At 44.6% G+C, this 112,940-nt stretch overlaps 2 protein-coding genes across 2 annotated transcripts; both read left to right on the top strand.

Moving 5' to 3' along the window:
- Positions 1–50,820: 50,820 nt before the first annotated feature.
- LOC311241881 (xaa-Arg dipeptidase-like) lies at positions 50,821–60,181 on the top strand. Its single transcript, XM_084330821.1, has 7 exons — positions 50,821–51,374; positions 51,755–51,903; positions 52,127–52,269; positions 57,740–57,894; positions 58,080–58,215; positions 58,414–58,521; positions 59,390–60,181. Exons 1-7 carry the CDS (start codon positions 50,970–50,972, stop codon positions 59,596–59,598), a joined length of 1,305 nt encoding a protein of 434 aa, XP_084186947.1. The 5' UTR covers positions 50,821–50,969; the 3' UTR covers positions 59,599–60,181.
- Positions 60,182–66,049: 5,868 nt separating this feature from the next.
- zc3hc1 (zinc finger, C3HC-type containing 1) lies at positions 66,050–98,171 on the top strand. Its single transcript, XM_084330825.1, has 10 exons — positions 66,050–66,281; positions 69,718–69,823; positions 72,078–72,228; positions 75,959–76,042; positions 79,186–79,313; positions 83,217–83,356; positions 84,657–84,939; positions 86,559–86,765; positions 89,625–89,831; positions 97,050–98,171. Exons 1-10 carry the CDS (start codon positions 66,151–66,153, stop codon positions 97,119–97,121), a joined length of 1,509 nt encoding a protein of 502 aa, XP_084186951.1. The 5' UTR covers positions 66,050–66,150; the 3' UTR covers positions 97,122–98,171.
- Positions 98,172–112,940: the final 14,769 nt, after the last annotated feature.

Below are 112,940 nucleotides of genomic sequence, written 5' to 3'. Positions count from 1 at the left end.
GTGGAATCCAAGCTACTTGAAATTGTTCACTCTCTCGAATGGTGCCCCATAGATACTGAGGGGGCTGTATCTATGGGACCTCCTCCAGACCTCTTAAAGTCCACAATCAGTTATTTGGTTTTGCTGACATTCAGGGAGAGGCTGTTGTCCTGGCACCACAGCGCCAGGTTCTCCAACTCACCGGGTAGGCCCTCCCATCGTTTGCAGAGATCAGACCCACCACCGCTGTATCGTCAGCAAACTTGACGATTGTGTTGCTGCTGTGCTTTGCCACACACACAGTCATGCATGTAAAGCGAGTAGAGGAGGGGGCTCAGAACACAGCCCGGCTGGGGGACACCTGTGTTGAGAGGATGAGGAGGTGCAATTCCTCCTTTTGAGAAGTACGTCCTCGCACGTTCTTGTATCCAGGTATGCACTTTCCGCAGGGTTAAGGCACTGAGATCCCACCCCCCTTGCTATGTAAACCTGGACACAGATTCCCAGGGCAGTGGGTCCTTTCTAGGGTTCTGGCCACATCTGGCCAGTCCCACAGTGTTAGTCCACCTAGCTAAAAAACATCTGGCCAGTCCCACAGTGTTAGTCCACCTAGCTAAAAAAAACATCTGGCCAGTCCCACAGTGTTAGTCCACCTAGCTAAAAAACATCAGGGCAGTCCCACAGTGTTAGTCCACCTAGCTAAAAAACATCTGGCCAGTCCCACAGTGTTAGTCCACCTAGCTAAAAAAACATCTGGCCAGTCCCACAGTGTTGGTCCACCTAGCTAAAAAAACATTTGGCCAGTCCCACAGTGTTGGTCCACCTAGCTAAAAGAACATCAGGGCAGTCCCACAGTGTTGGTCCACCTAGCTAAAAAAAACATTTGGCCAGTCCCACAGTGTTGGTCCACCTAGCTAAAAAAAACATTTGGCCAGTCCCACAGTGTTAGTCCACCTAGCTAAAAAAACATTTGGCCAGTCCCACAGTGTTGGTCCACCTAGCTAAAAAACATCTGGCCAGTCCCACAGTGTTAGTCCACCTAGCTAAAAAAAAAAAACATCTGGCCAGTCCCACAGTGTTAGTCCACTAGCTAAAAAAACATCTGGCCAGTCCCACAGTGTTAGTCCACCTAGCTAGAAAACATCTGGCCAGTCCCACAGTGTTAGTCCACCTAGCTAAAAAAACATCTGGCCAGTCCCACAGTGTTAGTCCACCTAGCTAAAAAACATCTGGCCAGTCCCACAGTGTTAGTCCACCTAGCTAAAAAACATCTGGCCAGTCCCACAGTGTTAGTCCACCTAGCTAAAAAACATCTGGCCAGTCTCACAGTGTTAGTCCACCTAGCTAAAAAACATCTGGCCAGTCCCACAGTGTTGGTCCACCTAGCTAAAAAAAACATTTGGCCAGTCCCAGTGTTAGTCCACCTAGCTAAAAAAAAAAAACATCTGGGCCAGTCCCACAGTGTTAGTCCACTAGCTAAAAAAACATCTGGCCAGTCCCACAGTGTTAGTCCACCTAGCTAGAAAACATCTGGCCAGTCCCACAGTGTTAGTCCACCTAGCTAAAAAACATCTGGCCAGTCTCACAGTGTTAGTCCACCTAGCTAAAAAAACATCTGGCCAGTCTCACAGTGTTAGTCCACCTAGCTAAAACAACATCTGGGCCAGTCCCACAGTGTTAGTCCACCTAGCTAGAAAACATCTGGCCAGTCCCACAGTGTTAGTCCACCTAGCTAAAAAACATCTGGCCAGTCCCACAGTGTTAGTCCACCTAGCTAAAAAACATCTGGCCAGTCCCACAGTGTTAGTCCACCTAGCTAAAAAAAACATCTGGCCAGTCCCACAGCATTAGTCCACTTAGCTAAAAAACATCTGGCCAGTCCCACAGTGTTAGTCCACCTAGCTAAAAAACATCTGGCCAGTCCCACAGTGTTAGTCCACCTAGCTAAAAAACATCTGGCCAGTCCCACAGTGTTAGTCCACCTAGCTAAAAAAAACATCTGGCCAGTCTCACAGTGTTAGTCCACCTAGCTAAAAAATATCTGGCCAGTCCCACAGTGTTAGTCCACCTAGCTAAAAAAACATCTGGCCAGTCCCACAGTGTTAGTCCACCTAGCTAAAAAAACATCTGGCCAGTCTCACAGTGTTAGTCCACCTAGCTAAAAAAAATATCTGGCCAGTCCCACAGTGTTAGTCCACCTAGCTAAAAAACATCTGGCCAGTCCCACAGTGTTAGTCCACCTAGCTAAAAAAAACATCTGGGCAGTCCCACAGCATTAGTCCACCTAGCTAAAAGAACATCAGGGCAGTCCCACAGCATTAGTCCACCTAGCTAAAAGAACATCAGGGCAGTCCCACAGTGTTAGTTTATATAGTTGAGAATTCCATAACTGCCTGTAGGTGTGAGGTCTTCATTTATTGTTTAGATGTATTGTAATAAATTCTGTTTGTTCATGCATGTCTGTTTTCCTTTATTCTCTATCCCCTCGTCCGCTGGATTCTCTCTGAGATGTAACAGTTGTGAACTCATTATTTATGAAATTTAAATTACTCGTCCGCTGGATTCTCTCTGAGACAGTTGTGAACTCATTATTTATTAAATTTAAATTACCTATTGCCAGCGACCCCCTGGAACCCCCCCCCCTCAAGGACCCCCATTGATTGAAATGGTCTTACTCAACGGGCCATGCCTGTGAGCGGCCACTAGGGGCAGAGTGGGAACGTGCAAGTGAATTACTGATTGAATGAGTGAGTGCAGGGGCGGAGCCTCCTACAGGCGACATAGGCCTAGAGCGCCACCCAGAGTTAATTTTTTTTTGCTGAACACAGTTTTTGCGCCCCCCTCTTCTATATCTGCGACCAATATTTTGACATACATTTTCTTTAATAATAATAATACATTTGCGCAGTGGTGAAGCTTGCGTAGGCCGCCAAATGTGCCAGGTCCGGCCCTGAGTGAGTGAGTGACATTGTCAGAGAGGTGATTCGCAACTTTGCATCTAAAGAGTATCTCCTCAGATACTTTTAATCAGCAATGGTGTTACATGAGTGAAAATCCCCCAAAATATTCTGCTTTAAAATAAAAATAATTACAGGTCTGCTGCTCTAACAGCCCCCCCCCCCCCCCCCCACACACACACTTGATGGCCTGGGGATAGAAGCTCTCTGTACTGGCCATGAGACTCCGGTAGCACTTGCCTGGGGATAGAAGCTCCTTCTGAGTCTCTCTGTACTGGCCATGAGACTCCGGTAGCACTTGCCTGGGGATAGAAGCTCCTTCTGAGTCTCTCTGTACTGGCCAGGAGACTCCGGTAGCACTTGCCTGACCGCAGCAGTGCAAAGTTGTTTGGGTGGCTAGAGTCTTTGACTATTCTCTTAGCCTTGTACCTGCAACGCCCGGTGTAAATGTCCTGGAGAGTGGGAAGCCCACCTCCAATTGTGCGTTTGTCTGATCGAGCCACTCTCTTCTTTAAGATCTTCTGACTCACTTTGAACTTCCTTAGGCGCCTAAGGAAGTAGAGGCGCTGCTGTGCCTTCTTCACTACACTGTCTATGTGTGTGGTCCATGTCAAGTCCCCGGATATGTGGACTCCGAGCTCCGAGGTACTGGAAATTGTTCACTCTCTCGACCGGTGCCCATAGATGCTGAGGGGGCTGTAGTCCTTAGCCCCAGACCTCCTAAAGTCCACAATCATCTCTTTAGTTTTGCTGACCAGAGCTTTCGCACCACACCTCACGCACAGTCACCCGCTCTGGTAAAAATAGTCAACGACCCCTCTCACCCAGCACACCACTTATTCCAGCACATGCCCTCAGGTCGCTACAGGTCCATTCTAACCAGACACACACGCTTCACAAACAGTTTTTTCCCCACAGCAGTCCGAACACTGAACACCCTGGCCCGCCCCCCCTTGCACAGACGGGCAAGCATCTGTCACTGACTGACACTGTTACCGTGACTGTCCTATATGTATTTATGTATTTATTGTGGGATTGGGAGGTGGGAGGGGGGCGTTTTTGATGTTTGATGTCTGTTTCATGTTGATGTAACCAGTGCTTAACAATCTGTACCGAAAACAATTACCACCAACCATTGTTGTGTGGCATTAAAGTATCTTGTATCTTGTACCTTGTATCTTGTATACACGTGTAAGGTATCAAAACGACCGGCTTGCTCCAACTCGAGTTGCTATTACTTTTTGGAAAGTTTCACCGCACCGTTTGGCTACAAATCGACTTTAAACAGGACATTTTGGTCCATAAGGAATGAATGGCAGAACTAGAGTGTAGAAGCTGCATTTTTTTGTTTTACCTTCACCTTTTGTAAATTGCGACAGTGATCTCAAAAACAACACATCAAAACGATGACACGACTGTGCCCTCACTCACGAAAGAAAAATAAATGGAATTGGACATTTCTATCTCAACTTATGTCAAGTTAGACCGCGCTCTCAAGATACGACACTGGGTGCTGAAATCCCATTAAGTATTATATAAAAGAAGCCGTGAAGCCAGACCAACACTCTCAGGTTCAAAATTTAATGGCAGCCTGAAACAAACATATGCAAGCTATAACACTGAAGAAGGAATACATAATTCCGAAACATGTTTGTTTCAGGCTGCCATTAAATTTTGAACCTGAGAGTGCTGGTCTGGCTTCACGGCTTCTTTTATATCTCAACTTATGACCATTTCTTTGAAAGTCATACTCCACATACACACGAATGGGGTTTGCACTCTAGCAGATATCTGTGATTTTACTGTTTCTTCCCTTCTTTTCCGATCGCCACCCAGACCACAATTGTCGACGGAATTACACAATATCGCACATAACCCTTCACTTAACCCTTCAAGTGCTCATATTAAGACGACTAAGCTTCATCTCTTATCGTTTTGCTTTAGTCATCGTGAGAGTGAAGGACGCCTCAGCCCTCATTGAAATACATTGGGTCCATAGTCTGCCGTCAGTTAGGATTCGAATCAATTAAGGGTAGCAGGTGTGCATGACTCAGAGGGAGCTGTCAATCAACTCAGTACTGCTGACCCAGAGCAGGCTCTGATTGTACTCAGTAGGGATATCCTCTTTCATTGGTCTATGTTGACCACGCCCCCATGGTTGGGCTCCTCCCCCTTCAGGGGATTATTAGGCCACACCCCCTTTTGTATCATTTGAACCGTTTGTGGTAGAGACTTGCGGGTTGTGGCATTGTAGCGTTATTTTTTTCCGTAGCCGCATTTCTGGCAGCCGCTCTCTGATTGGCCACTGACTGACGCTCTCTGATTGGCCACTGACATGTTTGCCCAATCGCGTGACGAGCTGTGTCTTTGCCCATTTCCGCGTCGAACAGCCTGCAAACTACCTGGCGTTCTATCGCCATGCTCTAAGACAAACTCTAACCTTAACCAACTTCGAAAGAGTGCCTAAGCTTAACCGTCGAAAGAACTTGCCGTCACGCTCTAAGACAAACTCTAACCTTAACCAACTTCGAAGAGTGCCTAAGCTTAACCAGTGTAGAAACAGGCGTCGGCCAATCAGGGAGCGTCTTGCCAGAAATGCGGCTACGGAAAAAAATAACGCGGCATTGGACTCAGTAGGATATCTTTCATTGGTCTATGTTGACCACTCCCCCGATCCTTAGGCCACACCCCATTAGGCCACACCCCCTTTGTGTATCCTTTGAACCGTTTGACGTAGAGACTTGCGGGTTGTGGCATTGTACTCAGTAGGGATATCCTCTTTCATTGGTCTATGTTGACCACTCCCCTGATCTTTAGGCCACACCCCCTTAGGCCACACCCCTTTGTGTATCTTTTGAACCGTTTGTCGTAGAGACTTGCGGATTGTGGCATTGTACTCAGTAGGGATATCCTCTTTCATTGGTCTATGTTGACCACTCCCCCGATCCTTAGACCACACCCCATTAGGCCACGCCCCCTTTTTGTATATTTTGAACCGCCTGTCGTAGAGACTTGCAGGTTGTGGCATTGTACTCAGTAGGGATATCCTCTTTCATTGGTCTATGTTGACCACGCCCCCATGGTTCGGCTCCTCCCCCTTCAGGGGAGTATTAGGCCACACACCCTTTTTGTATCTTTTGAACCGTTTGTGGTAGAGACTTGCGGGTTGTGGCATTGTACTCAGTAGGATATCTTTCATTGGTCTATGTTGACCACTCCCTCGATCATTAGGCCACACCCCCTTTGTGTATCTTTTGAACCTCTTTCATTGGTCTATGTTGACCACTCCCCTGATCCTTAGGCCACACCCCTTAGGCCACACCCCCTTTGTGTATCTTTTGAACCGTTTGTTGTAGAGACTTGCGGATTTTGGCATTGTACTCAGTAGGGATATCCTCTTTCATTGGTCTATGTTGACCACTCCCCCGATCCTTAGACCACACCCCATTAGACCACGCCCCCTTTTTGTATATTTTGAACCGTTTGTCGTAGAGACTTGCGGGTTGTGGCATTGTACTCAGTAGGGATATCCTCTTTCATTGGTCTATGTTGACCACTCCCCCGATCCTTAGGCCACACCCCCTTTTTGTATCTTTTGAACCGTTTGTCTTAGAGACTTGCGGGTTGTGCCATTGTACTCAGTAGGGATATCCTCTTTCATTGGTCTATGTTGACCACTCCCCCGATCCTTAGGCCACACCCTCTTTTTGTATCTTTTGAACCGTTTGTCATAGAGACTTGCGGGTTGTGCCATTTTACTCAGTAGGGATGTCCTCTTTCATTGGTCTATGTTGACCACTCCCCCAATCATTAGGCCACACCCCTTTTGTATCTTTTGAACCGTTTGTCATAGAGACTTGCGGGAGAAATGTGTTTTGAAGATGAGAAGAAGAAGAAGAGGAGTGTAAACTTTCTCAAGTGTGGGCGAAGCAAGAATTGTGGAGGGCAGTAATACGCCACGATGCGTCTACACTGCCGGAAATTCAAATAAGAAGAAGAAGAAGAGACTTGCGGGTTGTGCCATTGTACTCAGTAGGGATATCCTCTTTCATTGGTCTATGTTGACCACTCCCCCAATCCTTAGGCCGCGCCCCCTTTTTGTATCTTTTTAACCGTTTGTCGTAGAGACTTGCGGGTTGTACCATTGTACTCAGTAGGGATATCATCTTTCATTGGTCTATATTGACCACGTCCTTAGACCACGCCCCCTTTTTGTATCTTTTGAACCGTTTGTCATAGAGACAATACAGACTCTCTCCCATTGGCCAGCGGTGCACAGGCATCACCCACACTTTCACAATTTCCCCGCGCGGAATTGTCTATTTTTTGTCTATTTTTTTTATTTAATTTTTTTTATTAAAAACGAAGGTTCGAACGTCCATTCGAAAAACCCTGATGAAGTTTGAATCACTTTATTCAAATTGAGAATTTCATTTGAGGATACAAAAATTAAATGAAAAATTAAAAAATGTAATATTTTCTTTTTTTAATTATTATTAAAAACGAAGGTTCGAACATCCGTTCGAAGAACCCTGACGAAGTTTGAATCCCAAAAACAGGCTTCGGGGACAGCCTTACCAAACATATTATTTATATTCAAATGGAACTCAAACATGTTCCGTTGTGATGTCACAGTATTATGTCATAATAGAACATTCTAGAACATTTGTGATGTCACAGTATGATGTCATAATTGAACATTCTAGAACATTTGTGATGTTACAGTATGATGTCATAATAGAACATTCTAGAACATTTGTGATGTCACAGTATGATGTCATAATAGGACATTCTAGAACATTTGTGATGTCACAGTACAGTATGTGTATCTATATATATTCAACAATTCTCTTTTGAGAGGTGCGCAGAGTGGCAGCGTCTGCGTCCGCCGGAACGGTGCAACGAAGACATGTGCAGGGGTAGTGGTCGGTGGTGGGAGGCGAGCGGAGTAGATATGGAGGATCGGAAACAGGGAAGACCTCGCGATTGGTGGCCCCGGCCTGTGAGCGGCTGTCCAGGGTATTGGGAGGATGGTGATGGAAGTAAATTGTGTGATGGAAGTAAATGGTGTGAGAAGGGCGAGGAAGATAGCGATGACGGAATGGAGATGGAGAAGGAGGTGTGGGAAACGGTGGGGAAGAAGAGGAAGAAGCAGACGGAGAGGGACGACAGTGATGGGGATAGCCAGGGCAAGGGTAAGGGGTCGGGTGAGAGTAGGGGGGAGGAGAGTGGGGGAGAAGGGGGGAAGAGGAAGAAAGTGGGGGACGATAGCTCAAGTGGGCCGGGAGACGAGGGTGCTGGAAAAGATGTGGCAAAAGCGGAAGTGATCCATATAGTGGTCAGGCTTGAGGGGGAGAGGGGTGAGAGGAAAGTAGGTAGGCTCGAGTGGCCCAAACTCATTGCCGAGCAATTAGGGGAGGTAAAGTACGCGAGAGTTTTGTGGGATGGGAATCTGGCCGTAGGGTGTGGTAGTGAGGGGCAGGTGGAGGTGGCTAGGAAGATGCGGAGCATTGGGGGGGTGGGTATAAGTAAGGTGGCGAGAGTAGGGGAGAAGAGGGGGGGGGGATGTAAGGGGGTGATAGTTGGGGTACCGGTCGAGGTTACAGTAGAGCAGCTGGTGGAAGAGCTAAAGGAGGACAGGCGTAATGGCATAGTTAAGAGTGCAGCAAGGATGAAGAGGGGAGCGGAGAGGGCAGTGACGGGGACGGTAGTGATTACGTTTGAGGGTGGGGTTGTTCCTAGCGAGGTATTAGTAGGGCGTAGGATGTATAGGGTTAGGGAATTTGTTCATAATCCTCTTAGGTGCTATAGGTGCCAGGGGTTTGGCCATATAGCTACCACGTGTATGAAGGGGATGAGGTGCGCTAGGTGTGGCGGGGAACATGAATATGGGAAATGTGGAGAGGGAGTGAAGCCGAGGTGCTGTAGTTGTGGTGGGGAGCACAGTGTAGCGTTTCGGGGGTGCGAGGTGATGATGAAGCAGGTCGCGGATCGGAGAGAGAGAAGGGAGGGTAAGTTGACGTATGCTGGGGCGGTTAGCAGGGCAGGACAGGGGAGCCAAGAAAGGGTGCAGGGGGTTGAAGGAGGGCCTTTGGCAGTGAGGGTAGAGCAGGTGGAAAGAGACAGGGGAAGGGAGGAGAAATTAGGTATTGTGGCCTTCGTGGCAGGGGTAGTTACTGGTATGGCAGAGGTTACGGGTAGAACAGAGATGGTGAAGATGATTGTTAGGATAGCGGTTCAACATCTGGGATTGGAAGGTCTGGACTGGAGGGAGGTGTGTGAAGAGTTGGCTGAGGGGGCTGCGAGGGACAGGGCTGCGAGGGACAAAGCGGCCCAGGATAAGATAGCAGGGGGCAAGGAGGGTCCCACGGAGGGGGGCTCAGACAGGAAGTAGCAGCAGTAGATGCACTCCAATGGACAATGTAGTTGATGACGGGGTCCAGTAGAAGAAGAAAAAGAAGGTGAAGAAGGATAAGAAGGAGAAGAAGAAGAGCCCATAAAAAGAATTGCGGAGGGCAGTAATACGCCTCGATGCGTCTACTCTGCCGGAAATTCAAATAAGAAGAAGAAGAAGATCTCATTGTGCATCTTGAAACAGTACTGAACAGTACTGAACAGATAGACTAAACATAGATTGAAGCCTGCATTTCTCTACCGTTTTGCTGTGGAAAGAGACAATACAGACCCTCTCCCGTTGGCCGGTGGTGCACAGGCATCACCCACACTTTGATTTGAATTTCCCCGCACGGAATTGTCTAGTTCTCCTTATTTTCTATTTTTCTCCCATCCCAATTTTGCTGTTTCCAATTCACGTGTCCCCTCCGGTACGCGTGTATGCTTTCCGCAACGCAGTTCGGTTTCCGGGTTCCTCTGATTGGCCGCGACCCCCACGTGACCCGCGCTAGCACGCCCCCTTATCCACTGCTGCCGCTGCCGCTACGCTCGCCTGTGTGTTGACGCGCGCACGGCAGAGCGGCATGGACTTGACTTTCGCTTTCAATTTGACGCTCGCTTCCTGAGACTTACGCTTTGCTGCTGTTTAATAATATTGTTGCGACGCCACACGCTCCACTGAGTCAAGAAACGCTTGTATTTTATAATATTGCGCTCATCTTGAGTCAAGAATCACTTAAGTCCACTCCACATTACAGTTGATGCATGATGCTGCTGAGGCGGTCGTTGCTGAGCTAGCTGATAACTGCATAAGCAGCATAATTTAAGATGACTGCGTTTCTTGACTCAGAGTGGCGGCGCGACAATAGCGTTTCTTGACTCAGGCCGCGGCGTCTATGCCAAATACAGCTGATAACTGCATAAGCAGCATATTAAGATGACTGCGTTTCTTGACTCAGAGTGGCGACGCGACAATAGCGTTTCTTGACTCAGGCGTCTATGCCAAATACAGCTGATAACTGCATAAGCAGCATATTAAGATGACGCGACAATATTATTAAACAAGAGAGCTCTGTCATTGAAGTGGGTGGTGTTATACCAACAGCGCGTTTCTTGACTCAGAGTGGCGCGTTTCTTGACTCAGGAAGCACACAGCAGCGAGCTGTAGTGGCAGCGGCAGCGGTGGATAAGGGGGCGTGCTAGCGCGGGTCACATGGGGGTCGCGGCCAATCAGAGGAACCCGGAAACCGAACTGCGTTGCGGAAAGCATACACGCCACCCGGCTGCTCCACGCAAATCCATGATGGGGAACGACTTGCTGTCGTTGCGCAAAGCGCCTATTGGCTCAGAAAAGTTGTCACCTGGTTGTCACCACCAGCCACGCCCACAAGAGGAAGTTATGAGACGTTTAATTGATTGATTGATTGATTGATTGAAGACTTATTACAGTACGGGTCCCGTCTACCCGTCTATCAGATATATTTATTATTATTATTATTGGATACAGGAGTTTGGGTACCAAGAGCTTCTTCAAATAAAGTTTTCATTCATTCATCATATCATCATGATAAACTTAAAGTTGCGTGTTGTGTGTGCGCGCACTGCGGTGGCCAGGAGCGCGCAACAAGATGGTATACATTATGGTATATGATTTATGAATAGTATATTCCACTATCAGTATATGGTGTGCTGTACATTTGAATCTAATCTAATTTTGCACACGGCCATCGCATTATATTGAGCTGGACAGGTGTGTAATGTGTGTGGTGGTGACGTGAAAGCGTATCTGCCATGCGAGACTAGACGAGAGGCGTCTCTACTTTCCGTAGCTGCATTTCTGCAGACCCCTCTCTGATTGGTTGAGCCCATTTCTGCAGACCCCTCTCTGATTGGTTGAGCGAAGCCCCTCTCTGATCGCACGCACAGGAGTAAAGTCTGGAACGCACCACAGCCTGTCACAAGCAGTAGAGATGTGTTGTAGCAATCCGAAGTGACATTGACCACCAGACTCTTTCTCTTAAGGCATTAACTGGGTTAATTAATATAAATGTTATATTGTAACTGTCTAGTTACACATTGGTTCCGAAACATGTATGTTCCAGGCTGCAATTAAAACTTTGAATCTGAGAGTGCTGGACCGGCTTCCTGCTTTCTTCTAACTGTCTAGTTAGGCATTAACGTAAGGTTATGTATATAACCAAGTTCTATGAATTATGGTGACGCTCAGCGTCATCTGCACGCACTTCACTTCGTGCACGAGCACTGAATAAAAAATTCCACAATGTACCTTTACATCCCAACATTCGTCTGGCCACACCCCTATCCGCTTACCTTCATAAGCAGGTGTGTGGTCACCTACTCGCCTCCTTCCCAAACTTTCACCACAAGGTGAGATCAAGGGCCGCAGTGGCGTCCTGACGCTGAGCGTCACCATAATTCATAGAACTTGGTTATATACATAACCTTACGTTCTATTTCATTATGGCTGCCGCTCAGCGTCATCTGCACTACAGGAGCTGAGCGGGAGCCTGAAGCTCGACAAATGTACCCCACTGAGGCCCCCCACAACCATCAGACTGGGGAGGACCAAGCCCCCCGACCCTCCCTAATGGAGGATACCCTCCCTATTGGAGGACGGGAGGGAGACGGATCCGACCGTGCGAAGAGGAACTCAAGCAACTCAACGCACAGGGTGAGCAGATCGTGGCTTGACCCCACGACTACGCACACGCACAACCCGCATGCCACCAGGGAACGAACGGAAGGAACAACCCTTGTTACTGCCCCCAAAATCACGGAGTCAAGAGCAAACTCAACCCCGTGGCAAGGCCGTAGCAGCGGAGCGCGAAGGAAGACCCAGACCCACTGAAGGGACTGGATCCCCTGGAAAAAGGGAGGCCCGGAGAGGTCAATGACGCCAGGCATCAAGACCCCACCAGGCGGTCACTTAGTGACACCGCTCCCCACATCGCCAGCGTATTCGGATAGGGCCCCTCCAAGAGCGGGCCCTTTCCCCCCAATAGTACACCGCCTGGCACACTGACCCTGCAACACAGGCAGTCAGCATGGCCGTAAAGTACTCAAAAAAGGTTAACCAACGGAAGCAGGCAGCGCACCAGGGAAACCAGGCAGCAGGCTGTAGACCTGAGCCTGGAGCACTGCGGACGAGACAGGCGCCAAAGGGGTCAACTAAAAACAGCCCCCCCGGCGGAAGGGGCGTATGCTGGCGTTGTTGAGCACCATGACAAAGCCTCCATCAAAAAAAACCACCCAGAGGGGTCGAGGCAGAGAAAGCTGACACGATTGGCAGACGTCATGAACGTGCAGGGGCACACTCAACCGGGTAACCCGGGAGTTGACTCTGCTCCAACACACCAGGGAATCAACCACCCTCTCGGTACACAGACGGTGGTTGTTCCTATAACCCCTCAAGAAAAAAACTCCAAAACACACCTGCGGGTATACACCAGCTATACTGCAGTACAAGTGTTTCAGTTTCCAAAAAGGGTTATCCCAGGCCTACGGTTTCAACGAAACATTACTTCGGACCGGGCCCGGCGGCTCGGGAAGCACACAGGGTTACCAGAGGAGGTCCAGAAGACCACCCCAACAGCCCCCTCTTCGCCATGCGTGAGAGAGGAGCGAAAGAAAGGAGAACCAGTCCCTTAGGATAGTGCCAGGTACAACGTGTACCCAACAAAGGGTCTCCATAACGCCTAACCCTGTGACACCCGGGCCGACCCGGCATTTTTCCCCCCGAAAAAAGCACAAGTCCCTCAGGGTACCAGAACAGCAGATCTGCATCCCCGGCGGACAACGGGTTAACTGACCTGGACCAGCGCGACCAGAACCAGTCCCGTACCCTAACCACGCCGACATGCCCACTCCAGAAGAGGGGGTAGGTATGCGTGTCGATCTAAAACATGAAAAGAGGGCGCCACCCAGACGGTCCCATTTGTACCGCGCTCAGTGGCCCACCCCAAGGGCGTGAGACCCCTCTACCTATGTTCTGATCTATTCCGTTAACATCCCCCAGATATGAACGAGAATTCATCGAGACAACTTAGTAAACTGGTGCTCGGAAGAGACAAAACTCCATCCCAGTTGCCCTATAAAAACGCTGTTTTAATAACGAGCAACCAAGGCGCACTTAGCCCCCTGCGTGATTCTTAACAGAAACACCCCGAGCCAGCACTATGTACGCGTCGAGACCCAAACACATCAATGGATAGTCTAGCAAGACACCAGACATTGTTCCTCCAAGTCGCCTGGGAGAACGACACGGAGCCGTCGTGCTTCATGTTCTTTCCTTTTTTTATTTAAAAAAGAAAGAAACACAGACTGACATGAATCCCACGTGACGCAGCTGAGGGTAATTTTTTTTTAACATTTTTACATCCCGCCACCCTCGCCACAGGGAGGAGACGGAAATCCCCAGAGAGACTTCCCACGCGAGCTGTATAGATTGAAAAGAATATATTGCAACATTGAGCTATATAACACTTGGGTTAGAGCTCTCCGAGGAGGAGGCACTGAACCAATACACACTCAATAATCGAATTGAATCGAATACACACACAATAGAGCAGAACTCCTTTTTTGATGTTCTACTCACCTTGACAATCTGAGGAGGAGGCTCTGAACTCTGAGGAGGCTCCCTCACTGGGAAGGAGAGTCCGAACTCACAGAAGGAACTTCTCCCTGAGGAGGAGCTTCGTGAGGAGGAGCTCTGACAACTCCCTGAAACAGATCCATAACATGGACCTGAACAACCCACGGAAGTCCTACCAATAGAGACGCGCTCAGTGACGTACTCTATGGCGGGGGAATTTCCGTGGTGCACACGCCCAATCTTCCAGGGCGTGGGACCAGGAAACTCCCCCCCCCCCCCCCCCCCTACCCTGTAACGTGCCGAACAGCAACGTGATAGGAACCTTGAAGGACAGGTGGTTTTAACCCCTGACCAACAGAAAAAGGGGGAGGAAAGGATTACCAGTTCACCCCTTTACGACCCCTTACCCATGATACGATGTAATGACAAATAGAGCATGACACAGTCATAGCATGCTACATGAAGCATCTAACAGCCTCACATAGCTCATGCGCTAACCTGCTACCTGAGTTTTACTAAGGAAAAACACAGAACAGAGAGGGCCCCTTTAAGAGCCCCGGTCCAGACTTACACATGTACTTCTGTGGGCCAAACCTAACCCAGTTGTAGATCACAACGACACACACAACCCTTCATCACAACAAAAAATGGCAAAAGTACACTCTTACTATAGAGAAACGCCGTTTTTCATAACGAGAGAAGACAGAAGTCCTCGATTATGTATTGGCCACAGGCCTTGCTAAGCACACATGATAAGTGACCAAACAACCTTTTCTTTAGGAAAAAATTGTTTCTCAAGCAGAAAGCACAACCCCAGCAATTAAGCTGAGGGTTACATCGTATCCCCACAAACACAGTGACACAATATATTGTAACCAAACATGTCTGAGAGGAGGGGGGGAAGCCCCAGGGAAACCGGGGGGTCACCCCTCCTATCTTACCCTTGATACGACCAAGGCGAACAGGCACCTCTGTTAATGTGTGAACATGCTGTTCATTGTCATCACAGGCTGAGAAAAAAGATTCATTCCTCAATCACATGTCACTAAGCATAGCTTTACAGGTTAATAACCCTCTTAGTTGTGAGTTCACCCACGGTACAACGTTACATGAACACACATGTTCTCATCATAACTAGGGATGCCCTGATCGATCGGCCACCGATCGTTATCGGCCGATAATCAGTATAAATATGCGATCGGTGATCGGTGATAATGCTTTATTTTCGCCGATCGTCAAAACCGGTCTCACTCGCTGTCGCTGAGTTCTGTCTCAGACACCGGGTGGGGCGGCGTCTGCTCATCCCTCCAGCCCCTCCCGCACGCATGTAAACACAGGTCTAGTAGTCTAGTGGGACGGGACACGGGAGGACGGCGTCTCCCTGAGCTAACGTTAGCTTAGCTACCGTTACAAAATGACAACTATTCACTTTTAGTTTAATACATGATGAGGCATTGTCTAACCGAACGGTATCTAGGCGGCCAGCTACCGATAGCTCCTGACATCAACAAACGCTCCAGCAAGTATAGTAGAGACGTGTATGAGGTCTGTTAGCTGTTAGCTGTTAGCTCACGTTAGCGCAAGTTAGTTCACTGTTCAAAACTAAATGTCCCATTGAACTAAATAATTCACTGAGGCGTTGTATTAACGTTATATATCCGGCTAGCAGTAGCTACAGATAGCTCCTTATATCAATGTCTTATAACACTGATTCGATGCGTATTCGAGCTGAGGGCTTGCTGAGCACAGTTAAGTAACGTTATACCAATAGGGTCCAGGTGCAGCTCCGGAGATTCCTGGCCGTAGCTCGAGGCTACTCAAGTATAGGTCCAGCTGCAGTCAGCTCCGGAGAATCCTGGCCGTAGCTGGAGGCTACTAGAGTACACACAGACAGTGGAGCTTGTTGCGTGGTGGCGATGTCTCGCAGATAATACAAGTACAAGTCTAATTATATAATATATATATTTTATAAAAAGAAAAATTATATAAAATAAATCTTAATTTCTTTGAATCAAAAACGATCGGTATCGGATCGGTATCGGCCGATATGGCTCACGACGATCGGTGATCGGTATCGGTGGCAAAAAACGTGATCGGGGCATCCCTAATCATAACCAAACCAGTTCATTTTTACACATGTAAAAAACAACGCCGATTTACTACAGAGAGAAGCTATACCAGTGACAAGACAATTCACACACAACACGCGTCGTATCCTCAATGTATTGCAGCAACACATGTTTTGGAAACATCGTTATTACAAAACATTTAGAAGGGAAGAAAAGAAGAAGTGTTTAAAGTCCGGAGGACTCATACCTTCACCCTGAACGCAGGCCGAGAGAACAGCAACACTGGCTAACGGGACACCGAGTTGAACCCAGCATCTCCTGCGCCGGTGACGAGGGTATGTCCGCAACGCCACCCAGCCGCCGTTTTCCATGTTGACGAAGTCCTCGCTGGCACTGGCACCCGGGTGTAGGGTCGACTAACATCCTCTGTCAAAGATGACGTCGTAGTCAGAGTGTTTAAGGCATGTTATAGTCACAGAACGTTTCAGCAGTGTAGCATTAAGCTAACAGCCGTCCGACTGATAGCAACAAGCTACGGTTTACTAGCCTGGTGAACACAACGAGATAGCGCCGCAACTAACAACTGACTGGCTAACAACAGTAAGCCACAACTAGCACGCCAGCTAAGCAGCTATCACCTGAACTGTACACAACGACATAACAAGCCACACTTCAGACAGGCCGCTGTCCAAGTCCCTCCCCATCCTAAGAGGGAAAAGAAAAAGAAATGTCAAACACAGTTTTCAACGGTGATTTACCAGACATACAGCGAAGCCAGCACAATTCCCATCCGGGCTGCAGCCGACTTTGAGCATGGAACTCCCGATAAAGAAGATCCTATGCCCACATTTCCTCGTTAGGGTGTACTTCCACATTTATGTGAAAGATGGGGCCTGCACGGGACAGAGAAGCATCCGCTCGTCCAGAGAAACCCGGGTTTTTCCCAGGTCTTGGTCGCGGCCCACTAGGTTGACCATCATGGGCGTCAGACCAAGATCCTCAGTCCGTTGCTTAAGAAGCCGAGCAGAGGACCCCAGTCTGGAGTCGGCGTTCGTAAAATTGTCAGCTAACCCCCATAGCATAAACAGACAACCAGAGCTCGCAAGCAAAACAATACTCACCCCACCCGGAAGCAAACCGATTTCTCACAACAGCCGGTGCTTCCTACAGTCCAGCTGTATGACCGGAGGGCAACCCCATCCAGCCGCAGCAAGGAGGACTGCAGTCGGGGAGTACATCAGCGGCGCAAGCCCCTAATACGAAAAAGCCGGTGGAGGTCAGAATTATCATCATCTTCCAGACACTCCAGTGACGAAGACAATATCGCTGTATTTTCTCGAAAATAGTGAGAGAGAAAATAAAGATATGATGTCAACGTATCTTCCCGTTCCAACTTTCTTCAGCTAACAACCTCGTCAAGTGTGGGATCTACCGAAGGCACTTCCTTGTGGTGAAAGTGAAGAAGGAGGCGAGTAGGTGACCACACACCTGCTTATGAAGGTAAGCGGATAGGGGTGTGGCCAGACGAATGTTGTATATATATATATATATATATATGTAGAACATGGTACAGTTACAGTAAGTGGGGAGTGCGTCATGGTACAGTTACAGTAAGTGGGGAGTGTAAACACTAAACAGTGATTCAAACCCCCTCAATGTACAGTTTCTGACAGCTGGGCTGTGTTGAACTTGTCACGTGAAATAACGTTATGTGTTGTCACGCGAAATGTGCATAACGTTATGAATAAACCGTGAAATAACATAACGTTATGTTATATACACGCGAAATGTGCATAACGTTATGAATAAACCGCTGTAGTAAAATCCCACAGACTTCCTACAATAATTTGTGGTTATTGTAGTACAATACAATGAGATTGATTATCTGGACGGAGGAGGAAAGATTCATACTTGATAGAATGGTTGGTCTCCTCATCTGGCTTAATGCAGATGAAGAATAAAACGTGTACGCCAGACAAACCAGAATTGTAGTTCAACTCAGCTGATTTATTTGATCAGAGCCAGGAGTCCAAGGTGAATAGAAGGTTGACTTCTACATACAAAAGATGATCAGATAACCTTAACAGCTGTCTGTTGTACAGAAATATCACAATCAGGTTTGCATCCCAAACCTAAATACTGCACATCAAACAGTCACTTGGTTAACATAATTTGAACATACATGGTTTACTGTACACATTATACATGAGTAAATCTGGTTTACAGATCAGGGATCTGTACAACATTACTCTAATCTATAAACAACCATTTGGTGTTTCCCATGATTTTACTCACGTAAAATGCAATCAGCTCACAGTTGTTTCTGGGTGGTTTCGAAGCGGTGGGGGAGCCCCCAGACCCCTGGTTGGGTCCGAGAGCTCCTGAATAACCCTATGTAGGGCCTTATATCCTATCATTTCTAGCCAATAATACATATGGCTGGTCCAATCCAGCGGCGTCTTCTTGTGGGGGTGTCCGGTGGGCGCTGGCAGCCCCTCCCTCTGGGTTTCTCTGGGGGGAGGCTGGCTGCCCCCCCCCCTTTGATCTCCCGTGTGGATCTTGACTCAATACCCAGAGGGGGACGCTAGTGGCCCCCGTCAGTGTCTTCCTGATTGGGTCTGTCCCTACAGAAATCTCCTCTTAAATGAATAATATATAACTTTAACATTCCTTCTATATGGCTATAGATGTCTAATATCATCCAAGTACAGTCAGTGCTTTCTAAGACTGATACCAGACATCATATGATACCTTTTGATACTAAACAGTTGATTAATAGATTACTTTGTCTGTGAGTTAGTGTCCATGCTTCAACAAGTCTAAACTGGTCTGCCTTGTGGTCAACCCAGCTTTCTCTGATCAGCATTTACATATAGTCAGTTCGAGAAGGTGTCGTTTGTTCTCTAATTTAGTCATTGCTTGAGTGGGGGTTGAAATAACTGTTGCAGCTGTTATCTGATGCAGCTGTCTCAACTGACAGTTGAGACTGTTTCGCCACTGAGTCCACTCTGCTATTGAAAGGTACATCTGGCTTTATATTTATGGTTCTCCAATTTATTCACACATATTAATTATGAAATTCCAAGGCAATATTACCACATTTCCCCACTTTGACAATTCTCATTGTCACATACTGTATATTGACTTGATTTTCTATACATACTAACCATACAATATAATAATAAAAATCATTTTTTCTTCAAATTTCTCAATTTTTCTTTTTTCTCATATTTTTTCTTTTTCATTATTCTTTGGTACATATCATCAATTAGTTTCTTCTTGTCTTCTTCTTTTCTCCCCCACATTCCCCTGACTATGGCCCCCTCCCGGGGAATCCTGGTGACCCCTTCATCCAGATCCCCAATTAAACTATTCTGCCTTTAATGAAACAGTGTTTACCACCTACTATCATCAGGCTTTGTTCCTCTGGGCTCACAGCCAGAGGCTTATTTGTTGAAAACAATTAAAACAATGTAATCTAAACATTACACATTAAAGTAAAACACAATTTTTTAAAATTATGGTATCCGTTGACATGATCTGTGGAGACACAGAGATTATTCTTCATTCTTTCATACATTTTGCTTCTCCTCTCCTGTTAATTCCTTTTCCAAGTCAGCCCAATCACATTTTGCATAATCAACCCAGTTGGTCTTCTCACCTCTCCCCCCTTTTATGAACATCCCTATGGACATAAACCTTACCACCTCTGCGCACAGACGGACAGGGAGGGAGGAGCATCACGCAAGGGAAAAAAAATTTCACCATATCGGCCATAACCTACACCTTACTTTTTACTCTACCTATGTGTATGTGTTTAGTTTAGTACTCTTGCGTTGTGTCATAATCTATACCAGTTGTTACCGTTCAGTCACTTCCCGTCCAACACACCAATCAATCACACAGAGGCCCTTGTTCAACGCTTTGGTTGCACAGTCTCCGACCGTTTTCGCCCCCCCCCCCTCCACCCCATGTCGGCCAGCCTCAGCTGAAGCCACTGTTTTTAGGCCTGGACCTCGTCATATTCTGTCCCATGACTGTATTTCCATGGATCTACAGACGAACGACTCCGTCAGTCTGGAGGTATGTCTCAACCTCCGGCCTTTGTATCGGGGCTATATTGAAGGAGGGGTAGAGTCCCAAGCGACCTCTCTTCATAATCCAACAATCTCCCACAGGAACTGACTGAACGGGTCACACCATCGTGTCATAATCTAATGAAATGTATTCCTACACATTTTCCCCATGATCCCCCCACTCGTGATGGTCCATCCTCCCTCTCCGACTGAACTGCAAGGGAACAAAAACACAGAACAAATTTTCCTTATACAATATGTCAAATATTTCTCAAGAGACGCCAAATGGTTAATCATTATGCAAAACGTAATGGGACCACTTAACTGCCATTGATCTGATCCAATGTATCTCACGCTCCAACCGTCCTCTCCCCAGATCATAGAGAAACAACAAACAAAACGCAAATAATCAAAAAAAACATTCCAACAGATGTCACATGTAGACCACCTCAATGGTTATTAAAAAAGAAAAGAAAAGAAATTTAAAACCTTTCAAGCCAGCACAGTCACCCTCTACAGGCTCCATTCACACCCATTCAGGCCACACAATCATAGATAAAAATAGAAAAGAAATCCAAAAATTTAAATTCAATACCTCATCCCTACAAAACATTCAACAGAAATCAAATCAAATGCAGTAAAACAAATGATATGAAACAAATGATAATGGTATAACCCAAGTGGTTCGATACACTCCTTACCTAAACACATTTTGTTATTTTTAAGACTAGTCTCACCTTAAGTGAAAGCTAAGTGGCGTGTGTGCATGCATGTGTGACCAAATTGTGTGAATGTGTGTCTGTGTGTGTCTGTGTGTGTGTGTGTGTGTCTGTGTGTGTGCGTGTGTGTGTGTGTGTGTGCGTGTCTGTGTGTGTGTGTGTGTGTGTGTGTGTGTGAATGTGAATGGGTGTGCGTGTGTGTGCCTGTGTGTGAATGGGTAGACAAAGCCTCCTTGCCCCCATCCCCCGCTCAATCATTCACTAAAGGACATCTCAAACTCACACATACATACAAAAATTAAATTTAAATAAAAACATTCATATTATAAACATATATCTCTCTCATACACTCGTTAATCAACCACAGACCGACAATGGGTTAGTTCCCCTGCGCTCATCTCTTCTACTCTCTCATCTGGCTACACTCATCCCTGGCTAATACAATTCACACTTAATTTCTACACTCCTACCCTCACTTCAAAGATGGACTGGACCCATCTTAAATTTAGAACCATCCCTGCCGTCCAGTGCACAGACAGTTTCAAATTATTCCCTTATCAACCAGTTAACTTTCATAAGTCATAACCCCAAATGAATGCCACTTTCTTGATTGTCTCACTCACTTAACCCAGCTGTGTCCTGTATTAGCTCGCTTCCTGTCTCAACATTTCCCCTGTCATAAAAATACGCTTTGACCCTTTTAACCTCCTTCCAGTTAAGAGTACCCTCCTCCCGTTCGGATGCACTCCTTGCCCTACTTAGATGCACCTCTCCCCTCCAGGATCAGGAGATACCACGTGTGGGGAAACCGGCTTTTTCAGGGCCGCATTGCCGCCTACACTGGACCCCCTCTCACCCAACCAAGGATACAGGCCTCCACTTCCAGGCTAAGGTCTCCTCACATGAACAGAAGAAGTCCCCTTATTTTACCTTCCGGTGCAGTTTAAGGCTGGGTCCCTTTCCAACCTTAGGAGAGACAATTCAGATTCCTCTGAATTGACACCCCTCATCCCTCTGCTTCCCAGCATTTTCTTTTCAAAAACACTGATCACAGAAGCACAGCTCGCCTACTAACCCTGTATCGGCTAGTAAGGTTACCGTGGCCTGACTGTACATTGAGCCAAGTGCATTTATGCCCATACTGTCCAGTCACTCACGGTCCCCGTCCCGCTATCTGTGACTATAAGCAGGGGTCATAACGCTCTCCTGACCGGCTGGCGACCCAGTCGATAGCGACCTCATAGTCCGTCATCAAGTCAGGACCCCAAGCAGCTGACTGTCCGTAGTACCTATCAGCCACTCAGTTTAGAAACCGACGGTCTTGTCCCCACCCCGCTTGCTCTGGGCATGGAAATATTGACCGTTTTCGCCAGCCTTGCCTGTTCACGGCAGGAGCTGTGCCCCCTCCGGTGCACCGCCCTACTCCTAGGTGTGGACTGTCGCCCACGTACCACCCCGTGCCAACATTTACCTTACATGCGACATCAGGGCCGACTAGACGGTACCACAGTGGTATGTTGATTCATACCTCGTTACGCACGAGGGCCTTCAGTTTCTCCCCAGCACTATAGAATGTGTTTAACGTGCGCCCAGACTCTTGCGAGCCCACTGCCGCCTGTTGACAGCTAGAGGTTCGGGGTGCCTAATCCCCTCCCTAACTGCCAACTGTTCTCTCACTCTACAACTGTCTCCTGCATCTTCACCTCTGACCCTCTCCTGCTGCATCTAATCTCACTCCATCCTGTCATAAAAGAACAAACAGCCATTGTAAACAACCGCTGTATGCACGACCCCCCTCGGGCCCTCCTGTAAACACAAAAAAGGGTAACACTCACACATTTCATTCCCCAGGGGCAGCTGTCCCCTAGAGTCTAAACGTAGTACACCATCATACATTTCATCAAAATAGCATATAAAACAAGCATCAACACATATCTTAACCATATTAACAGTGTATTAAAAATTTAACAACCTAAAACAAGCATCAGTAAATTATCCTGCTCCACAACCGGGCTTGTATCAAATTTCACTATAAAACATTTAGCAACTAATATAAACATTATCCTATTTAAATCAATGGTGTCATTAAAACTATATCAAGTATCAACATCTGACATTTCAACATCACTGCATTCTATACAAGCATCTTAATTCAAGCTACATAAAACACAACATTATTATTCCAAGCTTACAATTGTACACATTACACAAATTAAGAAACTGGAAATGTCCATCAACTCTAATTATTATACATGTAGGCATCCTCCATCTCAGCATAACTTCTGTAGTGGTTAGTCCTAAATGCTCCTTTCTTCATACACATGTGATAAATTGATTTTACTGCAAGCATTGTGTAACTCTAGTGTAGAGCCATTTTCCAAATTCAGCCTATAACTACTCTCAAACTACCGTTTATATCATGTATGCAATAAAAGTTATGATGTATTTCAACACGGGTGACTGAATTTGCAAATCTGGTATGTAGTTGCAGCAGTACTGACTGACTATCTGATGAATTGAAACTGGGGGACCCTGATGTAAACAAGACAAAAGTCTTCCTCTGGTCTGCATCCCCTCAACAATTGTGTGTATCGAGCTGTACATATCTCTAATCAATCCCTATACATGTTACCGCTTCCCCTGCTTACACAAAAATACAATGCACAATATACAAACACCGCCATATTACATAATGCAGAATACCCTCTTACCCGTTTCTATCCCCTGAGCGAACTATTCCGAATGCACGAGACCCCATCCACGTTGTACCGCGCATGCGCAGTGGCAACCGAAGCGGCTGTTAACGTTGCTATGACAACCAAGGTCTGCCACGACAACATAATAACATGCCCCGATATTCATAATCTGCCACGACATTTACCACGTTTCTTTACCCCTTCCCCAACATCTTTCTCAAAACTCGAAACGTAACATATGCCGCGCCCCAAACGCCACAAAACAACGGCATGCAAGCTAACTAGCCTTAGCCAGCTCTAATGCGACGTTCAAGGCCCTCACGGGAGCCGCTCCTTCCAAGATCCGTCCATCCACGCAATTCGCTCAGTACCATCCAAAGCATAAACAATTCACACAAGCTTCAAATAGCCAACCACTCTAATAGAAAATAATTTTTAAAACATTTACACCAACCAACGCCGCACACATAGTTCAACACGAACCCTTTCTCCTACCTTCTCCGCCTCACTCCATAGCACCGCGAACGTTACATACTCTCCACAACACTATGACGTCACCAAGCAGCGAATCCTTAATATCATTTACCACATTACCGCATTAATAATAACCCTCAAAACGGCCACAATTTTGCCACCCTGCGTCTCAACCGCCTCTTACTTGTAATCGCCGCCACAGTGTTTAATCAATTCTCTCATAACGCCATCGTAACGTCCCCAGCTTCACCGCGGACTTTTCCACAGAGCTAGCCAGCTAGCCCCAACCAACAGCAGGGACTCGCCTCAAACATAATATGTCCGTTGGTCATTAAAATATCATAACAAAACCATTAAGTACTTATCAGTCAGTTCGACCGAATCGTTTTTGTATCACAGCGAACGTAATTAATCAACAGGCCGGTTTCGCTCAAGCTTAAAAAGGACAACGCACCCTGAACACGCCGGCACCCTACATTTCCATCAATTACTACGTTTTAATCCTGCAATCGCACAGACCCCTGCGCTGATCATGCCAGGGTCTAACAATCTTTCACCATACTTGATTTGTATGTTCTGAAATAGTAACAGAACCCTTAGCCCGACGCAATTATGCCCATACTGACCCGTCACTCACGGTCCCCGTCCCGCTATCTGTGACTACAAGCAGGGACACAATGCACCTTGGACCCAGCTCCCCTTCCATTTCAGAACAGTCAAATCTCCTCGTCTTACCTGCGCCCTCTTCCTGAGAATAATTTTAGGGCAATTATATACTCAGAACGCGCCCCTGTCGTATACAACAGAATAACCGTGCTTCCTAGCAAGAAAAGCCTTTTACCTGCCGTCATGCGACGCTATCTTCCACAACATGACCAGATAGTCTGTGCGCCACCACCCTTCTTGGTGCAACTCCCCCGTATAGTTCATAACGTACATTCCATACGAGTTAACTAACCCCCGTGGCCCGCTGGGCCGAGACCGGCCTCCTGTGTCTGAATGAACACACAAACACAAAAAGCCTACGTTTGCATGTTCACTGCACAACAAGCGCGATCGTCATACCTCCGGACACACAAGCTAAGATATTGTTGTTGTTGTTATTCTATTGTTAATAATATTGCATTTACCGCTCCAGTTGTTCCCACCGCAACCCCCAACCCTGCATGCAGACGCCATATTCACCGCGGGCCCCAAACAGTGGCGTACACAACCAACCTCCATCCTTCTCCTCTCCCTCATCCATTCAGACAACAAGCCCATCGTTAATCACTTCAAACGCAGCAACACCCCAGCTCTTCGCCCCGTGTCCCCAACACACAGCAAGATCCAGATATGATACATATAACAAGACCCTACCGCACCTTTCCAGGGGGAGACACGAAGGGTAGGGCAACACGGCACCATTTCTGTAGTAAAATCCCACAGACTTCCTACAATAATTTGTGGTTATTGTAGTACAATACAATGAGATTGATTATCTGGACGGAGGAGGAAAGATTCATACTTGATAGAATGGTTGGTCTCCTCATCTGGCTTAATGCAGATGAAGAATAAAACGTGTACGCCAGACAAACCAGAATTGTAGTTCAACTCAGCTGATTTATTTGATCAGAGCCAGGAGTCCAAGGTGAATAGAAGGTTGACTTCTACATACAAAAGATGATCAGATAACCTTAACAGCTGTCTGTTGTACAGAAATATCACAATCAGGTTTGCATCCCAAACCTAAATACTGCACATCAAACAGTCACTTGGTTAACATAATTTGAACATACATGGTTTACTGTACACATTATACATGAGTAAATCTGGTTTACAGATCAGGGATCTGTACAACATTACTCTAATCTATAAACAACCATTTGGTGTTTCCCATGATTTTACTCACGTAAAATGCAATCAGCTCACAGTTGTTTCTGGGTGGTTTCGAAGCGGTGGGGGAGCCCCCAGACCCCTGGTTGGGTCCGAGAGCTCCTGAATAACCCTATGTAGGGCCTTATATCCTATCATTTCTAGCCAATAATACATATGGCTGGTCCAATCCAGCGGCGTCTTCTTGTGGGGGTGTCCGGTGGGCGCTGGCAGCCCCTCCCTCTGGGTTTCTCTGGGGGGAGGCTGGCTGCCCCCCCCCTTTGATCTCCCGTGTGGATCTTGACTCAATACCCAGAGGGGGACGCTAGTGGCCCCCGTCAGTGTCTTCCTGATTGGGTCTGTCCCTACAGAAATCTCCTCTTAAATGAATAATATATAACTTTAACATTCCTTCTATATGGCTATAGATGTCTAATATCATCCAAGTACAGTCAGTGCTTTCTAAGACTGATACCAGACATCATATGATACCTTTTGATACTAAACAGTTGATTAATAGATTACTTTGTCTGTGAGTTAGTGTCCATGCTTCAACAAGTCTAAACTGGTCTGCCTTGTGGTCAACCCAGCTTTCTCTGATCAGCATTTACATATAGTCAGTTCGAGAAGGTGTCGTTTGTTCTCTAATTTAGTCATTGCTTGAGTGGGGGTTGAAATAACTGTTGCAGCTGTTATCTGATGCAGCTGTCTCAACTGACAGTTGAGACTGTTTCGCCACTGAGTCCACTCTGCTATTGAAAGGTACATCTGGCTTTATATTTATGGTTCTCCAATTTATTCACACATATTAATTATGAAATTCCAAGGCAATATTACCACACCGCGAAATAACATAACGTTATGTTATATAACGTTACAATGTACAGTTTCTGACAGCAGGCTGTGTTGTGAAATGTGCATAACGTTATGAATAAACCGCGAAGTCACGCGAAATAACGTTATACGCGAATCTGGTAGTAAATTTCTTTTTATCTTCTTGATATGATAACATTACATCCGCCTTTTGCTCAACCAATCAGAGAGGGGTCTGCAGAAATGGGCTCAACCAATCAGAGAGGGGTCTGCAGAAATGCAGCTACGGAAAGTAGAGACGCAGACGAGAGGCTCTCGTGAAATCTGAAGTGTCCGACTTTCTGACTTCTCCCCCGGCTGCAGTCGGCTACTCTCGTCTACTTTCGAGGCGAACCGAAATCCATCGAGTAGGGTAGGTATATCTGCAGAGCCACAGAGCCCAGGCGTGGATGGGTTTGAGGTGGGGCTTCGTGGCGTGGACAAGTATAGTGGCCTGGACAAGTATGTGGTGGAGTGCGCATGTGTGTGCGCATGCGTGTGGACTGGAGCACGTTTTCAAGTTTCTTTAATAGTTGTCATACAGAAGTACAGAATACTTTCATACAAAATGCTTCTTACTGTTACGTGAGAGTATAAAGAGTCAATTTTTTCCTAACTCTTTCTCACAGTGTGGTGTGCGCGCACTGCGCGGCAGAACAAGTTCTTTCTCAACCAAAGATGTCTTTCAGTAAAAATGTAAGTACCTATTTTTCGCTATTTGGACATGCGCACGTTGCTTATCAAGGCCACCACAGACCAGCTGTGCAATCGAATTTAATTAGCTAACTGGCTAACTGGCTCTCTCTTTCTCGCTCTCTTTCTCTCTCTCTGCTATCTTTACTAATGGTCAACGTGTGCCCCAGTCTATTTTCAGGACGACGGGCATCAAAACGCAGTGTTTGACTTCTTGTCAAACATCCTGGCCAGCACAGTCTCATCTGTACCAATCCTGGATAATGTAGCCTATATCCTTGAAGTCTTGCTGCCTGAGGTGAATTTGTATGATATTTTTACTTTTCACTATGTATGTACTATGTATGAAACAAGCCTTTGTTGAGCGATTTCAATTCTAATGTGTGGAGGTGTGCAGTTATTGAAAAATAATGCATGATCCAGGGGCTAATTTACTTGCCTTTGTAAACTGTAATCTTCTCTCTCCATGACAGGCCACTATAAGCGCTATTGCAGTCAATGAGGTCACCAGTAAGAGGGCTGAAGAAATCTTCTGGACCCCAGATGTCGACAAAAGGCATGCCAACATTATCCTAATCATCAGATTCGTTTTTATTATCTGAAACATTTTCTCTTTTAAATGTCTTGTTTTGAATTTTCTTTGTCACAGTATGTGTTGTCCTGGTCATAGCGCTATTAGACCTAACTATGTATAGTGGTACAGTGTAGAATTACCAGAATATTGCATTGTCAAACTTTTTTACATTTTCTATATATTATGCTTTTTCATATTAGTGAGTGGGAGGCATTTGATGACAAAATCAACCGTGAAAGGAAGAAGCAGCGCTGAACTCGGCTGCAAGGGTCCTCACGCACACCAAACCCTGGCAGCACATCACCCCCACCCTGCAAAAACTCCACTGGCTCCCCATCAACTACCGAATCCCCTACAAGAGCCTCCTCCTCCGCAATCATTAGAGTTTTTTCTTTTTTATTATTATCTTTTCCCCCTCCTTTTTTCGATTTTTCTCCCATCCCACTGTTAGTCGTTATGCCAATTCCCAACCCCCTTCCTGGTTGTTGCGCCCTGGCGCCTGGTTGTTGTCATGACTATAGCCAGGTTTACTTCAAATACTAAGTAAGTCAGCATCATGATCGCCCAATTTAACAAAAAAACAGAGGACGTCTGTTTTGAGGCAGATGGAGGAGGGCAGGATAATTAATTGCTTTCTCTGCATTGCTCAGCGGCGGTGATTATGGCCTATTTAAAGCAGCTACAACTAGGCAAAAGTTCCTCAAACACCCATCGATCATTCTGTCAAGCGCCACGCGGCCCACGCCCCTTCTCTTCTCTGTATCGGTACTAAATACCTGTATGTCCCTATGTCGATATGACTGATGTAAACAAGACAAACGTCTTTCTCTGGTCTGCATCCCCTTAACAATTGTGTGTATTGAGCCGTACTGTATTGTACCCGTTCTGCAATCTTGTTAAAATAAAGTTTTCATTCACACTCAAATCTGTGTTCATTTTTTATTTTGCATACTAATGTTCTGTGTCTTGAGTCGTACTTGTATTGAAAAACTGATTTTATGGGGCGCCCCAGTGGCGAACCACATAGCGCACTCAGCCGCGACACGGCCGACCCGGGTTCGACTCCCGAACCCGTCGTTATTTGCCGAATGTCTTCCCCCCGCTCTGTCTCCCATTCCTCATCTGTCTCTCCCTACTGGACTGCCCAGTAGAAATAAAGCGATAAAACGCCAAAAAATAAATAAATAAAAATAAAAAAAATGATTTTATATGTCTGAGGAGCAGACTGGTACTCATCATCTTCGTCTCCACAAAGTACTGGGGGGTCTACTGTATGTGAGACATATTTCCTTTAGAGTGTGTAGGGTGACCACCTGTCCCGCGAGTCGCGGGACAGTCCTGATATTGGGCCGTTTGTCCCGCGTCCCGCAACAACAAAACAATGTCCTGCAATTCAAAGATAAAAAAAAAAAAATTTTTTTTTTTTTTTTTTTTTTTTTTTTATCTTTCAAAGATTATTATTTAAAAAATTTTTTAAATGTTGTTAATTTAATGCCTCGTTCCAATACCCTCTTATATTTAAAATAAAAAAATCGGGCGACGTCACAAACCAATGCATTGCGCAGCCGAGCAATAGTATCCATGTGCAGGACCACAGCACCGACACATTCAGGACCGTGACACTTTGCGGACCCACACTCTCCAGACCCTCGCTCCCATTGGCTGATTTGGGTCACGTGACCGTCCCACCCAATGGCTGAATTGGAGTGGGACGGTCACGTGACCCAAATCAGCCAATGGGAGCGAGGGTCTGGAGAGTGTGGGTCCGCAAAGTGTACGGTCCTTAGTGTGTCGGTGCTGTGGTCCTGCAGCAGGATGCATCTCCAGCCGAGGCTGCTGAGCAGCTCACTCGAGTCGCGCTGCCTGTCACCTGTCCGAGCCGGTGTTCTGCGAAATTCTACTACTCTGCTGAGAACTGCTGCCGTAGCGCGAATCGCCTATATGTTTGGACAGCTGGTTGACGTCACCCTATAGTTCACTCCGAATTCCAACAGGTGTACCGACATTTTATCATCTACAAATACATTCGGCTGCAAAGCCAATTACATGCAAATATTTACATGCATATACAGTTCAAAAGGTGCAATGAAAAACATATGTTTAAGATATTGTTTAAGATAATTATCAACAACAAGACTCAACAAGACGTTCGTCAGCAAGGTGGCAGGATATTGTAGTGTGAACGATTGTGGGTCATGCGCATTTCGCAGAACACCGTTTCAGATCCCCATCCCCACCGCTTCACCATCACCCATGGAGGAGAGGGCGACGTCACATAGTTGTTCAGAGGAGCGCCTCTTCAGCAAGTCTGGCCCGACTATTATTGAGAACTGAATCAGAGGGTCGGTTTGTTATAATAACAGAATACACGGGGAGTATCGCCGGGACACTGTCCAGAGGGAAGGGGGCAATAGAATCCGGAGGCTAATATCCCCAAAACCGGAGGTGAGTTTAATAAGATTAATAACAAAATGAGCTATATATAGCCTACCGTCTGCGTCGAATATGATATATAGGCATTTAAATAATAAATACATTTATTTAATTTTAATTAGCAATAAATTGTTTTATTTTTTTTGCCCCCCCCCCCCCCCCCCCCCCCCCTTCCTACGTGTCCCGCACTGTCCCGCAAGAGCAGTGCTGCTGTCCTGCGACTGAACCATTTTGACCTGGTCACCCTAATGTTGTGTGCCAGGTTAATGTAAAAAGAAAAATGACATGTGAAGTATGTTGTGTGCCAGGTTCAAACAGTGCTGTATATGTACAGTTTATTCCCCCTCAAATGTATATACTCTATTATTACTATATTTTTGTATCACAAACAGTGCTGTATATTTGTAGATCTGGTATGTCATAAATGTCTAGTATATTTGTAGATCTGGTATGTCATAAATGTCTAGATGTAACATTACTGTGTCTATCTGTATGTCATGTTATGATGAATTGAAAATGGGGGACCCTGATGTAAACGAGACGAAAGTTAAGTTGAAAATGGGGGACCCTGATGTAAACGAGACGAAAGTTAAGTTGTGTATGTCGTAAACGAGAGAGTGAGCGAGCGAGAGAGCCCCCCCCCCCCCCTCATCCGCATGCGCAGTAGTGCAAATACTTGTCCAGGCCATTATACTTGTCCACGCCACGAAGCCCCGCCTCAAACCCGTCCACGCCTGGGCTCTGTGGCTCTGCAGATATACCCTATTGAATCCATCTATCCAGCTGCACAGCCGCAGAGCAGCAATCTCAGGGCTGCGCTCTGACAGCCGCGCTGTGAGGGCCGCTCAGCAGCGCCACCCACCCAATGGCTGAATTGGAGTATTGCACTGTGCGGGCCGCGCTGTGAGATCTGCGCAGAGGATGTACATATATGAGTAAATTAACTATACTTTTGCTCACACAATATCTTGAATGAATGCGTTACTTTATTTATTTCGAACATAAATTGAAAATAAATAAAGATTTCCCATTTTGAATTGTGATATACATCTAGAAAAATAAAAGGCCTAATTGGTCAAATTGAACGTTCTTATATGATTTCACAGACATAACTTTGACCACAAGACCACCTGACATACCCACATATGTAGTGTCTTATGTAGTCTTATGCATAATTGCACATAGTTCATGTATAATATTGTAAAATAGCTTAGACATAGCCTACTTGCATAGAATAGTCATGTATAATAATGTATAATAGTGCTGGCTGTACAATATGTGTACAATACTGCTAGGCCTATAATACTGACAAAGTTGAGCAAATTGAAGTGCCACATGGAGGCCCATTTCAAGCAGGCAGTTTCCTATGAAGGTAAATTTGGCCAACATTATCTGGGAAATGCAAATGGGGTTACAGTAGAGACCAATTCCATTTGAGAAATTAATCAAAACTAACCCTTCTGTGATGTCTATTGCAGTTATATGATTCAGATGTTGTTTAGCATATTCAATTGATCTGTTTATTACTTGTTTTTATTATTATTTATTTTCAATTTATGTTCGAAATAAATAAACTAGGGATGTCAAAATTAATGCTTTAACTCTGGAGATTAATACACATTTATTAAAGCATTAAAATAAATTAATCTAGATTAATCTATGGAGTTAAAAATCTTCAATATTACCGCCGTGGATATAAGAAAGAGGTCTAGCTGTGTTATATTGACGAGGCTTAACCCGAGGTTCAATAAGATTCCTTTATTGACTCGTTCGTATCTGCATCCATTCATGTCGCTCACGTCTGTCACGTTCAACTTGTGTCTGTCGCCTTCCTGGTGACGTCACAATAACAACGGCAATCAAAGAGGTTCAAACCCGAACCTAATACATCACATCCTTCTCTTTAACATATTTTTTTTTTCTCAAACAGAACTTAGTATTCTACCTTTGTTTAGCTTGAACTCTTGCTAACACGTCCTATTTCCCAAAAACAAACTTAACAAACATTTCCCAACTTAAATGTTTACTCAGAGCATCCACCTGCTGTAAATGAAATAACAATGTTAGTCACAGACAACTTTCACTTTAAAGGATCCTGTAACTTAAACCCACTTGAACCATGACATAATGCAAAGCACTTAATGCGAAAACTTGAATATGAAAATACTCCAACAACATGCATATGAAAACACTCCAGTTACTCTCTGTATCTAAGAGGTAGTTTAACTGGTCTACCAGACCTAGTCTGATACGGCTGCGTTTCAGATTGTCCATCATGTGTCTCTGTTTGGTCTGCAACACCTGTGTTCTCTGCTGAACGTGTGCGTGTTGCCAGATTTTCTCTCGTGTCACAGTCCACGTTCTGGTAAGCATCCTGTTCATTTGTAGATGGAAAAGTTCTCTCCTCCGTTTGTCTCAGGTATTTTCTGTTTCTCCTGTACTGTCTCCCATCCGGTGTGCGAACCACATATGAACGCGGTTGGTCATGTTTGTGCAGGACCACGGCCGGCTGCCATGTTTCACCTCTTTGAACCCTGACGTTTTCTCCTGCTTGTAGGTCAGGCAGTCTTTTTGTTTGCCTGTCGAAGTAGAGTTTTTGTTTCTCCTGTTTGTCACTCAACTGCCTACGCACGTATGTAGTTCCTTCTGGAGTGAGCAGTGATGTCGAGGCAGGCAGTTTTCCTTTCAGCCGCCGTCCCATGAGCAACTGTGCCGGTGATAGTCTTACACCTTCCAGCGGTGTGTTGCGATACTCCAATAGCGATATGTAGGGGTCGCCATTACTTCCTTCTGATTTCTTCAGCATATTTTTGATAGTCTGTACTGTTCTTTCTGCTTGCCCATTTGACTGGGCGTGACCGGGACTCGACGTGGTGTGGATGAATTCCCAGCTTTCTGCAAAGTCCTTGAACTCAGCACTGGAATACTGAGGACCATTATCCGTGAAGATAACATCAGGAATGCCATGTCTGGCAAATATTGATTTCAGTCCGACAATGACACTGCCACTGGTAGTGTCTCTCAGTTTTGTGATTTCCGGGAACTTTGAGAAATAGTCCACACACAGCAGGAACTCAGATCCCTTATAATGAAAGAGATCACTCCCTACTTTTGACCACGGTCTGTCTGGTACTGGGTGTGGGAGCAACGGTTCTCTCTGATTGTTGTTCCTGTTCTCATTACATATGGCACACTGAGATACCATCTCCTCAATTTGTGAAGACATGCATGGCCAATATAAAATGTCTCTAGCTCTTTCCTTGCACTTAACAATTCCTAAGTGTGACTCATGGATTTTGTTAATCATTTCTTGTCTCAACTGCTGCGGAACAATGAGCTTCGCTCCCTTGAACATCAGACCATCTGCGTGTGAGATTTCTTCTTTAAATGTCCAATAGGGTTGAATTTCCTTTTGTACAGCACTTCTGTCTTTCGGCCATCCCTTGAGTGTGGTTTCTTTTAGTAGCTGCATTTCGGGGTCTTCTGCCGTTGCTGTTCTGAATGTGTGCAGTTTCTCCTCTGATATCGGCAGCTGCAGAGTGATCATATTCACTTCCAAGTCTTTCTCCAATAGATCTTCTTTCTGCTCTTTCAGGAACGCTCGACTTAGAGCATCTGCAATATGAAGTTCCTTGCCTGGCCTGTAGGTGACTTTTAGGCTGTACCTTTGCAACCTAAGCAGCATTGACTGTAGCCTCATAGGAGCTTGGTGTAAAGGCTTTTTAAAGATGCTCTCCAAAGGCTTGTGGTCGCTCTCAACGTGTATGCTTTTTCCATAAACATACTGATGGAATTTTTCACATCCATAGACTATAGCAAGTAGCTCTTTTTCTATCTGGGCATACCTGCGCTGACAGTCAGTGAGAGACCTAGACCCAAAAGCTACAGGTTGCTCATCTTGTAGTAGGACCGCTCCGAGGCCTTCTGAGCTGGCATCTACTGACATAGTCACTGGTTTGTTGACGTCATAAAACTTCAGGGTTGGAGCACTAGTGACCAGCTGTTTGATTTGTTCAAAACTCCTCTTTTGTGGTTCCTCCCAGTGCCACTCTATGTCATTTTCAAGCAGCTTCCTTAACGGTGCACTGACATCTGACAGATTTGGTATGAACTTGGCGAGATATTGAACCATACCATTGAACCTGAGCAGGTCCTGTTTGTTCTGTGGTGGGGGTATTTGTGTCACTGCTCTCACCTTCTCCCCATCTGGTTTCAGCCCACTGGCGCTGAGTATGTGTCCTATGTATCTTATTTCACTTGTCCTGACAGCGCACTTGTTCCTGTTCAGTTTCAAGTTGTATTCCCTTGCTCTGTCTAACAGTTTAAGCACCCTGTGGTCGTGCTCTTCCTTGGTGTCTCCCCATACAAGCATGTCATCTATGATGTTTACGACACCTTCTAGACCTTCAATCATCTGTGCTATTGCCCTTTGAAACACCTCTGGCGCAGATGAAATACCAAACGGTAGACGTAAGAATCTGTACCTACCTATGGGAGTGTTAAAGGTGCATAGCTTTGAACTTTCTTCGTCAAGCTTTATTTGCCAAAAACCCTGATTAGCGTCTAACACTGAGAAGAACTTGGCGTTTGGCATACGGGAAACTACTTCCTCCACAGTGAGCAATGGGTAATGCTCCCGTTTAATAGCTTCATTTAAGTCCTTAGGATCCATGCAGATTCTGAGTTTATTTGGTTTGACCACAGTCACCATACTGTTAACCCACTCAGTTGGCTCAATCTGCCTTGTTATTACCCCCAATTTCTCCATGCGCTGTAGTTCCTCAACTACCCTGTCTCTGAGCGCGACTGGGACCCTCCTGGGAGCATGCACTACAGGTGTAACCGTAGGGTCAAGTTGAATATGATGCTGACCGGGTAAGCAGCCCAGTCCACTGAACAGATCATCATAATCCTTAAGAATGTCACTTTCCTTGGAAATGTCATGCATTCTCTTTACTAAACCTAGTTTCTCACAAGTGGCTCCGCCTAGTGTAGCTGGTACATCCTGCTGTGTAATTTCAAACTCTATATTATGCTTTTGGCCTTTGTACTCACATGTCAGTGCTCTCTTGCCCAGTGGTGAAATCTTTTGCCCAAAGAAAGCAACTAGTTTGCATTTGCTCACCCTGAGTCTGCCTCTAACGTCCAGTTCATTCAGTGTTTTCACTGACATGGCGTTGCAGTCAGCGCCTGTATCCAGTTTGAAAGTCACTGCTTTTCTGTTTATCCTCACTGTTTCATTCCACGGATTTTCCTTGAATTTTGTCTCCATCAGTCTGATGTGTTTTTCCTGCTCCACTTCGACTGTGCCGATGAACATTTCCTCCTCATCACTCTCACTCTGCTCAATTGCATGCAGCTTTTTTTTATATTGGTGCTGTGGTGGGCCCTGCGCTCTACACACCTTGGCAAAGTGATTTCTCTTGTGGCATGATTTACATGTTTGTCCAATTGCCGGACATGTCCTTGTTCCATGTCTGTAACCACATCTGTAGCAACTTGACTCATCTGGTTCAGTATGACCTGTGCTATCTGCAACTTTACTGTCTTTTGGCCTGACTGTTCTCAGTCTGTTCACATCCACCTCTTCTGTCAGTGCTTTCACTTGACTGGTTGTGATCTCACTCGCACGGCAAATATCCAAGGCTTTTGCTAGTGTCAGATCTGCTTCTCTTAACAGTCTGCCTCTTACTTGGTCATTAGTTATGCCACACACTATCCTGTCTCTTATCAGGGATTCGTTCAACTGACCAAATTCACAATCATTGGCTTTATACTTTAAATCCGTGACATAGGCATCTATTGTTTCTGACTGTTTCTGTGCACGTGTGAAGAATATGTGCCTTATATATGGCAAGTTTTTCCGGGGCTCACAATAGTCCTGAAATTTCTTCTTCAGTATGTCTATTTGGTCTTTTTCTTCTTCTGATAGGTTTTTCAGTTCATTGATGACGAATATCCTCTATATATCTAAAGGCCTTAATGAAGAATATGCCTAGAAGTCTGTGTCTCTCTCCCCCTTCCACACACAGGGCCGGCTCCCTCCTCACACACATGCAAAATCATGTAGCAGAACATGCAAAATCCTAGTTCACTCTCTCTCTCTGGCAGTTATACATGCAAAATCATGTCCCTTCCTTTCAGCACACACACACACACACACACACACACACACACACACACACACACACACACACACACACACACACACACACACACACACACACACACACACACACACAAGCACACACCACACAAACACCCATACATACACACACAGAGACATACACACACCCCCCTCCCCTTTCTCAAGAGTGTATAAAATGACATGTAATATGGACATTCTGCTCTCCGGCTCCTTCCTCTTTTGTCTACTGGTGATGTGCGCGGGGTGACTGACTCTAATGAATAAAAGCTCCGTTTGTGAAATACTCTGTCTCCCGCTTCGTCTTTCGGCCGACTGGCCCACTGGCAAATCAATTAAGAACTCACGACCAGGGATAGGCTAATCCCTAACAAATGGAGGTTCCAGAGTGAGAATTGATGTGGGCCAGCCGCAACCAAGGACGGAACGGGGAAGCGGAGGAGGAGGAGACGGTGCAGAGGATCCAGCAGTCACTACCAGCTGTCTGCAGCGCGTCTGAACCAGGGGTGAGATACCAGCAGCCCCTCAGACGTCCGTGACCAGACCACCAGACGACCGGATGACAGGCAGGAGGAGACGAAGGACAGACGGGCCAGGATGAGAGGCGACCGGAGGAGATGGCAGCTGTGCGAGAGGCCGGAGAGGAACACCGCAGCCAGGCACCGCGGAGACCGCAGATCAATCACCGCTGATCGTCGTCTACGACACGCAGTTCGTCCACGACTAGAACGGGGGAAGCGACAGCAGGAGTGACACTGAGCTGAGTTGGAGTGATGGTGGGCCGGCCGGCGAGAGGTGGAGAGGACAGTCTGAGACACTGGGAAGGCAGCGGACCGGAGGAGGCACGTTTGTCTAGGGGACCGCACCCTGGAACGGGGACCAACCTCAGGAGGTCAGCCCTTGCCCTCCAGAAGACGGGGCCGACCCAGGTGGGCGGTGCACTGTGACAGAGGGAAGGAAGCGCCCTGATGGACGTTGTGTGTGCCTACGGGAACCAGCTCAGGAGGAGACCCACGTCCCCTAGAAGACGGGACCAGGGGTGCACTGTAATAGAGGGGGGGTTCCTCTGGGTTAGGTGATGAGTAAGGGGGGTCCGGCGGGGTTACGTGCTATCTTCTGTTAAGTTGCCAGAATTGTGTTTCTCTCTTTCTTCTCTCTCTCTCTCCCGCTTTCTCCCCTCCCTCTATCTCTCTCTCTGCTCTCCTGATGTTGATTATCCTGTCTGGTATTGGATGTGATGCATGTAATGAGGTGACAATCGACGGATACAGATCAATGAACTGTGTGTTGACGTTTTATTTAACGTCAAAAGGGGGAATTGATAGGTTTTTCAGTTCATTGATGACGAATATCCTCTATATATCTAAAGGCCTTAATGAAGAATATGCCTAGAAGTCTGTGTCTCTCTCCCCCTTCCACACACAGGGCCGGCTCCCTCCTCACACACATGCAAAATCATGTAGCAGAACATGCAAAATCCTAGTTCACTCTCTCTCTCTGGCAGTTATACATGCAAAATCATGTCCCTTCCTTTCAGCACACACACACACACACACACACACACACACACACACACACACACACACACACACACACACACACACACACACACACACACACACACACAAGCACACACCACACAAACACCCATACATACACACACAGAGACATACACACACCCCCCTCCCCTTTCTCAAGAGTGTATAAAATGACATGTAATATGGACATTCTGCTCTCAAGTTTCTTTAATAGTTGTCATACAGAAGTACAGAATACTTTTGTACAAAATGCTTCTTACTGTTGCGCTCCAGAGACTGTGCATGACAAGATAAGTATGAAATAAAAACATAGTAAAAATTAGAAGAAAAAAAAGAGGTCACAGTGTTCAGTTTAGACATATGTACAATGTTCGTAGACGTAGTTACCATACAATATACAATACTGTGCAGTGTACTAATATACAATACTATATAGTGCAAGGCATAAATGGACGAGGTGCAGTTTAGGTACAATTCACAGTAGGTGTACGAGTTGTAGTGCAAATCCTTTATCAATAAATATAAAGTGTAAGTGTGTTTGTGTGATCTAAAGTGTGGAGAGTGGGTGCTGCAGTGTGTTGTTTGTTTGAGTGAGTGTGTGTGTGCGTGTGGGTGTGTGTGCTGTGTGCATTTGATGGTTGTTGCATAGTGATTATTGTTCGTTTAGCGATTATTGTTCGTTTAGCAGCCTGATGGCCTGGGGATAGAAGCTCCTTCTGAGTCTTTCTGTGCTCGCCATAAGACTCCGGTATCGCTTGCCTGACGGCAGCAGTTCAAAGAGGCAGTTGTTCGGGTGGCTCGAGTCCTTAATAATTCTCTTAGCCTTCCCCTTGCACCGCTTGTTGTAAATGTTCTGGAGGGTGGGAAGCCCCCCTCTAATTGTGCGTTCGGCTGAACGTGTCACTCTTTGTAGTCTGCTACGGTCTTGTGCAGTGCTATTCCCAAACCAGGAGGTGATGTTGCCGGTCAGGATGCTCTCTATTGTACATGAGTAGAAGTTCCTAAGGATCTTCTGACTGACTTGGAACTTCCTTAGGCGCCTGAGGAAGTAGAGGCGTTGTCGTGCCTTCTTCACAACACTGTCAATGTGTGTGGTCCATGTCAAGTCCTCGGATATGTGGGCTCCGAGGTACTTGAAACTGTTCACTCTCTCAACTGGTGCCCCGTCGATGCTGAGGGGGCTGTAGTCCTTGACCCCCGACCTCCTGAAGTCCACAATCATCTCTTTTGTTTTGCTGACGTTCAGGGAGAGGCAGTTCTCCTGACACCACTGTGACAGGTTCTCTACCTCTTCCAGGTAGGCCCTTTCGTCGTTGGCAGAGATCAGGCCCACCACTACTGTGTCATCAGCAAATTTGATGATGGTGTTGTTGTTCCGCTGTGCTACGCAGTCATGTGTGTACAGGGAGTAGAGGAGGGGGCTCAGAACACAGCCCTGGGGGGCCCCTATGTTGAGCGTGATGGATGAGGAGGTGCAGTTGCCGGCTCTTACCACCTGGGGTCTGCCCGTCAGGAAGTCCAGGACCCACTGGCACAGGTCATAGTTCAAGCCCAGGTCCCTGAGCTTGGCTATGAGTTTGGAGGGGACTATGGTATTGAATGCTGAGCTGTAGTCGATGAACAGCATTCTCACATAGTTCCCCTTCCTCTTGTCCAGATGTGATGCTGCTGTGTGCAGCACATGGGCTATGGCGTCCTCCGTGGACCTGTTGGGGCGATATGCAAATTGCAGAGGGTCCAGGTTGATGGGGAGGGAGGAACAGATGTAGCCCTTCACTAGCTTCTCAAAGCACTTCATGGCTATGGAGGTGAGGGCTACAGGGCGGTAGTCGTTGAGGCAAGCGGGCGTAGATTTTTTGGGTACAGGGATGATGGTGGACTTCTTCAGACAGGTGGGGATGACGGCCTGTTCCAAGGACAGGTTGAAGATGTCAGTGAATACCGGGGCCAGTTGGTCGGCACAGACTTTTAGGACGCGGCCGGGGATGCCGTCCGGTCCTGCTGCCTTCCTGATATCCACTTTTTTAAAGATCCGTCTCACCTCATGCTCTGTTACCCTGAACACTGAGTCTCCATCAGCAGACCCCCCCCCCCCCATTGCCGTGGTTTGTAGGCTGGTGTTGTTATTCACAGCCTCAAACCTCGCATAGAAGGAGTTGAGATCATTTGCTAAGGAGATGTCACTGTTCAGTTTGAGGGGGGTTCCTTTGTAGTCTGTCATTGTTCTGAGGCCCTGCCACATGCCTCTAGAGTCAGCCTGTTCAAACTGAAGTTCAACTTTATCCCTGTAACGCCGTTTTGCCTCTATTACTGCTCTCCTGACGTTGTATCTTGCCATCTTGTGTTCTTCCATGTTGCCTGTCACCAGCCCGGTGTTGTATGCTGATGTGCGCACTTTCAGAGCCTCACGGACGGATTTGTCTACCCAGGGCTTTTGATTTGGGTAGATATTAATTTTGGTGGTGGGGATTATTACTTCTACCTGAGTACAGACATAGTCAATCACCGTTTCGGTGTATTCGTTAATATTGGCTGTGTTATCACGGAATACACTCCATTCTGTGCTTCCCAGCACTGCTTGGAGTGACTCCACTGACGTCACGGCCCAACGCTTAACCTCTCGCGAGACCACCGGCGTTCGCTTGAGACTCTGTTTGTACTTAGGCAAAAGAAAAATTGCGGCGTGATCGCTTTTACCGAATGGACTAAGAGCCTGTGACTTGTACCCATTCTTAAATTGCGAGTATACATGGTCTAATATGTTCTCGCCTCTGGTGGGACAGGTCACATGCTGATAGAAATTCGGCAGCACCTTTTTAAGACGCGCGCTGTTGAAATCCCCCAAGACCAAAATGGCCGCGTCAACGTTAGCTGCCTGGAGTTTGTTTACCTCGTCGTGAAGTTTTGAAAGTGCGACCTCAGTGTTCGCGTGTGGTGGAATGTACACTCCGATGAGGATGATGGACGTTAACTCTCTTGGGAGGAAGAAGGGTCGACATTTTATCGTGATAAACTCCAGGTCTGGGGAGCAGTGGTTAGACATTTCCTTTGTGTTGCCTAAATCGCACCACTCCTTGTTTATCATGAAGGCAATGCCGCCTCCTTTCTTCTTTAGTGACTCTAATGCCGTCCGGTCTTTTCGTAGAACGAAGAAGTGGTCTGCCGGTTCTATTGCATGATTCGGGACATCTGGACTCAGCCAAGTTTCTGTGAAACAGAGGACGTTACAATCCCGAATGTCCCTCTGGAATTGGATCCTTGCTCTGATGTCGTCCAATTTGTTTCCTATCGATTGCACATTGGCCAACAATATGCTGGGCAATGTGGTTCTGTGTCGTTTGGACCTCAGTCTGTTCCGGACCCCGGCTCTCTTTCCTCGTCTTCGCGGCGGCTTTTGGTCTTGTCCGTGGCCGGCATAACAAAGGATCTCGGCGGGCCATTTCTGCTGTTCAGCGATCCGATCCAGAGAGCAATCCAAACGGTAAGTTTTTCTTAATCCAATGTCAATGATTGACTGACGGTCATACACATATAACGCACCAACAGTTGGTGCAAATAAAACTCCTAATACTATAAAAATTAACAGAATAAAGCACAGTCTCGTCGGAGCGATCAGAAAGGCAGCCATCACAGCAGCGCCAGTTCACTACCAGTTCACTCCGGCTCCTTCCTCTTTTGTCTACTGGTGATGTGCCCGCGCGGGGTGACTGGTGATGTGCCCGCGCGGGGTGACTCTCCTGTCTTCTTCTCTAATGAATAAAAGCTCCGTTTGAGAAATACTCTGTCTCCGCTTCGTCTTTCGGCCGACTGGCCCACTGGCAAATCAATTAAGAATTCACGAGGGATAGGAAATCCCTAACACTTCAGTAAAGACAAAAGTATTACATACTTTAATCGCCTCCTCTCCGGCGACATGAAGAAACGTCGCACACTGCACTTTTTGAGACTTTTCTGAGATGCCGCTGGCGATGCTAAATAGTTCGAAGCGCTGTGTCCAATTCCTCCAATTTTCAGCAAGATTGCCTTGCAGACTCATTGGCATCGGAGGTTGAAACTGCGCCATCCTCTTATTCCAATTTTACTTCTGACACCATGTTATATTGACGAGGCTTAACCCGAGGTTCAATAAGATTCCTTTATTGACTCGTTCGTATCTGCATCCATTCATGTCGCTCACGTCTGTCACGTTCAACTTGTGTCTGTCGCCTTCCTGGTGACGTCACAATAACAACGGCAATCAAAGAGGTTCAAACCCGAACCTAATACATCACAGCTGAGTCAATGTTGATGGTTTTGTTGAACATTTGTATTTCACAGGAGAGAAACGGTATTCAAAGAATCTAAATATACTTTCTTTGTGTTGATTTTACATTAATTCCATGATTTTACTCAAGTAAATATCTGTTACAAGCTTCGGTTTTATGTAGAAAAATGCTATTTTTAATCTAGATTAATTACAGAAAATTGTGAGATTAATTAGTACATTTCTTTTAATCTATTGACAGCACTAAAATAAACGCATTCATTCAAGATATTGTGTGAGCAAAAGTATAGTTAATTTACTCAGTATGTACATCCTCTGCGCGGATCTCACAGCGCGGCCCGCACAGTGCAATACTCCAATTCAGCCATTGGGTGGGTGGCGCTGCTGAGCGGCGTAACTAACTTGCGTTCAGCGTTTCGTTCAGCGTTTCTCTGATTGGCCACGACGCCCACGTGACCGTGCGCTAGCACGCCCCCTTATCCACGCCTGCCGCTGTGTGTTGCAGCGCGCGGCAGAGCGGCAGAGGTCCCTGTGTTTATACGCATGGAAGTATTGACTACGCCGTAACGAATCATTAAAAAAATATACCGTTAACTGGAATATGTTGTGCCTTTACACATATGTTGGATTATGTAATTGGTTTGTCATGACAAACAAATAAAAAAATCGCGATTTACCCGGTGGCTACAACAACACACAGTGACTGCATGTAGTCACTGTGTGTTGTTGTAGCCACCTCCTCAGAGGCAGGAATACTAAGCTCCCCCTTAAGCTCCAGGAGAGAGGAGAGAGGCTGAAAACCCGCAGTTCTTGCCCAACTGATGGGAGCCGAGTCCCGGATCCGATTTGTCTGATGAATACCCCCAAAACATGGAGGTCCCGAATGCATGGAATGCATCGCTCCCGGGTGGTGCATCGCTCCCGGCTGGTGCTAACTAGCTAGCCATCGCTCCCGGGTGGTGCATCGCTCCCGGCTGGTGCTAACTAGCTAGCCATCGCTCCCGGGAGCTAACGCCGGTACCCGGCTGGTAGAAGTGGAGCTATGTAGCCAGCAGGCTAAATGGTCCCGACGCTGGTAGAAGTGGAGCTATGTAGCCAGCAGGCTAAATGGTCCCGACGCTGGCTGAACTGGAGCTATAGCCAGCAGGCTAAATGGTCCCGACGCTGGTAGAAGTGGAGCTATGTAGCCAGCAGGCTAAATGGTCCCGACGCTGGTAGAAGTGGAGCTATGTAGCCAGCAGGCTAAATGGTCCCGACGCTTGTAGAAGTGGAGCTATGTAGCCAGCAGGCTAAATGGTCCCGACGCTGGTAGAAGTGGAGCTATGTAGCCAGCAGGCTAAATGGTCCCTACGCTGGTAGAAGTGGAGCTATGTAGCCAGCAGGCTAAATTGTCCCGACGCGCCGGGCCCGGTCTGTCTGTCGAAGACCGAGGGAACCGCATCAGGCTTCAGCTGATTAGTGGTCTTCTGGACAACAACAACAACAACATAATCCGAGGCAATGAAGTGTTCGCTGGAGATCTTCATTCCCTGTCCAACAGGCTGATCGCGTCGCCTGAGTGCAGCCAGCCTGAGCCAACGTGCCAACAACACTGTTTTTTACACTGGTAGTTTGTGGAAATTAACCAACTTTCTTCTCTCTTTCACACGGTAAATGTTTGAACAGCCAGGAGCAATACAAAAAGACCCACCGCGGTCCCGTTGTTTGGTAGGCAACATTTGACTGACCCGACAGTCCATGTTTACTATGCAGCTCTAACCCACAGTGTATACACCAAACCAACACTGTGACGTCAGCAACAAAATGGCGGTGCTACATAAATGGACATTACAAATAGTTTATTTTTTTAGAAACGCCTTATTTTTATAACGTGATTTTTTTCTGTGGTTTATCTAAATACTAATTTGATGCTATGACTATGTGTTTATCGCTATGCTTCATCTCCCCTTTAAAGCCCAACCTCCAGGTTAAACCCTACTGATCAATTATGGGTAGTTTACATCATTGGTATATAATTTCATTATTTATTTTTTTCCATTTGACACCGGAAATGCCACTCTGAAAGAGTTAAAAAGGTCCACGCACGAATAACATGCACGCGCGAATCAAAAAAGCTTATCAAACGCCGACGTCACAACAGGACAACAGGTGCATATTAATGAGCCGAATCTAAAAGCTTATCAGACGCTAGCACCTAGCACGGCCGTGACGTCACTTCAGGAAACGTATGCCTTATGTCCGTCCGGGTCATAGTACTAGATCAATGGTGGCTCACTCGGTGCATCACAGTTAGCCTATATCTCCGCCGTCCCTGCGGGTGGTTCTCTCCTCTTTGTGTCAGATCTCGGCCGCCACGCAGGTTGGTCTTGGTTAGTACTTGGTTGGGTGACCTCCTGGGAATACCAAGTACGGGGTGCTTGGGGCTGGTTCTCCATTTCTTTTCGCTCTTCTCTTACGCGTGGCGAAGAGGGGCCTGTTGGGGTGGTCTTTGACCTCCTCGGGGGACCCTGTGCTCCCCGTATCGCCGGGCCCGGTCCGAAGTAATGTTTTCGTTGACCCGTAGGCCCGGGATAACCCTGTTGGAAACTGAAACACGGGTACTGCGGTGGTGCCGCAGGTACGTTTTGGAGTTTTTTTTCCTGAGGGGTTATGGGACTGACCACCGCATAGGGTACCGACTGGGTGGTTGGTTCTCTGGTGTGTCGGTGCAGTGTCAACTCCCGGGTTGCCCGGTTGAGTGTGCCCCTGCACGTTCATGACGTCTGCCAATTGTGTCAGCCTTCGCTTTGAGGGAGGTTTGTCATGGTGACGACAACGCCAGCATACGCCCCTTTCACCGGCGCGGCTGTGTTCAGCTGACCCCTCTGGCGCCTGTCTCGTCCGCAGTCTCCAGGCTCGGGTTAACAGCCTGTTGCCTGGTTTTTTCCCCGGTGCGCTGCCTGCTTCCGTGGTAAGCCTTGTTATTACGGCCGTGCTGACTGCCTGTACTGCAGGGTCAGTGTGCCAGGCGGTGTACTATTGGGGGGACAGGGCCCGCTCGGCTGAGGGGCCTTTGTCCGAATACGCTGGTGATGTGGGGGGCGGGGTCACTAAGTGCCCACCTGGTGGGGTCTTGATGCTGGCATCATGGACTTCTCCGGGCCCCCGTTCCAGGGGGTCCAGTCCCTTTGGTGGGTCTGGGCCTTCCTTCGCGCTCCGCTGCTACGGCCTTGCCACAGGGTTGGGTTTGCCCATGACCCCGTGATTCTGGGGGCAGTAACGAGGTTGTTCCCTCCATTCGTTCCCGGGTGGCATGCGGGTTGTGCGTGTGTGTAGTCGTGGGGTCAGGCCACGGTCTGCTCACCCTGTGCGTTGAGTTGCTTGAGTGCCTCTTCGCACGGTCGGGTCCGTCGCCCTCCCGGGAACCTCCAATAGGGGGGGTGCCCTCCATTAGGGGGGGTCGGGGGGGCTCGGCCCTCCCTGTTCTGATGGTTGTGGGGGGCCTTCAGCGGGGTGTATTTGTCGGCCGATGGCTCTCGCTCGGCCTCCCTTGTGCATGAGTGATGCCGAGCGAGAGCCACTATGATGCAGAACGTTAGGTTATGAATATAACCAAGTTCTGTTAATAGTGGTGACGCTCGGCGTCCGATGCCGCTGCAGCCCTTGATCTCACCTTGTGGTGAAAGCTTGGGAAGGAGGAGAGCAGATGGCCACACACCTGCTTATGAAGGTAAGCTAATGAGGGGTGTGGTCAGACGAATACTGGGATAAAGGTACATTGTGGAATTTTATTCAGTGCGCGTGCACGTGTGCGAGGACAGTGCATGAGTGACGCCGAGCGTCACCACTATTAACAGAACTTGGTTATATTCATAACCTAACGTTTTAGGGCCCGCGTCCACCTAGCGCATATTTAGGACCGCACGCGTCTGTTTTCAATGTATTACAATGGGGAGGGAGCGCATGCGGCCCCATGCGGCCGCCTCTAGGAAGTGCGCTGCCGTCGGCTTCTTTTTTCAGCGCCTTTATGCGGCCGCACAAGCCAGAGAGTTGAAACTGGCTGAACTTTTCTAGAGCGGTGCGCCGAGCGCATATTCAAACAACCAATCACAGCCAGTCATCTACCACTCTGCTTGTAACCTGACACCGGAGCTGCCTGCCTGTCTGGCTGTCTCCACACAGACCATTGAGATCCGCGACAAAACTAATAATAATAACTACACGAATACACTACTAAAAAGCTAATAAAAAGCAAAGGGCGAACTGTGGTGTCAGGCAATAACTATATATATAATTAATATACAATAAAGTTATTCAAATATGCTATAATATGTGCAAAACCGCGGCATGGCTGTAGATTTCTTTCTGTCATCTACAAGATGCGCGTCAAGCCAGCTCTGCCGGCGCACTCCCAGCATGTTTCACGGAGAAATATGCGCTAGGTGGACGCGGGCCCTTAGACACGTCCCCTCTTGAATGTTCAGATGCCAGAGGGCTTAATGCAGTCTGAGCTGTAACCCTGCACCCTACTGCTGTGTGTGAGGTAGGTAATACAGCAAGCTTTCTTTGAAGTTGCAAAGATTGAGTTTGTTTTACCAATTATGCATTACTAAATACTAATGTATGTACACTGCAAGTGCTTTTATTGATGGCAGAATGCAGGGCTGGACTGGCCATCGGGAGCACCGGGAGTTTTCTGGCCTGGCCTGTGCTGATGAAAAAAAATATATAATTATATATATATATGTAATAATTTCTTATTTTTTTTAAAATTCAGGCCACATAACTTAGAAGCAGGCTAGGCCAGTGTTTCTAGTTGCAGAGACGCAATAGTTAGATAACCTAAGTGGGGAACAACCAGGCAATCACTGTGACAATCAATCAATCGAATTTAATTGTATAGCACATTTAGACATGACACTTCAACATGACACATGACACACACGTCAACCAAAGTGCTTCACAGTAAGTCGCATAGCAAAAAAAATCCTAAAATATTAAAAACAGACAGAGAGTACAGAGAGTAAACAGACAGAGAGTAATGCAGTCTAAACAGTCATACATCTTTTATTCAACTTCAGTCCTGATCATAACCATTTAAATTTTTAGATGTTTGTTTTTTTGTAACGTCAGATTAAAAATGAAATACTACCACTTTTCTGAAAAGAGTTGTTGTTAAATCTGACATTACAAAAAACAAATAATCCATCAAAATCAGTGTTGTTGCTAATCATTGACACATGCTAGCCTGTAATAATTCCCCCCAGAAAAATCTACATTGCATTTGATATATTGAAGATATTTACATTTTTGTGTGTTTTCTTTTTTTTACAATAATTTGTGATGCCATCACAAACACTGGCATTTAAAGCGTACAATTTCAAACATTCCTGCACCAGAATGCAGGAAATTAAGTCCTTGTAACAAAAATGTTCCTGGTGGGGGACCCCCAGACCCCCCGCTTAAAAAGTGGCCTGACTGGAACTATATTTCGCACTATATTTCCCGGCCTGAATTATTTCCCCAGTCCGGCCCTGCTATCATGCACTCTTCCTACTATACTAATATGTCTTTACTACTAGGCACTCAACACTGCAGCACCCACGTTTCAGCACTGTTTGATGAACATTTTACTCAGTTGTAAGAGTTGTACCCTTCCTGCTGACTTGTCGTACAGAACTTAATGACAAAATGTAAAATGTAAATGTAACAGTGATGTGATGTAAGGGGGAAGTCCATCCAACCTTTTCATAAAGGACACAGTGGTGGGTATCAACATAGCAATACCTTGTCTCATAGGAATTGCTACCTTGTTTTTTGGCGAAGTGCCCCATTAAGTGCAGATTTATAAATATGTTGTTACTGTTCGCTACTGACCATGTACACCCACCTGCCTGTACTAATACAAAAAAATATATATTATATATATATATATATATATTTTTTTTTGCAGTCAGGCCACATAACTTAGAAGCAGGCTAGGCCAGTGTTTCTAGTTGCAGCGACGCAATAGTTAGATAACCTAAGTGGGGAACAACCAGGCGATCACTGTGACAATCAATCAATCTAATTTAATTGTATAGCACATTTAGACATGACACTTCAACATGACACATGACACACACGTCAACCAAAGTGCTTCACAGTAAGTCGCATAGCAAAAAAAATCCTAAAATATTAAAAACAGACAGAGTACAGAGAGTAAACAGACAGAGAGTAATGCAGTCTAAACAGTCATACATCTTTTATTCAACTTCAGTCCTGATCATAACCATTTAAATTTTTAGATGTTTGTTTTTTTGTAACGTCAGATTAAAAATGAAATACTACCACTTTTCTGAAAAGAGTTGTTGTTAAATCTGACATTACAAAAACAAATAATCCATCAAAATCAGTGTTGTTGCTAATCATTGACACATGCTAGCCTGTAATAATTCCCCCCAGAAAAATCTACATTGCATTTGATATATTGAAGATATTTACATTTTTGTGTTTTCTTTTTTTTACAATAATTTGTGATGCCATCACAAACACTGGCATTTAAAGCGTACAATTTCAAACATTCCTGCACCAGAATGCAGGAAATTAAGTCCTTGTAACAAAAATGTTCCTGGTGGGGGACCCCCAGACCCCCCGCTTAAAAAGTGGCCTGACTGGAACTATATTTCGCACTATATTTCCCGGCCTGAATTATTTCCCCAGTCCGGCCCTGCTATCATGCACTCTTCCTACTATACTAATATGTCTTTACTACTAGGCACTCAACACTGCAGCACCCACGTTTCAGCACTGTTTGATGAACATTTTACTCAGTTGTAAGAGTTGTACCCTTCCTGCTGACTTGTCGTACAGAACTTAATGACAAAATGTAAAATGTAAATGTAACAGTGATGTGATGTAAGGGGGAAGTCCATCCAACCTTTTCATAAAGGACACAGTGGTGGGTATCAACATAGCAATACCTTGTCTCATAGGAATTGCTACCTTGTTTTTTGGCGAAGTGCCCCATTAAGTGCAGATTTATAAATATGTTGTTACTGTTCGCTACTGACCATGTACACCCACCTGCCTGTACTAATACAAAAAAAATATATATATATATATATATATATATATATATATATATATATATATATATATATATATATATATATATATATATATATATTTTTTTTTTTTTTTTGCAGTCAGGCCACATAACTTAGAAGCAGGCTAGGCCAGTGTTTCTAGTTGCAGCGACGCAATAGTTAGATAACCTAAGTGGGGAACAACCAGGCGATCACTGTGACAATCAATCAATCGAATTTAATTGTATAGCACATTTAGACATGACACTTCAACATGACACATGACACACACGTCAACCAAAGTGCTTCACAGTAAGTCGCATAGCAAAAAAAATCCTAAAATATTAAAAACAGAGAGAGAGTACAGAGAGTAAACAGACAGAGAGTAACGCAGTCTCCTCTCTGGTAAACAGGAATACCCTGAAGACTCTGGCAGGAGCACTCATTCAAGGGTACTACGACTATGCTTGCACCTCATGGTACCAAAGCACCTCAAAGGCGCTAAAAACAAGATTACAAACATCTCAAAACAAACTGGTCAGACTACTGCTTGACCTTACTCCTAGAACCCACCTCACCCCTGCCCACTTTGACAACCTAGGATGGCTTAGAGATTCAGGGGCGGACCTAGCACATTTGGCGCCCTAGGCGAGATTCACCACTGTAATTTTTTTTTTTTGTAATTTTTCTTTTTTTATGGCTTTTGCCTCTTCATAGTTCTCTAATGTTAGACTTTCTTTCCTCAACGCTCAATTCTATAAACACTTGACCGATACCCATCAATGCACAGCGCTCTAGCATGTTCTGACTGTGAACACCTAAAGCTGAGGCTCAGACCGACCGACCGTTTTAGATTTTTGGCTCATTTCCCCTTATGTTAGAATTTTTTTTATGTAAAAATAATGGTTGCAGATATTGAGGGGGGCGCCAAAACTGCACAGAGAAAAAAAAATTAAATAAAAAAATAATTTTTTTTTTTTTTTTTGGCGCTCTAGGCGATTGATTGATTGATTGAAAACGTTATTAACAGATTGTAGAATGGGTACAATACAGTACAGCTCAATACACACAATTGTTAAGGGGATGCAGACCAGAGAAAGACTTTCGTCTTGTTTACATCAGGGTCCCCCATTTTCAATTCATCAGGACCGCCTCAGGACCGCCTATATCGCCTGTAGGAAGGTCCGCCCCTGATCGTGACTGACAGTGCCTCGCGCTACCATCTGTTATATATATGTTGGGATTATTAGGATACACATGTATTTGTCTTTCGCAGTACTCCACGGGATTCTCCAACGCAAAGAAACTCGTAATGAATTCCTATGTCGACACTTGTGTTGCGCACCAACCCCGAAGCCATTTCCTGAATCAGTGACGCGGAGTGAGGCTTCGGGGGCGGTACACCCCCGAGTGAGGCTTCGGACGTCATCAGTACGTCACCTGATACGCGCCTCGATACAGGCTCCACATAATAAAAGCTGGATTTCTCGACACAAGCTCCGAAGCCTCGCTTCAAACGTCACATCACTAGTAACAAGAGTTCAATGGAAATTTTGTCTTAAAAATCTTAACCGAACCGCGGCATAACACTGTCAATGGCGCAAGATACTCTGCTAGAGAAGTCGAAACACACAGTTGGTTGCTACATCGATGAAGCTAAAGACAAGCTCCATAGTCTGAGCAAGGACATATGGAGTTGTCCAGAGTTGGCATATGAAGAGAGAAAGTCTCATGACAGGCTAATCAAACTTTTCTCTCAGGAGAAAGGATGGAATGTTGAAAGTCACTTCAAACTCGAGACTGCGTTTCGTGCGACTTGGACAGGCGGCCACAACAAGGAAGGCAACGTGATCAATGTTGGCTTCTTGTGCGAATACGACGCACTGCCCGGCATAGGACACGCGTGTGGCCACAACCTAATCGCCGAGGTTGGAGCTGCTTCTGCTATTGGTTTAAAAGCTTTAGTGGAAAACACGCCCGACTTCCCAGCTGGTGTTCAGGTAAGATTCACGTCCAGCATACAGGCGACGAAAGTCTAGCCTACACACGCCAGGCCCTATGGAAAGTTAGCTTGGGTGCGTCCCATGGGTCTGACATGTCAAAGTCCAGTTTGCATGTCCATTGTTTACCTCCTATAACATTCTGGGTACTGTACAGTGTACACTGGACCATCCTGCATTGTTTGTAACTATATTTTCTCCACAGTATAATACAATCAGTTTTCTGTATATTTTCTATATATTTTTTTATTGTATATTGCAATGTTTTGTGTTGTGATATTACTGGTACTTAACGCTTTTCGTATTATTTTATGCTGTGGGAGTGAGTGAGCGAAGAGTAAGCATTCCATTGTACTTCCATCTCGCATTTCTATCCACAGGTGACCGTGCTGGGGACACCAGCTGAGGAGGATGGTGGAGGTAAAATAGACATGATAAGGGAGGGTGCATTTGAGGGTTTGGATGTAATATTCATGGCCCACCCCTCACAGGAGGACGCCCCTTACTTGCCATGTGTGGCTGAACACGAGTACGTTTGTTTGGGAGCATGGCCTTGAATATCGGTTTATGTTTGAATGTTTTGGTGCATGTCATATACACACTTGGAAATGTCCAGGTCTGTGGCTGCTTGAGGCCCACAGTGATGCAGCAATTCCTGTTGTATGCTATATATGTCACCCTGCCCTACTCCCAGAATAGACCAGAGATATTTGTGTGACACACTGATATCTGGCCTCTGATTTCATTTCCAGTGTTACAATAAGGTACCATGGCAAGGCCTCTCATGCTTCAGCTTACCCCTGGGAGGGGATCAACGCTCTTGATGCAGCAGTGCTGTGCTACAACAACCTGTCTGTGCTCAGACAACAGCTGAAGCCAGACTGGAGAATCCATGGTGAGACTTGACACTTGTATACATATATACACTTTTTCAATATGGTTCAGTTCTTCATTCTTATAGTAACTATGAAAGGAGAAACGGGAGGGAACAAATGTAGTAATACTTGAATTACTACCACTACATCCTATGTGATTGCTGAAAAATAATTACTGTTCATTAACTCATTCACGACCAACCACAACTATAGTTGGGTTATCTCGCCAACCGTTGAGCGCCAGAACCCGAGTATAGTCGAGTTTGATTGTTTTTAATCATTTTTTCTTTTATTCGATTTTTTTTTTTTTTTTTATTCTATACAGTCTCACGGACATCTGTGTATCATTGGGACTCATTCTGAGATGCAGAGATTGCAATGCCGGCCGAATCCTGCTAGGTGGCAGTATCACCCACCCTTTGAAACCTTATTTCACACCGTGTTACATTATATATAGTCCGGGCGGAGAAATGGTACCCGGGCAAGTGAAAGGCTTCATTCGAACCCTTTGGAATGCGTTCAGCACATGCATAGTTTGTCCCATTTCATGTCAGGGACCCGATGGACATCAATACTGGAAATCGATCAGACAATTGGAATATTCTTTTTGCAATACCTCCTATCAAAGGTAAGGACTATATGACATCAATCCTACTTTTATCCTACAATTATTTCACATCGATCGCAACGATCAACGTATGTAGTATTCAAAACGTATGCAGTTGCTGACGATCAGAGCATCACAAAACGACCCCCCCCCTTTTGATGCCTTCCTGATGAAACAATACCTATTTTATACCTTTTTGATTTGGAAATAATATCGTGTCCAGCCGAGCAACGCATCAAACATACATCAAAAAATTTACTATTTTTGTACATGTTGGACGAGAGATAGTGACTGTCAAATGAGCCATAGTATTGTCTCCATAGCTATAATATAGAATATAGATATAGCTCTGAAAACATTGTGACGCACCGTGAAAATACCTCTTTTAAAGCGTGGCCCATTGACTACAAGGATGGAGATAATGGCTGGTGCTGAAAGTGTTAAAGGAGCTGTAAGTGGCATTTTGCTTAAGTGGTCTACATGTTAAAATAATAGCTCTACTACAGTACACCCCAACAGTCATCACTGATAGTGTCTGTTCAGTAACATGGGTCTCCCAGTCCCTCCGCTCTGCGGTACACAGAAAATATATTATCTGGTATCCCATTCCCACTTTATCCAATCAGGAGAGAGAGCTCCACACTGCAAAATGGTCTGACAAAAAGAAGAAATAAAAACTAGTTTTAAAGGGGAACTATCTTACTATTTATTTCACTATTTGGGCAATTTTACACAATTCCTGTGAGTCTATGGAACACATCTGTAATTTTTTATTTTTTTAATCATTGTTTTGTATTTATAATCAAGTACTCTAAAGCAGCATTTTCTGCACTTCCAGATTCCAAGCTGTTTTTGGCTGGGCTCCGCCCATACTCGCAATGCGCTTTGAGTGACAGTCACCCACAGTGCACTGGGGGGAGAGAGATCGAGAGGGAGACTAATTAATTTCGCGCACGGTACAATGCATTGGTAACTTGTTTCAAATTACAATATATACCCCTGTGAATATTATTGCACAGATCGGAATACGTGTGGGAGCGTGCGCTATGTTATTTTGCTACAGGTTGACGTGATACGAGAGAGAGCGAGAGACGGATAGAGAAAGGGAGAGAGAGATGGAGAGGAGAGATGCTCCGAGAGCATGCATGTGTTTCCCCTCACACGCAATCGCGAGTGTGTGTAAATGCTCCGAGACGAGTCGCACCGTATGAGAGCGCCTCTCCCTCTATCTGTCTGTCTCTCCCTTTGAGGAAGTGTCAGTGACAGGGAAACCGATTATTTCCACTCGCTCCGTTGTTGAGCGAATTGTTGATTGTGGGCGGTGGCTACAACCACAGAAGGAGCTGAGGTATGCAGATCAGAATCCTTACACGTCACACGTATGCTAAATTCAGAATGGCTTAGTTCACTGGGGGAGGACCTTGTCTCATCTGAACTGGAGGAATGCGCAAACATTTTAATTTGAGACATAGACAGTGTTGGTACAACCCCACAATGCTAGAAAACAATGCTAAACACTGGAAAAGGCTATTTATAAGATAGTTCCCCTTTAAGAAAATGTGTCTTTGAAACAAGTACGCCGCCCTAATACCTCAAGTGGATCAGTCATCAGCTCTATTTTCAATCTTTCAAAATGTTCTTGTATACCCTAGTTACTATTGCATGCACTTATTTCTGTTTCATTACACATATGTGCATGCTTACCAACTCTTTCGCCTGTTTTATTGCAACACTACTATCCCCAACATCTAAGAAGGGAGATCCCCTCCCCCCTGAACGGCCCTTCTAAGGTTTCTCCCCTCCACATTGCCTGTGGTGCTTCCTATTGCTATGTTTTAGTGAGTTTTTCCTTACCTTCTTCGTGTGGGGTATGTCTAGGAGTGTTGCATTCATTTATTTAAAAATGTTTGGCGGGGGGAGCTCCAGTAGCTCACCGCGTACCTCGAACGCTATTTCGGCGTCGGGGACAACCGTGCGCGTCACGGATCTGGGGTAGCGAGTTCGACTCCCGGACTAGCCGTATTTTCTCAGTGTCTTTCCCCCGATCTATACCCCCATTCAACCTGTTTCTGTCGGTCATGCTTGACCAGAAAAAAAGCGATAAACGCTAAAAGAACCAGCTGACTGGTCAAAGTTTAAAAAAAAAAATGTTTGGCGGGCGGCTGGGTGGCGCAGTCGGCAAGGCGCTCGCCACCAATGCAGGATATACTGTTATCGAGCCCAGCTCTCGGCGTTGCTTCCGGCTTGGCCGGCCGTCGTACTAACACAATTGGCAGTGTTAGAGGGTGGGAAAGCCGGTGGGTGGGTCCTGGTCGTTGTAAACAGCGACTCCTACAGTTCGGTCGGGGCGCCTGCTCAGCGAGGAAAGGATCTAAGGGGGGTAGTGTGATCCTTCCACACGTTACACCCTCTCAGTGAGAGTCCGCGCTGCCAGGTGAAAAGAAGCGGTTGATTGGCTACACATGTGTCGGAGGAAGCATGTGATAGCCTCCACTCTCCCAGACCGACTGTAGGGGGTAGGTGCGCAGCGACCAGGAAGGGGATTGGAAATTGGCATAATGACTAACATTGGGATGGGAGAAAAACTGAGGAAAAAGGAGGGGGGAAAAGATATAAAAAATATATATAAATAAATCAAATGTTTGGACTTCATGGTGTTTTTGTTTTGTTCTTGATTTATTGTGATGTTTCTTCTTGATTTGTTTAACTCATTAATTGCCAGACCCGAGATATCTCGGGTTAACTCGCCATGCGTTGGACGCCAGAACCCGAGATATCTCGGGTTTTGGTCGTTTTTTCTTTTATTCGCTATTTTCATTCATTATTCATCCATTGACCTCGGTGTTGCCATATGAAAGGATTTTGAGATCGCCAAAGTGCAATACCGGCCGCATCCTGCCAGATGGCAGTGTCGCCCACCCTTTGAAACCATATATCTAACTGTGTTACACTCAAATGTCACTGCGCGCTATATTTAGACTGAGCCGAGTAAGTCGCTTCATCCGAACACTTGGAAACGCATCTGTCACTCTTGATCCATAAGTTGTGCCAAATTATGTCCGGGACCAGACGGACACCAATACTGGAAATCGCGATCAGACAATTAGAATATTATTTTTGGAATACCACCGACCACAGGTAAGGACTATCTGACATCAATTTCAGCTTGATCCAACAATGTTTTGATACCGATCTAGCGGATCAGCGTTTTTAGTGTTCAATACGAATGCCGTTACTGGCAATCAAAGCATCCGAAACCCCCCCCCCAACGCCAACGTTTATAGTATTCATGTTGCGCCCTATTACTCGCTTCCCAGGAATTACCCCGGACCACTCTGATATTATACTTATATTCACCACAGGATAACGCGTGAACGTATGCATGAAAAAATTATCTCTTTTTTGCATCTTGGACAGAAGAAAGTCTGTGTCAAATTACCATAGTATTGTCCCCATAGCTATAATATAGAATATAGATCTAGCTCTACAAACAAGGTGACGCACTCCTATCTTTAAAGCGTGGCATAGCTACAACGGGACCCGGCTAAGAAGACGTGTCCAGCCCATGGGGACATTAACACTTTGGGTGCCGGGAGCCGTCTTTAGACGTCTTTGCTGGCCATGCTAAAGTTGCCGGGGGACGCTGTACGTCGTCTTTATATCAATATTTCAAAAATCTGCGATCGGATTCATAATGTCCCTCCGCTGGCCTGAGATCCACCAGCAGGACCCACTGAGCTCTCTGGCGGTTCAGGAGCGCCATCTGGTGGCCGATCGGCGCAAGCGCTTAACAGGAAGCGCACTAGAGGTTTTGCTAGACGTCCGTATTGCTTCCGGCCACTCGGTACATGTCCCGTGACTCTAGCTCGTCACTCTACATAGCGATCGATTGCCAATAACTCGATAAACAACATGATTTGGACGTATATACCATTATACAAGCTGGAGATGGACCGGGTAATAATATATCCCATAATGATAACATTTCTACTCGACGATGATCGCCCAACGGCGCGCGGAGACTGGGGTGAGTTTCAGCGTGTAACGTTACCGTCTTCGATAATAACTGATATTATCAACATTTGACCCACATTAGATGATAGGTATAACGCTGCCCACGGAATTATAAACGCCCCCTCGCCTATCCGGTCAACATCAGATGACGTGTAGTAACTTCTAGAAGTACGTCTAGTTGGAATTTTTTATATCGCGCTGATTGCCATCAAACTGTATTTCATCATCAATATAATGCATTTGGGGCTATATATCACGTTCTGGAGAAAGCTGCAGAAAGAGATGAAAACATACTTATACATTAGACCATACTTTACTATGAATATGTGAATGAAAAAGTTTAACGTTGCTACACAATGAACAATACATATAGGACTTTGAATGGGCCCTAATAATGGCAATGTAGCAATGGAATTTAAAAAGTTATAGCCCTGCAAAGAAGGGGACTTTCTCCATAGACAAATAGCGCTGGCAATCTATGGTATATCATTAATTTAACCTTAGGCTGCGGCAACCAAAGTGTTAAAGTGTGTTGTCGGGCCTTACAAATACATTTGATTGGATTTAAGTAAAATAATCTGACGGTGCAGTAAGTACATTTGGCATGGTAAGATTTCTTGAAATAAGTTTAAAAAAATATCTTGGACCTTATCGTTTGGGAGGAGATGTAAAAAATGTTGGCCAAGAAATGGCAGAAAATCCAATTTATGGATCATTGAGGCAAATTTGAGTGAGGATAGGATAGATGGATGTCTGTATCAAGTTTCGTATTAATCCTGTACTTTATTTACATATTTTAAGTGAGAACAGGCTGGTTAATCGGACAACTTGCCCATTCACAAGCAATTCTGTTACTTATTGTCTTGCAGGTGTCATAAAGCATGGTGGAGTGAAACCCAACATCATCCCTGCTTACACTGAGCTGGAGTATTACCTCCGTACTCCCTCACGCCGTGAACTTCCCATTATCAAGGCGAAAGCTGAGATGTGTTTTAGATCTGCTGCCATGGCAACTGGCTGTGAAGTAAGAAGTCATAAAATCACTATGAAGAGGGACATGCGTTTATGTGTCGGGGGGGGGGGGGGGGGAGAAAGAGTATACTTTGTGACGGATAATTCACCACTGATGTATAATTGATGCTTGTATAGCATGCAAGATCCAGAGAAGATGTATGACCAGAGGTCAACTCAAGACATTGTCATCCACAGGTTGAAGTCGAGTTTGCAAGAAATGCATTTGACAGCATCCTGCGAAATAACACACTTGAGGGGCTGTATGAGAAAAACGGCAAGGCTTTGGGGATGGACTTCACGACAGATGAAGAGGTTCTCATGAACTCCTCCGGTGAGAGAACATTACTGCTCTGTGAAAGCCAGTTTGTACAACAAGCACCCTATTTTGGCCATAAGAGAGGAGGCACAGACTGTGTCACGTCAAGTTTCTTGCACCAGTTTGATTGTACGCCTCAAAGGCTTTGTCTGCTTTACATACTATGTTGAATAATAGTGTGGCTGTGTCAAAGATACACTATTGTCTCCACAGGTTCCACAGACTTTGGCAATGCATCCTTTGTGGCTCCTGGAATCCACCCCTACTTCTACATTGGCTCCAGTGCTTTGAATCACACCAAAGAATACACCGTAGCTGCTGGTATGGTGCAAACAAATAATTTTCTGACTTGTGTGTCAAGCCATATCTTTCTTAACTCATTGGACGCCACCGCTTAAGTGCGCTAGAACGCCACCGCTTTAATCATTGGGAGGACTAGGAGATTTGCGAGTGCTTAAAAAATATACCTTAAATTATGGCTATGGGTCTAATACACTCATTGATTATCAGTGAGTTGCTTGCAGTCAACATGTACAAAACTGATTGTTTTTTCATCTGTACATTTCCGTTTTATACCGTTTTGAATAAGAGTATAGTTTTGGTGATTTCTAGTAATTCCAGAGAAAGACGCGATAATAGCCCTTTAATGGAATTCACAAAACGCGCCATTTTGCGGCTGATTATCGAATCTTCCTGAAATCAACGCTAGATCATCATTATTGTCCTTCCTCATGCATACATGAAATGGCCCTCGGGGTGGGGGGGGGGGGGGGGCAGCCTCGCAGATCTATCGTTGAAATCGGGTTACCTCGCCTGATTATTTAAACCACGCCCGCACGGCTTGGATCGTCCCAGAAAAAAAACTATACCATTCCCAGTGGAGTGCAATACCAGCCGGAAGGCGTAGGGGGCGGTATTTGCCCGTTTGTGAGCTCAGACCCATTCCCAACGATAACATCAGGCTGGATGGATGAAAATGAATGGTTATCGCTAATAAAAGAAATAACGATTAAAACCCGACTATACTCGTGATTGGCGCTCAAACGATGGCGAGTTAACCCGACTATCATCGTGACTGGCATCCAATGAGTTAATGAATAATCTGGCACTATATCGCCACACTATACATGCATGGTAAACTATCATGAAATGTTTAAGTCAGGTTAGTGTCCTGTCTGACATCCTGCAGGTGATGAAAAGGCTCAGTTCTACACCCTGCGGGCTGCTAAAGCTCTGGCCATGACGGCGCTGGATGTGCTGCTGTGTCCAGAGCTGCTTCAGAGGGTGAGAGAGGAGTTTACTGAGGGCAGGCTGAAGGAGGAGAGGATCCTGAAGGCTGGGCAGGCGGAGGACGCTTCAAGGACCAAGGCAGGCGGAGGCACTGCAGTCCACCACTGATCACCCTGCACGCAGACGGACCGCATGCTGGCCTGAGACCGTATGGGGCTGAATTATTTGGAAAAAAATATCGAATTGCAATTATTTTGACTGATATTGCAATTGCGATATTATTCACGATATTAGGGAATGATCATTTATCATTATTCTCTTGTTCACCATTTTTGTCTGCAGATGTTATCTGTAACACTTGAATTGTTTCTTCAGGTTTAGAATTGAAAAATATCAAAAAGAGGATATGGAGAGGGCTTCAGAGTTCTTGGTTTTGTTTCGGTAGGTGCTCTTTGGATTAAATCCGGGGTAGGATTTGTTATAAAAAAGTTGAGATCCAAGTTCTAAAATGCCTTTATTTTATGGCTCACATTATTTAGAGAATTTAAAATAAACCGACATGTTTCGGCCTACACGGGGCCTTCATCAGGGTGTTGATATATATAAAATATGTTTATCATCATCCTCGTGATGTAATCACAACACCAATAGAATTCTCTGACAGAATCAGGCTCCTGTGCAATTCTAGACTGAATCATTATCAATAATGTCACACTGTGTCTATAATGAAAATAAAAACACAATAATCACGTTTTGTACAGCGCTCTTTTTTTTGTTAAAGTCATCCACTACTTTGGCTTTGGTGGACATTTGTATTCATCCAGAACAGATGTTGCATCAATATTGCATAAAAGTATAAATGGACTGGAAGGATTGGTCTCAAATCTCTGTTCAGAATAAAAGCTCAGACAAAAGTACTGTATATTGACAAGTAAGCTTCTGATCATGAGAGAAGCTTAACATTAAGGGAGAAGGTACACACGCTCCAACCAGCCCAGATAAAATTACAATATAGCAATATAGGCCTGTCCAGTGCTCTCAAGAGTAGGGCGATCTTGAATCAGAGAGAGACTTCAGAGATGTAGTCCAATGTAGAACACGGGCACAGATTTAAGACAATAAACCTTATTTTAAACTAACATTTCCACACAGGGTGTGTCTTCATCAGAGTCACTGTTGTCTGTGATGTCTCCCCACACAGTTTGACTGCTGAAGACGCAGTTTGACTGCATCGAAACGTTCAAGTAAAGTTTATTGCCTTAAATCCATGTGCACCAGTTTTCTACTTTGGACGAAATCTCTCGGTATCAGAAGCTGCACATCATCTGTATTGATCCAGCAGGTATCATAGCATGCAATAATGTCAGATTTGCTTTGGCTAAAGGTCTATGCCAGTCACGACACAGGTCAATCCCCTGCACATTTACTAAAATAATTCACAGATGGTTTTTGCAGAACAACCAAAAAACATTTTAATAAATAAACTTGTATTTTGGAGACTGACTACAAACAGCATCAACACATTAAATCAATATGTGGATATTATGGTAGAATATGATGATTAATGGAAATGCAGACGGTGACGGTAGAAAAAACAATGTCATTTACAGATGAGATTTTTTTCTAACGTGATGGATACCACACACGTTCAAGCATATCCAGAAATGGGTAAAATTGTCAAACGATAACATCGGCTGGTGTCCTGAAGTATTGACTCTACAACGAACACCTTGGCTTGAAGTCTCCATTCACAATTCCCATAGACATAATGTGAACTTAATGGTAGAATCTGTAATGTCATCAAATAGCGACCTCTAGGCAAAAGAGCCCTGCTTGGACTGCACTTTGTTTACTTTTTGTGTGTGGGTTGGTGTGGGCATAGTAGGGGTGGGAATCACCAGTTTCATCATGATACGATACGATATCGATTCTTTGGACAACGATACGATATTTGCCGATATCACAAAGTCTCTCACGATACAATACGATACGATTAGATTCAGGTGCCTGCGATCGATATGAGATGATATCATATGCCCATTTAACACAATCAGTTATGAGACTCGCCACAGGATTTTCAAAATAAGAGTATCGATATGAATCGATCTTATTACATCGCATCGATCCGATTCGATCGTTGATAATTACATCGATGTATCGATCTGGATCGATGTATCGTCCCACCCCTAGGGCATAGTAGATCTTCAATCAATATCTGAAATGAAAAAACAAAACACTAACCTTATTGTGATGCACTCTTCCTAATAACATACACTCAACACTAGCACTCAAGTCTGAACACTTTGATGGACATTGTTACTCAGCTGAAACATACACTCAACACTAGCACTCAAGTCTGAACACTTTTATGAACATTGTTACTCAGCTGATAGAGTTGAGGCACCTGAGACAAAACACACTGTATCCTATATAATTGTATTTGAATTCACCTTGTTTTTCTGTTTATTTACATTGAGTACAGCTTGTGTTATATTACGTTTTATTGTATTTTCTTGTATTTTTCTTTTTTTATGGCCATCTTGGTCTATGTCATTTGTTAAGTAATTGGTAAAGTATATTATTATATACTTATTGTTATGTGTCTTGTAAGCCCATATGGGCTGGGCATACATCTGTATGTAAGACACGAAAATAAAAAATATCAAATCAAATCATGTACCCTTATACTGACTTGTAAGTCGCTTTGGATAAACGCGTCAGCTAAATGACAAAATGTAAACGTAAAATGTAAATAGTGGGACAGGTTGCGACTGCTGGCCACACCCCTTGCTCTGCCAAGAGAGGTCTGGAGAAATTTGCACTACAATAAGTTACTAAACTCCAACCCACACATTACACAAAAAAGATATAGAAATTTAAACAAAGTGCAATACCACACAGGGCTCTTTTGCCTAGAGGTAGCTGTTTGATGACATTACAGATTATACCTTTAACTATTTCATGACTATTTACAAAGAGAGACAATTTCCGTCTGTCTAGCTGTCATGACGTGGAATTAATTCTAAATCGAATTACTGTATATTTGTACAGAAATTGTATACATATAAATCAGGTATTACAAAAATCCCGTTCAACACAAGAAATCAACACCATGTCCTACCTAGTTAAATCATTTGGCTCAGCTTTATCCTCAAACAACTACACAGGTTCACAAAGAGAATTTGACATGCCCTGTGTTTCAGCTGCCATATGATACTTTGTGTCAAATAAAAGGAGCCAAACACATTTCATGCCTTGATTAAGGACGGTATTCACCTAAATAAATTCTTAGCCCACTAATACACAGGACTTTGTCGACTAATCGATTTGTTGACACATCGACAAATTTATAAAACTGTGTTTCCCACAGGGAATCATGTACTATAAGGACCTCTTGAAATCTAGTGCTTACCAAAGATGTGCTGATAATCTTTCAGGAAATAAGTCATTCACCATGGAAAACAACAACAATTGATCGACTAAACAAGTCTTAATTGACTAAGACCAAACCAATTGATAAATCGATTACTAAACCAAGAGGGGGCTGCCTACTTTGTCCTATGTATTTAAGATATCCCTATAATACAGTGTGGTGTCAAAAGGTAAAACTATCCATATCAATCACATCCAATGTACAGTTTCTACGTCAAATGTATATACTCTTTTTTCTGGACTCTTTTCGTATCACAAACAGTACTGTATTTGCAAATCTGGTATGTCATAAATGTATAGATGTAGCAGTACTGTCTATCTGTATGTCATGTACGATGAATTGAAAATGGGGGACCCTGATGTAAACAAGACGAAAGTCTTTCTCTGGTCTGCAGCAGCTCTGGTTTCTGTCAACATAGGCAGGAGACAAAACGTGTACATTTTAGCCCCGCCCCCTCCCACTCGGCCCCGCCCCCTCCCAATGGAGCTGCCTCGTCGCTTGCCATTTGCTGGTCAAAACCTGTATGTACCCAGCCATTCGTTTAAGGGTAAACTGTAAATGTTTTTTCACAGGAAATGCACTATTATTTTACAGATTACTTTTGTGTTCCTACTTTAAGTGTAAATGCTATAAAAATACAGTAAATTACATTTTATCAAAATATTAACCATTAAATAAAGGTTGTAATCTGTAAATGTATTTGATTTTACTGTAAATGTTATGAATTGAAAATGGGGGAAGAAGTCCTTCTCTGGTCTGCATCCCCTTAACAATTGTGTATTGCGCCATACTGTATTGTGCCCATTCTGCAATCTGTTAAAATTAGCAATCAATCAATGTATTACCATAGTGTCTTTATACCTTCATCACTGTAGGCTACATATTAATACAACTCGTTAAAGCTATAAAAAATACCTATGGTCATTAATTTAGCTGTGGGAATATCATTTTTGGAACAGTGTGTGTGTCTACAGAGAAAAGTGAGATAGAAAAAAAGCCAATGCGATTTTGTGTTTTTCCTCAATATCTCTGCAATGCCTGCGAGTTACCAGTAACTGTATTTGTCATACCATGACAATTCACGACAACTTTTAAAACGGATCAATTTATATTTATAAATCGCATTCAGGAAATTGGGCGTCAGTGAAGGCATGCTCTCCGTGGAGGAATGGGAGGAGGGGACAGGGGAGGCGCAGAGCAAACACATTCCTGCATCACATACAGTAACTTTGTATTGTTTTATCCACAGAAGATTTGCAAACCTTTTGTTCCAGAGACAAAAGCCACAGAGTGGGCAATCAAGATTGATTGATTGATTGAAAAGTTTATTAACAGATTGCAGAATGGGTACAGTACAGCTCAATACATACAATTGTTAAGGGGATGCAGACCAGAGAAAGACTTTCGTCTTGTTTACATCAGGGTCCCCCATTTTCAATTCATCATAACATATATGACATACATGACATACAGATAGACAGTACTGCTACATCTATACATTTATGACATATCAGATTTGCAAATACAGTACTGTTTGTGATACAAAAGTGTCCAGAAAAGGAGTGTATATACATTTGGCGTAGAAACTGTACATTGGAGGAGGTTGGTTGGGTGGGGTGGGGGTGGGGTTGGGTTGGGTGAGGGCTGTACATTGGAGGTGGGGGGGGGGGGTTGGGTAGGGGACACACACACATTTTACACTGTACATTGGAATATTGACAAAGCCTTACTTGGTCATTTACTGTACAACTAGGTTAGGACATTTGTAGGGGCCAGTTTCGAATTGCAGTCTCACGTAGGTGTTTTTTGAGAGTGTTTTTGAAAGTGGGTAGTGATTCACATTCCTTTACAGCTTTAGGCAGGGCGTTCCACATTGATGTGGCATAATTGCGAAACGTGTTTAGTCCCTTGTTTGAGCCGAATCTGGGTTTTACATGATTTGTGGAGCTCCCTCTGGTGTTGTGATCGTGGTATTCACTGACCTTTGGGAAGTATTTTGACATGTACATGGGTACCTTGGTCGCGTAGTGTATCTTGTAGACCAGGCCCATTGCAAGTTGCTGTACTCTGTCGTCTACTCTAAGCCATCCTAGGTTGTCAAAGTGGGCAGGGGTGAGGTGGGTTCTAGGAGTCAGGTCAAGTAGTAGTCTGACTAGCTTGTTTTGAGATGTTTGTAATTTGTTTTTTAGTGCCTTTGAGGTGCTTTGGTACCATGAGGTGCAAGCATAGTCGTAGTACCCTTGAATGAGTGCTCCTGCTAGAGTCTTCAGGGTATTCTTGTTTACCAGAGAGGAGATCCGGTACAAGAATCGCGTTCGCTGGTTGACTTTTTTTATTACATTGGATGCCATTTTGTCACAGGAAAGATTAGCCTCTAGGATGGAACCCAGGTAGGTAATTTCATCTTTCCTTGTGATAATATTGTCACCCACTGTAACCGAGAAGCCGTCGGTCTTGCTGAGTTTGTTATTTGAACCGAAGAGAATGGACTCTGTTTTGCCCATGTGTAATGATAGTTTGTTGTCGGCGAGCCATATGCAGATTTTGCCTAGTTCCGAGCTGAGGGCTTTTTCAACCTGTAACTTGTTCTTGTCAGAGACCAGCAGGGCTGAGTCGTCCGCAAACAGGAACAAGTTGCAGTCACAAGCTGACGACATGTAATTTGCATAAATTAGGAATAGTAGCGGTCCTAGTATGCTTCCTTGTGGAACACCACAGCTCACTGTGAGGGGGGGGGATAGGGTACCGTTTACTTCCACCACCAAGAGACACTGGCTAAGTTGATTTGACACCCTCGGTGCATCAGTCTCTCCTCTCCCCTGAGCTCTGAGCTTTATCCGGTCGCTGTTCTTATTCTTCTTCGGGTCGCAACCGTGGGGGACCCTGATGGAAACAAGACAAACGTCTTTCTCAGGTCTGCATCCCCTTAACAATTGTATGTATTGAGCCGTACTGTATTGTACCCATTCTGCAATCTGTTAAATAAAGTTTTCATTCATTCATTCATTCATTCCCGGTCTGACTTCCTGTGATAACGTTCTAATCTACACTGCTGCCACCTGTCGTCACGGAGGGGAATTGCAGCCATTTTGTAAAAATTAATACGTACAAAATACGTGCCAATTCCGTGAACCGTGAACAGGGCGTGAAGAAGGTTGAAAAAAACTGGAGAATCCCGGGGAAAACGGGAGGGTTGACAGCTATACTGTACCCATTCTGCAATCTGTTAAATAAAGTTTTCATTCATTCATTCCACGGGGAGGTGTTTGAATCCAGAACCGACCAACATGGCGACCGTCGGCAGCCGTGCGACTCGTCTTAGCAACTCGAACCAACACAAGTCTGCAATCGCTTCACCGGAGAAAGTGCGTCAACTTCTAAATGAAGGTGTATTATCACCCGACAGCGGACCAAACAGGTATGGGATATATAGCCAAACAAATGCATGCTATTTGTTTGATCGACAATGCTTTGTGCCTGTGTGCAGCGTTAGTTAGCTAGCTACCTGCAGTCCGCAGGACCAGAAAATCACGCTTCTAGATGTTGTATCGCAAACAATGTTTCTATCGCTCTCTCTAGTTATATTATGGGCATTTCTTACCGTTGCTATATGTATGTCGTTAAGTTACTTTGTGTGTGTTTTTATTTTAACATAATTTATATTATGTAGCGTGGTGTGCGACGTGTGCTCGTTATGTAATCATCATCACCCTGCGACGTGAAATAAAGATGGATGCCCCCAATGTTGTCCTGCGTTGAAAAGAAGAAACTGTTGTATTTCACCTCATTTCTAATATCCCATTCATTCTCTAATCGTGTCTTTGGTCGTCGTACTACTACCGACCGCGTTCATGTTGTTGTGTTTCGGTCGTTTTGTGTGCATGGAGTGCATTACAGTGGGTGACAATATTGTCACAAGGAAATATGAAATTACCTACCTGGGTTCCATCCTAGAGGCTAATCTTTCCTGTGACAAAATGGCATCCAATGTAATAAAAAAAAGTCAACCAACTAACTCGATTCTTGTACCGGGTCTCCTCTCTGGTAAACAAGAATACCCTGAAGACTCTAGCAGGAGCACTCATTCAAGGGTACTACGACTATGCTTGCACCTCATGGTACCAAAGCACCTCAAAGGCACTAAAAAACAAATTACAAACATCTCCAAACAAGCTAGTCAGACTACTGCTTGACCTGACTCCTAGAACCCACCTCACCCCTGCCCACTTTGACAACCTATGATGGCTTAGAGTAGACGACAGAGTACAGCAACTTGCAATGGGCCTGGTCTACAAGATGCACTACGCGACCAAGGTACCCATGTACATGTCAAAATACTTCCCAAAGGTCAGTGAATACCACGATCACAACACCAGAGGGAGCTCCACAAATCATGTTAAACCCAGATTCGGCTCAAACAAGGGACTAAACACGTTTCACAATTATGCCACATTAATGTGGAACGCCCTACCTAAAGCTGTAAAGGAATGTGAATCACTACCCACTTTCAAAAACACTCTCAAAAAACACCTACGGGAGACTGCAATTCGAAACTGGCCCCTACAAATGTCCTAACCCAGTTGTACAGTAAATTACCAAGTATGGCTTTGTCAGTATTCCAATGTACAGTGTACAGTACCCACCCCCCCACCTCCAATGTACAGCTTATCAATCAATTAATTATTATACCACATTCTGCAGGCCCGCCAGAAATAAGTGACGGTGTGGATTTGCTAATTGAATATATGAGAGAGAGAGACTTTAGGATCAAACACTGTTTTGGTTTCATACATACATGAAAAAACAGGGGGTACAATCCCTCACCCTGAATCTACAGTATATTCCACCAGCACTGACAGTCCCACCTTGGCTAGGAAAGAACAAGCTTCCCATCAAAGTGGGATATTTCTCTATTCTAACCCTATAATACGTTTTACATATGAAAATCTTTGCATATTATATCTGAGATTAGATTCACTTTGTTATTACACAGTACCAGACGAGATTGTGTAAGTCTAACCAGGATGTGACCATCAACAGTCAGTTGCAATATAAGACGCATATAAATAAAACTGTACAGTAAAGTGCAATGGTTAGCACAATGTGAAATGGTGAATACAAAATATAGTAAAAAATAATAATCATTAAAATAAACTTTTGTTCCGATACCGATACTGGTATCGGAAATGCCGCCGATACTGCCTAAAACGCTGGTATCGGTATCGGCGAGTACACGTAAATTCTAGCCTCCGATCCCATGATGTAATTTATCTCCTGCCGAGTCCTGCGGAGAGTGAGGATTATAAAATGAACATGTTTTAAAGTGTGATGCTGTGTCATTTTAACAGCAGATACACTTTCTTAAATTCCATTGCCCCCGACAGTGCGGTGTGACGGGGAGCTCGGACGGGAATCGGGCTGTGTTTGGCTGGTGTTATGATAGCATTAGCTGGAAAGATAGCTAGTTGGAACAACATCCGCTTTTAACGTTACATCAAATCAGATGATCGCCTGTCCTTTCTCCAGGACCTAACACTGGCCGTGACCGTCTATCAACAATAATGCACCCACGGTGAATTGTATTTAAGTTAAGTAGCTACGGACTAGCGTTAGCTGACTATTACTAACGTTATCAATGCGGGAAGACGCGCTAGGTCAGTTAGCTTAGCTTGATAACGTTACCGTGTCTAAAGTTGGTGCTATTCACATAATCCAGCAATAATGGCTGCAGACCTGCAAGCAAAGTACAGCAAGTGCCAAAGGATAAGAGTCTGAGGCGGAGTTTCAAAAGAGAATGTTGAATATTAATTTTGCATCAAAAACCACAACATGAACGTTCTATCTGCCACTAGCTTACAGACTGAATAGGGTATACTATATCTGCAGAGCCACTGAGTAGCGAGTGCAACACCGTTTAATGTCCGTGTGGATCATTGGAGTAGGGTATATCTGCAGTGCTGCAGCCCATACTCATTGATTAATGATACTAATACAAATCTATACAATCACCTGTTGTTGAATAAATACTATACGTTCTAGTTATTACTAAAAAACAGTATAACAGTATCTAAAAAAAAAAAAAAATAAAAATTAATTTTTTTTTATGCACTGGTATCGGATAAATATCGGTATCGGCCGATACCCAAAGCTTAGGTATCGGAATCGGATCGGAAAGGGAAAAATGGTATCGGAACATCTCTAAAATAAAGTCTACATAAGCTATGGCTATATATACACAGGTATACAGTGAGGTGCAGTGGGCTATGTAGAGTTTTGATTCAGAAGTCTGACTGCTGAGGGGAAGAAACTATTCGTGGTCCTGTTGGTTCTGCCTGGGAGGCTGCGGTAGCGTGCCCCAGAGAGAGTACCCCGCAGGCGGGTGAACAGTCCATGTTTGGGGTTGGAAGCGTCTTTGATGATGTTCCGTGCTCTCCGTGAGCACCGCTTCTCATAGATTCTCATCTGGTCACAGACCCCTTGCCCTTTGATTGGTCCTCCTGCCTAGTGCCTACAGTGGATGTGCACATAGTCTACCATGAGATGCAAGACAATCTTATCAAATCTATGAAATCACACAAACTGGTGCGAGTATGGGGAGGTAGAGCAGTCGTCTGGTAATTCAGAGGTTCCCCGTTTAATTCCCGCTCCTCCCGGGCAGCGTGTCGAAGTGTCCTTGAGCAAAACACTTAACCCCTAATTGCTCCCGATGAGCAGGTCGGCACCTAGCATGGTCGCCTCTGCCGTCGATGTGTGTGAATGTGTAAAATGTGAGGAACAAATTGTAAAGCGCTTTGTGTAAAAGCTGTTCTATAAATGCACCACAACATTATTTTTGTCTCCCTTGTGAATTTCAGTTTGCAGGCCGGCAAGTTGAAAAGCGTGGAACCGAACTGCATCACTCAAGCGCCTTGCGAAGCCGGCAACAAAGACGCATTCTTTTCCAGAGTCGAGTCCTACTCCATATCCTTTCCACGTTTTGACACGGATGCATTCTGAACCATAATGACTGCATATCACCCCTGATGGAGCTTAAACCTGACTTGAATCGTGATGTCTCCATTATTGCTTAATCTGATCATATGAATAGTTTGTCTCTTCGTCTGAACCTTAGTAGGGATGGCTGCGGCCGATCGTTATTGTTTATTGTGTATTTGTGTCATCGTATTGTGGGATTTTTGGACATGATGTTGTGAATCATAATGCACCATTTTAGAGACCAGGCGAGCCTAATTTAGCCAGACCCGGAAACCTGCCGGTGTGAGACTCACGCATGGTTTCAACAATGGGCAGGCAGTCACTCAGTAACCGACATCGGCTCGTAAAGTAGCCTAAATATTGAATGAGATTATTACTATTTCTGAAATATTATAAGAAAGTCAATTGAAAATAAGGCTATGTTCACACTGCAAGCGTAAAGGCCAAAATCAAGTTTTTTTTTTAACTCATTCGCTCATGCGGGTCAGCTCAGGAGCTCACACTGGAATCTGATATTGGCCATATTAAAAAAAAATAAAAATAACGTGAACAGCCTAACAAAAAACACACAATCCGAGCAATAAATCAGAATTGAGCACTAAGGCTTGCAGTGTGAACGTAACCTAAGCAGGGCTGGGCGATATGGTAAAACATTTTATCACGATAAAATGTTTCATATCGTTCGATATCGATAATTATCGATATTTTTATTAGTATTAATATTATTTTTTAATTATTATTTACGTAAACAACAAATATATGTTTATTTTGCAGCAATTCTTTGTCGTTTCCGCCATCTTTAGTGTTACAGCCCATCACACTCCAGTTCTCAGGCTGCAGCTGGTTTGAAAGCGAAAGTACCAAAAAAGGTGGCTGTGGGTGTTGAATAGTTCTGGCTCTGCTAGTTTCTTTTCTATCTTTTGGCGCTTTTTTGGTGGACAAACCACTGCACACATGCACCATGACTCGCGACTGGAGACTAGCTCTGCTAGCACACATAGCCTACTGTGTACAGACGGTTTCAAACTGTATTTTAAATTAGAAAGCAAACAAAATAAAATGGACGAGAAAAATAAATCTTAATTTGTTCAGTATTGTCATTTGGACAAGCAAAGTCATTACTTTAAGTTGCAGGCAAGAAAGACAAGTCTGTCCGCCTGTAACTGTTCCGCAACAGTAAGTTACTTCCGGGGTAGGCCTGATTGGCCCCGACAGGCACGTGACGCGGCAAACTCAGGACGCGCAACGAGGCTGCTGAGAGCTGTCGCGTGGAAATAGGCTGTCTATTGCCATTCTCTAACACAAACTCTAACCTTAACCAGCTCCTTAACAGCGCCTAAACTTAACCGTTCTAACCTTAACCAACTCCGAAACAATGCCTAACCTTAACCTTAACCTTAACCATGCCTAACCTTAACCATAGAAAGAATATTGCCATTCTCTAAGACAAACTCTAACCTTAACCAGCTCCTTAACAGCGCCTAAACTTAACCGTTCTAACCTTAACCAACTCCGAAACAATGCCTAACCTTAACCTTAACCTTAACCATGCCTAACCTTAACCGGCGAAAGAATACACGTTAAAAAAAAAATCACGTTAAAAAAAAAAGATTTGATGGGATTCGAACTCACCAACAACGGACCGCAGGATCGCAGGACCGCTGCTCTGCCAGGTGAGCTGAAGCGCCGAATGAAAGTCATGGCGTATTTGGACGGTTACGTAATTCCGCAAGCTCTGCCGCTCGGCTCCGCGGAGCGTGCCGCGCGGCATAGAAAGTTGCGCGTCACGTGCCTGTCGGGGCCAATCAGGCCTACCCCGGAAGTAACTTACTGTTGCGGATAAGCTATAAGCAGTCTGTCCACTGTCTGTTTTAAAGCTGCCCTGTTGCAGGTCACAAAAAAAATATATAATAATAATAATTTATCGATATTTTTATGATGGATTATTATCGATTATTAAAATATATCGTGATTTTTATCGCCCAGCTCTAAACCTAAGTTTCATTTTGATACTGTGTATCACACTTCGAATAATAATCATGCAGTCCAATATGATGGACATTCATTTTGATGAGCAGACGTGTGGGTTTTCCCACACCTAGGCACACCTAGGCACTGGCAGATCTTATCGAAAAATGTATACTGCGTTCCCGGCCCCCCCATACCCCCCCCCCAGTAACCCTAGTCATAATCGACCCTATTTACGTTCCGGGTACACAATCTTCCTTAGCGTGCTCACTGTTTGCGATGGGCGGGCAAGCCTCGCACACTCTCCCCCCTGCGCTGCGCCAGCTACGGCTGGGTGAACGTGGGCTCCGACATGCTCAAGTGCTCCAGCTGCCAGGCCTTCCTCTGCGCCTCGCTGCAGCCAACCCTGGACTTTGAAAAATGTGAGTAGAGTTTTGAGCAACATTCGCCCGGTTTCTATAGTAATTTTGCCCATATCCCTCTTTATGAATGAATGAAAAGTTTATTTTTGAACATGTTTTCCCCACATTCCTCTAAACCAGGGGTCAGCAACCATTACTATCAAAAGAGCAATTTTTTCCCCCTCCCACAAAATAAAATTCCTGTGGAGCTGCAAAACCAATTTACCCTTAAAACGAAGATAACAACAGTGTATAACATTTTATATATAGTTATCCCCAAGCATACCCCACATTTAGCATAAAACGCCTGACAATTGCATACCCAAAGTAATTAGCGAATTATACTTTATACTAGGGATGACCGATATTATCGGCCGATATCGGCAGTAAAATGTGATATCGGAAAATATCGGTATCGGTAAAAAAAAAAAAAAAACAATATATATATATTTTTTTTTAACCTTTATTTACCCAGGCAAGCAAGTAAGAACCAATTCTTATTTTATTTATTGTCAAAAGTATGCATTTTGGTTTAATTCAACAACAAGAGATATGTAATGTTAATTTTTACTTTTTTAATTATCATATTTTGCACAGATAATGCTTACATTTAGAAAGCCTTTTGAATGCATCCAGTGAAATTATTAGTTACCTGAAATTATTCCGTTTTTTTGGGGGGAAACCCTGCATATATCGGTATCGGTTGATATCGGTATCGGTATCGAAATTAAGAGTTGGACAATATCGGAATATCGGTATCGGTAAAAAAGCCAATATCGAGCATCCCTACTTTATACTTATAGCACACAGTTTGTTGCATTAATGGAATTATAAAGCAACAAAAAGAAAATGTTTGACTTTTTATCGCTGCTTTTACCTGTTATAACAAAGGAAAACCTCAAACTCTTATGAAGAGGAGAAAAAAATACTGGCTGTGTAGACCTATTATTAAATAAAACACAGAAGAGGAGACAAAACACTGGTGTCTGTAGACCGACTTTGAAATAAAACCCTGAACTATTCAGGTATATTTGAGTCCTTCCCTTATTTGTGGAACATTTATAAAATAAAAAGTAGTCTACTTTGAAAAAAGACTACCATGTGTAGACCTACATTGAAATAAAACGCAGAAGAGGAGAAAAACACTGGCATCTGTTAGACCTACTTTGAAATAAACCCCTGAACTATGCAGGTATATTTGAGTCCTTAAAAAATAGGGAAACAATGTCCAGGCACGCACTCCAGGTTTTTCCAAATTTATTGGCAGCCTGTAATCATGACGTTTGATGATTACAGGCTGCCAATAAATTTGGAAAAACCTGGAGTGCGTGCCTGGACATTGTTTCCCTATTTTTTATGTATGATATCAGAGGTTACAGCACCCAGTGTCAAGTCTAGTGAGGTGAGCGCGTTCTACTACTTTTTTCACTTATATTTGAGTCCTTCCCTTATTTGTGGAAAATCTATAAAATAAAAAGTACATTTTTTGTTGTTTCTCACCACATATCAGGCATACAGGTAAGCCTGCATCGTTAGTCGTGAAAGAAAATGAATCTGTCCATGCTGAATTAAACCCTCTTATTTTCCTCAGACTTTCCTTTTTTTGGATTTATCCATGGTTAGCTTACTGGGGGGTCGGAAACTCAAGATTATCCACTTGCAGACAGCAGGGAGAGGCGCAGGGTGTGACGTACTCACTGTATATTTTAGTTGATGAAATATTTTTTAATTTCAGTGTCACAGTATGACATCGATCTCTAAGAAAGAAAAAAAAGTTACAAAAAAAGAAAAAATGTTGACCAGGGAGCCGCAGCTGATTGGCTAAAGAGCGGCTCCGGAGACGCAGGTTGCCGACCCCTGTCCTAAACAAATCACAGTATCAAGCTCAGTCAAACAGAACAATCATAATAAAGAATTAATTATAAACAAAAGGTCAAGAGCAATGTAGTTAGTTGACATGTTCAAAAAAGGAGTAGAGGGAAGCTAAGCTTATTGATCCCTACCCCCTTACATTTACATTTGTTCTTCCATACATTTTACTTGATATAACATAATTTAGTATAATACATTATAGAATATACTTTTACTTATAGTACAAAAACACTACACTTTACACGCTGGGTTCTAGGGATGCCCCGATCACGTTTTTTGCCACCGATACCGATTACCGATCGTCGTGAGCCATATCGGCCGATACCGATCCGATACCGATCGTTTTTGATTAAAAATAAATTAAAAATTATTTTATATAAAAAGTTTTTTTTTTTTTAATATATATATATTATATAATTAGACTTGTAGTTGTATTATCTGCGAGACACCGCCACCACGCAACAAGTCAAAATGCTCGCTATCTGCAAACAGCTCCACTGTCTGTGTGTACTCTAGTAGCCCTAGCTCCAAAAAGGATTCTCCGGCGCTGCAGCGGGACCCTATTGGTAACGTTATGCTTTGGTCATTTCACATTCAGCAAGCCCTCAGCTCGAATACGCATTCAATCAATGTTATAAGACATTGATATCAGGAGCTATCTGTAGCTACTGCTAGCCGGCTAGATGACGTTAAGACAACTATTTAGTTCAATCGGACATTTCGTTTTGAACCGTGAACTAACGTCAGCTAACGCAAGCTAACGGAGATATCAACATGGGCTACTGGACTTCCTGGGGCATTTGTTGATATCCGGAGCTATCAGTAGCTAGCCGGCTAAATACCGTTAGACAATGCCTACTAAAAGTGAATAGTTGACTGGGTAATTTTGTTTAAACAGTAACGATAGCTAGGTAGCTAACGTTAGCTCAGGTCGAATGCACTATCTAGACTCAGCAGAGGAGGTCCGCCTCCGTGTTTACAAACTCTACACGGGTACGGGCGGGGCTAGGGAGGAGGAGCAGTTTGCAGGTCCTGTGCGTCTGAGACAAGCGAGTGAGATATCCACTTGATCAGTTTCCGCGATCGGCGAATATGACTAATTATCGGAATTCCCCGATCGCATATTTATACTGATTATCGGCCGATAACGATCGGGGGCCGATCGATCGGGGCATCCCTAGGTGGGTTCCTTCGTGACCACAGTGAAGGTCTTCTTTATATTACACACATGACATAAGAACTTTAAGATTACATCAAGATCAAATGTTGCTCTCCATTCATTTCTTTTGTCAGATTATAGAAGATATTTCTAAATGGTAATTTACCACAAACTGTAAAAATGGGTACATATTGAATTTAAATATTTTACAAGGGTGTTTCTTCAACTGTTAACTATACTGTTAAAAACTACTAACCTGCCTATGGTCTTTTACTAGTATGCACTTTGCTACTAAGTAATCTACCTTGCCTATATTACTACCTACTATGCTAATATGTCTATGCTACTAAGTTATCTACCTCGCCTATATTACTACCTACTATGCTAATATGTCTATACTACTATGATACTAAGTAATCTACCTTGCCTATACTACTACCTACTATGCTAATATGTCTTTATGCACTCAAGACTGTAGCACTCAAGTTCGACACAGTTAGACAAACAATCTTACTGACCCTTAGCTGCCAGAGTTGTACCCTTCCTTCCTGCTGACTTGTTGCACAGGACTTGTAAGTCGCTTTGGATAAAAGCGTTCAGCTTAATGACTAAATGTTAGACCAGCATCAAAGCCACAGTGAACTTTATGTTGGCAAGGTAGGTTGCTTCTCCCTCGTCTGCCAAGTGGTTAGGGTCAACAATTTCTGTCTTTTTCCGTAGATGAGTCCCGCATTGCAGAGATCTCGAGCCAGCTGCAGACGCAGCATGAGAAGTTCTGTCCTTGGCCCGACTTCCCATGTCCAGGTCAGAGCAACGGGTTCTTTCAAGAGAGATTCAAGAGTTTTATTTGTCACATACATACATAAGACATGCAGTGAAATGTAGGTGGCCATGCCCGCCTCGATTGTGCAAAATACAAATTAATACAATTAAAATAGACATGATAAAGAGAAAAAGTCGTAAGAATAAAAATACAATGCTAAATGTAAGAGTAAAAGGTAATATGTAATAATATACAAGTTTACAATGGGTTCGGGATATTGCAAAAAGTAGTTTTTTAAAGTGACCTTTTTGTTGTGTGTGTGTGTGCGCTTGTATGTGGAGAAATCAGTGTTGATTGTTCTGATGGTCTGGGGAAAGAAGCGGCGTCTCTGTTTTTGCTGCATGAATGCGGAGGCGCTTGCCTGACCTCAGCAGTTTAACCTCTTAACCGGCACCCAGAAAAGTGGCCATTTTCTTTTACTTGAACTTGAGGACTGCATACCTTTTTTGCAAAGCTTATCTTTATTTATAGCACATGCATAAGCCTGGTCTCTTTTGAAAGATAACATTCTGAAGTTACTAATGCAAAAAGGTTAAATCACTTTTAGTGCTAATGAAATAGAGTAACAGAAGTCTGAACTTGAGTTGAACTTGAATTTGTGTACTCGCATTTTTCTGTAGCAGTTTCAATAAAAAAAAATAGTTATAAGCTGGAAAACACTGCCGCGCCCGTGGGCACGTCGGCCTGAAAACGGGCCATTGTTCAGTTCAGTTCAGTTATTTTTTATTTCGGGCTTTGGACACATAACAACGGTCATTCCATAAATCGTCAACGTTTTACCAGCTGCTATTGCAGCATTGTCCAATTGTCCGAAAAGGGCTAGGGAGAAGCACTAGGCTTGTCGGGCCCTACCCCTGAAGACTTACGTTTCTTTTCTTTTTGTTTTTTCATTTACATACATGCATAGTACATACATATAGTACACATTACAGTACACACATATAGTACACATTACAGTATAGTATACCTGCAGTATATAATAGTATATATAATAGTATATAGTACATAATAGTGTATACAGCACATATATAATGTGATGTGAGATATATAGTACATGATATACAATATAGTACCATAATATAATCGCATATACTGCAAATATAGTTCAATATAATATACAAATGAATTATAATATGATTATATAATGTAATACGATATAACGTACAATACAGTATCATACGTATATATATATCTTTAATATGCAATTAAAGCTCTTCCCTTCTGTACCTATAAAAAAATAGATTTTTTTTTTGTGTCTAGATTTGAATTGATTTATGTTTTCACAATATTTTAGTTAATCCTCTAGCCCATTCCACAGGGTGGCTCCGTAAGAGGAGATACACATTATTTTCCGGTTGGTTTTCATCACAGGTTTTTTGAAGTTCAATGGTCCTCTGAAGTTGTATCCCCCCTCTTTATCCAGAAATGTGCTTCTTACATTTACCGGTAATTGATTATTTCTTGCTTTGTACATAACTTGCAGAGTTTTAAAGTTTACCATATCAGGGCGGCTACGTGGCGTAGTGGGCAAGGCGCTCGCTACGAATGCGGAGACGCTGGGCTCGCCTGTTCGAGCCCAGCGCTCCACATTGCTTTCAGTTTAGCTGGTCGTTCATACTAATGCACATTGGCCGTATTAGGGGGTGGGAAACTGATGGGTGGGGATCGGGCGTTGTGGACAGCGACTCCTACAGGTCGGTTGGTGCGCCTGCGCAGTAGAATCAGGAAGTGTCGGGGGCAGCGTGAGCCTCCCACGCGTTACTCCTCGACACTGAGAGATCGAGCTGCGCAGGTGAAAAGATGCGACTGCTGTTACCTCAAGTACCGGAGGGGACTTGTGCTATGTATGAGTTAGTCCACATTGCAGCCGGCGTGTGGGAGGCAAGAAACAGCGTTCGTGACAGGGGAGGGTTGAATTGGATTATACGAAATTGGGATGGGAGAAAAATATAGAAAATGGGAGAAAAAGTGGATAAAAAAAAAAAGTTTACCATATCAATGAACTTCAAAATGTGTGATTGTAGAAACAGTTTGTGTGTGTGGTCCCGATATCCTGCATTGTTTATTACTTATTGCTCTTTTTTGTAGGATAGTCAATGTATTTATGGTTGTTTTGTATGTGTTACCCCATACCTCTGTGCAGTAATGCAGGTAAGGCACGATCATTGCACAGTACAGAGTGTGCAATGAGTTGGGATTGAGTACATGTCTCACCTTACTAATAATTGAGATGCTCTTTGCCATCTCAGCCCTCACATATTCTATATGGGGTTTCCAGCAGAGTTTATAGTCTAAAATCACTCCCATGAATTTATTTTCATATACTCTTTCTATTCTATTATTATCAACTGAATGTCTGTTTTTATCTGGAGGTTTCCAAACACCATACATTTTGTTTTATTTAGATTTAAAGATAATTTATTTATATCAAACCAGAGTTTGTATTTATTCATTTCTATTGTTAAGACCATCATAAGCTGCTGGATGTCCTCCCTGTACAGAACATGTTAGTATCATCAGCAAATAGTACACACTTCAATACATTTGACACCGAGCACAAATCATTAATATATAGATTAAACAGTTTGGGTCCCAGAACCGAGCCTTGAGGGACTCCACACATATTTTCATATATCTAGATTTGCAATCTCCAAGTTGTACAATTTGTTCTCTGTTTTTATGTAGCTTTCAAGCCAATCTGACACAACCCCTCTGAAGCCATATTTGACCATTTTCCTTATAAGGATTTTGTGATCTATTTTGTCAAAGGCCTTCTTTTAAGTCTACAAAGACTCCAACTGTGTACAGCTTTGTATCTATGTTTGTTATTATTTCTTCAGTTAATTCAATCAATGCCATTGAGGGCGATCTGTTGGCTCTAAAACCACATTGGTTCTCAGTTAGTAAGTTATTATTTTCTACAAAGTGATCCAACCTGCATTGCATATTAAGAGGTTAAACAGACTGTTGTTGGGGCGTTGAGGGTCCTTCATAATCATAAAACCGTGATCTTTAACACGATCAAGGACGTGGCGCTTCAAGTTGCCTGTGTCTGATGGATGCACTGTAGTTGATGTATGTCTGTGTAGTGGGCTACAATTTGTAAGTGGGTCTGTTCTTTCAGAGCGGTTCTGGGTGGTCCCGTACTCTGAGCCTGTGGCGTTGCTCGGAGCCTTCCTGCAGCGCTTCCAGAGCGCCTGTGTCCTCGAGCAGCAGCTGCCTGCCATGAAGCTGGAACAGCTCAAATCCATGGTGAGGCAACGTTTTTCTGCCATTTAAAAAAATATATTCTTTAGGGCATTTTGTCCTTTGAGAAAAGCAGTGAAGAGATGGGGGATTCCAACCCAGGGCGTTGCGATTACACAGCATGCGTCTTGACGTGGTGCGCCGATACCGGTCCTGAAACTATACCACAGCAAAAACCTAAAATATCAGGAAAAGTAATGGAATGTAATATTTGATGATAGAACATGTCATAATTAATAATATTTTGATGCTGCTAAAACTTGAATAATCATATGATTGATACAACTGCTGAGCTATATACTGTAGCTAATTTCCATTTGTTATGTGAATTATGTGTTATCTCTTCACTCCACACTATGTTAGTGCTTGTGCCAGCACAGGAGATGAGATTATATATATATAAAGATGATGTATATACATATGTAAAACAATATCTTCCATCGAAACCTTGCTCCAGGATTAGTTGTAACTGTTTTCGGACCAGCTTGGTTGACATTAACAGGTTGGTTGTCATCGAACTGTCACATGTGCTCCTAAATTATCTTTCCGGTTCGCTATTTAGTCCCAAATGCGAGTGAAACGATCGCACTGTTGAGTCTTGGCTTTAGGCAGAATCATTTTTTTATCCACTTTTTCTCCCATTTTCTATATTTTTGTCCCATCCCAATTTCGTATCATCCAATTCAGCCCTCCCCTGTCACGAACGCTGTTTCTTGCCTCCCACAAGCCGGCTGCAATGTGGACTAAGTCATACATAGCACAAGTCCCCTCCGGTACTTGAGGTAACAGCAGTCGCATCTTTTCACCTGCGCAGCTCGATCGCTCAGTGGCGAGGAGTAACGCGTGGGAGGCTCACGCTGCCCCCGACACTTCCTGATTCTACTGCGCAGGCGCACCAACCGACCTGTAGGAGTCGCTGTCCACAACGCCCGATCCCCACCCATCAGTTTCCCACCCCCTAATACGGCCAATGTGTATTAGTATGAACGACCAGTTAAACTGAAAGCAATGTGGAGCGCTGGGCTCGAACAGGCGAGCCCAGCGTCTCCGCATTCGTGGCGAGCGCCTTGCCCACTATGCCACGTAGCCGCCCGGCTTTAGGCAGAATCATGATAATATTTGCGCACATAGCCTAGCAAATGCTGCGGTTACAAAATGGTTAGGAAAAGTTAGAAGTACGTAGTACTAGGGGTGGGACGATACATCGATCCAGATCGATACATCGATGTAATTATCAACAATCGAATCGGATCGATGCGATGTAATAAGATCGATTCATATCGATACTCTTATTTTGAAAATCCTGTGGCGAGTCTCATATCTGCCCAAGAACAACAGCAGTAGCTCCGTGTGTGTAGATGTTACAGCATAGCATTCTCCCTTTCTGTGTGTGTGTGTGTGTGCGCGCGTCTTTGGAAAGACCAGATGAGGTCAGAGGAGTTTGATGTTTAAATGTTATTTAAACATAAACAATATAATACATAATAAATGTAGGCCTATACATGATCATGCAACATCAACAAATTGTTGTAGGAACGGTTTGGGAGAGGGAGGTTGTGAGTTTTGAGTTCCAAAAAATGTAGCTTAAAGTTTAAAGCTCAATATATAAAAACGTGGCACTTTACAGTGAACAGGAGGTCTATTTGTATTAAAAACAATAGATTGATTTTCCTTTAAATGTCTGGAAGAGCTCAAAAATACAAATGTCAAATGATATTTTCATTACCTTTTTTTTGTTGATCTAAATGTTACTGATTGTGTTAAATGGGCATATGATATCATCTCATATCGATCGCAGGCACCTGAATCTAATCGTATCGTATTGTATCGTGAGAGACTTTGTGATATCGGCAAATATCGTATCGTTGTCCAAAGAATCGATATCGTATCGTATCATGATGAAACTGGTGATTCCCACCCCTACGTAGTACCTACTTACTTGTCACAGGAGTCTTCAATAACGTTTGGATGGTAATTGAAACAACATCTTTGTTGGCAGACGGCTCCTTATCAACACTGGTATCTAACGTTAGCAAGCTAAGCATGCGTACTAGTGCAACTTGTGTGACGCTAAGTAACTCGTTCATCACTGCATACAACTTGGTTTAATCTAAACATCCATTCATCCGTTGTATTATGAAATAAGACATTCTGGGATATCCGTGACTATTTTCCCTATGCCTTGTGTGTTCAGCTGACACTGTTGACACGCCCACTACGCAAAGTGTGCTCTGCCTCTCTCTTTCTCTCACACACACACACTGCTCTGGTCACGCATCCACTCAACTAATGGAAAATATGCATCATGCTATTAATCTAAAAGTATCGATACTAATAAAATGGAGTATTGAACCGTTTTTTAACAGCTGGGTATCGCAATACTTTTCTAGTGTCTCGTGGAACTCTAAAGGGTATTTTATTGTATTTATGTAAATGTAGTGCTCCTTGTCTGTATTACAGAATAGTTTGAAGAGAAAGTGCCCCGAGAACCTTTTTGAGATGAGTCTCCCAAAAACAGGAGCATGAATATAAACATGAATATTTAGCTTTACAAAAAGTGATGTTTGGTGAAAGTTAGATATGCACTTTATTAATCCCAATAGGGAAATTCATTCTTGTTTGATGATCAAAAGGCACCATTTATTTGTTTTAAGTGAAGTTTGGTGAAAAAGCAAGTTATAGCACTATTAATCCCAATAGGGACATTCATCTTTTGCACAGTGGGCAAGGTGCTCGCCACTAGTGCAGGAGATGCTGGGTTCGAGCCCAGCTCTCGACATTGCTACCAGCTTGGCTGGTCGTTCATACTAACACAATTGGCAGTGTTAGGGGTGGGAAAGCTGGTGGGTGGGTCCTGGTCGTTGTAAACAGCGACTCCTACAGTTCGGTCGGGGCGCCTGCTCAGCGAGGAAAGGATCTAAGGGTGGTAGTGTGATCCTTCCACACGTTACACCCTCTCAGTGAGAGTCCGCGCTGCCAGGTGAAAAGAAGCGGTTGATTGGCTACACATGTGTTGGAGGAAGCATGTGATAGCCTCCACTCTCCCAGACCGACCGTAGGGGGTAGGTGCGCAGCGACCAGGAAGGAGATTGGGAATTGGCATAACGACTAACATTGGGATGGGAGAAAAACGAGGGGGGAAAAGATCAAAAAAAGAAATAAAGAGTAACCGTATATATATATATATTAGAGCTGTCCCCGACTAAGGATTTGGATAGTCGACTATGATTGGCCGAAATTAGCTGATAGTCGACTATGAAAAAAATAAAACATTTGATTTGTTTTTGTTTTTTATCATTCCATTTGGGCTGTGGGGGTGCTTAATGTTTGAAGGAGTCAACGGAAGGCTTCTTGTCCTCTGCAAAAGCATGCAATTGGTCCACTGATGGATACATCTTGATTTTGTCTAGTCTAGTGTGTTCATTAGATGGGTGAAATCCTCTTTCAGTGCCTCTGTGCCTGTTTTCTTAGGCAGTTAGCCTCTGGTATGCGTGCCATTAGCACTAGCCACGCTTCTAGGCCTCTTTTCTTTTGGAAAGAATGATACAAATAATTTTTTTTTACTTTTTTTTAGTTTTTCTTTTTCTTTTTTGTATTGTATTCGACTAAGACGTTGGCAGTCGACTACGGCTCCTTTCGATCGATTAGTCGACTATTCAACTAATAGGGGTCAGCCCTAATATATATTATAATTTTATTTTATTTAAGTGTAGATTGGTGAAAGTTAGGTTTGCACTTCAATCCCAATAGGGAAATTCATCTTGGTTTGATAATTATTTTTTGTCAAATAAAAACAGCTTATTTGAATGATTTCCTTGGCGTGGAGATTTTATAATTTTTATGGAGATTTTATTTTTAGGCCATATCGCCCAGCAGCCCTAGTAATAACCAACAGTGGTTTCCCTGCAGTCTTTGACCGAGGACGTCATCAGTGTCCTGCTGCAGCTGATCGAGGAGGAGCAGAAGAAACAGGGCGGGACTCCGTCCTCCGAACCTCTGGCCGTTCAGGTGGCCTCCTGCATCGTGTCGCTCTGCGGCTGGACCGCCAGGTGAGACTCCTTTCTTATAATAATAATAATAATACATTACATTTTTAGTGCACTCTACATTTGGAGACCAAATCTCAAGAGTGCTACAGGGTAAAAACATACGCAATAAAAAAAAGGCATAAAAACATATAAAAAGGTTAAAACTAAAGAGGTACGTTTTTAGTCCTTTTTTAAAGGAAGCAGTGGTCTGCGGTGCTCTCGGGTAGTCAAGGAGGGCATTCCACAGGCGAGGAGCAGCCGAGCAGAAGGCCCCATGGTGCGGAGCTTGGTCCTGGGGGGAAGGAGGCGGTTTGTGTTGGCGGAGCGAAGGTTACGGGTGGAGGGTTCTCGGGTGAGGAGATCTTTGGGTGGGGGGGGGGGGGGGGGGGGCATTTCCATGGATGCACTGATGGGTCAGGAGGGATATTTATATATATATTTATGCCTCCTTCACCACCACTGGTAGCACCCAACCTTGGGCTATGCAGGCTCAATGGCTGCCATACACTGGCACCAGGCACACATCACACTACACAATGGCTGAACGGCTCAGGAGACGGGGATTGATATCAACCAATTAAGGGGAAGGGATGATTAGGTGGCCTTGATGTCAGAGACCTGATTGGGAATTTGGCCAGGAACGTCTACTAACGCACCTCCCCTGGCCCGACTAACACACCTCCCCTGTCCCGACTAACACACCTCCCCTGGCCCGACTAACACACCTCCCCTGGCCCGACTAACACACCTCCCCTGGCCCGACTAACACACCTCCCCTGGACCGACTAACGCACCTCCCCTGGCCCGACTAACACGCCTCCCCTGGCCCGACTAACACGCCTCCCCTGGACCGACTAACGCACCTCCCCTGGCCCGACTAACAGACCTCCCCTGGCCCGACTAACACACCTCCCCTGGCCCGACTAACACGCCTCCCCTGGCCCGACTAACAGACCTCCCCTGGCTCGACTAACGCACCTCCCCTGGCCCGACTAACGCACCTCCCCTGGCCCGACTAACGCACCTCCCCTGGCCCGACTAACACACCTCCCCTGGCCCGACTAACGGACCTCCCCTGGCCCCACTAACAGACCTCCCCTGGCCCCACTAACACACCTCCCCTGGCCCCACTAACAGACCTCCCCTGGCCCGACTAACAGACCTCCCCTGGCCCGACTAACACACCTCCCCTGGCCCGACTAACAGACCTCCCCTGGCCCGAGTAACACACCTCCCCTGGCCCGACTAACGCACCTCCCCTGGCCCGACTAACACACCTCCCCTGGCCTGACTAACGGACGTCTCTCCCTCTCCTCCACAGCCCAGCTCTTCACGCCATGAACCTGCCCATCCTCACCTGCTCCTTCTGCATGCGCAAAGTGGGCTTGTGGAACTTCCACCAGATGGAGGGCGCGGTGGCGGAGGAAGACACCTTCCACGTGGCCATGAGCCCCTCCTCTGCCAAGACGCCACCTCCCACTCCCACTCCAGCTCCAGCTCCAGCCACTCAGGAGGCTCCGGGGGACCCGTCTGCCTCCACCTCCCCCTGTACCACACCGCGCCGCATGAAGCTGAGGAGCCAGGACACCAGCCGTCCTGAACCGGTGAGAATAATAATAAACTGACACCACCCGTCCTGAACCGGTGAGAATAATAATAATAAACTGACACCACCTGTCCTGAACCGGTGAGAATAATAATAATAAACTGAATCTAATCTAATTTAATAATAATAAATTCAATTTGTACCGCACTTTATATTTCTGAAAATCTCAAAGTGCTACAGGAGATATAGATAAAAAGTTAAATGAATAAAAACAATTAAAATGAATAAAACAACCAATGAAATGGAAGAACATAAAAATTATAATAATAATAAAATGAATAGAAGTAAAAGAATAATTCAGGCAAATGCCTTGTTAAAAAGAAATGTTTTTAGCCCCCTTTTTAAAAACCTCAACGGACTGTGGTGCTCTCAGATGGTCGGGGAGAGTATTCCACAGCCGAGGAGCAGCTGAGCAGAAGGCCCGGTCTGTGCAAAGGTGTGTCCTGTGTATGGGTTGGAGTGTGTTTGAGTGTCCAGAGCGGAGGGAGCGGGTGGAGGTCGGGGGAGCGATAGGAGGGGCCGTTGCTGTGGATGCACTGATGGGTGAGGAGGGAGACCTTGTATTCAATCCTGGAGGAGACAGGGAGCCAGTGTATGGAATGGAGTATGGGTGTGATGTGATCATATTTCCGCACTCATCAGGATCCCAGTAGCACAGTTCTGAATCTGTCTAATCTAATCTAAATGTGTCTAAATCTAATCTAATTTAATCTAGAATGAATTGTGTTAGACAGTGTATGATAAGATAAGATATTCCTTTTATTGTATGTATCATATTAAAGCTGCTGTAAGCGGTGTTCTTTTGTTAAAATAAGGGTTAAATAGCTCTACATTCCGACAGCCATCACTGATATAGTGTTTGGTCAGTCGCCCAGTCCCTCCCAGTAAATAATAATAATAAACTTTGATCTGTCTACTATTATGCACTTTGCTTCTACCTTGTAATCTCCCTTGCCTATACTACTACCTACTATGCTAATATGTCTATATATACTACTATGCACTCAAGACTGTAACACTCAAGTAACAACCATCAAATACACGCACAGCACACACATCCACACGCACACACTCACTTTAAACAAACAACTCACTGCAGCACCCACTTTACCCACTTTAGACACTTAACACACTTTATATTTATTGGTAAAGAATTTGCACTACAACTCATACCTCATTACACCTTACTGTAAATTTTACCTAAATTGTACCTCATCCCATTCCTGCATTGTACTGTATATTGTATTGTAACTCATTGTTACTTTTCTACTCTGCATTGTATATTGTATGTATATATTGAACACTTTTGTCTACGTACTTGACTTCTATTTTATACTTATTATACTTATTTTTATAATTATCAATTTTTATCTAGCACAATCTCTGGAGCAAAACAGAAAGAAGCATTTTATATAAAAGTATTCTGTACTTTTGTATGACAACTAATAAAGGAACTTGAAGTTCAACACTGTTTGACGAACAATATCACTGACCCTAAGCTGCCAGAGTAGTAGTACCCTTCCTGCTGACTTGTTGCACGCAACTTGTAAGTGGCTTTGGATGAACTAGATGTCTGAATGGTTTCTTACCCGGTTGTCTCTCCGGTCTCTCTCTCAGGGTGAGACCAGCCCCCCTCCCTCGGTGCTGAGGACCCGCAGCAGGGACTCCCCCAGCCCCAGCGAGGAGCTGCCCAGCCCCCTGGCCCGGGGCAAAAGAACTGCCACCCGGTGTATAGGACAAGCGGGAGATGGCCCGGGCAGCGACGAGACCACCAGCCCCCAGCACACTCCCAAGCGCCCGCGCCTGTCGTCGGCAGGTGGCCCTGTAAGGAAAACACCCCGCTGGCCATCCGTGCTCTCACTGCTGCGCCGCTTTTATCATGAACCAGCTAATCATAAACACCCTTTTGTGTAACTTCAGGACATCAGATGCTCAAGTTAGCAGTTAGTGATCGCTTTCAGTCAACTATTTACAACATAAAACGTACAACCATACTAGGGCTGACCCCTATTAGGGGGCTTTCTCACTAACTATTCGGGGTCGAATCACAGCCTGATCACACCCAAATAGGGTGTGGTCGTCCTACTGAGAACGCTCCCCCCGTCCCCGGGGACGCTGATTCGCTCCAAACCTGGACCACTGAAATAGGTGGTTCCGGGTGCGCGCCAGTGGGAGCGGGGGGCGAGGTGTACAAGCTTGTACCAAAACACGGAAGAGGCTTCTGTATCAACTTGCTGACACACACAACGTCGTTACTGTAATGCTTTCATGCTTGCTTGAATTTTGGGCAGATAAAAACATACAGCAACAACTGGACAATACCCACAAAACGATATGTATAGGCAATTTGGCGAGTTCAGACCTCAACCAAACAAGCATGTTGAGCATCACGGCTCAGTGGATGAAAACATGAAGCCACGTTACAAGCACAAGACTTCCCTGGCTCGCATTAGGCCTGGCAAATTTTTTGCCATTGCTATGTCTATACATTGGTTTCTTGTTCGAATGCATTTATTTTCTATAGACCAGTGGTGCCCAACCAGTCGGCCGTGATCGACCGGTAGATCAATGACATGATGCAATATAATTGACGCGAGCAATGTTAGCTGCTAACTAGTAATAAATAGGCTAAGCTAACTAGCGTTAGCCGCTAACCCTGGAAAACGCTCAAAGCCGACTCCACGACACCAGTTCCAGTTCCATTTGTGAGAAAAGGGGGTGGGTTATATTGACAAGGCTTGACAACAGAGGTTAAAATATAACTTCATATTTATTGGTTATTCGTTTCTTTATATCAGCATCCAGTTTCCACCACTGTGTTAAACTCTTCCTGTGTTGACGTTCGAGCGTGACATCATCGCCTACGGCAAGCTTACACGCTCAAAACGCAAACCGTAAACAAAACCCAGAGCGCACCAAGACTGCAGTGTGTACACAAACCAGAGGGGGGGAGTTCGCACCCAAGGACGGAGCGGAGCTGATTCGACCCCGAATGGCAGTGAGAAAGCCCCCTTAGTCGACTAATCGGTCGAAAGGAGCCGTAGTCGACTGCCAACCTCTTAGTCGAATAAAAAAGGATTTTTTTTAATATCATTCTTTCCAAAAGAAAAGAGGCCTCTAACGCTAATGGCACGCATACCAGAGGCTAACTGCCTACAAAAACAGGCACAGAGGCACTGAAAGAGGATTTCACCCATCTAATGAACACACTAGACTAGACGAATATCAAGATGTATCCATCAGTGGACCAATTGCATGCTTTTGCAGAGGACAAGAAGCCTTCAGTCGACTCCTTCAGACATTAAGCACCCCCCACAGCCCAAATGGAATGAAAAAAGAATAATAATAAAATCATAGTCGACTATCCAAAACTAGGCTGGTGCGGGCTAACTGGCTATCGTTCCGGGAGCTAACGTTAGTAGTACTAGGCTGGTGCGGGCTAACTGGCTATCGTTCCGGGAGCTAACGTTAGTAGTACTAGGCTGGTGCGCCAGTGGTGCGGGCTAACTGGCTATCGTTCCGGGAGCTAACGTTAGTAGTACTAGGCTGGTGCGGGCTAACTGGCTATCGTTCCGTGATTTGTTTACTTGGTAACACGGGTTGCTAAGGAATTTAGGTTCGAGGTTGAAGAAAGTGCACTTTTAGGTTGAAAGAACGGCCCTAATGTCAACGTGTTTCAATATAAGCGTTATGTATGGTGATAACAAGTATATTGTTAGCCCCCCCCCCCCGCTGATAAATGAAAGTCATACCGTCATAATACAGCAAGGTATGACGGTATGAAAAAAATTATACCGCCCAAGCCTACTATTAACTCATTGACCGCCGGAGGTCGCTGTGGGCGTATGGCCGTTTGTGCCAGCGCTGTAATGAAATGGCGGTACATGTTTGTAGTGCTGAAACTATATTAAATATTATAGCTATGGATCTAATGACATAGTCCATTGTCATTGAGTTTCTTCCGGTCAAGTTGCAAAAAACTGATCATTCTTTCATCAATACATTCCCGTTTTATATCGTGGTGAATATGAGTATAGTTTTAGGGTAGTTCTGTGTAATCCCGGGAAGCGCTGCTAAACAGCGTTTTAGTGCAATTCACTAAACGTTGCCATTCCTCGCTTGAATCAACAATCAATCTGAAATCAACGCTAGATTATTGGTATTATGTTTCATCATGCATGCATACAAGGGGGGGGGGGGCGCCCCTCTGTGCTTAGATTGCTACCAACGGGATAAGTTACACACACACCACACACACGCTCCGATCGCGGGGAAAGAATTATCGGATCAACGCAAGATTGATAACATTATAGTCCTTACCTTGTCTATGATGTACTGCAAAAAGAAGAATCCAATTATCTGATCGCCATTCCAACGTAATCCAACGCCGCAGCTCGGCCCAGACGACAAGCCACATCATTTCAAATGGAGTGCAATAGCGGCTGCAAGGCGTTAGGCGGTGGTATCTGAACGTTGCGATCTCAGACAGAGTGCCACACATTTCCACAGCACAGCAGGATGAATTATGAATGCAAATAGCGAATAAAAGAAATAACGATCCAATAACGAGTATACTCGTTGTTGGCAGAATTCGATTGACGGGCTATAACGAGTTGACTCGTTGTTGGTGGCCATTGTGTTAAGTAAAAAAATATATAATAATAATTCAACTCTCTATTCCAGGAGGGTCCGATACATCGGAATGCATTCGATCCGCTCGCCCAGCACAGAGACTGGTGCCCGTGGATCACCGCGGGCAAAGAGAACACGGAGCCTGGAGTCCTCCCCTTCCTGCCCGGGGACTCTCAAAGCCAGCAGGGGTGGAAGGCCGCTCTGAACCTCCTCCTACCGATGAGGAAAAATCCCAACGCAGGAAGTGGTCCTAAACAGGCAAGTCACTGGACCATTTTGTGTCCCTTACACAAGAAATCCCTGTTAGCAACAATATCTGTGCAAATAACATATTTAATTTAATTAAAAATCTTTTTCAACTGATTACGATAATATCGAATTATGAACCAGGTGTCGATTTGTGTCCTGAGTAAATCGTCACTCCTAAAATAATTATCACATTTATGATCCTCCTCTAAACATTATCTAAAATGTAAGATGACTTTAACCTCTTAAGCCTGAGCCCTATTTTCTGAAAATCCGCCTAAAATACATAAGTAAATGGAAGATTGCTCCACTTCTACAAGGTCCATTAGCATGTTCTTGGTATCTAGGGACATCTATGGATCTCATGGAATGTATTCCCAGTGTCAGAAATATTGTGTCCATTACTAGGCTTGCTTAAATTGTGATGAAACAAAGGAGAATATGAATTTCGATTTTTCTTTGCATCTTTGACAGTGAATAACACCATGCTAAAAATGACCAGACATGAGAAACTGCCACTGAGCTCGTTCAGTACCTTCTTGCGATCATGTGTACAAAAAATCTAAGGAAATGAATAAAGGGAAGATGATTAAACAGAAGGTTTTGTAGATACAGTACTGAATTCTGCCATCTGGACTCATGCCATTTGAAATATTATTATAGAATATAGAATATGAGGCATATAAATTACCTTATTGTAGCGATGTTGCACATCTATGGATCGTGCCAAATCTACTCATTCCAATGACAGAGTTCAATTTGGATTTAGTATTACCAGGCGTGCATGAAGAACCGAGAATGAAATCTATTGTATTTACAGTCAGCTTTTTATTTTTGAGACAGCTCCGCCATTTTGAAACCAAATTCAACACGGATGGTTGCTAAATGTTCACAGAAGGGAGACAAACTAACTGTGCTCCAAACTATGCCAATAACGTTCAGTTATGTGGTATATAATCCCGAGAAATAATAGAAATTAAAGATTATAATCAGGAAGTCATTTGCTTCCAGAAGGCTGGAGAACCCTAGGACAGGGGTCGGCAATTAGGTCTGGCCATGGGCCAAATTTTCCCCAAGCCATTGAATGGCGGGCCAGGACCAAAAACAATGGCTAATTTAATATAATGATAGTGAAAAATGCAGCACCACGGCGAGTGCATACACATGATGCACTCGCAAATGGGGGACCCTGATGTAAACAAGACAAACGTCTTTCTCTGGTCTGCATCCCCTTAACAATTGTGTGTATTGAGCCGTACTGTATTGTACGCAATCTGTTAAATAAAGTTTTCATTCATGAACAGCAGATCAGTAGGATGGGCATTTGATGTTCATACAGCACCGCGGCAAGTGCATATACACATGAACAGCAGATCAGAATGCATGAAAAGTAAACACGACTCACCATAACTGCCCTGGTCTTGTTCAGTCCTCCAAAATCCCTGCTAATGTTTGAAACATGTCAAATATCCACTCGCCGCACTCCAATTCCAGATTGGCGTTGAATGCAGCTACTTTATCTGCCAACTTGAACACAGTTGTCATCATTGCCTCGTTTGCTATCTTGTCGCCACATATTATGCAGAGAGGACCTCGGCACGCAAGAGTCACCTGTTGTGATAAACCCGTATTTAGGGATGGGTACCGAATTCGGTACTTTTGAGGTACCGAACCGAAACACGTCTGTACTACCGAGTATCGAATCAAGTGAGATACCGTTTTTTTTTTTTTTTTTTTTACTTTTTTCTTTTCATGTCAACGTTCACACGCACAATATATGCTTACCTAGGATTTGACTTGATTCAACAACAAAGCAGTCGGAGCAATGGCAAGCAGAAAACTCGAAATTGTAGTTATTTGAAGTTTGGATTTTCTTTTTTCACGACTGAGGTAGGTAAATTAAATTTCTTGAGACTAAAGTACCGAAAAAAGGTACCGTTGGGTACCGGTATCGGTTCAAATGTGAAAGGTACCCATCCCTACCCGTATTTTAAGTATGACTCCTGTTTATTAAAATAAGCTTTATGTGTCTTGGAGGTCGTAGGCTCCTCTTCTGGCTCCTCAGTTGGTATTTCCCCGTTGCAAAGAAGCTATCCAAAGACGTTTTTTTTTTTTTTTTTTTTTAACAAATTTTTGCTAACGTTAGTCGCTCGCATCCCGAACACGGAAGTGAAAGTGCGTTAGGGAAAATATACACGCAGTCCATGTGACCATTTCTAGCATTTCAATTGGCTATAGTGACAGACATAGATATGATGAATAGATAGATACAGCTTCACAAAGACACTCTCACGTCACGAGTAGAGTTGTTCCGATACCGATACCAGTATCGGAAATGCCGCCGATACTGCCTAAAATGCTGGTATCGGTATCGGCGAGTACCCTCTAATGTTGCGCTCCGATACCATATGACGTAATTTATCAACAACACTGCGGACGTTGGGCTCTGTAGATATACCCTACTCGCTGAGTGAGCATTATAAAACAAACGTGCTTAATCGACCGTGAATTAAAGTGTCAATTGCCATTTGTCATTTTAACAGCAGAGCAGATACTTTCTTAAAATGCCATCGTCCTGACAGAGCGATGTTGACGGGGAGCTCTGATGAGATCGCTTGGTGGCTGGTGTTATTAGCAGTGAACAGCTAACCGAAAGCTAGCTTTGACGTTACCTTGGCTAAAGTTGGGGCTATTCGTAATCCAGCAATAATGGCTGCAGACCTGCAAGCAAAGTACAGCAAGTTGGCAAAGGAGTATTCCAAGTTAAATCACAATGTCACCAGTAACGTTACAGTCTTCTATGGTCTTTCCATATACCGGTAACTTATGCTAGCTAACCTAGCTCACGTTAACGTAGTCATTGCACAATTGCACGTCGCGTACACAATTAATGACATGTTGCGGACAGCCATATCGGCGACAATGTTTAGCTTTTAGTGCCAAATGATAAGATTCTGAGGCGGAGTCTCAAAAGAGAATGTTGAATATTTATTGTGCAAAAATCACAACAGTTCCTCTGCTACTTCACCGGAGCCTTGACTGAGTAGGGTATATCTGCAGAGCCACTTGGTAACGAGTGCAAAGCGAGTGGATCTAGAGTAGGGTATATCTGCAGTCCTGCAGCCCCATACTCATTGATTAATGATACTAATACAAATCTATACAATCACCTGTTGAATAAATACCATTACTTTCTAGTTATTACTAAAAAACAGTATATATAAAACAGTATCTGTAAAAAAAATATATATATATATATATATATATATATATAATTTTTATACTTTTTTTGTTTTTTTTTTTTTTTTTTTTTATGCACTGGTATCGGATACGTATCGGTATCGGCCGATACCCAAAGCTTAGGTATCGGAATCGGATCGGAAAGGAAAAAATGGTATCGGAACATCTCTAGTCACGAGTGAATATTACCAGCGCGTAAAATAAATATCATATTCTCAAAATAAACTGACGGGCCAGAAATGATTGCTGGCGGGCCAATGTCGGCCCGCGGGCCGCCTATTGCCGACCCCTGCCCTAGGAGATGTAGTTTTTCGAAATGTCAACGCTCATTGAAAGCCCTGTCTTTCCTTCATCATGACTACAGCAAAATGGCCGCTCGGATTTATTTCCGTCAAAATTTTCGATCTTTTGAATACAATTCCTAAACTCATATTTCATTAATAACACTTTAACCTATTGGTAAACAAACGTATTGCTGAAAATATACACTGACTGCTGTTGTGACATGGTTAGGATTTTTACTGTTGGATACATTTGAGGGGGAAAAAACGAGCATTATGTCATACAGTCTAGAGAGAATGATTTATGGCGTGATGTCATTTGCGGTCCGGTACCGCACAGGTGGAAGATGTTAAGTCTGAGCGGTCTTGTACCGGACCAACAATGACATCACGCCATAAATCCATCTCTACAGAATATATGAATTAATGTTTTCTTTTCCAAATGTAGCCAAGAGTAAAGACCCTAACCCTGTCAAAACGGCAGTCAAAGTGTATATTTTCAGCACTATGTTTGTTTACCAATGGTTTTAACTGTTAGTGAAATATTAGTTATAGAAATCTAGTTGGAAAAAGGCAAGGTTTGACACGAGGAAATTACACTTTGTTTGTAGTCCTATGAGGAAGGAGACCCAGGACTTTTGATGGGCTTTCGAATTTCAAAAAACTACACTTCCTAGCTCACGCCAGCCCCTGTCAATCATCTAACTTCCATTTTTTTTTTTTTTTTTTGTGGTCTTTTTCCCCCTCCATTTTCCTCCGATTTTCTCCCATCCCAATGTTAGTCGTATGCCAATTCCCAGTCCCTTCCTGGTCGCTGCGCTTTACCCCCCACAGTCAGATCATTTGGGAGAGTGGAGGCTACCACGTGCTTCCTCCGACACACGTCCAGCCAATCACCGCTTCTTTTCACCTGGCAGCGCGGATTCTCATTGAGAGGGCGTAGCGTGTGGGAGGACCACACTATCCCCCTCACGTCCAATCCGCGCTTAGCAGGCGCCCCGACCGAACTGTAGGAGTCGCTGTTTACAACGACCCGGACCCACCCCGCCAGCTTCTCCCACCCTCTGATACAGCCAATTGTATCAGTGCAGACGGCCAGCCAAGCTGGTGACAACCCCGGAGCTGTGAGCTGGATTCGAACAGGCGAACCAAGCTCACAGCTCCGGGGCTGGTGACGAACGCAATCTCCGCTCGACCACCTGTCTAACTTCCATTTTTTTACTTTTTATTTCTCTTATTTTTTGGGATCATATCCCACAAACCTGAATGTTATTGCCATAAAACAGAATGCAGTTAGTTTTTCTACCTTTCTGTGAACGTCGAGCAAAAAAACGGCGTTGCAATATGATGAAAAATGGTGGAGAAATTTACATTATAAAAAAAGTAACTGTACTCACAGTAGATTTCATTCACAGTTTGTGAATCACGCCTGGTGATACTAAATCCAGATTGAACTCTGCCATTGGAAAGAGGAGATTTGGCCCGATCCATAGATGTGCGACTTGGCCATAATAAGTTAATTTATAGGCCTGATATTCTATAATCATTTCAAATAGCATGTGTCCAGAAACTCCGGATGGCAGAATTCAGTACTGTCTCTACTAAATCTCCTGTTTAATCATCTGCCCTTTATTAATATGCACATGGACCTTGTAGAAGTGGAGCAATCTTCCATTTACCGTAATTTTCGGACTATAAACCGCGGCTTTCCCCCCCATTTTTCGACCCTGCGGCTTATATAATGGTGCGGTTAATCTATGGATTTTTACAGCTAACTGGGCGCGCTCCCTCATCTCTGACCGTCATATCAGACTCCTAAATCTGCTGCAGCAGTGCACGCCTTTCCCCTCCTCCCCCTCACAGACCCACGTCAACAAACCATTACGGCAAGAGTCTAGTGTATGAGCAGCTCAGAGCTCCTCTTTCAACATAACTGAAGCATTAAACAAAATTACTGAGCGTTCTGTGAGCTGGCGTTAGTACCTAGCTGGTGCTGGCTAACTAGCGTGGCTATCGTTCTGTGAGCTGGCGTTGGTACCTGGCTGGCTAACTAGCGTGGCTATCGTTCTGTGAGCTGGCGTTAGTACCTAGCTGGCGCTGGCTAACTAGCGTGGCTATCGTTCTGTGAGCTGGGTACCTAGCTGGCGCTGGCTAACTAGCATGGCTATCGTTCTGTGAGCTGGCGTTAGTACCTGGCTGGCTAACTAGCGTGGCTATCGTTCTGTGAGCTGGCGTTGGTACCTGGCTGGCTAACTAGCGTGGCTATCGTTCTGTGAGCTGGCGTTGGTACCTGGCTGGCTAACTAGCGTGGCTATCGTTCTGTGAGCTGGCGTTGGTACCTGGCTGGCTAACTAGCGTGGCTATCGTTCTGTGAGCTGGCGTTGGTACCTGGCTGGGGCTAACTAGCGTGGCTATCGTTTTGTGAGCTGGCGTTGGTACCTGGCTGGCTAACTAGCGTGGCTATCGTTCTGTGAGTTGGCGTTGGTACCTGGCTGGCTAACTAGCGTGGCTATCGTTCTGTGAGCTGGGGTTGGTACCAGGCTGGCTAACTAGCGTGGCTATCGTTCTGTGAGCTGGCGTTGGTACCTGGCTATCGTTCTGTGAGCTGGCGTTAGTCCCTAGCTGGCGCTGGCTAACTAGCGTGGCTATCGTTCTGTGAGCTGGCGTTGGTACCTGGCTGGCTAACTAGCGTGGCTATCGTTCTGTGAGCTAGCGTTAGTACCTAGCTACCGTTACGGTTTAAACAAATGTTAATAAATGGGAGCTTCCTCAAACAGCCATCTCTTTCCCGACAATCCCCTCTGTGCACGAACCCTTACATATGGTAATTAAACATTAAAACACCTGTACACATCATTAAATTTAGCTGCTGCGGCTTATATTCAGGTTCGCCTTATCGTCCGAAAATTATGGTACTTATGTATTTTTAGGTGTTTCTTCTGAAAATAGGGCTAGGGTTTAAGAGGTTAAACAGTAATCCAGAACTATTTTATTGCACCGTTGCATCATGTTACTGTCTATTCTACTATCTTATTGCACTGCACTATTGCACTATTTCACTCGGTCTATTCTATTTTACTCTTTTTTTTATTATTGTCTATTTTTAAAACGCAATCAAACCTTAAACAAGGTGGCATATTGGGATGTTGGATCCTGTAGAAGCAGAAACCGACTTGGTGGATTTGTATTGTTAGAATATTAGAAATCATATTGTTTAGACTAGGTGTCGTATTTATGTTTGAACTCTAGGGGGCACACCACCTCTATAAGTAACCTAGCTGATCACTGTAATTCATGCACCTGTTTTGGAGATACGTTTTCCTACCCGTTTCACTGTTTGGAACTGACAAATAGAGCAATTGACAACTGTTCTGATTTAACCTTTCATTCACTATCATTCACTTTTGGACAATAAAACCCTGCAAACCGTACTGTAACTTGGACATTCTTCTATATTATTTACATCACATACTTTGTTACTGAGTAGAGAACTAATTATGGGTGCATCGTGACACCTGTCAGCACAATCGGGGAGTGACAGTCGGCCACTACAGATCCTAATGTGAAAAACGATTTTATGTCTGCACTTTATGTGCTTATTTTATGCCTGTCTTTTTTCTGTTGTGAAGCACTTTGAGTTGCAATTTTTGTATGAAAAGTCCTATACAATTATTATTGTCTAATCATCTCTCCCATTGTCTCCCTCCAGGGTCCCCATGACAAGTCTAAAAGAGTCTTTGCCATCCTACGACAGTGGCAGGTGTCCTCTCCATCTCAGTAGACTCCTCTCCGCCCCAAAACGCGACGCTCTTCAGCCCACCTGTCCTACTTTTTTCTTTGTGGTACAGGGTTTGTAGGAATGCTGACGAGGGGGGGCGGGGGGTGGTGTCATTATCCGTGTGTTTCTCGAGTCGAAGGAGGTTTCTTTTTGGGTATTATGTTTAGTTAAGAAACGCTCGTCTTCTCTGAACCGTGAAATTTGTGAATGTGGTCCTTGTGGCTTTTTTAGGAAAACGGAGTCGGTCTACGTGGACTGATGTTAGGGTGTAGTTACCCACCCCGGGGATCAGACGAACTCGGGTGGACTGACGGGACGCTATACTCTTTTTCTTCTTTTTTTTTTACACTGCAAGCGGGGAATTATGAAATCGGACACGGACTTCATCTGGTTTTTCTCCACGGCAAGCCGTCTCAAAGATTCATGTGAAGATCCCGTCCGGTCATCCGTTGAGCTTGTCGTCCCCCGGAGACGCGTGTGAAGTGTGTCGGACAATAACTCCCTAAACGAAAAAGCTTGTGAAAAGAGACCGAATGGCTTTTACACTGGAAAAGAAAAGTGTTTACCTTCGACGTAAGGGGATGACTCGTATGAGGGAAGTGTAAAAACGGTAACTTCGATTTAGCAAATGCTGTGGAAGTCCTTTTTGTGTCTGCTCGTACTTTTATCTCGAGAGCCTTTTTAAAAGAGAAAAAAATTTAATGTAGCTCTGGAGGTTTAAAGCCTTGTTCTGTACAAAATCGTGTTTGAAAAGCAATTTTGTTAGGAGTCCTTTTTTTGAGGGAAGAAAAATTATGCTTCTTTTTCTGCAAATTGCGTCTGCTGTGATGTTATTTTTCTCTTTCATCATACATATATATATATTAACGCCAGGTAGAGTGAAGTATGTGCCATAGAAATCAAAACATGTTTTGGGGATAGAATATTCATTTTTGTCATTTTGATTTGCCTTCCTGCGATTTTTCTTAGCTAATGCAGTCGCTTCTCCTGTGCAGCGCTTTCACCCCGAATAATCTCCATTTGGGGTTTTTAATAAAAATCCTTCTTTTTGCAGTTTCCTCCCGCTCTGCTTTGTTCCACCCTCGCAAGTAGGCTATGTCAAATATGAAAGATGGGGGAGGGGGCATTTTCTATTTTAATATTTTCCTTTTATAAAAGAATATACAGGCAAATAATTTCTACAAGCTTGAACAATAAGCTTGGCTCAAGTCTTTAATGCCTCGTCTCCACTAGCCAGGGTTTAGCCATGCTGTGGCCTCGTCTCCACTAGCCAGGGTTGCCGTGCTGTGGCCTAGTCTCCACTAGCCAGGGTTTAGCCGTGCTGTGGCCTAGTCTCCACTAGCCAGGGTTTAGCCGTGCTGTGGCCTAGTCTCCACTAGCCAGGGTTTAGCCGTGCTGTGGCCTTGTCTCCACTAGCCAGGGTTTAGCCGTGCTGTGGCCTATTCTCCACTAGCCAGGGTTTCGCCATGCTGTGGCCTCGTCTCCACTAGCCAGGGTTTAGCCGTGCTGTGGCCTCGTCTCCACTAGCCAGGGTTTAGCCGTGCTGTGGCCTAGTCTCCACTAGCCAGGGTTTCGCCATGCTGTGGCCTCGTCTCCACTAGCCAGGGTTTAGCCGTGCTGTGGCCTCGTCTCCACTAGCCAGGGTTTAGCCGTGCTGTGGCCTCGTCTCCACTAGCCAGGGTTTAGCCGTGCTGTGGCCTCGTCTCCATTATCTTTACAACCTGGCTGGACCCTGGCTGAGACACACCTTTCACAACCTGGCCAGAGCCTGCTGGGACTGTTCATATCACTGTTAATATCATCATGGTTTAGCTTGTGTACCACAGTTGGTGCTGTGGATTTTAAAAGGTTGCCTAGCAACCGGAGAGTTTACAATAAACAGCCAGGCTGAACATGGCTAATGGAGACAAACCCAACCATACCATTCCATGCTAGGATAGGTAGAAATAATATTAGAACAAAGTGCAAGTAGTAATGATAAGTGATAACATTAGTAGTGAACAGTAGTGAGTGGCAGGATTCAATCAGACAGTAGTAATAGTGATGATGGTATACATGGTCCAAACCGTAGTAACACACTGCACCAGAGTCCATGCAGTGTTTATTATTAAGAGTGAGATAGTCCTAACAGTGTTTATTATTAAGAGTGATAGTCCTAACAGTGTTTATTATTAAGAGTCAGATAGTCCTAACAGTGTTTACTATTAAGAGTCAGATAGTCCTAACCGTGTTTACTATTAAGAGTCAGATAGTCCTGACTAACTAATGGGTCAGATGGTCCTAACTAATGGGTCAGATGGTCCTGACTAATGGGTCAGATAGTTCTAACTAGTGAGTCAGATGGTCCTAACTAACGAATGGGTCAGATAGTCCTGACTAACTAATGGGTCAGATAGTCCTGACTAACTAATGGGTCAGATGGTCCTGACTAACTAATGGGTCAAATAGTCCTGACTAACTAATGGGTCAGATAGTCCTGACTAACTAATGGGTCAGATAGTCCTGACTAACTAATGGGTCAAATAGTCCTAACTAACGAATGGGTCAGATAGTCCTGACTAACTAATGGGTCAGATAGTCCTGACTAACGAATGGGTCAGATGGTCCTGACTAACTAATGGGTCAGATAGTCCTGACTAACTAATGGGTCAGATAGTCCTGACTAACTAATGGGTCAGATAGTCCTGACTAACTAATGGGTCAGATAGTCCTAACTAACTAATGGGTCAGATGGTCCTGACTAACTAACTGGGTCAGATAGTCCTGACTAACTAATGGGTCAGATAGTCCTGACTAACTAATGGGTCAGATAGTCCTGACTAACTAACTGGGTCAGATGGTCCTGACTAACTAATGGGTCAGATGGTCCTGACTAACTAACTGGGTCAGATAGTCCTGACTAACTAATGGGTCAGATAGTCCTGACTAACTAATGGGTCAGATAGTCCTGACTAACTAACTGGGTCAGATGGTCCTAACTAACTAATGGGTCAAGATGGTCCTGACTAACTAATGGGTCAGATGGTCCTGACTAATGGGTCAGATAGTTCTAACTAACTAGTGAGTCAGATGGTCCTGAGTTGACTGACTAATAGGTCAGATAGTGCTTTTCAGCTCTCACTGGCAGCCATTTTGTAGCTCAGTTTTAAAACCATGCAGCACCTGCACTGCCCTCCTGCTGTTCCCAGTTGACACAGGGTTCACGGAGACAAATACCTGTTCTGAGAATAACCTTGTTTGTTGGCTCTGAACAATAACAAACCGTTGACAGACTGTACTGTGATAGGTATATTCAGTTCATTAAAGTCTAATATTTTATATCCAGCTCCTCTCATGAGTGCATAGGTCTCTGAAATGTGGCCAGTGGGTCGAGGGACCAAGTCAAACCAGGCACTTAGGAATAGAAATACATTGACCTGTGCACTAGCGGACTGACCATCGGGAGCACCGGGAGTTTTCCCGGTGGCCTGGCAGACTGGCAAATGCTTTTTTATTTTTTATTCGTTTGTGCCCGCAGTCAGGCCACTGAACTCCGAAGCAGGCCAGGTCGGTATACATGTTTCTATTTGCGCATATAAGTTCAGGCAAGCAGGCAGGAACGAATGAGTTAACTTGTTATTCACAACCCAGCGCGATGCAGTGCGCCTGCACAGGCCTCGCCAGTCGCCAATCTCAAACAAGCCTATTAATTTAAATCATGATGAGATCAACTGCCGAAACCCGGGAGATATGAACGTTTTGGATAGCTCTAGAATGGGTGAAGACGAACGTCTGACTAAAATTGAAAGAATGAGACGAAAGCGGGGCGCAATCAGAGGTGTTATTACGCGAGTTTTGAATCAGATGGACATTGAAATTGACGTGGAAACTCCGGATGTTGATCACTTGATCACTTTATTGGATGTACTGCTGGGAGTTAAAGAAGACAGTTTGTTGGAACCTGACCGTGAAATAGAACAGCTATCTGATGGATGATTTGGATGCTGATATTGAAGCCGCGGAGATGTAAGGAACGCGTCATTATGTTGAACTGACGGCAGCAGCGTGAGGGTGAGTGATACTATAATGAATCGACTAGATCACAGAGAGAATGAATGAATGAATGAAAACTTTATTTAACAGATTGTGGGTATGGGTATGAGCCTGGCCTGGCCTGCCTGAGTCAAATTCCCGGTAGGAATTATGGTCCCAGTCCGCGACTGGACCTGTGTGACCTAATGTGCATGCATGGCTATATCGGCCCTCCGGCCACAGGCCAGTGAGAGGAGCAAACCAGATTCATCCTTAGACTACCATATACGACCAAGCCTGATCATCCATTTTAACCAGTGGCTCGCTAAATTTGGAACTCCCACATAGTATTTAAGCCATGATGTGTTTGTCATTCTGGAGCCTTGCAGCCCCCATGGAGGGCTGTGGTCTCCAGGACTGTTCCTCGTTCTCTTGTGTGTTCCTGTCAATAAATACCATCGATTGACTTCACCTTTGTTTCCTGAATCTCGCTCATCATATCAATCCAAAGAACTCAGTTTTATACTATCAACTGAATGTAGACCTACAGTATTACTGTTGCCAATTGAGATCGAGAGAACAACACGGGGAGATAGGAACACGGCTGTGAGCTCGTCCTTGGGAGCGATGGGTTTATTTATAGCCTGTGTGGCTGTGCTTTTCAAATCGTTCTCCTGATTAGGTCCCCCATCTGTATCCTGGAATATTGAGATTTCAGTTCAGTCCGATTCCTTTCAGGTGTGCAATCTCACAGGTGCGATAGAACCTTGACAACTTTGACATTCTAATGATGAAGTAACTATGGTGACTGTCTATTGGAAGCTAGAGGTGTAGAATTACCAAGAACATAAAAGAAAATGCCTGAAGGGGTTAACAGAGAAAGGGGGATGGTGACTTGCCAGTAATGTTACACTCTTTCCTCGAGGTTCTAAAACTACAACTGTGACGGGTTCGTCTTGAGAGAGCGGTTTGTGTCCTCCCATTCTACTGTTGCTACGGTGAGGGAAACCGCTTTTCAGTCGGTGGTAGCCATTCGTAGTCAGGGCTATCTGACCCATTCGTTAGTTAGTTAGGACTAACATCTGTACACACACACCATGCAACCCTGGATGAGATGGGGTAGCCAAGCAAGACCTGCATTCTGGCACACCAACAGAGAGGGGACACAGTTTGTGAACACAGTTTGTGAACAGCACCCTGCGAGAACAACATGTCCACCCCCCACATGTACTAACAGATATTACAAAGGAGAGATTATGTACAAATGGACCTTGGGGAGGTTTTTATTTTCTCCCAGCTGGACTTGGTTGTGAATTAGGGCGTCACAGGAATAGGGGTTATTGTTTTATTGCGTTGTGATGTTTATCGGAAGGAAACTGGAGTGCTGGGGATCTGTGATGAACGAGGCCCCTCTCTCTTTTAATGCCTTTTAACACTTTGATTACCAGCCATGCGCCTTACCCCTGTTGAATGCCACCACCCACTTCAATGATGGCGTTGTGAACGCATAAACTATGTCTTAAATTATGGCTGGGTCTAATCTGGCTGTCGCTTATCAATGACTTGTTTGCAGTCAACATTGTCGAAATGGATTGTTTTTTAATCGGTTCATTTCCATTTGATACCATTTTGAAAAACCCTTGTTTTCTTGAAAGTTTCAGGAAAATATAAAGATTCTGTGATAATCGCCCGTTACTGGAATATTCTGGAATACACAAAAAACTAATTTTTCGGCCTATTTATGAATCTTTTCAAATAAACGCTAGATTATCGATAGTATATGTGTACTTATGCACGCTAGAGAAGCAAGCTGAAAAATCGATTCTCATTTCCTGATCATCACACATCACACATGGGGCACATGCCGATATCTCTGTGAAAACGGCTCTGATTATCCTAAGACTGGTAAAATAGAGATTCCTTACCTCAGATCAGATGTTCTCCAAAAAGATTATTCCAATTCCTGACCGCCATTCCAAATATCGATCGCGTTTTATTGATTCAGCGCTGGGTACTGGAAATATGTATTCCACGCTGTTTTGCGGCTCGGCAATGACTTTGATCTCTTCGGATGGCTTGCCGGAGAAGTAAAATGAGGAAACTGGATTTCCCCCCCCCCCCCCCCCCCCCCATGTGTTTCATTCAGTCTAATCCAATGGGGTGCAGTACAACAGGGAGAGACGATAGGGGGCGGTATTTTCCCAATGGAGCTCAAAGAGTTTTCAGCACTAACGTGAGACTAAATTGATGAAATATGAATTCAAATCGCTAATTAAAAAAAAAAAAAAGCTATTTGTCGTCGCTGGCACTCAACGGTCGGCATGAACTAACGACATATAGCGTCGTTGGCACTCAAAGTGTTAACAGGAGCAAATGAGAGATTTGGGTGGATTGCCTCGTAGAGGGCCAGAGGAGAAAGGACGACAAGCTTGTCCATGCTGCACTAGTGTTGAATGTCGGATATTGCGTATTGGCTAGACATCATAACCTGGACTATACAGTATATAGAGAGAAGGAATAAAAACGCTTAGAGACAATCTGTATCAAGGAAGCAACATTTTTATTTGTGAAGGTCGCTCTTATATACACACACTCAGCTGGTATTAATGAGTCCATCACTCAGCTGGTGTCAATCAGTCAATCACTCTGAATGGATGACGGGAGAGCACACTCATTATTGTCAACACCCCCACTTGCTATCTACTGACCTATCTAAACTGGAGAAGGAAAAATAATAACAAAAAAAACAATTTAATAACAATCAGTTATTGTAACACTTTTACATTCCATTAATCAAACGAAGGCCGTCATTGATATGGTTCCTCTCCTGAGTGAAACAAGAACATAAATCATTAGATTTCATTATTTACACTTTTTTCACTGGCACTCTTTTATAACATTTTGAAATAAACAAGAAAAACAAAAAATGTGACCACTTGGTCACTACTCACACTGATGTGGTTTCTCTCCCAAACATAACCTTTGTGAACCTATTTAGTTTGTCCTTAGTTGCTGGTTTGGTAAATACATCAGCCACCATTTGATCTGTGGGACAGTATCGCAAACAGATCTGTCCATTTAGTACTGTAGATCTGATAAAATGGTACTTTATGTCTATGTGTTTGCATCTTTGTCTGCGGACTGGGTTCTTAGCTAATGCTATGGTTCCCTGATTGTCCTCATGGACAATGGGTGGTGCATACTTACATGCATCCATATGTGTCAGCAGTTGTACCAGGTGTAAACACTCTTGGGTGGTTGCAGCTAGTGCCATGTACTCTGCTTCACATGTGGACAATGCCACCGTCTGTTGCTTTTTGGTCTTCCATGAGACCAATGGACCAGTCTCATGTAGACTAACACAGTACTCTGTTGTGCTGCGTCGGTCTGTGACATCTGCTGCCCAGTCCGCATCACTGTAAGCCTGTAACCTTAAATCAGAATTACACTTCTTGTAACACAACATTTTATCACTGGTGCCCTTTAAGAACCTCAATACATGTTTGACAGTAGCCCAATGTTCCTCAGTTGGTTTGTTAAAATACTGAGACAGTTTACTCACTATGAAACACAGATCTGGCCTAGTACACATAGTAAGATAGATTAGGCTACCGACCACCTCTCTGTACCGGGTGACATCATTCATTAGTCTTGCACCTTCAGTGTAATCGAGTGCCCGCTCACATGGTGTTGATCTGGGTTTACAGTCCTGCATGTCAAACCTCTCTAGCATGTTCTTTACACACTGCTTCTGTGACATTGTCACACATCCATCGCACTGTTCAAAGTCGATTCCTAGGAAGTGTGTCAATCTGCCCATATCCTTCATCTGAAATTTCCTTGTGAGCATCTCTTTTACAGCCTTCATTGCATTCTCATTACTGGCTGCAAGAACCAAATCATCAACCCATATAATCATGATTACCTTCTTATGCTCAGTTTCTCTTGTATATACACAGTGATCAGCAGGGTTTTGCACAAATTCATTCACAATTAGATAGTCATGTAACATGTTGTTCCAATTCCGGCCAGACTGTTTTAGACCGGGTTTTGATTCGGGTGACTTCACTGCATCACTGTAAGTTAAAGGTATGTTACACAACATTTTGTAACAATAATCAACATTAACCTGTGTCTGGTCTTGACTTACTTCATATACACTATCACCAAAATAATCTGGCTTCTCCGGTCCCTAGAAGGATAGCGTGGGGACTCCTGTTTGACCTCCTGTTCTTCTCTAGCCTGATCCTGGCTGTTCTCTGGCCTGGTCACAGGAATCTGCTGTTTAGCAGTCTCTGGACTAGCATCCATTTGTTTGCTTGTGCTAGCCCTAAGTGGCCCACCAAAATCCTCATCATCTATGGATATCTCAGTCTGTGTCTGCTGCTCACCTACTGTTTTTGGCATAAATCTGACCAGCCTGTGCTTCCTCACCTTTCCACTGTCGGGGTAGAAAACCAGGTAAGCTGGGCTCTTCTTGTCATGCCCGACAAAAAAGCCCTTCTCACTCCTAGGGTCTAACTTCTTCTTGTGCTGTCTGTAGGCATAACACAGAGTTCCAAACTTCTGCATCCTAGACATATTAGGACGTTTCCCTGTCAGCAGCATGTGAGGTGTCTGTTTAGTGCGATTGTTAAAACATCTATTCCTTACTTGAGATGCAGTCTGTACTGCATAAGGCCATAATGCTTTTGGGAGCTTGCTCTCTAATAGCATGCATCTAGCCATGTCGAAAAGAGTCCTAAACTGGCGTTCTGCACTACCATTCTGATGTGGCGAATATGGTGATGACGTCTCATGCTTTATACCATTTTTCCTCAGTAGCCCTTGGTACTCTTTAACAGTGTATTCTGTACCATTATCAGACCGGATGCATCTGATCCTCCCATATGAGGCAGTGTCAGCTATGAACTGCTCTGTTGCTTGCACAGTATCACTCTTATGGTTAAGATGATAGATAAACACAGTACTTGAGTAGTCGTCAGTAAACGTAAGTGTAAATCTATGCCCATCTATGGACACTGGGTCAATAGGACCCGCTAGGTCTGTGTGCACCAACTCTAGAACCTTTTTGGCTCTCACATCAGGCTTCCTGTTGAAGCTTTGTACAAACTTTCCCTGAGTGCACACTTCACAGTTCAGTTTAGACTTGTCAATTTTCCCTTTAATAGTCATACCATCAACAATAGGCTGGAGTTTCTCAACATCAGCATAATTGCAGTGTCCTAGAATTTCATGCCATGTCTGTATATCAAAACGGCCCTTGCTCTGATCACATTGGTCATCCATTATGCTCATGGATGTGAAATTCAGTACCGTCTCTGTGCTGTAGGACGTCTTCTCCTTGTCTGAAGATCACAGTGGCTCCAGTGTCAGTGGTGGCTGCTCTCACAGAGAAGATGTCCTGCGGGAATGAGGGGATGTACAGCGCCCCTCTCAGTGTATATTAGAACATATAAGAGATGCAAGTTTTTTTTTATTTTTGTATCCACTTTTTCTTCTCTTTTTCTCCCATCCCAATTCCATTGTGCCAATTCTCACCTGCCCTGTCTTGAACGTTGCTCGCATATGCCCCCCACTGGCCGGTTGTAGGGAGGATAGAAGCCTTGCATCACGTGTCCCCTCCGATACACGAGGAGGCAGCCTGTCACATCTTTTCACCTGCCAGCATGGACTCTCATTGGCGAGGTGTAACGTGTGGGAGGCTCACACTACCCCCGCCATTTCCTGTCTCTGCTGTGCAGGCGTCCCCAACGGACCTGTAGGAGTCGCTGTCACAACGTCCAGATTACCACCCATCGACTTCCACCTGCTAACTCTGCCAATTGAGTTAGTATGACGACTGGCCCAAGCCGGAGGCAACGCCGACAGCCGGAGTCGAACCCGGTGTCTCTTGTGTTGGTGATGAGCGCAATGTCCGCTGCGCCACCCAGCCGCCTGAGATGCAAGTGTTTTTTTTTTTAAGATACAATGGTTTTTATTACCATGAGAAATTATCTGTAAACTTTAATCAATATAATGTATACAATTTTATATATTAGGTATGTGTGTATAATATATGTGTGTGTATGTATGTATAATATGTGTGTATGTATATGTATGTAACGGAGGTACCGCGTGTCTATCCACAGTCACGATGGACAGTGTAGTGAAGTGGCTGTGGACGTTAAGCGGTACTGCAAGTAAACTCACTCCCCAGAGGCATCCAGACCCATTACCAAAAAGTGAATTCACCTCTTGGTCTAGTGGTCTGATGCGGCGTGGGAGACCGGGGTTCAACTCCCACTCAGGGCATGTCAAATAAGACCGGTTACAGTGGTGCCGTGACCCGGATGCCTATAGCTTATTCCCAGCGGAAGAGTGCTGCCGAGTGCTTCCGCGTTTTCCCTGATTGGCTGCGACACGCCCCGCGGCAGCCGCAGAGCGGAGCCGCAGAGCTTGCGGCATTATGTAGCCGTAATCCCGATGTTTTTCATTCGCCGCTTAGCTCAACTGGCAGCGCTGCCTTGCTGTGGATCCTGCGGTCCGTTGGTGACGAGTTCGAATCCCTTCAATTTTTTTTTCTTTTTTTAACGTGCATTCTTTCGCCGGTTAAGTTTAGGCATGTAAACTTTAAGCATTGTTTCGGAGTTGGTTATGGTTAAGGTTAGGCATTGTTTCGGAGTTGGTTAAGGTTAGAAGGGTTAAGTTTAGGTGCTGTTAAGGAGCTGGTTAAGGTTAGAGTTTGTCTTAGAGAATGGCAATATTCTTTCGGAGTTGATTATGGTTAAGGTTAAGGTTAGGCATGGTTAAGGTTAAGGTTAGGCATTGTTTCGGAGTTGGTTAAGGTTAGAAGGGTTAAAGTGGAGATGAAGCAGTGAGCAATGTGATCCTAGTTTGTTTGTTGTGTACCTTGTGTAAGACAGGGTTCTATAATCAAATGTGAAATCTATCTTATTTGTCTGAAAAATATAATATAATATCCCTGTTTTCAACATGGGCGCCGCCATTTTGTTGCTGACGTCATGGCTGACGTCATACCGGGGGTTGGGTGTATACACTCTGGTTAGCTGCCTATATTGAATGGGTCAGTCAGCAAATAAAATGTTGCCTACAAAACAACGGGACCGCGGTGGTTCTGTTTGTATTGCTCCTGGCTGTTCAAACTAATTTTACCATGTGAGAGAGAGGAAAGTTGGTTAATTTCCACAAACTACCAGTGAAAAAAACAGTGTTGTTGACATGTTGGCTCGGGCTGCCTGCACCCAGACGGCGCGACCAGCCTGTTGGACAGGGAAGGAGGATCTGCAGCGAACACTTCATTGCCTCGGATTATGTTGTTGGGGTGGGATGTTTGTCCAGAAGACCACTAATCAGCTGAAGCCGGACGCGGTTCCCTCGGTCTTCGACAGACAGACCGGCGTTAGCTCTCGGGAGCGATCGCTAGCTAGTTGGCACCAGCCGGGGCCCGGCGTTAGCTCTCGCTAGCTAGCGTTAGCAACCGGAGCGTCGCGGAGCATTCAGCCTGCTGGCTACCTAGACCCACTTCAACCAGCGTCGCGGAGCATTCAGCCTGCTGGCTACCTAGACCCACTTCAACCAGCGTTGCGGAGCATTCAGCCTGCTGGCTACACAAGCTGTGTAGCCAGCAGGCTGAATGCTCCGCGACGCTCCGGTTGCTAACGCTAGCTAGCGAGAGCTAACGCCGGGCCCCGGCTGGTGCCAACTAGCTAGCGATCGCTCCCGAGAGCTAACGCCGGTCTGTCTGTCGAAGACCGAGGGAACCGCGTCCGGCTTCAGCTGATTAGTGGTCTTCTGGACAAACATCCCACCCCAACAACATAATCCGAGGCAATGAAGTGTTCGCTGCAGATCCTCCTTCCCTGTCCAACAGGCTGGTCGCGCCGTCTGGGTGCAGGCAGCCCGAGCCAACATGTCAACAACACTGTTTTTTTCACTGGTAGTTTGTGGAAATTAACCAACTTTCCTCTCTCTCACATGGTAAAATTAGTTTGAACAGCCAGGAGCAATACAAACAGAACCACCGCGGTCCCGTTGTTTTGTAGGCAACATTTTATTTGCTGACTGACCCATTCAATATAGGCAGCTAACCAGAGTGTATACACCCAACCCCCGGTATGACGTCAGCAACAAAATGGCCGCGCCCATAATGCTAAATGCTTCAGAAATGTACACAACCAATCGTTTTTTCTTAGAAACTGCTTATTTTTATAACGTGACTTCTTCTGTGGCTTATCTAAATACTAATGTGATGCTATGAATATGTATTTATCGCACTGCTTCATTTCCACTTTAAGTTTAGGCGCTGTTAAGGAGCTGGTTAGAGTTTGTCTTAGAGAATGGCAATAGACGGCCTATTTCCGCGCTGCAGCGCGAGGCAATAGACAGCCTATTTCCGCGCTGCAGCTCTCTCGCGCTGCCGTGGTCACATGGGCGTCATGGCCAATCAGAGAAAACGCGGAAGCACGCAACGCACTCTTCCGCTGGGAATAAGCTACACGCGACCCGGATGCCCTGGGTGGAGTGAGTGTAACGGAGGTACCACGTGTCTACAGTCACGATGGACAGTGTAGTGAAGTGGCTGTGGACGTTAAGCGGTAGGCTACTGCAAGTAAACTCACTCCCCAGAGGCATCCAGACCCATTACCAAGAAGTGAATTCACCTCTTGGTCTAGTGGTCTGTGATGCCGCCCGCGGCGCGGGAGACTGGGGTTCAACTCCCACTCAGGGCATGTCAAATAAGACCGGTTACATATATGTATGTATATATATATGTACATATGTGTGTATGTATAGCTGTCAACATTGGGATTTGAAAAAACTGGAGATTTTATTTTATTTATTAAATTGTAAACGGTACACTGTGGTCCTGTCGTGCGCGTTCAGACTCCCGTTATTGACCTACTCTGCTTCAATGGTGTGCGAAACTCAAAGACCTTCGGATATTACACCTACAGTTAGGATGTTTGTTGACAGCTGCTCTCTGCTGAGCTGCCTCGTCGCTCCCATCTGCTGGTCAACCTGTATGTACCCAAGGACTGGGTGAACTACTAATTGCTACATTAAATTAATCAGATACCTGGTTGAAAGTGAAATGCTGTGTACATCCCTGCATTAAATGAATGGAAGTGTCAGTGTTTCTGTAGAGGAGATGGAACGCCTGCTCTTGTCGGCACTGTGCAGCCGTGGAATCGCAAGGCCATAGATTTAGAATAGATAGAAAGGGCACATTGTGGTGTATCGTAATTAATTTGATGAATACAATAGGATTTTTATAACGTTGACACAAATTAAGGAATATTTACACTAAGTTCTCTTTTACCTCTTATTTATTTAATTCATTCATTTAATTGTAGGTACTGTTTATATTGTACATAGTCCTGTGTGTTGTATATTGTGTCCTATGTTACTTTTGTGTTTATTGTCTCTTTCTATTTATACAACGGCATGCAAATTTCTCGATTCTGATTGGCTGAAACAGCCATTTACGCGTATGTATAGGGACCATTCTACGCTCCTGGTCCCAGGACCCGCCCACAACCGAATCACATCACTCCGCCAGGATCACTCCGTCGGCAAAAACAAGATGGCGGACAATAATCTTTAACAAATGGATATGTTGATAGCGTCATAACGACTAAATATAAAGCGATTCTGTCACGGCGAATGTCTTAGTCCTTTTTTTTTTTTTTTTTTTTTAACTTTGGCCATTTCCCTGGCTCTTTTTTTTTTATACGTTTATCGCATTTATACTTGGTCAAGTTCGACCGACAGAAGCAGGCTGAAAGGGTTCAGATGGGGGGGAAGACACTCTGGGAAAGGCACGGCTGCAGTCCGGGATTCGAACTCGCTCAGCCCCAGATCCGCGCGAGCACGGTTGTCCACGGCGCTGAAATAGCACTCGCGGTACGTGGTGAGCTACTGGAGCTCCCCTGTCTTAGTCCTTTAAACAATGTTGGATGATGTAATTGATGGGTCATGAGTCATTTTAGAACAAAAGAAAAATTGCGGATTGATTGATTTATTTGCAATTTTATTTTAAATTTCTACTTCCTTCCCCCTGACTGCAGCGTTCACTCTCACACTGTCCGACGCTGGCGTACCCACCCACCCCCACGCACGCACACACGCACGCACACACACACACACACACACACACTCCTGTCTGCAACGCGGGGGAGAGTCAGACTGTAGAAGCAGCTGAGTGCTGCGCTGTTCTAAGTGAGCATGGCCTATTGAGTTGATTGATTGATTGCTCATTTTATTACTGTACGCCTGGTTTCCAACTGGTTAAGTTTAGGCCCTCTACAGTAGGTTTAAAAAAATAAATAAAAAAATAGGGCGAAGAAAACTTTTTAATTTGTTTTACCTACTTTCTATAGAAGCATCTAAGAATGAAGTTCTATAGAAAGTAGGTCTGCATACCCTTAACAATTGTGTGTATTGAGCCGTACTGTATTGTACCCTGCATCTGGTAATAAAATGTTCAATCAATCATTCCAATAACACACAGTTGGATGTGTTAGTTTGTTGGATCCGTTGGATGCACTTCCGAGCTGCTTCCACATGAGGCAACTTCTCTCAATCATTCCAATAACACACAGTTGGATGTGTTAGTTGGTTGGATGCACTTCCGAGCTGCTTCCACATGAGGCGACTTCTCTCAATCATTCCAATAACACACAGTTGGATGTGTTAGTTGGTTGGATGCACTTCCGAGCTGCTTCCACATGGAGGCAAATTGTCTTTTTTGTTGTTGTGGGAACTACTTTTTCTGGCGGATGGTTTTTTCAATAAATCTTCGATTAATGTGTGTTTATTCTTCTTTCGTGTAACGTCAGAGGTCCAACTCCGTATCTTGTAGCCATGCCCTTAACTCTGGTCCCACATCAAAGAGGCTGGCTTCCGAGGTTGGTTTGTATAGGGGGCAGATGGTCAGGATGTGGTCAACAGTCTGCTCAGGGTCTCCACACTCACATGCAGCGCTGTCTGCCAGGCCCCACTTCTTTAATGATGCTTTAAAGCGACCAACCCCAGATCTTAAACGGTTCAGCAGAACCCATTGCCGGCGTGGAAGATCGTCTCCTGTGGCGCCATCTCCTGGATCCCAGATGTGGTGGTGGATACGGGTTGGCCCAGCACTCTCCCACTCTCTCTTCCAGGCTGCCGCCAGCCATCCATTTCTGGATAGGTCCTCAGTGGTGGAACGGAGCATCTCTTGTGCCACCTTGTTGTAGGGGTGGCGAGACTTGAGTCTGCTCATAGGTGCTGTTGTTGTTGTGGTGTTGTGTAGGATGTGCCAGTCATGCTTCACTGCCTTCCTTGCTAGGGCGAGAGTGGCAGCCTCTCGTCGTAGGCCAGCTGGTGCGATTCCTGCAAGGACTGGCAGCAGGAAGACGGGTGTAGCCTTCAGGCATCCAGTGATGATCCGGAGGGCGTTGTTAGTAGCCGCATCAACTTTTTTAACGTGTGGGCTTCTGCTCCAGACTGGGGCACAGTACTCTGCTGCCGAGAAGACCAGGGCTTGGGTGGATATCCGAAGGGTCTTGGCAGTGGCTCCCCAGGTTGTACCTGCGAGGCGTCGGATCAGCGCAACCCTTGATGTTGTCTTTGCCCTGACATCTTCGAGGTGTTGTTTGAAGGACAGTGTCCGATCCAGACGCACGCCAAGGTATTTAGGGGCTTGCTGGGACTCCAGACGCTTGTGGTCAGCATATACCTCCAGTTCCCTCTTGGCGTCTCTGTTGCAGAGATGGTATGCTGCTGAAACGGTCTTGCTGGTGCTGAGCTGTAGGCGCCACTTTTGTAGAT

This window comes from Notolepis coatsorum (genome assembly GCF_963971535.1).
Source record: "Notolepis coatsorum genome assembly, chromosome: 15".
Taxonomy (NCBI): domain Eukaryota; kingdom Metazoa; phylum Chordata; class Actinopteri; order Aulopiformes; family Paralepididae; genus Notolepis; species Notolepis coatsorum.
Note: the sequence above shows the minus strand (reverse complement) of the source record. Positions and strands in the feature narration are given on the sequence as shown.

Excerpts from the sequence above, each read along its gene's own strand:
- LOC311241881 (XM_084330821.1), top strand. The coding sequence starts at position 50,970 with ATGGCGCAAGATACTCTGCTAGAGAAGTCGAAACACACAGTTGGTTGC. Across the intron at positions 52,270-57,739 it reads GCCAGACTGGAGAATCCATG|GTGTCATAAAGCATGGTGGA; the intron begins GTGAGACTTGAC and ends ATTGTCTTGCAG. Across the intron at positions 58,216-58,413 it reads GGTTCTCATGAACTCCTCCG|GTTCCACAGACTTTGGCAAT; the intron begins GTGAGAGAACAT and ends TTGTCTCCACAG.
- zc3hc1 (XM_084330825.1), top strand. The coding sequence starts at position 66,151 with ATGGCGACCGTCGGCAGCCGTGCGACTCGTCTTAGCAACTCGAACCAA. Across the intron at positions 72,229-75,958 it reads AACCCTGGACTTTGAAAAAT|ATGAGTCCCGCATTGCAGAG; the intron begins GTGAGTAGAGTT and ends CTTTTTCCGTAG. Across the intron at positions 84,940-86,558 it reads ACACCAGCCGTCCTGAACCG|GGTGAGACCAGCCCCCCTCC; the intron begins GTGAGAATAATA and ends TCTCTCTCTCAG.